Raw genomic sequence first — 144,179 nt, 5'->3', positions numbered from 1 at the left:
CTGCCCATACCGCCCAAGCTCACTTTCAGGACCCAAGGCAAGCCTCTTGCATGGATCTATCCTAGAGGGTGGACCACACAACCAATAGGCCTGAGGGGAGGCCTCGGAGCCTGTTTCAGGTGTGCCCAGGGGAGGACAGAGGTGGCGCCTGGCCATGACTCCCTTCACCACCACGTTCCAGCACAGGACTGAGGAGCCCACAATTCTAAATTTGAACCTCGCTTTCCAGGACATTTTAAAGATATATTTTTCAAGGTTGAAACCAGACCATGTGATTTTTACCAATTTGTCAGCTTGATTTATAACTGTTAAATATTTGGACCAGCAGTTCTCAGACCATTTGATTTCAAAACCCCTTTACACTCTCAAAAACTACTGAGAACCCCAAAGAGTTTTTGGGGGTTTTTTTGAGGAGGATTAGCCCTGAGCTAACATCCGTGCCCATCTTCCTCTATTTTATATGTGGGACGCCTGCCACAGCATGGTGTGCCAAGCGGTGCCATGTCCGCAACCGGGATCCGAACCTGCGAACCCCAGGCTGCTGAGAAGCGGAACGTGTGCACTTAACTGCTGCACCACCGGGCCGGCCCCCCCAAAGAGATTTTGTTTGCGTGAGTTATATCCATCAATGTTTACCGTATTAAAATTTTCAACTGAGACATTTTTAAAACATTCATTGACTTGTTTTAAAAATAACAGTAAAGGGGCCAGCCCAGTGGCATAGTGGTTAAGTCCGCATGCTCTGCTTCAGTTCCCAGGCTTAGACTTGTACCTCTTATCGGCAGCCATGCTGTGGCAGCATTCCACATACAAAACAGAGGAAGATTGGCAACAGACTTTAGCTCAGGGACAAGCTTCCTCACCAAAAAATAAACAAATTAATGAATAAATAACAACAATAAGCCCATTGCATGCTTATATAAATAACACATCTTTTGTAAACACTAACTATATTTTCCAAGACAAAGCAAAAAATGCAGTGCAGAGCACACCATTCTTCGGTAGTTTTGCATGCTCCTTTACTGCCTGGATTAAGAGACACAGCTGGGTTCTCATTGCTCTTCCTGCCTTCAGTCTGCTCTGACGTGTTGTTCAGATAAAGCATCAGAAGAAACTCTGGACTCCTCCAGAGATGCAATTAGAAAAAGGAGGAGTATTTTAACAGCCTTTTCAGAGAATTTTAGATAACCTTACTTGATACTACACCAGAACTCAACAAGCAGTAGGTTCTTGAAGAGTAGTTGCCAGGGCCGGATCTAGGGTGAGTAAGGCCCTCAAGGGGGCACTCACATTCTCAGGGGGTGAGGGGCCTGCACTTCATTCCCTTCACCTAACACCAGCCCTGCTGGTGGCAGACTGAAACCTGAAACCAAAGTGACAAACTTTTTGTACTCTATTCCATTAAAATCCATTCATCTGTCATGTAAGGTGAATGGGTCTTTGCCCATGTGTGACTCCGTAACCGTCAGGACTGGGATTGGATTTTACCCTACTTACGATCTAATAAATTAACTTGTCACTTTCCATGGATGCTGGCAAAAGACATGAGATTCCTGTGTCAGAGACAAAGGAGTTTATTACTCACAGCATGCTTCCATTGCAGCAACGTGAGCATCAGCCTGTTTGCATCGCTTGGCTTTGCCCCCTAAGTCCCACAGAGATGATGCAGAGGGATCCAGAGATGCTCCATGCACTGTGGGTTTGTTTTGCAACTGAAGGACCCTGAGCTTGGGGATCCATCGCCTTTATAGCACACAGTAAGCAAGCCTGCTCTTTGTCCTAGAGGGAGACAGAACCTCATCCATCAAAGCTGCTCACTACAAACACTTCCAAAAAATAGCTTGGATAAAAAGAGAGTCAGGGCCTTGCATTCTTAGTACACTCAGCAAGACCTGCAGGAAGGGGAGGGAGCCACAGAGGATTGTCTTTCCCAACAGAAACGTGGTGCATGGTCATTTGGAAAATATTGATTCACGGAGTCATACAAATCTCCCAAATGTCGACAGATTTCTTTAAACAACACTTAAAAGTCACATTCATTAATATCATCATTAATCGCATCAGAAGTCTTCAAGTATTCAGAAGCTATTAACCTCACAGTGGGGACTACACATTTTCCAAAATTCTAATTTTCTCTTAAAAGTTCAAATCTTATCATTGGCCACAAATACTATCAGGTGTTTTCCTTGACGAGACGGGCACACTTTGTTCATTTTCAATAGAATTTCTTCCAAATACTCAAGTCTGAATAACCATAGTTCATCTGTCAGTTGATCTTTTAAGTAAAAATTGTATTCTGTGAACAAAAGAGGGCAGGGTTAGTTCAACTTACAACTCAAACAACTGCACGAGTGTTTTTCCTCGAGACGATTGTGATGCTTCGGCGTGCAGCAGCAGTGCTGTGTGCGTACCTCCCCCTTCATGACACAGAATGCCAAACAGCCACACTCGGAACAGGAGGGATGTCGTTTAAAGGTACAAACTTGCAATGAGGAAACAAGTAAGTCCTGGAAATCTGGTGCACAGCGTAGTGATTATAGACAGCAAGGCTGTGTTAGAATCGTCAAACTTGCTAAGAGGCTGGATCTTAATAATTCCCAACACAAAAAAGAAATTATAATTACGTGACATGATAGAGGTGCGAACTATTGCTACAAGGGCAATCATGTCACCACATAGAACCATATCAAATACACATGTCCTACACTTTAAGTTCACACAATGTTATATGTTAAATATATTTCAATAAAAAATAATAAAAATAAGTAAATAAGACATATTCAAAAGGTCAAAAATTAATAAAATTAATAATTTTTACTGCTTCATCAAGGACATTCTTAAGCGAAAGTGACTCTGTTTTTAACTGGGAGCATCGAGCAGCAGAGAACACAGTGACGGCTGGTACGCTGGGAGCCGCCACCTTGCTCTGAATGGGGGCAGCAGTTTCACCCACCATCGCTTCATACCATCAGGGCAAATGCCAACAGGATGAAAAAGGCAAATCATGTCTTATTATTAACAGGAAAACAGCTTCAGTTTCACAGACCCTCTGAAGGGGTCACGAGACCCCGGGGGCCCAGAGACCACACCTGAAGCGCTGTTTCTGCTCCACTGGAGGCCGGCCTCCCCCTTCCCGCCTCGCCCCAGGCCCTGTAAGTGTTAGAGAAAGACCTTCTGGGAATATGAAGGCACAGGGAATAAGACGTGGTCTTCGCCCTCGAGGAGTTCATGGTCTTCAGGGGTGTTGGAAACCTTAGATGCCTTCAGGGACCAAGAAGCTCAGAAGTGGGAGAAGTGGCTGTCAGAATGGAGAGCACAGACCTAAATCTGGGCAGCCAGTGATGGCTGCGTGGACATTCAGACCCAGCATGGCCGGATCTTCTAATTCATCAAGAAAAGCCAGAAACCCAGATGATTCTTCTACAGAACTTCCCGAATTTTAAAAGTGGCAACTAATTTTCTTAGAAAAAAAAAAAGACCTTTTGGAGCTAAACAAAATATCCACAGGCTGGATTCAGCCTCTGGGTGTCAGTTTGCAACTTCTAGTCTACAGGGAAAGCCAGACTCAGAAATAATTACAACCAATGCCTACCTAATGGACCCGAAAGGGCCACGGGAGCAGAGAGCTAGAAGGGCCTGAGAATGACAGCTTCCTTTTCCTGAGAACTCACAGATGCCAGGGGATCTACACATAACTGTGACCTGTAATCCACTTTACAATCTAGGTAGGAGCTGTTATCAGCTCCTACTTTACAGATGGGAAAACTGAGACTTAGCTGGATAAATAACTAGCCCAGAACCAAATGATCACACCCCTCCTGCTCTCCCCCTCACTCCTACTTCTCCAGTCCCTTTGCATTTCTTGCTGTCCCTTAAGAGAGTATGTTTCTGCCTCAGAGCCTTTGCACATGCTGTTCCCTTCTGCCCGGAATGCTTTTTCCCCCCAAGGGCTTCCTCCTCCACTGCAGTCAGTCATCTATTTTAAAAAGCCCCTCCCCAGAGATCCTGCCCTGCCTAGCTGGCCTGCAGCAACCACCCCACACATACACTGTATGCTGTCACTCTGCTTTATTTTCTCCCTCATGTGTATCATTTCTCGGAATTATATGATTTCTTTTCCTACTTATTTACTCTGTCCTTGCCCACAACATCATCGCCACCAGAATGCAGCCCCTTGTGGGAGGCAGTCCAGCAGCAGGACAGCACCTTGGCTATGGTAAGGGCTCAAGAACCGTCTGCTAAATAGATGGGGACCACCTGATGCTGGACACGAGATCTAGAGACAGAGCCACAAGACACACACAGTTGTGACTTGTATGATACCTGCAACGTGCTTCATAGATGCAAAAGAGTCTAATGACAATGAGATGCACAACCACAAGAGAAAGCCACGGAGAAGGAGAAACCAGCTGAGCAGTGACATAGCCAAAAACCTGAACACCCATCAACAAAGAAGGGGGCAAATAAATTGTGGCCTGTGCATATAATGGAATATTCACTGCCCCCAAGAGAGAAGAAGAGTGAGAGAGAGCACGATGTTCTCAGCAACGTGGGGGAATCTCATTACGCTGCGTGAAAGAAGCCAGACACGAAAGGGAAAATACTGAAAGACTCCATTTATTTAAAGAACAAGGCGACACTCTGTTATGATAGAAATCACAACAACGGCTACCTCCTGGGATGGAGGAGTGTGTAGACCAGCAAGGGACAGACAGGCCTTCTTGAAATGGGATTTTGTTTTGATCAGATATGGTAAGGTGACAGGCACAAAGACTTTGAGAGAAAAGTTTACTACTTAGAATTCCCGATGCAGGGACACATGGGGAAGCACCAGCGTCAGTCAGGAGGCAGAAGGACACATGGCCAGGGCCCATACTGCTGTTTCCAAGGGTGGGAACAGAGGAGGTGGGGAGACAAGTTTGAGCAAGTTTAGGATCGGCTAATTTCAATAATTTCGGAAAGCTCTGGCGACAAGGTGGTCTCCAGTTGTCTGGTCCCCAGCCCTGGAGTGATGCAGGGCTGGAGGACGCCCGGCTTGCTGTGTGAGAGTCCCATGCAGGAGGCGGTGAAGGGGTGGGCTCTGGATCGCTGGTTTGCATATGAAAGGCACACTTGCAGGGGCAGTCTCTCCCCAGCCAGCAGAACCTCAGAAGACGTCAAAGCATCACAAATACAGAAGATAAAACACCTGGCTAATGCAGGAGCCACAGAGTGCTGATAAGCTTCTCTATCCGTGTGCAAAGACACACGGTAAAGATTGGCTTCATATCAGCACACTTTACACACTTTGTTATGTGATGCCTCCATTTTTAAAAAATACAAATGTAGAATTCTATTGGAAAAAACACAACGACAAAGGAGCTCACAACCTCTCACTGGTCCCCACTCAGGCCCCTCGTGCTCTTCCCGGCAACAGCATCCTCCTCCTCACTCCCAGACTCCAGGCCAGAGTCCAGGCACCGTTCCATGCCCGTCTGGCCTCAGGACAGCGTGGCCTTGATGCAGCCTGCCACAGTCACACCACCTTCAGTCTCTGCAGCTGTCAGCGCAGGACTCCTCTAGCTCTCTCTTTGACTTACTATTCCTCCTGAGCCTTCCCGCAGCAGAGCAAACAGCAGGGAAAATGCACTCCAGGGTGCCGCCTGCTGCCTCCTTCCCCAGCCACTGCTCTCCCCTGTTCCCCTCCACTCTCCTGAAAGGATCCTCCCAGAAACAAGGCTTCTCGAGGCTAGAAGTGCTCGCTAAGCACACAGGAACTACTCTTGGGGTAAGCATGGGGGTCAGAATGGAGCCGGGGCAGCCATGATTAAGCCAAGCCCAAAGGTGGCCTGGGGCAGAGCAGCGTTGATTGGTGCTCCGCACACAGGTGGGGACCTGGGGACAGGCCCCGGTGCTGGCCTAGGCAGGACCCACTCGTGTCAGCACAGATGCTCTTCCAGCTAGGCTCCCTCCACACCTGCCCTATTCTAGCTGCCACATCAGCATGTGGGAGCACCTGTGTGCCACAGCCCACCCCCCAGGAGGCTGCGTGGCACAGAGAAGTGGGCAGTAACCACAGTGGGTTGAAGCAGTGGGTGGGTGAGGGGTTAGTATAGGGGTCTTCAGAGTGACAACTGAGAGTTTAGGGCATATTCTCTGGGGTGTTACTTTGGATGTAGCCTAGCTAAGCACTGCCCAGAGCTGAGATTCCAGAGGACACCTTCCATGACACCATGTTACAGGATTTGAGTCCTTCCAGCCTGGGACAAGCTCAACCAAGTGGCCATGAGGCTGCTCCCAGCTTGATTTTGCAGTGTTACTATGAAATGCCTTCTTTAGTGGTGGCCAAGCCCTGGCCTGGCCGAGGACAATCCAGGAGAGACAGGGCCGACCCAGACGGCACACACAGATGGACGCAGAGACGAGACGGCCAGTTGCCCAGGGAGCCGGCTGTGGCCCGCTGTGGAGAGCTCTGGTGCAGGGGCTGTGTCGAGAGCCTGCTCGGACAGTCCTTCCTTGATCCTGGAAGGGAACAGCCTAATTATAACAGCTCCTGGCCATGCAGCTCTCAGCCGAGAGAAGGCCTGCACTGCCAGATGGGCCTGCTCATTAGGATGGGGAGCGTGGTATTTCTTATGCAAATGAGGGCAAATAAATCCATCAGGGAGACGTGAACAACAAACTTGAACAGGAGCACAGACTACGTAGGTACCAGCTGAGAGAGGAGAGAGAGGAGGCCAGGGAGACGCCCAGCACTGCCCCTGGGCTCTCTCAGCGCAAGCGTTCTGGATTTGCCTGCCCAGGCCACCCAAGAAGGAGACTGAGGCCCCAAGGCCCCATCCAGGCCAGACACAAGAGTACCAGCTGGGCCTGGCCTGACTTGCAGCGGGACACAGAGGACTGCTAGGGTAAAAGCAGGCAGAGAGGGTAGGAGGGTGGGAGGGTACTAGGGGCTGCACACGCTGGAGGAGGGGCCCACAGTTGTGCAGGCCAGCTCTGGCAGCTTGAGTGACCCCCATATAGATGGATGCTGGCCAGCCACAGCCAGCAGCCAAGGGGCTGGGAAAGGACCACCAAGGCCCAGGCCATGGGGCCAGTCCCACGGGGGACAGGGCTGTCCAGATCTCCAGGACGTCTCCAAGACCCCACAACTCAACACGCTTGGCTCTTGCCCCAGGACACGGGTTTTCTGCTGCATCCTTTTCCATCTGACAAGTGTCCAGACCAGGGATCTGCTCAGAACCACCCCCCACCCCTCGCCCCTGGAGTCCTGCCACATGCAGACCCGCTAGCTCAGCTCCTAATGGTCCCCAGCAAACCCACCTGTTTCTCCCACCTCCAGCACCTGCCCCCTGCCCCGAGTGGTGAGGGTGTTCCAGGGATGGATCTCACGCCCCACCTACCCCACCCAAAATTTACCCTTTCAACGAGGCCTGACCTGACCACCCTTTTTAATGCCAAAACCTACCTCGCCCTCCCCTGCCCTGCGCCTCTTTGTCTTTCAGCAGCACTGAGCTTATTCCAGCACATTTGATAATTTACTCATCAATCATGCTTCATGTTCCTTACCGGCCTTGGTCCCCAAGATGGGAGCTCCTTGAGGGCAGGGGTCACAGTCTGATTTGATCCCTGGGTGCTTAAGTAGCACTTGCCCATAGTATTCAATATCACACCTAGTATTTGAATGAGTAAACACGTGGCGCCCCAGGACCACCTTTTTTATGAACACCAGGTGAGGACAGTTCTGCTTGCCAAGCTTGACTTGCGATGGAGATTAACACGGTAGGTTATGTCTCAAGCGTCCTCTAGTCGAAAGTGGCAAACTTAACTCAAGATGGCTTAACAAAAAACAGTCTTTGTGGGTTTATGTAACTGAAAAATCCCAGAGTAACCAGCTGCAGGCATGTCTGGACCCAGATGAGCAGAGGATGCTGTCATGACTTGGTCTCGTTACTGCTGGCTTGAGCTCAGGCAGGTGTTCCCCATGTCTGACCCTAGCAGCTTTGGGCCAACTCCCTCCATACCCCAAGTCCACAAGGCACAGAGTCTCCTAAAAAGAGTCCCAAAGTTAGTTTGCTGAGCCTGGCTTGAATCAGGTGCAAATTGCCCCACACCCACGCCACTCTGAACGAGCCGCCATTCCCAGTGACTGACCAGGCCTGGAGTGCTGGATTTGGCCTGAACTGCACGGACTTGGGTGGAGAAGGAGTGAGGTCTGTTACCAAAGTAGGGGCCACAGACGCAGGCAGGCGTGAACAGCTGTCCACTGTAGGGTGCCTGCCTGCCCAGGGTGCAGGAAGGGCTCCCAGGCAGGCTGGTTGATCCCAACACTGACAGTGGTTGACCTGAAGAGCAGCCTGCCTCGCCCAGAAAAGCTGAGCTGTCCTCTCAGCACCCCAGACTCCCTGCAGGTGAGAAGTCATGTGGGAAGGCCAAGATGTCACAATATCCCCTTTCGCCAGAATCTAGCCTCATTTGCAGTACAGCTTCCTACATGTCATCCTGACCCCACTCTCCACCAGCGCCTAAAACCAGAAACCGTTAGGTCGGGACTAACAAGGATGGTCACCATCACCACCGTTGTATAACATCGTTCTGGAACTACCAGACCATGGAATTAGACATGAGAACAAAATAAAAACTTCAAATATTCGAAAAGAGTTTGCAGTAGTATCATCATTTGTATATGATACAATTACAAACCTGGAAAACTCAAGAGAACTGACTGCAAGGTATTAAAAATGATGAGGTAATTTCAGTGAGTTATAAAATTTATATCCAAAACAAAATTGATTTCCTATAAATTACTACAGGAACTAGAAACCAGCTAGATTATGTAACAAAAGAAACTATATCATTCCCAAAAGGACAAAAAAATTTAACTATGAATAAACTATATGAAAAAATTATAAAATTCTACTAAATGATACAAAATAAGATTTGAATAAATAGACATACATTGTTCTTGAACATAATATTGATACAAACTTTAGAGATGTTCTACTGGGTTTGACAGTATCCCCCAAAAATTTGTGTCTGTCCTGATACTTCCGAATATAACTTTATTTGGAGATAGGGTCATTGCAGCCATCATTAGATAATATGAGGTCATACTAGAGTAGGGTGGGTCCTTAATCTAAAACAACTGATGTCCTTGTAAGAAGAGGACAAGAAACAGACATGTAGGGAGAACACTATGACGATGGAGGCAGAGATTGGAGCGATGCCTCCACAGGTCAAGAAATGTCCAGGAGCCGGCCCCATGGCCAAGTAGTTAAGTTTACGCGCTCCACTTCGGTGGCCTGGGGTTTCGCTGGTTTGGATCCTGGACATGAACATGGCACTGCTCATCAGGCCGTGCTGAGGTGGCGTCCCACATAGCATAACCAGAGGCACTCACAGCTAGAATCCACAACTGTGTACTGGGGGCTTTGGGGAGAAAAATGAAATTAAAAAAAGACTGGCAACAGTTGTTAGCTCAGGTGCCAATCTTAAAAAAAAAAAAAAAAAGAAAAAGAAAAGGCATTGAGACAACTGGAAAGCTGACCAGCTAAAAATACTATGAGCAAACATTAATGCCAGGTCAGGCGCACGCCTTTCCCTAAAATGAAGTTCTGATAGATGCCGTTTCTGAAGCTCGATGGTTCAAACGGAGATGTCCAGCTCAAGATGACGAGCCATATTCACAGCATAGCCCCTTCTCCCAACAGAGCAAGAGATGGCAGGAGAAAACAGCATTTTCAAGTGTGTGAGTCCCCCCAACAGTGTGGAGAAACAAGAAGGATGCTCTTGGTGGACCACATATTTTGAGGAATTTTTTGAAAACAGAAAGCAGATAAGATCCAATGTATGAGAGAAACCAGAGCAGTGGAAGTTTCGTTTTGGGGGGAGAATTTATTTTTCCCACCAAACCTCCTTGGTGCGTCTTGCAAAGGAGTCCCTGACACCAAGCGTCCCCGAGCCCTGGGGCGTGTGCCTGCACAGGGACGCTGGCAAGGACTCGCAGAGGTGAAAGTCAACATTCTAACCAGGAAAAATATTACTGATCAGGCAAAATTTTCTATCCATCTTTTAAACCATCCTCCATTTGCAAACATTTTAGAAACTGAGGCAAACTCAGGCATTCCTGAAATCCAAAGGCTTTTACTGGAGTAAAGCAATGTATAGGACACACACGACCTTGTGTAAGAAGACACCAGGTAAACCAGAGTGAAGCTCGCCGATTTGTACTTCTCCACACCAGGGACCACCTGCCATGCTGTCTCACAGCTCTGTCCACTAGAGGAAAATAAGCAATTGGGGGTGGAAAACTGCATGAACACCCCACAAAAGAGAGGCAACAAAGGACACTGGATTCAGGCAAAACCCAAATTCCCTTCTCCTTTTCTCCTCCCACACAAATACCTTTCAGATGGTTCTTAGGCTCTTTGCAAGCTATCCTCCAAAGACCTGCCCTGCCAGGCCGCTTCAGCATGAAACGGAATCATTCTCCTGACAACATCACCGAGTCGGGCTGAGTCCTGCTGGTGTTCCAGCAGCCTCGTGTGTCCTTTGAGTTGAGTCCAGAAGCTGTGATGGATTTTCGCTTATCGTTTCCTCGGCCCCTCTTGCACAGCCTGCAAAAACAGAGCCGGCCTGTGGGCGGGAACAGAACACACTGGCCTCTGCTGCACGGTTGGAGATGTGCTCTGTGTGAACTTGAGAAATGGGAAGACCGCATGGAGGCCAGGTCCTGTGTCCCCGTTCTCCGGCAGAGTCTGGAAGCAGCCCCGTGGGCAGGGAGCTAAGGAATAAACAGTCATGGCCAAGGGGGAAACAGCCTGCTCCAAACACATCCATGGACATCCTCACCCTTTGTTATTAAAATTAAAGCAACATTGAAGTTCCGTTTTGTACCCACGAATTAAGCAAAGAATAGGAAAGTAAAATGACAGTGCTGGGTGCTGGCAAGGGCACAATGAAATCTGCACACTTGTGTACAAATACACACACACACAGAGCTGCTGGGCGCGGCCCTTCCCCAGGAGGCCCAGGGACCCACTCCCTCAGCTCCTTGAGTCACCTCTGTCACTTGCAAACAAAGCGTCCTGACTAAAGCAAGGACTGAACATTAGATGCCGAGAGCATGTTTGCAAAATTAGAGGCATCTTCAGCTCACCACACAAGATTTACTGAAGAACAGATGGACACGTCAGCACGATTGAACAGGACGTGGCCTCCAAATGATATCAAGACTCAGTAGCACATATAGCAATCATCATGTTGTACACCCAGAACTCATACAATGTGATACGTCAGCTATAGCTCAATAAAAATAATAACAATGAAAATTTTTTCTAATTATCAGAAGAAATACACATGAAAAGACAAAATGAATAAAACAGATCATACAGGCAATTTTTTATAGCCCCAAAAACTAAATTATATGACAGAATTAAGACAAAATACCCCTGTCATGTGGGCTAGTACATGAATGAATGCAATCAAAACTGTTTCAAAAAGCAACATCCCCCTCGCGCCCCCTGCAAGGGGTACAGTTGAAACAGAGAAACCTAGGAAGATGCAACAGAGAGGCGTGAACAAGCGCATCAGGGAAGCGCAGCGAAAAAAATAAAGAGCAGGCTGGGCTCACGGCAAAAAACATTAGTTAGTATGAAGAATGGCCCTTTGTTCCAGTCAAAGATGCAATTCTCAACATAGATATTGATGTCTATATAACAAATAACGGCGTCAGTTTTCATAAAGCAAAAATTCCAGAAGTTATAGAGAATAATAGACACGTTAATTAAAGCCTTCAGTTCACATCGCTTTTCTATGACAGTGCAGGGAGACAAAAGTAAGGACAAGTAAATAAATAAAGCTTAAAGCACATAATCCCTTTTGTGCATCTTCTCACTAAAAAAAAAAAAGACTCCTCAAGCTACCAACAGTCACAGACACACACACATATGCAAAGCACAGGTGACACCCAGTGAAGGACTCAGATCAGACCCACTTCATCCTCCCCAGCATGGAAGAAGTAGCCACTTGTGTGGGCAAGGCCGGACCTCAGGCTGGTCTCACTCGGCCCTCCTCTGTCCCACCTGTAACGTTTGCTGTCGCCCTGATGTAGGTATGTTTGCAAATGACGACACAGAGCATCCAGGTCAGTAGCTTGACCACGACTGGAGCCATAGCCCTCGAAGGAGTGGGAAAAGTAGCCACGGAAGCAGCGAGGAGTGCGATGAGACAGTAAGATATCTGTGAAAGGATCAGCGCCTACTCCCTCTCTAGTTTCCCTCCCACCACCCCTGAGCTCACCAGTCCCTCCCGGGTGCCCCGCCCACCCCTGCTCATGGCTGTGGTGGGAGTCCAGCCTTGTTTCTGCATCCCCAGCACCAGGCCTGAGGCCCGGCTGTGTTGGACGCTCAGGCCGGACTGGTTGCGTTCATTGGTTAGGTAAATAGCAACGGGGGTGGATGGGGTGGGGGTGCAGGACCTCCTCCTTCCCCAGGGTCCCCAGGGTCTTTCCTTGGCCCTTCTCCCCAGGCCCCAACATTGAGCAGAGCTTCTATATGGCTCTCGAATCCACTTCTTCCCCATGCCCAGCATCTCCTGCCACGGTTCAGCCCTGGCTTCAGCACACGCTCTCAGGCCTGGAGCGATCTTTCTTCTGCTTGCTGCGCTCTGGTTCGTGCTTTTCACTGGCTCACCACAGCCTTCAAAGAAAACCCAGGCCCCACAGCCTGTGCACTCCAGGCCAGGCCCTCTGCTCTCGTCTCTGCGTGCCGTGCCCCTCCACACCCTGCCACTGCCACCCTCACACCAAAAATTCCAAGTTTTCAAACACACCCGTTTACATCGCTGTTCCATAGCCAGCATGCCCTTCCCACTGCCTAGTGAATTCTTTTTAACAACGACTTTATTGAGATATAATTCATGTACTATAAAATTCACCTTCTTAAAGTGTACAATTCAATAGCTTTTAGTATATTCACAGAGTTGTACAACCATCACCACAATCAATTTTAGGATATTTTCATTACCTCCCCTAAAACCCCACACCCATTAGCCTTCACTTCCTTTCCCCCCAGCCCTAGGCAACCACTAGTCTACTTTTTGTCTCTATAAATTTGCCTCTTCTGGTCATTTCATGTAAATGGAATCATATAACTGGTCTTTTATGACTGAGTTCATTCACTCACCACCATGTTTTCAAGGTTTGTCCATGCTGCCCCGTGTATCAGCACTCGATGCCTTTGCATTGCCAAATATTCTATCACATGAATGTGCCACATTTTGTTCCGTTTGTCAGTTGATGGATGTGGGAGTTGTTCCCATTTCCGGGCCGTTACAAATAACACCGCTATGAGCACTCGTGTAAGTTTTTGTATGAATGTATGTTTTTATTTGGGGGATATAAACCCAGGAGTGGACCTGCTGGGTCCGATGGTAACTCCGTGTTTAACCTTTTGATGCCCTGCCAGACTGTCTTCCCAGTGGCTGCCGTGTTCACGCTCCCAGCAGCTGTGGATGGGGGTTCCAGTTCCTCCACGTGCTCACCAACACTTGTTACCTGACTTTTTTATTCTAGCCATGCTACTGAGTGCCAGGGGGTTCTTGTTGTGGTTTTAATTTACATTTCCATGATAGCTAATGGTGTTGAACATCTTTTTATGTATTTATTAGCCAATTGTATATCTTCTTTGAAAAAATGTGTATGTCAATCATTTGCCCATTTTTTAATTATTTGTCTTTTCTTAATGAGATCTGAGTTCTTTAAATATTCTAACTACAAATCCCTTATCAGGTATGCAAATATGTTTACATTTTTGATGGTGCCCTTCACAACACAAAAGTTCTTAATTTTGACAAAGTCCAATTTATCTCTTTTTCCTTCTGCTGCCTGTGCTCTTGGTTTCAGTCGGCTTATGAGCTTTAGGTCTACTCAGATTTTCTGTTTCCTCTTGAGTCAGTTTCAGCAGTTTGTCTCCTAGAAATTTGTTCATTTCACCTCAATTATCTAATTTATTGGCAAACAGGTATTCATAGTATTCCTTTATAATCTCTTTCACTTCTGTAATGTAGATAGTAATACCCCTTCTTTTGCCCGGTAAAGTCTTATTCATCTTCTAAAATCCACCTATTACTTAATGAGCTCACCACCTTCCCAAGACACACGCTCATACAGCTTCCTCAGGTGTTCGTCTGCGTTCGCTGCCTCCCTCAGTCATGCTGTAAGAGGGCACCTTGTCATTCCACGTCACAGCCAGCTTGCTTACATGTCAGGAGGCTGTGAGCTCTTCAAAGGTCCAGACCTCCCCGCTCACCTCTGAGTGTCCAGCCACCAGGGTAGGACTGGCTGGGCTGTCACTGAACTGAATGAGTCTTTGCTGGTGACAAAGAAGGAGCGTCCTCGGCTTTCCCTGGTAGCGCCTAGGAGGCAAAAAGTGGGAGCAGAGAAAGCAAGCATGAGAGAAAGGGAGGTAAGAACTGGTAAGGGCCCCCAAGCCCTCCTATGGGATGACAAATTCGTCCTACACTGTGTAATTAGGTACTCAGGAAGCACAGTGCATGCAAGGCTCTGGGGCAACACTACACTACCAGCTATTCAGAAAGTGCCTTTCTCTGGGCCTCCTCCTTTCTCCAGAGGTATTTGGCATTTGGGACTTAACAGATAAGGTTTGAAAGTTAAACCCAGTTCCCACTAATGCAGTCCTGAGGCCCTTTGGACGCTATCGCCAGCCATCTGAGTCGGTAATGGACACCCAGGGCTGAACAAAGCCTGGAGGGCTGTCTCCTCAGGGCTGGGGAGCTTTCATGGGATCCCTTTGCTAATTAAAATTCACTCTTCCAGACGGCTGTGATCTTTGGTGTCTTATGCACCTGAAAAATAGATCTTGACATTTGAGTCGCCCTGGCCGGGATGGTGCTGGTAGCAGAAATAAGCCACAAATTCCAATCAGGATGAAAATGCTAAATTCTATGACGGTGCTTGATCTGAAGGGCAAGGACACCCCAGCTCCTAAGTGCTGTCGCTAATCCACCAGCCCCCAGAGGAAGAGCCCCTCTCCCTGTCCCTGTCATCAACCCGAGCCCACTGCCCACGCCTGAAATTTGAGCTGCGATGACAGTGAGCCACCTTTTTGCTCTGGACAATTTGGGATGCTGCTCTGGCCAGCTGGCATCTGCATAGCATATAGTTCAGATAGACACTGGACCACATGACAGGAGGCTGGGTGAGCAGAGCCTCCAGCCCTGCTCCAGGCTTGGCCCCAAGCCCACGGTGGCAACTAGCCACCATCTCTACCAAGGTCCAAGGGTCCCTGAACAGGACCCAACAGCCTGGGACGAGTGGTGAGGCTCCTGGCTTGCTGCCAGATCTCTGCTGCCAGGCATCCCCATCCTGGGACCCTGAGCTTTCAGCCACCCAAACAAGAGGAAGCGCTCAAAGCCCTTCCGCGTGCCTCACAGGCCCCCAGGAGAGAGCGCCCATGGCGGGCGAAATGCTCTGTGAGTGCCATAGGGCTGTGCCATCTGCAGGGCTGGACCATGCGTTCCTGAGAACGGTGGCTTTGAAGGTGTCTGAAATGTGGGCCCCAAATATGCCTCTGCAGGCGCTGCTGTTAGACCAGAATACTCCTCCCCGTCTGCCCCGGAACAGGACTGCACCCTTCTGAGTGTCTCCTCTCCCCTGCACCCTACCCTCCTCTTTGGGGTCCCCTGGTGCAGACAGCCCTGACAGACTAGGTCTGCCATTGCTGTCCCACATGGAGGGAGGACACTGTTGGTTCACGGGGTGGGGCTGAGCCTCAGGATGGCAGGCAAGGGGAAAACCTCCCTGGAGGTTAGGAAGACCCACCACAGGCCTCTTGTCCCCATACGGCCCAGAGGACACAAGGAGCTGAGGTGGTCTTCAGGTGGAGAGGCTGTTCAAAAAAATGCTGTCTTTGTTCTTTTTCCTGCGTCTAGGAGGTTGCCAGAGAACAGAGGTTTTGTAGGGGACAGGGTCAAAGGACAAAGAGGGGAGTGAGGGCAGGCCCAAGATGGGGCAGGAGATAACCACAAAAGAGAGGGACGCTGGGACGGGGCCTGAGACACCGGTGACCTCAGTCCAAGCACGCTGCTTCCTACTCTGTGCTTTGGGTCCCGTCATCACCTGCCACCAAGGTTTTGTTTTGCTTTGTTTTGTTTAGTTAACAATACAAATTTATTAGCTATTCACAAATAAAATTCATCTTAAAAATATGTAGGGGAGGAGGGCAGGCCAGTGGCATAGTGGTTAAGTTTGCATGCTCTGCTTGCTTTGGCGGTCCAGGGTTCACAGCTTTGGATCCCAGGTGAGGATCTAGACACTGCTCATTAAGCCATGCTGTGGCAGTGTCCCACATACAAAATAAGGGAAGATTGCCATGGATGTTCATTAGGAACAATCTTCTTCAAGCAAAAAGAGGAAGATTGGCAATGGATGTTAGCTCAGGGCCAATCTTCCTCACCAAAAAAAAATATGTGAAAGTGTGAGGTGGGAACATCCTAAGCTGGCTGCCAACACCTGTTATGGCCCTGGGACCCAGCAGGCATGTTGGTGAGGGTGACCTGTCCAGGTGTGGTTGGAGACACTCTGGCTAGGTCAGCATCGCCAGCTATAACTCAGGGAAGGCAGGATGAAGAAGCCCAGTTTCTAGAGAGGTCCCTGGTGGGGAGCTTCCTATACCCTCTACTTAATATTCTCTTTAACTCAAGACACTCTGACTCTGTCATGGAGGCTGATACAGAGACCCACAGCAGAAGGCTATGCAGTAGGTCTGAGGCGCAGCCCAGGCTCGATCTCTTCTCTCCTCCATTGTCATGTTTGCATTGAACACAAGGCTGTTGAAATCGTGACATTTACAAGTCCCTTGCAAAACATTTGTTGGCTTAATTGTTAAGCATCTCATATTTTTTCTTGCTTTCGTAAATTGATTTGTTTTCATTATTTTTTGGAGCATAGAAAGGCAATTGATTTTTGTTTATTGATTATATATCCAGCGACTTACTAAACTACCTAATTAATTCCATTCATCTGTCTGTAAATTTGGGCAGAGGTAGTTTCCATTTGTATAATCGTATCATCAGACAATACTTAAAATTTGCTTTCCTTTTTTTCTAATCCTTATACACTGTATTTCTTTTTCTTCTTTGAGCTGTGTGGGACCTCGGGGACAATAGTGGGTGGAAACAGCACACTGGGCGTCTGATCTTATTCCTGATTGGCCAAGGACTACCTCTAGCCTTTCACCCGCCAGTGTACCATTTGCCATAGGCCGTCAGTGTACACCCTCTTCTGTTACTAATTTGCCAAGCGTTTGGTTGGTTTTATTTTCCAGTCATGAACTGTTTTTGAATTTTATCAAATTATTTTTCTGCGTCTATAGAGAATATCGTCTACTATTTCCTCCCTCTGCCTAGCGGTGTGGTGAATTCACTGCTAGACTTGCTGATGGTCAATCAACATTCGAGATATATTTCATACCACGCGATTCACCATTTAAAGTGTACGGTTCAGTGGCTTTGAGCATATTCACAGAGTTGTGCAACCATAGCCACCATCTAATTTTAGAACATTTTCAGCCTCCTTAAGAGAAACCCCATCCACAGTCAACAGTCATTCTCCGTCCCCACACCCCCTCACCTCCCGAACTGGTTTTAACATGCTATATGTTCACATTGGTTCAAAAGTCGAAACGACACTAAGAGGTATAAAATAGGTATAAAAATATACAGAGAATTCTAACTCCTGTAGGTAAGCATTTTCCTTAGTTTTCTGTGTATTTTTTCTGCATTTCCTTATGCAAATACAAAGAAATGCAAATACATTTATTCCTATTTTCCATCCTTTTCTTACAGAAAGATAACATAATTTACACACGATTCTGCGCCTTCCTTTTTTACTTACTATATCCTGTAGTACATCCTCTTTCTTTCTTCCAGCGGTGGTTCATTTTTATTTAAGCAGTTCCCTCTTCACAGACCCGGGACTTCTCTCCAGTCCTTTGTCGTAATGAACAATGCCGTAGAGTATAGTCTGCTTCCCCGGCCATGTGGCGCCCATGCATGGCTATCTGCAGGATAGATTCTCAGAGTTGGGATTGCTGGGTCAAAGGATAAATGCATTGGAGTTTTTTATAAGAAATGCCCACTGCTCTTTAGAGGGCTGTGCAACTTTGCATTGCCACCACCAAAGCTGCTTCCTTCCAGCCACATCAACTACGCCCTTTCAAATTTTGGATTCTTGCCAATCTGATTTGTGAGAAATGGTGCCCAAGTGCTGTTTAATTTGCATTTCTCCCATGAGTGAGATTGAGCATCTCGTGATATTTAAGGACCATTTGTCTGTCTCTCTCTAGGAACCATTTCTTTCTTTTGCCCATTTTTCATTGAGTTCTTGGTTGTTTTCAAACAAAAGAAAAAGCTCTATTTAAATTATCTATTTCTATGTGTGATATTAAGATTTATAAGAAGAAATATATATATTTGGCTTTTGTCCCCATTTCTGGCACAGAGCTCCTAAAATCCTTGGAATTTCCTAAGTGCTGAGAGTGACAAAGGGGTATTTTGTTATGTTAATGAGAAGCACCTAAAGGATGAGGGCTGGTTGCCAGGGGACCCCACCAAGTGACTAAAATGTTGGAACTTTCTGTCCCACCCCCTGACCTCTGTGGGAAGGGCGGGGGCGGGAGATTGAATCAATCTCCAGTGTTCAATGATTTAATCAATCATGATATGTGCTGAAGCCTCCATAAAAACCCAGAAAGATTGGGTCCAGAGAGCTGCCGGGTTGGTGACCACCTGGAGGTGCTGAGAGAGTGGCGCTTGGAGAGAGCATGGAAGCTGCAGGCCCTTTCCCCATGCCTTGCCCTATGCATCTCTTCCATCTGGCTGTTTCTGAGTTCCATCCTTTTATCATAAACCGGTAATCTAGAAAGCAAAATATTTCTCTGAGTACTATGAGCCACTCTAGCAAATTAATCGAACCCGTGGAAGAGTTATGGGACCCTCCAATTTGTAGCCAATCGATCAGAAGCATAGGTGACAAACTGGAGTTGTGATTGGTGTCTGAGCTGGGAGGTGGCACGCAGGGCAGTCCTGTGGGACTCAGCCTTTCACCTGCGGGATCTGACACTACCTCCAGGTAGATAGGGTCAGAATCGAGCTGGGTTGTAGGACACCCGGCTGGTGTCAGAGAATTGCTTGCTTGGTGATGTGAGAAAAAAAACCATGTTGGAATTGGTGATCAGAACTCTTTACCATGTGACAAACCACTCCAAAACTGAGTGGCTTAAAACAACAATGATTTATTATTCCTCAGGATTCTGTGGGTTGAGTGGGCTCAGCTGGGTGGTTCTTCTCCAGTTGCCACAAGCTGGGCTTACTCAGCTGCCTTCTGCTGGCAGCTGGACTGAGCTGGGCAGTCCCAGCCTTTACTCACTCGTGCAGTGCCTCAGTGCCCCCTCAGTGGCCTCCTCACGTGGCCAGCTTGGGCTTCTTCACAGTACGGTCATCTCACGAGGTCAGCCTTCTCATGGTGGCTGCCTTTTAAGAGGGAGCAAAGAGAATCTGCCAGACCTCTTAAGACCAGGACTCAGAAGTCACAGAACATCATTTCCGCATTCTATTGGTCATAGAAAGTCACAGGCCAAGCCAGATTCAATGGACGGGAAACACACTCTAGCTCTGGACAGGAGAAATGTTTTGGGGCACAAGGAAGGAAAGAGCTGCTGGCAGCCATCTTTCAAGACTATCCCTCTATATCTACCTCAGGTAGATTATCCCTTTGTGAAATTAGTTAGAAATATTTTTGCCAGTTTATCATTTGCCTTCAGACTTTGCTTGTGTGTGTACTTGTGTGTGTGTGTGTGTGTGTATGTGGGTAGGGTTTTTTAACTTTTTATTTTGAAACAATTAATCACAGGAAGTTGTGAGGATAGAACAGAGAGGTCCCCTTGTACCCATCACCCAGATTCTTCCGGTGATGACATCTTACCTAACCACAGTTCAATATCAAAACCAGGAAAATTAGCATTGGTGCAATGTGCGCCATTTTATCACGTGTACGTATCTGTGTAACCACTACCACAGTCAAGACCCAGAACTCAGCCATGCCCACGAGGGCCTCGCTCTAGAGCCTCTGCTTTACAGGCATGCCCACCACCCTCTCGCCACATACCTAACCTCTGGCAACCACTAATCTGTTCCCATCTCTACAGGGAGCTGAAGTCTGGCCTCCAAATCATGTGTCCAAATCCTGACGCCCAGAATCTGTGACTGTGAGCTTATCTGGGAAAAAGGCCTTTGCAACTATAATTAAGGATCTCAAGATGAGATCATCCTGGAGTTCAGGTCAGCCCTAAATCCAACAGCAGGTGTCCTTATAAGAGAAAGTCAGAGAGAGACGATTGAGACACAGAGACACACAGAGGATAAGGCAATGTCAAGAAGGGGCAGAGATTGGAGTGAGGCGTCTAGAAGCCAGAGAACGCCAGAGATTGCTGACAGCCCCCAGAAGCGAAGAGAAAGGCAGGGAGCAGATTCTCCCTCAGAGCTTTCAGGAGGAACCAGCTCCGCCGACGCCCTCCTTTCAGATTCTGTCCTCCAGAACTGAGAGAATAGACGTCTGTCGTTTTGTCATCATCAAGTTTGCGGTAATTTGTTACGGCAGCCCTAGGAAACCGATATAATCTCTAGAATTTTGACATTTTGAGGATGTTATGTAAATGGAATCACACAGTGGATGAGATTGGTTTTTTTTGCTCAGCATAATTCCCTGGAGATCCATCCAGGTTGTTTTGTGTAAAATAGTCAATTCCATGGCGTGGAATACCATGGTTTCTTTAACCATTCACCTACCGAGGGACAGCTTGGTTGTTTCCAATATTTGGCTATTATAAATAAAACTGGTTTGAACAATCATGTACAGGTTTTTGTGTGAACATAAGCTTTCATTTCTCTGGGATACACGCCCAGGAGTGCAATTTCTAGGTCATGTGGTAAGTACACGTTTAGTTTTACAAGAAACTGCGAAACTATTTTCCAGAGTGGCTATACCATTTCACACTCCCACCAGCGACGTGTGTCATCTAGTTTCTCTGTGTCCTCATCACCGTTTGGCATTGTCACTGTTTTTTATTTTAGCTGTTCTAATAGATATGTAGTGATGTCTCATCGTGTTCTTCATTTGCATTTCCCTATTGTCTAGTGATCTTGAACATCTTTTCGTGTGCTTATTGGCTATCTTTGGTGAAGTGTCTCATCATGTCTTTTGCCCATTTTCTAACTGAATTTTTCACTGTTGAATTTTGAGAGTACTTTATATATTCTAGATATAAATCCTTTGTCAAGTATATGGTTTACAAATATTTGCTCCTAGTCTATGATTTGTCCTTTCATCTTAATAGGGTCTTTCATGGGTCAAAGTTTTTAATTTTGATGAAGTCCGATTTATCAGTTTTTTTAATGGATTGTACTTTTAGTGTCATGTCTAAGAAATCTTCACCAAGAACTAGGTCCTGAAGATTTTTTCATGTTATCTTCTAAAAATTTTGTAGTTTGACATTTCAAACTTAAATTTATAATCCATCTTGAGTTAATTTTATTTTACTTTTGTTTTTATTTTTTGGTGAGGAAGAATGGCCCTGAGCTAATATCTGTGTTAATCTTCCCTTTTTCTGTCTCCCCAAAGCCCCAATGCGTAGTTGTATATCCTAGTTGTAAGTCATTCTAGTTCCTCCATGGGGGATGCCTCCACAGCACGGCCTGATGAGTTGTGCACAGGTCCACGTCCAGGATGCGAACCAGGGAACCCGGGGCCACCAAAGCGAACATGTGAACTTAACCACTCGGCCACAGGACTGCCCCTTGAGTTAATTTTTGCGTAGTGTATGATTTAGGTCAAGGACTTTTTTTCACCTACCACTGACCAATTGTTCTAGCACCATTTGTTGGGAAGACTACCCTCCCTCCATCTAACTGCGTTCGCACTTTGTCAGAAGTCAGTTGGCCGTACTTGTTTGAGGCTGCCCCTGGGTTCTGGGTTCCGTTCCACCGACCCCTTCACCACGAGCACTCTGCCGTGATCACTGTGGTCACATAATAAGTCTTGGAGCCAGGTAATGAGTCCTCCTGTTTTAATTCTTCTTTTTCAAAATTGACTTAGCTATTCTTGTTCCTGTTCCTTGCCACGTAAATTTGAGAATAATCTTATCTATATCTTAAAAAAAACTTGCTAAGATTTTGATAGCAATTGTGTTAAACCTGTGTATCAGCTTGGGGAGAACTGACATCTGTAGTATGTTGAGTCTCCTAATCCACACACAGGGCATGTCTCTCCATTTATTTAGATCCTCTTTGATGTCTTTCATCAGTATTTTGTAGTTTTCAGCATATACATCTTGCACGTTTTGTTAGACTTACACCTAAGTATTTCTTTTTTCTTTAAGTGGTTATAAATGATGCTGAATTTTAATTTCAGTGTCCGTGTGTTCACTGCTAGTATATAGAAATACAATTGACTTTGTATTCTGTAACTTTGCTGAACTCACTTATTAATTACAGGAGGTTTTTGTAGATTACTTGAGATTTTTCTGTGCAGACTCTACAAGTCATCCACAAATGGAAACAGTTTTCTTTCTTTCTTTCCAGTGGTATACCTTTTCTTGACTTATTGCGCTAGCTAGAACTTCTGGTCCTGTGTTGCATAGCAATGGTGAGAGCAGACTTCCTTGCCTTGTTTATGATCTTACAGGAAAAGTATCCAACCTTTCACCACTAAGTATGATGTTAGCTACAGATTTTTTTGTAGATGCTCTTTATCAAGTTGAAGAAGTTCTCCTCCATTCCGAGTTACCTGGGAGTTTTTATCATGAATAGATGTTGAAATTTATCGAGTTCAACTAAACATATACTTATGAAGTGCAACTAAACATACTTACTACCCGATCTAGTAAGCTTTTCCTATATCAATTAATATGATCATGTGATTTTCTCTTCTTTAGCTATCAATACGGCAGGTCACATTGATTGATTTTTGAATGTTGAACCAGCCTTGCATCCCTGGAACAAACCCCACATGGTCATAGCATATAATGGTTTTTTATATATTGCTGAATTCTATTTGCTAATATTTTAAGAATTTTTTCAAATATCTTACAATTTTACAAGTCAGTTTTACTTAAATTAAGCTGAAAAAATGAAATTAGCAGGAAAAAATTTTTTCATCTACATGCATGGGAGATGTATCCATTACACCAATACACACGAAGGAGACATGTATTAACCTGCAGTTGGGGGGCCGGATATCACTTGTTTTGCACCGTCTTTGTCTGGTTTTTGTACCAGGGTGATACTGGCTTCATTAAATGAGTTGGAAAGTGTTCTCTCTTCTTTTTTCTGGAAGAAATTGTGTAAAATTGGTATTAATTCTTCTTTAAATGTTTGATGGGATTCACCAGTAAAATCATCCAGCCCTGGAGATTCCTTTTGGGGGCATTTTTAAATTCTGAATTCATAGTGAATGGGGCTATTTAAATTAACTATTTAATACTGGATGAGTTTTGGAATTTGTGTTTTTAAGGAATTGGCCTGTTTCATCTGCGTTATCAAATTTATAAATGTAGAGTTGTTCAGAGTATTCCCTTTTTATCCTTTTGATGTCTGTAGGATCTGTTTATTCCTGATATTAGTAATCTGTTTCTTCTCCCTTTTTTCTTTGTCAGCATTGCCATTCCTTTGTCAATTTTATTGATTATTTATTCATCAAAGAACTAGCTTTTTGTTTCATAGATTTTTCTCTATTGTTTCCATTTTCAATTTCATTAATTTCAGATCTTACCTTTATTATTTCCTTCCTTCTGCTTGCTTTAGATTTGTTTTTCTCTTGTTTCTCTCAATTGTTGAATAAGAACTTAAATTACTGATTTGAGACTTTCTCTTTTTTCGGATGTAAGCATTTCATGCTATAAGTTTCCATTTCAGCACTGCTTTAACTACATCCCACAAACTTTGACGTTATATTTCATTTTCAGTGTATTTTTTTATTTCCCTTAAGATTTTCTCTTTGACCCATGGATTATTTAGAAGTACGTTGTTTGGTTTCTAAGTGTTCGGAGATCCTCATGTTATTTTTCTGGTTTGATTCCAGTATAGTTGGAGAACACAGTCTGTACGATTTCAGTTATTTCACATTTGTTGAAGTTTGTGTTATGGCACAGGATGCAATCTGTCTCGGTATGTGATCTGTGGGTGCTTGAGAAAAATGCGTGCTGGGCTATTGTGGGTGGAATGTTGTATAAATGTCAATTAGGTCTTGTTGGTTGATGATGGTGCTGAATTTGTCTGTATCTTTGATGATTTTCTGTCTAATTATTCTATTAATTGTTGAAGAAGGGTGCTGAAGTCTCCAACTATAATTGTGGAGTTGTCTATTTCTTCCTTCATCTGTTTTCCTTTTTTTTTGAGGGAAAGTTCTTTTTACAGTAAACTGCCAACTATATTTATTTATTTATTTATTTTTCTTCTCCCCAAAGTCCCCCAGTACATAGTTGTATATTCCAGTTGTAGGTGCTTCTAGTTCTGCCATGTGGGGCGCCGCCTCAGCATGGCCTGATGAGTGGGGCTAGGTCTGCGCCCAGGATCCAAACCCGTGAAACCCTGGGCTGCTGAAGTGAAGCACGCAAACTTAACCACTCGGCCACAGGGCCAGCCCCTGTTTTTCGATTTTTCTTACGCATATGTGCCAATTCTGTGGCTCTGTGCAGGCACATTTAGGATTGATATGTCTTCTTGACAGACTTGTCCTTTCATTTGGTGGATCAGCTCTTTTTATCATTATGTAATTTTCTTCTCTGTCCCTGGTAGTTTTCTTTTCTCTGAAGTCTACTTCATCTAATATAAATATAGCTACTCCTGCTTTCTTTTAATTAATGTTTGCATGGCATATCTTTTCCCATCATTGTATTTTGACCTACCTATATCTTTATAGTTTTGTAGTGAGTTTCTTGTAAACAGCATTTGGTTGGGTCGTGTTTTTAAATCTACTTTGCCAGTCTCCGTCTTGTAACTGGTGTATTTAGACCATTTATATTTAATGTAATTATTTACATATTAGGGCTGAAGTCTGCCGCTTTATTATTTTCTGTTTGTTCTCTTCATTATTCATTTCTCTATTTTCTTTTTCCTGCCTTACTGTGGGTTACTTGAACACTTTTTTAGAATTCTATTTTGATATATCTCTTGTGTTTTTGAATGTATGTCTTTGTATGGTCTTGCTAGTGGTTGCTGTAGATATTATATTACGCAGGCAAAACTTATCACAATCTAATGGTTTTGTCATTTTACCAGTTTGAGTGAAGTATAGAAAACTTACCTCCTTTAATGTCCCTTTACCCTTACTGTTTATAATATAATTGTTTTAAATATCATCTCTGGATACATTGAGAGACACATTAGACGTGTTATAATTTTTACTTCAACCATCAAATTTGGAAAACTCAAGAAGAGAAGGAAAATCTATTGTATTTATCTACGTTTTTGTTCTTTCCATTGTTCTTCTTTCCTGATGTTCCAGGATTCCATCTTTTGTCATTAACTTTCTGTTTAGGGAAATTCCTTTATCCATTCTATTAGAGTAGGTCTGCTGGCAACAAATTCTCCTAGTTTTCCTTCATCTGAGAATGTCTTGACTTTTCCTTCATTCCTGAAGCATATTTTCACTGGATATGGAATTCTGGGTTGACAATTATTTTCTTTCAGCTCTTGAAAAATATTGTTTCACTTTCTTCTAATCTCCCTGGTTTCTGGTAAGAAATATGCTATAATTGGAATCGTTTTTCCCCATAGGTAATACATTGTTTCTCTCCAGCTGCTCTCAAGATTTTGTTCTATGTCTTTAGTTTTCAGATGTTTGACTATGATGTGTCTCAGCATGGATTTCTTTGGATTTATCCTGTTGAGAGTTCACTAAGTTTCTGAATCTAAGTTTATGGGGTTTTGGGCCAAATTTGGAGATTTTTCAGCCATTGTTTCTTCAAATACTTTTCAGTCTCACCTGCTTTCTCCTCTCCTTCTGGGACTCTGATGACACAAATGTTAGATCTTTTTTGGTAGTCCCACATGTCCCTGAAGCTCTGTTCTTTTTTTCTTTTCCAGTCTTGTTTCTCTCTGTTGTTTAAATTAGGTAATGTATATATCACTCTATCTTTAAGTTAACTGATTCTTTCCCCTGTCCTCTCCACTCTGCTGTTACACCCATCCATTGAGATTTTATTTTGTTATTGCATATTTTAGTCATAAATTTTCCACATAGTGCTTCTTTATATCTTCTACTTTTTTGCAGAGGCTTCCTATTTTTCATTTGTTTCAAGATATTCATAAATTACACATTGCAGCATTGTCATGAAGGCTGCTTTAAAATCCTTGTCAGATAGTTCTAACATAGGTGTCCTATAGGTGTTGGTGCCTGTTGATTGCCCTTCTCATTCACGTTGAGATCTTTCTGTTTCTTGGTATGATGCATGAGTTTCGATTGAAACCTGGACACTTTGGTGATTGTGCTATAAGACTCTGGATCTTATTTAAATCTTGTATTTTAGCAGGTCTCCTCTAACATCACTCCAGCAGGGGAGGGAGGTGCTGGCACATTAATGCCGGGTAGGGTAGAAGTGCAAATTCTCCACTCAGCCTCCACTGACACTCAGGTCAGGGAAAGAGGATCCCTGTTACTGCTGGGCAGGGATGGGAGTTCAGGCTCCTCACTAAGCCTCCACTGATACCACCTTGCCTGGTTGGGGAGGAGTGCCTCATTACTGCTCCCCATGTGGCCTCCACTGACAGCTTGAGGAGGTGGCCCAATGACCTCTGAGCAGTGGTTAAATTCCTGTCTCTCTCTTAGGCCTCCTCTGACTCCACCTGAACAGGGAGGCAAAAGGGTCCCTGTTACTGCTGAGCGGAGGTGGAAGTCCGTAGATTGGGGTACCTCATTACTGCCTGGCAAGAATGGAACTCTAGTCTCCCCACATGGCCTGTTCTGTATGGGAGTCAGGGTAGGGCCGCCATTTTTTCTGTGGTGTTTGGCTGGAGTAGAGTAGTTACTGTCTAAAAGCCTCCTTCTGTGGGCTTTAGGAGAGAATGCTTTTCCTTACCTTCTCCAGCTCCTAGGGGCTGCCCTCATTCCTTGGCTCTTAACTGTGCATCACTATGACCTCTGCTTCCATTGTCACATCTCCTTCTCTAACTCTCACCCTACTGCCTCCTTCTTATAAGGACCTTTGTGATTACATTGGGCCCTCCTGGATAATTCAGGATAATTTCATCTCAAGATCCTTATCCTAATCATATCTGCACAGTCCCTTTTGCCATGTAAAGTAACATATTCATAAGATACAGGGATTAAGATGTGGACCTTTTGGGAGGCCGTTATTCTGCCTACCACAATGGGGGATCAATTACTCCTCCCATGAGAAAGAATTAATTTGCATGTTTACAGATAAAAATCATTTGCATTGCTATTTGTTACCTATAATTTACAAAATCATAAAATAGCACAAAGACAATGAAAGGAACAGCCCAGAAGGGAGTAATTCAGAGGTGGTGCTTAGTTTTCCATTACACTCCAAAGCAGTTTTCCATTGAAGACACCCAATAATCCTTTTGGTCCATGTCAAAGTCTTTCGCAATTTTTCCTGATAGCTCATGCTCTTTCTTCATTTCTAACCTCTATATGCCTTCTTGTGCTTTCTGCTCTATTCTCTCTTCAGCTCCTTTTAATTTAGTGTTCATTTCTGAAATTATTTTATCTTTTCTTCTGTTTCTTTCCTTTCTTCTACCAGTCCCCAATGTCCACCAACTATCTGCCCATCTCTTCCTCTCATCTGGCTATTTCTACCCTGAGGTCTTCAATTTCTGCTTTGTGATCTTTCTTCATAGCTGTAACTACTTCATCGAGGAGGGTTTATTTATTTATTTATTTATTTATTTATTTATTTATTTATTTATTTTTGAGGAAGATTAGCCCTGAGCTAACTACTGCCAATCCTCCTCTTTTTTTTGCTGAGGAAGACTGGCCCTGAGCTAACATCCATGCCCATCTTCCTCTACTTTATACGTGGGATGCCTACCACAGCATGGCTTGCCAAGCGGTGCCATGTCCACACCCAGGATCCGAACCAGCGAACCCCGGGCCGCTGAGAAGTGGAACATGCGAACTTAACTACTGCACCACCGGGCTGGCCCCTTTTATTATTATGAATACATGTTGGAAGGTTCATGTACAATTTTCCCCCACTTTTGGCAACATTTTTCTGATGTGTTTTCCTCACTTGCAGAAAAATTTTGTTGTTCCTTTTCAGGATTTTTCTTATGGAATTCCGTATGAATTTTCAGCTATATCTGTTATATTACTGATATTTGAGAGAGTTTTATTTTCTTGGACCAGCTATTAGTAAGGGAATCATGGGTGTTGGTGGTGTTGGGGGACATGCCTCCAGGGCTCCCTCCTCTAAGACTATGAAGGACAGTTTCTTTCCCCTATACCTCTGCAGAGCCAAGACATCAGTCTAGAAGGGCTCCTCCTACACTCACAAATATGTGGAAATTAAACAACACACTCCTATTTGACCAATGAGTCAAAGAAGGAATCGAACAGGAAATCAAAAAATACTTTGAGATGAATGAAAATGAAGATGCAACATACCAAAACTTATGGTATGCAGCTAAGGCAGGGCTTAGAGTGAAATTTATAGCTGTAAATGCCTATATTAAGAAAGAAGAAAGATCTCAAATCAATAACCTACCTTAAGACACTGGAAAAAGAAGACAAACTAAACCCAAAGGAAGGTTCCTTTCCAAGCCCTGAGCCCCTCCAGTTCCCTCACCAGCAGCTAATACCCCCAAAGGATACTGCACTTGCCTTCCAAGGGATCCACTCTCTTCCCAAAGAGGGTCTTCCTGGGTTAACCACTTCTGGGCCCCCTCCGGGCCCATCCAAACTTCTCTCCATCCCCTGATTTTCAGTTTTGCTCACAGCGGCTCCTCCTCAGCGTGGTGTCTTCTCTTTCTAGAACTACCCATTTGACTCCTTCCCATGCCCCCTTCTTCTCTGCCAGTCTTGCTGCCCCACTGTGACTTCCTGTGCAGATTCCACTGGCTTTAAGAGCTTTTGGCTACAGTTAAACGTAATTTGAGACTTGGAGCTTTCCTCGTCTCCTAGATTCACTGAAGGTGGAGTTTTCTTTTATTAATTGGGGATAGGAGTAGATTCAGGATCTTTGTTTCTCCATGTGGTTCTTAGGACCAGAAGTGGGAAGATCGAGAACTAAGCTGCTGCCAAGCCCCTGCTTGAGCCCCTCCAGGTGCCCCACAGAGCTTTATCACCAAGTAACTCAGTCTTGGCCATAATTTGTGTGAGCGGGTGCTGAGGGCTATCCAAGGCTACGGTGCTAATGGCACCTGGCCTGCACTAGTGGTGGCTTCCTCACCAAGAAGCAGAGGTCACTACCCTCTTGCATACTCAGTACCACATTGTTCCTGGGGTTGTTGATCCAGGGGGCAATGCTGCAGTTCAGTTCTGTTGCTAACCACCGGGGTTACACCAGGTCCACAGGTTAAAATACAGACCCCGACAAGCCTTCTCTCACTTCAGACACCAGCTGCAAGTTCAGGAGTCCCTAGGCCACCTGCACTTCTGACCATCTGGTGACAAATTTGGGGGTTCCCTTGGCCCCCTTGGGATCAGTAATTCACTAGAATAACTCACAGAACTCAAGAAAGTACTAGACTTCCAGTTTTATTATAAAGGATACAATTCAGGACTAGCCAAATGAGGACACACTTAGGGCAAGGTCTGGGAGAGACCCAAATGCAGAGCTTCGCTGTCCTTGCCCTTGGAATCAGGACACATCGCCCTCCTGGCACACCAAGGTGTGCACTAACTAGGGAGCCCCCTTGAGCCTCAGTGTCCAGAGTTTTCCTTAAGGCCTCGTTACGTAGGCATGATTGATTGAACCATCGGCCATGTGATTAAACTCATTCTCCAGCCCCTCTCCGTCCCCAGAGGTCAGGAGGTGGGGCTGATATCCCACGACTCCAAGTCCCAACCCTCTATACATGTGGTTGGTCTTCCTGGTACAATCAGTGCCCATCTCAAGTCACCTCATTAGCATAAACTCTGGTGTGATCCAAAGGCCGCCATGAGCAACAAAGGCATTCTGTCACTCGAAAAATTCTAAGGGTCTAGAAGCTTCATCTCAGGAAGCCAAGATAAAAACCAGACAAATGCCTTATTACAGAACATAAGCACTTTTGAATTAGTGTACCCAAGACAGTGGGAGGCTGAAACCTGTCATCAGAGCAGCCGAGGGGACCAAGAAAGAAGGCCTGGGAAAGAGAGCACAGCAGACAGGAGGACCATCTCCATGAGGAGCTACATAAAGAGCTGCCAGAGGGCTTGTTCCCCTGGCCTCAGAAGACAAGCCAGAAATATGCAATTCCAGGTCCAGGAGACAGGCTGCTCATAAGGGGAAATATTCTTGCCATTTGAAGTGCTCTGGCAGAGCGGTGAAGGTCATCCCTGCAAGTGCCCTGGACTCCCATGTGATGGGGGCTCTGAAAGAAAGACCCTGCTCCAAGGAAGGGACCAGGGGACCTCGAAGGGTCACTGCAACTCCCAGGAGCCCAACACAGTGCCCAGACTTCAACATGCCCGTAGGAGACATTTAGTCCTGCTGTGCTGACTGTCCTTCCAGGGTCTGGAGTGATGGGGAGCCCACCGTTGTGTACAACAGGATCAGCACAGAATTGAGTAGTAGACACTGTCTGCAGAAGCCCCTCTGGGAAGGTCTCACTGGCCGTCTTTGCTCCTCACACCTCCTCTCAGCCTGGGCTGGATCTCCTCCTCTCTTCTCCCACAGTGCCAGCCCCTTATTCTCAGATTCCCGTACACAATCCCACGTGAGACTCCAGAACAACCTCCGCTCCCCCAGAGACTCACTGAGGTGAACCCTAAGCAAAGCGCAAGGACCTCGGCCTCTACTCGCGGCAGCACAGAATAGAAGCTTTGGCCCTTCCGTCCTCAACACCCCCTGGGTCTGCTCTCAGCAGGACCCCTACTTCACAGCAGGGAGGGGTGGCGAGGTGTTTTCTCCCCTTTACCAGCCAGAACAGGGGCAGAGAACGCCGTCCTCCCAGCAGCCCCACAGTCTGTCCCTCTGCTGCTCACTCAGCCTGGCTTCTTGCTCTCTCCCAGTCCCCTGGCTCTGCCTCCTACCCAAAAGCTAAAGACCCCGAGAGCCCGTTTCCTGTCCAGGTCCCTCTCCCATCTGTGGGTGGAGACACAGAAACTCTTCACTGTGGTTTCCTCTGGGGGGAAGTTCCAGGAGTTTGGGATAACAAGAACACACTCTTTACTCATCTTTTATTTCTGGAATATTTCATGATCCCATGGTTTGCTATCTGTGATAGCTAGGGTTTGTTGTTGGGTTTTTTTTTTTTTTTTTTTTTTTGGTGAGGAAGATTAGCCCTGAGCTAACATCTGTGCCAGTCTTCCTCTACTTTGTATGTGAGATGCCGCCACAGCAGGGCTGATGAGTGGAGTAAGTCCACACCCAGGATCCGAACCCGCGAACCCCAGGCCACTGAAACAGAACTTTAACCATTTGGCCACAGGGCCAGCCCATGTGACGGCTAGGTTTATGTGTCAGCACGGCTAGGCCACAGTCCCCAGTTATTCAGTCTGACACTGATCTAGATGTCACTGTGAAGTCACCTTGCAGATGCAATTCACCACGACAATCAGTTGACTTTAAGTAAAGGAGGTTACCCTTGATAATCTGAGTGGGCCTCAGCCAATTGGATGAAAGGCCTTACAGAAAAACTGAGGCTCTCTGAGGAAGAAGGAATCCTGCCTGCAGACTGTGTCAGCTCCTCCTAAGGGTTCCAGCCTGTCCTTCCTCACAGCACGCCCTTCAGACCTCAGACTTGCCCAGGCAGACCTACATTCACATATGCCCTGCAATAAAGAACTCTCTCTGTCTCTTTCTCTGTATAATATAGACGCTTGTTCTGTTTCTCTGGTAGAGCCTTGACTAATACACTATCTAATACAATTAACTAAACTCAAGCTCACCATCTCCCTCCCTCTGCCACCACCATTGCATCTACGCAGGTGCTCACCCCCGCCCCGCCCCGGTCCTCACCCTGGGGACTGCACTGCCTGCCTTGCCACTGCCCGAGCCAGCAGCCCAGAGCTCTGACCTGGCTCCTCCCTCTCTCTCCTCCTACACCCAGGCAGCCAGCCCATCCCAGGGGTCTGTCGAATCTGCTCCCAGGCCTCCACCTTGCGCCCCTGCCTCTTCTCCCTCTAGCTTCAGCAGCAACCGGCCCAGTGGACTCCTTGTCCCCATTGCAGCCTCGTCCTCCCCATTCCACCCCCTAGCCCTGTGATCCCTGAGAAACCCATCTGCCCTGTTTCAAGGCCTCTCCCCTGCAAAGCATGGAGCCCACATCCCCAGGCTAGCGGGCTCTATCCATCTCTCACCAACCTCTCACTCCAGCCACTGTCCCCCTCAGCTTTTTGCCTGGAATGGGCCTCCCTCTCTCACCTCTGCAACTCTTCTTCAACTTTCCCTCCCCTCAACCACTTCATCTGTGAAGCCCCGGTCGTCAGGCCTCCAGCTGTCGCCTCGCTGGCAGCTTGCTTCCTGGAATTGCCAGCTAACCCAGCCCCTGGGGGTGAAGTCTCGGTCTGTCTTCAACCTGTTCCTACTTCAGAGCTGAAAAACGTCCTAAGTGCTCAAAAAGTAATTGCTCAAGGAGTCATGGAATGGACTGCTTTATCCACTCTTCCCTTCTCTCCTCCTTTTTCTGGTCATAACATGGAATCAAAGAAATGCATGTAATTAGTCTGCGGGTTTACCAAAGGGAATTTCATTGTCTCTCTTCATGGCTTAACTGCAGATGGTTAGGACAAAGAATATTTTGCCCCTTAATAAAAGTAAATAAATCTGCTTTGACTCATATATGGGCTTAAACTGAGTTTTATTTTTTGTTGCCCAGTGGCTCTTGATACTAAAATATGTTCTACTCTGTTTGTTGAGCCTTCACTGTGTCCAAGAACACGTGGCTTCAGGGCCACTGCCTCAGGGTCTTAAGCCATTGGGAAGAGCTATTTTGGCCCCATGTCCCTGCCATCCGCACCGTCATGACTACTGGATGGAATCCACCGGAGCACCTCCATCTCCGGAGCCAGAGTCCTTGTCCCTGACCCCGAGCCTCTGTCTCCGCCCTGCTGGGGATTCTTCCAAGCATTAACTCCTTAGATAAGGCCCTGGTCCATCAGAACTCATCCCAAGGGCAGAGCCCAAGCCTGGCAGCCTTGCTGGGCAGAGCCCACAGGATCCCACACCTGCCGCGTGGGCCGCTCCTGACACCACTGGGCTGCAAGCACAGCAGCCACAGCCTGCTGACATGGACGCCGGGAGCACCTGCTGAGAAAGCGCGGGTAAACTTGGCCCTGACTGCCATCCTTCTCCATTTGAGATCCTTCACTTCCCTCACATGACGGGACTCCTATAATCCTGTGATAATGCATCCTCACTGGAGAACGATGGACAATTATTAAACTGACATGTCTGTGCTGTGGCAAGTAACTACAACGAGCACAGTCTTCTGGAGTTAATTAAATGAAGAGATCAGATGTAACAAAGTTGGGCAGACCCTGAATTCTCACAGCCGGGCGCCAATGACATCCGTGAAGAGATCTTGTGGCCCTCGCCCAGCCTCTTCCGCGGCGTTGGAGGCGTCCTGCAGGGCCCGTGCAGGGGGCTCGGCCACCAGAACGGCCTCCCCTCCCAGGGCTGGCCTGCTTCAGAGACCCGCCCTGCTGCCCCCGGTGGTTTCTACCCCTGCATTTTGAATGCCTCCCTTCAATGGCTTAGAGATGAAGTCGCAGTTTACATAAGCTCAGAACGTTAAGGTTCTCTCACACAGAGACCAGACTTATAAAGGGAGTAGCAAAAGTCATTCTAAGCCTCCAGGAATGAAGAGGAGCGAAGGGGACAGCTGCCAACAACAAAGCAGGTGAGCCAGTGCCCAGCAAGCGAGCGAGCTATCAAGCCACCTGGCTGCCTGCTCCGCCGGCCTCCGCGCGCACTGCCATGGAAACCGCACACAGCATCACGGCTCCTCACACCCGCAAGGAGCCAGGCGACAGGGTTTGGCAGGGCCACTTGGTGGATAGAAAACAGCTGAGCGAAACCTCAAGAGGCTGGCCTTCTGTTCTCGGGTCTGACACCCACTCTTCACGGTGTCTGGGGCAAGACATTGCCCCATAAGGACTGCCTGTCCGTCGAAGGTGGGAAATAAAATCACAAGATTAGAAAATAAGAACCTTGGTTCAAAGGCTCTCTGAACTTGAAGTGGCTCATGGTGTTCCATTGCTGTGCATCAAATGACAATGATGAGGACCGCCCTTGGGGAGCCAAGAGGGAAAGTGGCCTCTCACTCCTTCCAATCAGAAAGCATGATAGAGAAACTACCCCTGCTGGCTAAGGAGTTCTCCCCTGCAACCCCTCTATGTGCTATATCAGACAACTGCTAAATAGCAATATTACACACTTACTACCATGGCAAGCCACAGCAGGTACATGTAAGAATTAAAAGTGACGATCTCTAGTCTCTTTCCCATCCTGAGGTCACTGGAAGTAAAATCTGCCCTAACGTGGCTCCAACCATCTCCCCCTCGGCTCTGAAGGCTTCAGTGGCTGTCCACTGCCTGCAGGAAACTCCACAGCTCTTGGCGTACAGCAGCCCAAACCCTCCACAGCCTGCCCCTGATCTTTCCTCCTACTGCTCAGCAGCTTGAACCGGCCCCCCGCCACTGTGTGCTCCACATCACCCCTTAAACATGCTGGGTTCCCTTCAATGATTCCTCATCTGGCGCTGACAAAGCAAGAACTAGATAACATATGTTCTGCTGATGGTCAACCGCACTCGTTCTGATAGAAACGGGGATAACCCCTGAGAACAAATACAGCCCTGCGAGGAAGGGTGAAGCATTATTGGTACCAGAAGACAAGAAAGGATTAGAAATCCTCTCACCCAGGAGAAAGAGGAGCTTAAGATGTGGCTGGGAGAGGGCTAGACTCTTTAACCCCTGTAAAGGGACAGCTGGCAAAAACCCAGACAGTACCCTTTGCTGCACTGATCTCACTTCTGGAAGTCAATTCCACAAACAGCCCTGCATGCATACAAGTAGCAGACATATAAGATTATTCATTGGGACATTCATTGTCATGGCAAAAGCTTGGGAACATCCCAAGTGGCCCTCAGTAGGGGGCCAGTTAATGTATTGTGATACATCTGCATAGGGGACCACTAAGAGCCATGAAAGGCAATGAGGGAGATCGCTATGGATGGTGTGAAAAGATCTCCAGGATATATCGGTAAGGATATTGCAATGCCATCCTTTCTAGGAAGGGAAAATTAAAATGCATATCCATATATAATTGTATAAGGAAACACTAGAAGTATAAAGAAGAATCTAATAGAAATGGTTATCTAGAGGGTGATAGAAGAGGAAGAGAGAGTGGATGGAGACAATTTTTCATGTCGTTTTGATCTTTGAACCCTGTAATGTATCTCCCATTTGAAAATTAAACATAATTTTTTTAAAGGATTATATCTACACAAACATAAAATATTTTTACATTCAGTAACCACAAAAACATGCAAAGCTGGGCTCCACATGCTGGATGACCCATGGAATCTACATATTTTGGCTTTTCTTCCTTGAGGGAAAGCATTTGTCTTTTGTCTCTAGGACCAAGCACATAGTAGGCACTCGACAAATATCTATTGATTAGATGGCTGCTGTTTTGTGGAAACTGACAGTCGCAGATAAAATGCCAAATCAGGCGCCAGTGCCCATGGTCGGGACTGCTCACTCTATTTAATGAGAATCACCATAGTGATGAGAGACAAGTGAGAGAAACGGCCCTGCGCTTGCTACCAGCAGCAGCCTGAGGCCGCCGGGCCCTCTGAGGCAGAGCCAGGACCATGTCCGAACGAGGGGCTCACCACTGTCTACAACTTTATATTTTGGGGGGATCTTATTGCAAAGTTTTATTCATTTTAACAGCAATGCTGAAAATGTTTAAATATGCATTATCTCTTAAAATGTGTAGCTAAAATATAGGAGATTTGGTTTTCTTGCCATTTTTCCTTTGCCGATTAAAAAAAAACAGGAAATGAAATCTGGTTTATATATAATTTGTCACACATGTAATATATCCAACTTTGTAAGCACTCCAAGTTTTCATTAACTCTGCTGAAATATATTTACATTAAGCAATCTCTCAGCCCTAATGTCGTTAGTTTTAAACTTCCAAACTTAGTCGTTTTGCTAAAAATGCAGAGCAGAGCCAGATGGAGGACCAAGCACCCCCATTTGACCTCCCTCCTAACCAAAATTCCATAAATGACAGAAAAGTCTTGTTTAATTAGAAGAAGCAAAAAGGGGAAAGAAAAGGCAAGGAAAACGAAATCCATAATAGTACAAGAAAATGAGAAAGATCACCATCATTTGACCACATCATTTGCCCCCAAGCTAAATCTGAGAGTGTGAATACTTGCTCCAAAGAAGCAAGACAGTACACCCAGTGACTACTGACCCCCCAGGAAGGAACGCCTAACCCTCTGAATAATACAGCCTGCCCCACCCCAAGAATCATCAAAGGCAGGTATGATAAATAGAAGAAGCGAGCTAAAAGGAATTCTTAGGTACAAAGATGGGCAGATGACCTAGAATCTCTAAACATTTGAGAAAAACCAACAGCATGATGAAAAGACGCCAAACGTAACACAGGAGACCTACAACCAAAGGAAATCAATAGAGAAAAATAAGGACATTACAACAATTATAATTTCTGTCTTCAGAGAGATAAAGAGGCTATTTCATCCATAAAAATTAATTGCAAATGGCAAAAACTGAAGGTTAACTTCAAAAATTCAATAGATGGGGTGAATACCAAACTAAACACAGCTAAGGGGAAATTAGTGACATGGAAGCTCAAACCAAGGAATTATCCTAAAGCTTAGTGTAAAAGGACAAGGAAATAGAAAATGTGGGTTAGAAGTCATGAGATGTGAAAGGTAGACCTAGAAATTCTGATATCTGCCTAATAGGAGTTCCAAAAGAAGAGAAAGATAAAATGGGAGTGAAGAAGTACTCAAAAAAATCCTGGGACGGTGGGGGAGGATTCTGGAGCTGAAGAAAGACACCAGCCTGCAGACTGAAAGTGTTCATTGAATACTAATGGGAGTGAATGAAAAGTAAAATAGAATTTCAAAGATCTAGACATATTGTGGTAAAATGTTGGAATACCAAGGATGAAAGGAAAATCCCACTAGCTTTCAAAGAGAGAAAACCAGTTATGACAGTAGAACGAAAATCAGCTTGACACCCAACATCTCCATCACCAGCACTGCATGCTGGGAGAGAGAACAATTTCTCTAATGCTCGGAAGGAAAAGTCACTTTACCTGGAATCCAACACCCAGTCAAACTGGCCTGCACGTGGGATGCAAAATAAAGACATTTTCAAGCATGTGCAGGTTCATACCACCTATAAGCTTCCCCCAAAAGAATCCAAGAAAGTGGAAGATAGAACAATAAGTGATGGAGGGGGAAATGAAGTAAAAACTTAGAGTTGATGCATTAGGTTAAAAAACAGTTAAATTTCAATCTGGAATGAAAATCTCAAATGAACCTAGTGTGGTGGGGGAATGGTTGCAGAGTTAATGGAGCAGCAGCGAGGGAAAGAGGAGAGATCACACTCGAAATGCACACATTATTGTCCAACTGCAAGAGCAGATCTTTTTCATGAAGAATCCGGTTAGAACTGCCACACTTCCGAAAATAACTTAATTTGGAATTTTAAAAAAACTGTACTGATTCACTAAATAATTGGACTAGTTAATCAGTTTTTCTTTTTTAGATTAATGAAAGTATTTATAAATTTTGTGTTTTGAACTCACTCAAGGACAGAGGTAAGGTGGGGAGCACATCTAAGAGATCCGTTTAAATTATTACGTATGGTTTTCAGCGCTCTTTCTGCTGCAGAAAATCAGATCATGCTCCAGGGGAGTTTCCTGGGGTGGGAGAGAGATCACATATAATCAGGAACTGTACAGGAAGAGCTGTATCCTGACAGGTTCTCTTAAAAAGAGAGCTGAGTTGCTCAAATATGAAAGACAAGAATTTCTTAAAGATTGGCACCTGAGCTAACAACTGTCACCAGTCTTTTTTTCCTGTTTTTTCTCCCCAAATCCCCCCAATACATAGTTGTATATCTTAGTTTCAGGTCCTTCTAGTTGTGGCATGTGGGACGCCGCCTCAACGTGGCCTGACGAGCGGTGCCATGTCTGCGCCCAGGATCCAAACTGGCAAAACCCTGGGCCGCTGCAGCGGAGCGCACAAACTTAACCACTCCTCCACAGGGCTGGCCCCTGACAAGAATTGCTAATATATCAACATATTAAGTTAAACAGAAATCTCTTTTTCATCCTCTCAAATTCAACAAAGAAACTTCTTTTACACAAGAAATAATAAACGCTGGTGAGAGTGTGAAGAAAAGGGAACCCTTGTGCTCTGTTGGTGGGAATGTGAATTGGTGCAGCCACTGTGGAAATCAGTTTGGAGCTTCCTCAAAAAATTAAAAATAGAACTACCATACGATCCAGCAATCCCACTTCTGGGTATTTATCCAAAGAAAACGAAAACACTAACTTGAAAAGACATCTGCAGCCCACGTTCACTGCAGCGTTATTCACAGTAGCCAAGACGTGGAAGCAACCCAAGTGCCCACCGATGGAGGAAAAGACAAAGAAGTGTGGAGTGTGTGTGTGTGTGTATACAATGGAGTATTATTCGGTCATAAAAAAAGAATGAAATCTTGCCATTTGTGACAACATGGATGGACCTTGAGGACATTATGCTAAGTGAAATGAGTCAGACAGAGAAAGACAAATAACATACCATCTCATTTATATGTAGAATCTAAAAAGTAATTTTTAAAAAACAAGCTCATAGAAACAACAAAGAACAGATTGGTGGTTTCCAGAAGTGGGGAGTCGGGGTGGGGGGGCGAGAGAAATGCGAGAAGGGGGTCAAAAAGTAGAAACTTCCAGTTATAAAACAAATAAGTCCTGTTGATGTCATGTACAGCATAGTGACTATGGTTAATAATACCATATTGTGTATTTGAAAGTTGCTAAGAGAGTAAATCTTAAAAGTTCTCATCACAAGAAAAAAAATTTGTAACTATGTCTGGTGATGGATGTTAGCTAGACTTATTGTGGTGATCATTTCACAATATATACAAATACTGAATCATTATGTTGTACACCTGGAACTAATATAATGCTATATGTCAATTGTGTCTCAATTTAAGAGAAAGAAGAAACTTAAGTTACAACAATAGAAAGCAAAAGGAGCAAAACAAAAGGAGTGGTAGACTGAATTACCGGCCCCAATCTTCCCCCTTCCCTGACCTCACACGCTTGCCACAGCCTCATGGTGGGTAGGATGTACTTCTCGCCCCTGGACTGGGCCAATGGGCTGTTAGCAGATACAACACAGGCAAAAACTTGAAATGGGTTACAGTCAGCTGTGCTGTCTCCCCAGCCCCTGCCCTCACCCAGAGACAAGCATGTCCCCGCCAGTCCCCAGAAGAGGACGAGAGACACACGAAGCACAGCTGCCTGGCCCACCTGCAGGATGAAGTAGAGCCACGCCAGCCAACCCGCAAAATCAAGAGTAGGAAATAAATGCTTGTGAGTGCATGCCGTTGACCCCTGGGGCTGGTTTGTTACACAGCATAACTGTGGCAGTAGCTAACTGATCCCAGGTTTGCGGCCTGGGTCCCTGCAGCAGCTGCGAGGAGCAATTGCTGAGTCACCACCCAGCAGTGTGGCTTCTCTCACTGTAGATGGGAGGCTTTGCTCTGGTAAAAAGTCACTGCTTTCCAGGAACGATGTGGTGGCGTGGGCACTCTCGTGGGCTGCTGGTAGGAGAGTGAATGGGTGCATTTCGGAGAGCAAGATTCTTCAAAATGCTCGCATCTGCAGACCCAGTCATTTCACTTGGGAATATTGATCCTAAAGGAGTAATCCTAAATAGAGAAAAAAGCTCTATGCACAGTCGTAACGTGGTTTACAGCAGGAAGCAGCACGCCCTGTTCACTCTCTCCTCTAACGTTTTCACACGCATTTTTCTTATTCAACACTGGCAGCACCTGGCAAGGTTTTGCAGAGGCCCAGAGAGAGTAAATCACCTTCTCTTCAAGCCCTGACCTCTGGTTCCAGGGCCCACGGTCCTAACCTGAGTGCTATATTGCCTGAAACAGCCAAAAGAAGGGATGTGATGCCCTCACATGCTGGAAAGCTATGCAGCCATTGAAAAACAAAGTACACAAACATTTCTTAAATACTTTGAAAGCAGATTGTGATATAAGGCTGCACAGAAAAAAGAAGAACACAAATTAACCGCCTAAAATCCTTCTCAGAATAGGGCAGGGTATAAACACACTAATAAGTAAAAATAAAATACGTGCATATGAAATCAAACACGTGCAAATTAAAACTACGAGCTATTACTACACACCCAGTAAGATGCTCACATTAAAAGACTGACGACAAGTGTTTGCTCGGGTCAGAGCAGCTGGAGCTCTCGTACAGTGACAGTGGGAAGGTAAACTGATACAAGGTTGTAAAAGTTGTCTGGCAGTTTCTTACAAGGTTAACATTCTCCTGCCTTATGATCCAACAATTCTACCCCCAGGTATTGACCCAAGAGAAATGAAAACATGTGTCCACACAAATCCTTGCACAAGAACCTTGATTGCAATTTTATTTGTAACAGAAAAAATTGAAAACAACAAATGCTCAACAAGAAAATGGATAAAGTGTGGTGTACTCATACAACGGAATACTACTCAACAATTAAAACCGAATGTGGGGCCAGCCCAGTAGTGCAGTGGTTAAGTTCATATGTTCTGCTTCAGTGGCCCAGGAGTCGCAGGTTCAGATCCCGGTGCGGACATGGCACTGCTTGTCAAGTCATGTTGTGGCAGGGGCCCCACATATAAAGTGGAGGAAGACAGGCACAGGTGTTAGCTCAGGGCCAGTCTTCCTCAGCAAAAAGAGGAGGATTGGCAGCAGACGTTAGCTCAAGGCTAATCTTCCTCAAAAAAAAAAGAAAAAAAGAATGGTTTGGCGCTGGCCCGGTGGTGTAGCACTTGGGTTCGAGCACTCCACTTCGGTGGCCCAGGGTTCGCCTGTTGGGATCCCAGGCACGGCCTTGCCCAGTGCTTATCAAGCCATGCTGTGGCAGGCATCCCACATATAACGTTGAGGAAGATGGGCACAGATGTTAGCTCTGGGCCAGTCTTCCTCAGCAAAAAAGATTGGCTGTGGATATTAGTTCAGGGTTAATCTTCCTCCAAAAAAAAGAAAAAAAAAGGAATGATTTACTGATACATGCAAAAACAAGGAAGAATCTCAAAATCAGTGTTTTGAACTAAAAGAGTCAGATCCAAAAGAGTACATACTTCATGATATGTTAATATGAAATTCAAAATGAGAAAGGAAAAAAGCCTAATCTTTTGGAATAGAAATCAGAATAGTGGTCACTTGGAGAGCAGAGGTGGGGGGAGGTGGATAGACTGGAAAAAGACAGAAGAGAATTTTCTAGGGTAATGACAATGTTCTATACTTTGATCGTGGTGTTGGCTACACAGATACATAAATATTTGTCAAAAATCACTGATCTGTACATTTAAGATCTGTGCGCTTGCCGAACTACACCTCAATCTTTTAAATATGTATGCGCTGAGCCGGATATGGTGCTCAGCTGAAGCCGAGGGGCAGAGAGGCCCATCTGTGGAGTTGGACAGCCCCCAAGACCCAGCGGGCTCTGGGCAGACCAAGCTCGGTGCTCTCGTGGAGAGTCTGGAACGCTTTTCATGGGGCTCGGGGTCTAGCCACATCTCTAGATGTTCTGAGGGCCCAGCCAGACCATGGGAAAGGACTTCAATGGGGCTCACAATCCCACTGAAAGCTGTCTGCCGGATGGCAGGCATGGCAGGGAAGGAGGCAGAGGAAGACAGATGAGCAGAGGGGACAGAGCCTGTGCAGTGAACAGAAGCGGCAGGAGGCTGGCCCTGAACCCACCTGGGCAGCCCGCCTAGGCCACCGGGCCCTGGGGAGGCAGGTTAGTGCTCCCTTCCCTGGCCACTCTGCTCAAGGACCCCCACATCCACCCTGGCTCACCAGGGGTCTTCTGTAACTCCGCAGTCCCTCTGAGAGTTGCACATGGACCAGGCAGGCGTTTCTCAGCTCTCCCATAGGATAGAGACCCACTGGGAGGTCTGGGTCACAGAGACAGAGGTGTCTCATCCTGCCCCAGCTGCTAAGGAGGTGGACACCACAGGGACCCACCTAGAGGGCAGAGCGAACAGAGGTCAGGGGAGCCGGAACAGGGCGCTGCAAGGCCATGGCCGCCTGGCAGGGGATGGAGGCGCCCTCCACACCCCAGGGGGACAAGGAGAGACCGAGACTGGAGGGCTGAGGGCTGCTTCACGGCAGGAGGGAGCACCTGTGGACGCAGCTTAGCCAGACCTCACAAGGTGACAACCTAAAAGTGACTGGAGTCACGCAAGTAAGACCCCTTGAAGGCCCTAGAAATACGGAAGGAGACGGGTGGCCCCAGGGGCTGCAGCGTGGGCAGGTGGAGGCACGAGCCCCAGAGCCACCAAGCTCACATGTCCACATCAGTCAGCCGGCCTTCGCACCACTGGCAGGTGCAACCTGGGACACTGAGCTTCCATTCCAAACACATGAACTGGGGAGAAATACGTACAGAAACACAACGGGGAGAAAAACACGGCAAATGTCAGTAGCGATTGTTTCTAGTCTCTGGGCAGGCACATTATAAGTGATTCTCCTCTTCTCTGTACATGTTGGTTCTTTATAAACTTATAATAAAAGAAAAACCTTGAAATGTGTCTATGGACAGGTAATTACACGTACAACAGTGGTTGTCAAACATTTTTGCCTCAGAATAACTTTATACTGTTAAAAAATTATTGCAGCCTCTCTAAAGAACTTTTGTTTGTGAAAGTTCTATCTATCGATTTTAACTGTTAGAAATTAAAACTGACTTTGAAATATATAAATTTATTTATTTAAAAATAGCAATAATAGGGGCTGGCCCCGTGGCCGAGTGGTTAAGTTCGTGCGCTCCGCTGCAGGAGGCCCAGTGTTTCGTTGGTTCGAATCCTGGGCGCGGACATGGCACTGCTCATCAAACCACGCTGAGGCAGCGTCCCACATGCCACAACTAAAAGGACCCACAACAAAGAATATACAACTATGTACCAGGGGGCTTTGGGGAGAAAAAGGAAAAAATAAAAATCTTTAAAAATAGCAATAATAAATCCATTCCATGTTAATATAAATAACATTTTTATGAAAAACAACGATGTCTTCTAAATACTTAGGAGAGTGGCTTTGTTTCTTCATTTGCAAATGTCTTTAACGTCTGACTTAGCAGAAGACCCCATGATTCTCAGATCTGCTGTGGCTTCAGTCTGTTGCAATGTCACACATCGTGTCATCTCTGGAAAATTCCACTGTGTACTGAGAGTGAAAAAAGGCAAATGAAATCTTAGTATTATTATGAAAATAGTTTTGGCCACACTTTGAGAACTATAATACAGAATATAATCACAGCTATATAAAAATAGAGGAGTAAAAATTTCTGAAAAAAAAGTGTCATGATGCCACTTAGTGGTACCTCTAATTATTGCAATCCCTGGTCATCAGATGTGTGTGTCTGTGTGTCTGTGTGTCTCTGTGAGTGCACATAGGCAGAGTGTGTGTGCAAGTACGTGCGGTGTGTGTGAACGTGGTGTGTGTGGTGTGGTGTGTGCGTATGCGTGTGTTCACATGGGTCGTGTGTGTGATGTGTACATGTGATGCATTGTGTCTGTGGCCGGGATGGGTGTGGCACGTGTGCATGTGTTGCTTGCATGTGGTGTTGTTCGCACGTGGTATGTGTGATGCGTGTGTGCATGTGTTGCGTTGTAGGTAGTGTGTGTGCATGTGCTGTATGTCTGAGTGTGTACACGTGTGTGGTGTGTGTGCATACAGTGTGTTGTGCATGTGTCTGGGTGTGTGCATGCCCATATGTGGGGTGTGTTTAGGACTTGCACACCGAGAATCGAATTATCTCACCACCTTCTGCGTGTGTGCCTGGCCCCATGCTAGGGGCTTGACTGTCAAGAAAACGTCTGTTAAAGTGCCCAGCCCAGCGCCAGTCGGCAAAAGTCCTCAAGAGCCATGAATTCCTCTCCGCCAGCCTCGTGAGTCAGGCGCAACCTCCACTTGACAAGGCCGACTCTTGGAGGTGAAGTGTCTTGTTCAAGGTTTCACAACTAGTAAGTGGTGGATCTAGGATTCAGACCTCGGTCTTCTCATCGATGAGGAATTTAATCACCTCGTTCTAATGATTACCTCTAAGATATAAAAATCATCTAAATGGTATGATCAAAAATGTGCAAAAAAGCAAATAAATTTCTGAATAAAAATAATATGACAGCATCATCTGTGCATTCTCTCTCTCCGCCAGCCTGTCCGTCAGCATGTGTGCACGTATTTCAGCTACGTGCGTAGTTGGGAAGACACTAACGGGCACCTGCAGGCACTGACTCCATGGCAGGCACCGGGCGAGATACTCTCACATTCAGTTATAGAATTAACAATTTATAAAATTAACAAGTACAAATTCTCAGTCTCAAAAGTCACGTGTGCAAAATGTAACTATTTTTTCTAATTCGATTTTAATTTCTGATTCCAGTTTCTGTAAACATAATCTAGGCCCAGGAAAACTCAGACACTTTGGTCCTCGTCTGTGGTCACTCAGACATTTCAGGCAGGTTCATCCCACCCTCTCCTCTCCCCTTTTCCTCAGGGGCAGCCCCAGCCTCAGGGAGATTGACGCCCAGTCCCAGTTCCCCAGCATCCTCCCAGCCAGAATGATGGGCTGGCACCTGTGCCCACCAGCATCCTCTGAAGCCATCACCCCCAGCCATGACCACCTCCTGGGAAGGGAGGCACTCTGCATGCTTTTGCCACAGCTGTGGGTGCCCCTGAGTTTCGCCACTTCTCTCTCAAGAGACCCAGGGTGTGCAGTTGTGTTCCTTGCCCCCCGGCCCCTACGACCAGCCTGCTTTCCAGCCCACAGCCCTTCTCAGACACGCACACAGCCTAGCCCAGGGTGTCTCCCCCACCAGTGGACTCATCTCCCGGTTCCCATCAACCTGCATCTTCCCCCACTCAGTTCTTCATGTGAAAAAATGTTTAGATGAAGTCTTTCAGGATTTGTCTCTTGACAGCCAAAGCAAATCAAAAATATCTTGATTTTCCAATGATTCTTTCCTCCTCTGTGAGTTCCTAAAATCCATTTAAAAACTTAGCTGGCGTTTGTGTTCTCTCTGAGCCTGAGATCTGAGAGTCTGCCCTTCGCTGGGCCCGGGGGGAGCCCTGAGAAAGTCCACAGTGACGTAAGAACAGGAACTAACATGCACAGCCCTGTCTGGGTACCAATTCAACCCAAAAGGTATACATGGAGAACCCTGGTGAACAGAGAGCCAGGGCCCACCATTGTCTTCCCCCTGCCAGAGAGAAGGAATGACTCACTTCGGTGCCTAGTGCCAGCTTCCCAGGACAGCCAGCGTGGGTCTGGAGGGGCCCCAGTCTCTACCATGAGAAGGAAAGGAAAGGTCACAGGTGATATAAGCAGCATCCCTCAACAGAATCCCTGGGTAGCCAGTAAGTATGCACATTCCTGGGCCCCATCCCCAGAGACTTGATTGGAGGATGTGTCTGCGTGAAGCCTGAGAATGTGCATTCCCAGCAAGCTCCCAGGTGATGCCAATGCCACTGGTCCAGGACCACACTAAGCAGCGCTGGTGTGAGGACCCAGTGGCTTGAGGGAGGGGGACTGAGGCCAGTCATCAGAGCAGGTGGCTCCTGGAGAGGCAGACTTCCCAGAGAGAAGAAAAGATAGCACTGAGAGAAACAACGATAATAAGAACCCTTAAGGAGAGAGACATAGAGATAGAGATGGAGATAGAGAGAGATTTGGAATATATTCCAAAATCTTTTTTGTTTTTTCTTATCATTTCTTTGCAATATCTTCCTAACTCTCCTTAAGTGTTCTCATTACAGTTGTTTTTAAATTTTTATTATAGTTTTTAATTTATTTTTTACTTATTTGTATTTTTATATATTTTATAGTTATATTGTTTTCAATTATTTTTATTACAGTTATTTATTTTATACACACATACATTATATATATACACAGATATTCAGATTATAAAATTCAATAGAAGCAGTGAAAAACAAAATGAATACTGTTGGCAACACAGTTCATGATCCAAAAGATCAAAAGGAGGGCTAACATTTTCAGAATTTTCATCACCCGCTTGCACACACTCTGAACTGCTGCCGCTCTCACTGCCTTGTGCTCTCTTGATGAAACCACATCCGAACTCAGTCCAACTCTCCAGCAGAAGGTGGCTGGGAAAGTCACAAGCCACAAGGTCTCAATTCAGTCCCTGAGTGAGAACCTCGAGAGGCAATTTGTCCTGCCCAGGCCATACGGCACTTCCCTCGTCGTCCACTCCCCAGCTCTCCTGAAGACTGTTTCACACTTTCTCCTCTGTCCCCCAGCCCCACCGAATCTGCCCCACCTTCTCCCCCTCCCACTTGCTCCCTGAGCTGGGCCGTCCAGGCTGCCATCCGCAGCCAGTCCCCCTTCTTCTGTTCAGGGCAGTGCTCCAACAGCACTCCTCCTCTCCTGCATCACCAGTTTTCTCTCTGCTAGGTCAACTTCAACAGCATGCAAAAATGCCCTCTCTCCCAGCTGAAAAACCAAGCAGAAACACCCATGTCTTGAACGTATCTCTCCTGCCAGCATCTGCCTCATTTCTTCTCTATACTTGTCTCTAATTCCTCTCCATCCATTGTCTCTTTAACTCACTTCAACCAGGCTTTTGCACACGGTTCTTCTCAAGGTTACAGATCATTTCCACCTAAATCCCATGGCCAGTCTTCCATCATCATCTTACTGCCCACCTTGATTACTCCCTCCGCATAACATTTTCCTCCCGGGGTTCCAGGATACCAGCTCCTGGTCCTTCTTCTTCTCCCTAAACATTTCTTTTCGGTCTCCTTTGCGAGCTCCGCCTCTTCTCCATGACCTTCTTTTCCCCTTTATCTACCCTGGCTTTCTTGGTGACTTCACTCATCTCTATCTCCTCCCAACCCTTCCCGGCAAGTGGAGACTGTTGATGACTGGCTCTAACCCATAGGCTCCGAGCAGCAGAGATGGGTCACTTCCCAGCACAGCCCAGCACATGACTCTCCAGCTGTCTCTTCTCCTGCTGCAGCTATTTGAAGAAATCCTCATGTTGACATGTGGGAACAAAAAACCAAAGCAGCCCGATTGCTGAGTCACGCTGTGAAAGACAGATGTCCTGGAAATGAGACCAGACCTGCATCAGGCTTCACATGATTGAGCAACAAACTTCTGTGTGTCTAGCCACTGGGGTTCGGGAGCTCTCTGTTACCGAGGCAGGAGCCTAGCATAGCCTAACCAATACAGTTACCTCATCCAGTCTCATAGCTTTAAATACTGTCTGTATGCCCATAACTCCCAAACTTAAAGATCCAGCCAAATTTTCTCCTGGACTCCAGACTCAAATATCCAACTGCCTACATTACCACTTGGGACATTAGACATCTCAATCTTAACATATCCAAAACTGAATTCTTGATTTTACCTCCATAGCACTTCTCATTTGAGCTGGTGGCAGCTCCAGATCCAGATAGTCACCATTTCTCACCAGCCTCCACTGTACTGCCCCAATCCCCGCCACTGTCCCCTATTACCCAGTGTTCCGCCAGAGGCCCAGCTGGGCTAGGGGGCAGGACATGGTGCCGAGAGACCAAGGAAATGACCCAGAGACTGTGAACAAGACATACAGGTTTACTGGGCCTTACTTACAGGGAGAGTGTCCAGCAGCAGCCGGCTGGACGGAAGTGTGCACCCACCCGCCCCCTAAGAGAAGCTTGCTTAAGCAGGCAGAGGAACAAAGGCTGCATGCTTGCCAAAGGGCTGTCCTTGGTACGACCAGCGTTTCCAGGAACAGTGGCTCCCATGGAGGGGCTCTGTGTCCCTGTAAGACACGATGTTCTTCTCATGGGATAGGGGAGTGTCCCGGCTGGCCAGGCCCAGATCGTTACAAACCCCAGAAGGGAGCCCAAGGACCCAGGGGTGCAATGGGCCTAGGGGTTTCTGCCGGGCAAGCAAGGCCAGGCCCTACAGCCAGATTGCTGCAGCACCTCCTGTCAGGTCTCCTGCTCCTCCCTTTAGATCTATTCCCATACGGTCTATTCCTAACAGGTTTGCCTCCGAGACCCTTGTACAACCTAAGTCAGATCACATCGCTCTTCTGTCTCCAAACCCTACAATGGCTTCCCATTTTAGGCAGAGTAAAGCTGAAGTGTTCACTGTGGCCTACAAGATCCTACAGATCTTGTACAGATCCTAGATCTGTTACCCTCAGAACCCCCAAACCCACTCTGCACCAGTCTCACCAGCTTCCTTGCTCTTCACCCAACATGCCAGGCATATGCCCTTCACACGGCCTTTGTACCAGCTGCTTCCTGCAGTGTTCCTCCCCCGGTTCCACAGGGCTCGCTTCTCACCTTGTTTCCTTTTTTGTTGTTGCTTTCTAACAGAGGGAAGCTTTGTTACTCATGGGCGTGGATTTCTTGGTTTTTTTTTAAAGATTGGCACCTGAGTTAACATCTGTTGCCAATCTTCCTTTTCTTTCCCTCTTCTTCTTCTTCCTAAAGCCCCCCAGGACATAGTTGTATATTCCAGTTGTAGATCTTTCTGGCTATGCTATGTGGGACGCCACCTCAGTGTGGCCTGACAAGCAGTGCTAGGTCTGCGCCCAGGATCCGAACCGGCAAAATCCTGGACCACCAAAGCGGAGCTCGAGAACTTAACCACTGGCCATGGGGCCGGCCCCTCACCTTGTTTTCTTAAACCTCACCTTCTCAAGAGGCCTACCCTGAACACTTGCAGACAGTCCCATCTCCCTACTCCCGATCGCCCTGGCCCTATCCTACCTGCCGCCTTCTTCCTTAGTACACATCATCTTCAAATACATTACAAAATCTACTTCTTTTCTTTCTTTTCTTTTTTATTGTGGCCCAGGAGAAAGTCTATTTTTGTAAATGTTCCATGTATGCTATAAAAGAGTGTGTATTATAAAGTTTTTGGTTAATGAAGTTCTCTATAAGTCGATTAGGTAGTTTGTTAATCTTCTGTTGAAATCTGTTTCTTTACTGATTTTTCCCCTTGTTTGTTTCTATCAGGTATTTGATAGTGATGTCTTAAAATTTTTCACTTTTTTTATAGACATTACTACTACTTGTCATTCTGTCCATTTTTGCTTTATTACTGCCATCTCATGCTATTAGGTTGTATCTTCCTGATGAATTGAACCACCTTAATTCTATTTTGAATTTACTCTATTTCCGATTGTACTTTCTTTCTTTAAAGTCTCTTTTGAGGGCTGGCCCAGTGGCACAGCAGTTAAGTGCACACGTCCCACTTCTCGGCGGCCTGGGGTTCACCCCTTTGGATCCAGGATGTGGACATGGCACCGCTTGGCACGCCATGCTGTGGTAGGCATCCCACATAAAGTAAAGAAAGATGAGCATGGATGTTAGCTCAGAGCCAGCCTTCCTCAGCAAAAAAGAGGAGGACTGGTAGTAGTTAGCTCAGGGCTAATCTTCCTCAAAAAAAATAAAGTCTCCTTTGATATTAATATATTTCCTCAATTTTCTTTGGATTAGGGTTTGCATGCACTATCGTTTTAATCCTTTTACTTTCAGCCTTTCTGAATCCATGTGTTTTAGTTAAGACTCTTGTAATTACATAGATTTTTAAACTCCAATTAGAAAGTGTTTATCTTTTAATTAGAACATTTAATGTACTTATAGTTAATGTAAATATTGATACATTTGCATTTCACTATTTCTAAAACTTAGAACTTTTTTTTTTTTTGGTAAGGAAGATTCACTCTGAGCTAACATCTGTTGCCAATCCTCCTCTTTTTTTGCTTGAGGAAGATTAGCCCTGAGCTAACATCTGTGCCAATCCTCCTTTATTTTGTACGAGGGTCACCGCCACAGCACGGCTGATGAGTGGTGTAGTTCTGCGCCTGGGATCCAAACCCACAAAAGCAGGCTACTGAAGCAGAATATATCAGACTTAACCACTATGCCATGAGGTTTGCCCCTAAAACTCTTTTTTTTTTAACTGAAAAAGGGATTTATCTTTAAAGAAAGCACCAGAAGGACCAATCAGCATGCACTGAATTATTAAACGTTGCCTAGTTTGTTCATTAGAATCTGCTTCTTTGTTTATCGTCTCCCCCACTAAGAGGGGAGTTCCATGAAGGAGGGTTCTTCATGTTGTTCACTGATGTAACCCAAGTGCCCAAATTGGGGCACAGAAGAAGTGTTCAAAAATGTTTGCTGAATAAAAACATAAATAAATAGCTCCACAAATACAATAAAAGATAAAGATACCATTCATGAAAAGAAAGGCAACGTGGAGAACAAACAACAAAGAACAGGAGCCCCACAACTAAAGAAAGGAACGGTAGAGAAAAGTAACAATACGAGATGCAATGCACGAAAACTTCCCACATCTGAAAAAAGACGCAAATCTTCTGATTGAAATCACCGGGTTAAGTACAGCAGAGCTAGTTTTAAAGTCATAAATATAGACATTGCCTGTGAAATTTTGAACTACGATGATCAAAAGAAAATCTTATGAGCTTCCAGAAAGAAAGAACAGGATGACGAACAAGAGCCAGGAAGAGGACACTTGCAACATATTTCTCAGAAAGTCCAGCAAAAATATACCCGCTCCAGGGAAATTATTCAACGATATTCTCATCAACATGAAAATTAAATCAGAACAATGACCTCAGGAGAGGAGAAGAGAAAGTGTACGAGAAACACTGGTGAACGGTGGATCTAATAACAATGTAATCTGCTTTGTGAAATTGTCATACCAAATTTCCCATTAGCAACTGGGTGCCGTCTGGGAGGAGGAAGGGGGAGTCAACGTTAAATGGGTATAGTTTTATGTTGAGGAAGATAACAAAGTCTGGGGTATAGACAGTGGTGATGAGGACACAACATTGTGACTGTATTTAATACCACTGAATTCTACACTTAAAAATGGTTCAAATGATCAATATTTTATTATGTATATTTTACCACAATAAAACTACATTGCTAGAAAAAGAGTTGATGAAGACAGGTGCACACTCACCAGAATTAGGGCATCATTCCCCACCCATCCCCCCATAGCCAGGGCTGGAGGATTTCAACCTACCGAAACTGCCTCTTCCTGTTGCTACTGTTCAGTGCAGGGGTTTGAAGGTACAGCGAGCTGAGGAGGAGCCTGGGGATGGCAGCAAACAGGGATGACCACTAGTGGTTCTGTGGCGCCGTGAGCGCCATCCTCGGGCCCAACCCTTCTCACTCCTTCCTCACCAGGGGAGGACCTCATCTTCGGCCAGCCCTTCCCCAATGCACAAGGTCAGCTTAAGCATCCGATACCCTCGAAGCAGCTAGACATCCAAGGAGTACAGCCACCTCAAAAGAAAGATACCTTTCCACAGAGAGAGATGGCTAACATATCTCATCTCAGCAGGGTGTTAGAGCGGACAGACAGAGACTCTAAAGCAGCATGCATCGTATGCTTAAGGAGATCAGGGACTATATTAGCAACAGGAAGTGAGGACAAAAAAGTAATTTAAAAGTGGAAATATTAGGTATCAAAAACATAATAGCAGAAATGAAGATCACAATAGATGATGTAAATAATAGGGGAGATAGAACTGATGAGAGAAACGAAGAAAGAGAATAGCAGATTGAGGAACTCTCCCAAAGGAATCAGGAAAGGGTAACGAGTTAGGAAATATTAAAAGGAACAGAAAGACATTTAGAGGATAGAAGTGGAAGTGTCAATATTGAGATGATAACAGTCCCATGAAGAAAAATGAAAAGGGAGCAGAAGAAATTCCAGAAGACAGAAATGGAGATAAATTTCCCAGAAACAAAGTAGGATAGAAGGTCTTGGATTGAAAAAGTGACCAGGTGCCACAGAGGAGACATAAGGAAAACACCACATGTAGATACAGTACAGTGAAATTTAAGCAGATCAAAGACAGAGAGAAAATTCTAAGAGCTTCCCCTCAAAAAAGAGCAGTTCACCATGGGGGCCTCTGCAGTGTGGCGGTGGGGTACGCTCCAAGGGGTTGAGAACTGTGCCCGGACCAGGACTGTGCTGACAGTGTATGTGGTCCAGAGTGGGGTGAGGCTCATCAGCGGCAGAAGACTTGTGTTTCACAAATAGCCATAAAAAGGATCAGCCCCACCTTCCAAAGCTTGAAACAACTGAGTGCCTCCATGCCAAAGGCTAGCCCCACTCAGCTGCACTCCTAAGAGAGCTGACATCACCCTTGTTGGCCTCAGGCCTATCACAACTGTATGCCCCTGAACCTAGCAACCAGCTACACTGGGTACCAACCCAATTAAGAGGACAATTGCAATAAGAGTGTGCTAATAGGCGGGACCAAGATGGTGGAGTGAGTGGTCTTCTTTGTCTCTCCCCCGTCGAATCTACACCTAATTGGACATTTACCAATTAACAAAGGATATCCAGATAGCATCTCAAGACACCTAAGAGTCTCATGCTACTATACATCAAAAGGCAGACGGACTTCCCCCCGGGAGGAGGTGGAAATAGGTGAAAGCGCTCCAACCCCCAACCCCCGACCCCCGGACAGCCTAGTTCCTGCAGGAGGCTCTCTTCCAGCAGATTCCCCCATAGCACAGCCACTCACCAAGGGTGGGAGTGTGTACTCACCAGCAGAGCAACAGTGAAAACAGGTGACAACAGCCCTACTCAAGCCCCCCACGATTACACCTAAGCCCAGGGGGAATCCCCAGGGTCCCGCACCTACCGGCAGGGAAGGCTTCCGCTCGCCATTAGCAGGGAGGCCCCACCCAGAATCCAGAACAAAGGGAAGCTCCTGGCAGGTGGATTACCCAGCATGGCACCAGACCGCAAGCTGCTGCTGGGCACACGGTCTCCAGCGCACGGGTCAGTGCAGGGGGCACCCGGACTTCCCATGGACGTGCTTGGGGACACCGTTGGAGGCCCAGCGCCTGGCTCTGCAGCCTGGGGGGAGGCTCTGGGGTCCCGCACCTCCCTGGCAGGGAAAGCCTCTGCTCGCCATTAGCAGGGAGGCCACGCCCAGAATCCAGGACAAAGGGAAGCTCCTGGCAGGCGGATTCCCCAGCACGGCACCAGACCACAAGCTGCTGCTGGGCCCACGGTCTCCGGCGCAGGGGGTGCCCAGACTTCCCATGGACGTGCTTGGGGACTGGGTGGAGCTCCAACACCCAGCTCTGTGGCCCGGGGGGATGCTCCAGGGTCCCACACCCCCCCAGCAGGGAGGGCCTCTGCTTGCCATTGGCAGGGAGGCCCCACCCAGCATTCGGAACACCAGGAAGCTCCCTAGAGCAGAATTCCCCACAAGGCAGCAACTTACAAGCCACCGCCAGGCCCACGGACTCTGGCCGTGTCCCAGACGAGGCAAGGGGCTCCCAGAGATCCCGTGAGAGTGGAGTGGGGCAGAGTGGAGCTCCGGTGAAATGGCTACGTAGCCCAGGGGGGAACTCCAGGTTCCTACAGCAGCCTCAGCGGAAGCCTCTGCACAGCACTAGTGGAGAGGTCCCAACTGGCAATCACAAGGCGGGAAGGCCCTGGGGCAAAAGTAGCACAGCTAGGTGAGCTAACGACAGACTGCAGAAGATACCCATAGCTCTGCTGGGACCTATAGTGGACAAGTGTGATCTTGAGGGCTCTGTTAGGGACAAAGCGGTGATTATAGGTGATCCTGCTCCTGGCTGCTGGGAAAACCCACAACACCTCTGCAGACCACAAGGAGGGAGCACGTCTAAGTGGGCTGCAACAGCAGGCACCAGCAGCCTGAGGCCCCCTTGTGATTGCCCCCACAACTGACAAGGGACCCCACAGGACCACTGTGACTACGAGGAGGGGTCCAGATCCAGTCAGTAACAGCTGACAGGGTTCCTGGTTGGTGCAGTGTAAACAGCTGCCCCCCACACACACCAGTCGCAACAAGTGGAAGCAGCGAGTAAACTCTATCTCTATGCGGAGGCACAAATCCACGTCATCAAGCAGTATGAAAAAATATATTAAATCTCCAGAACAGAAGGAAAATGATAAGCACCCAGAAAACAATCCCAAAGACAATGAAATCTATAACCTAAATGACAGTGATTTCAAAACTGCCATTATTAAAAAACTCAACGAGTTAAAAGAGAATTCAGATAGACAACTCAGTGAGTTCAGGAGCTATGTCACAAAAGAGCTTGACACTATAAAGAAGAACTAATTAGAAATACTGGAGATGAAGAACACAATGGAGGAGATTAAGAAAAATCTGGACTCTCTGAACAGTAGGGTCGATAATATGGAGGACAGAATTAGCAATTTGGAGGATAGGAATATAGAAATGCTGCAGACAGAGGAGGAGAGAGAAGTAAGACTTAAAAGAAATGAAGAAACTCTCCAAGAATTATCTGACTCAATTAGGAGATGCAACATAAGGATTATAGGTATACCAGAGGGAGAAGAGAAGGAGAAGGGGGCAGAAGGCCTGTCCAAAGAAATAATAGCTGAGAACTTTCCAAACCTGGGGAGAGAGATGGAACTTCATGTGACAGAAGCCAATAGATCTCCAAACTTTATTAACGCAAGAAGACCAACTCCAAGGCATATAGTAGTGAAGCTAGCAAAAGTCAACGACAAAGAGAAAATACTAAGGGCAGCCAGGCAGAAGAAAATAACTTACAAAGGAAACCCCATAAGGCTATCAGCAGATTTCTCAGGAGAGACCTTACAGGCTAGAAGAGAGTAGAATGAAATATTCAAAACTCTGAAGGACAAAAACCTGCAGCCAAGAATACTCTACCCAGCAAAAATATCCTTCAAATACGATGGAGAAATAAAACCGTTCCCAGATAAACAAAAGTTAAGGGAGTTCATCACCACAAAACCTCCTCTTCAAGAAATGCTCTGGAAGAACCTCATTCCTGAAAAATCAAAAAAAGGAAAGGGGTTACAAAATCCAGAACAAAGCAGATAAGCAGAAGGACAATAACACAAAGTAACAGCTCTCCATCAGGACAAAATGCAAAAGAACCGGAAAACAAGTGATAAAATGGCAACAGTAGGCCCCCACATTTCAATAATCACTCTAAACGTGAATGGATTGAACTCTCCAATCAAAAGGCACAGAGTGGCAGGATGGATCAAAGAACAAGATCCAACAATATGCTGCCTCCAGGAAACACACCTCAGCCCCAAAGTCAAACACAGACTCAAAGTGAAGGGCTGGAAGACAATACTCCAAGCTAATAATGAACAAAAGAAAGCAGGTGTTGCCATACTTATATCAGACAAAGTAGACTTCAAAGCAAAACAGATAAAGAAAGACAAAGAGGGTCAGTATATAATGATAAAAGGGACGCTCCACCAAGATAATGTAAAACTTATAAATATATACACACCTAACACAGGAGCACCAAAATTCATAAAGAAACTATTAACAAAACTAAAAGGAGACATCAACAGCAATACAATAATAGTAGGGGACCTCAACACCCCATTAACACCAATGGACAGATCATCCAGACAGATAATCAACAAGGAAATTATAGAATTAAATGAAAAATTAGATCAGATGGACCTAATAGATATATATAGGACACTTCATCCAAAAACAGCAGGTTACACATTCTTCTCAAGCACGCATGGAACATTCTCAAGGATAGACCATATCTTGGGAAACAAAGCAAGCATCAATAAGTTCAAGAGGGTTGAAATAATATCAAGCATCTTTTCTGATCACAATGCTATGAAACTAGAAATCGACTACAAGAATAAAGCTGGGAAAGGGCCAAAAATGTGGAGACTAAACAACATGCTACTGAACAAACAATGGATTATTGAAGAAATTAAAGAAGAAATCAAATATTATCTGGAGACAAATGAAAATGAAAACACACCGTACCAAATGATTTGGGACACAGCAAAGGCAGTCCTAAGAGGGAAATTCATTGCAATACAGGCTCACCTCAATAAGCAAGAAAAATCTTACATAAACAACCTCAAACGACACCTAATGGAATTAGAAAAAGAAGAACAAACAAAGCCCAAAGTCAGTGGAAGGAGGGAAATAATAAAAATTAGAGCAGAAATAAATGATATTGAAACAAAAAAGACAGCAGAAAGGATCAATGAAACAGAGTTGGTTCTTCAAAAAAATTAACAAAATCGACAAACCCTTAGCCAGACTCACTAAAAAAAAAAAGAGAGAAGTCTCAAATAAATAAAATCAGAAATGAGAGAGGAGAAATCACAACAGATACTGAAGAAATACAAAGGATCATAAGAGAATACTATGAAAAACTATATGCCAACAAATTGAACAACCTAGAAGAAATGGATAAATTCCTAGACTCATACAACCTACCCAAACTGAATCAGGAAGAAATAGAGAATCTGAATAGACCAATCACAAGTAAAGAAATAGAAACAGTAATCAAAAACCTCCCCCAAAATAAGAGTCCAGGACCAGACGGCTTCTCTGGAGAATTCTACCAAACATTCAAAGAAGATTTAATACCTATCCTTCTCAAACTATTCCAGAAAATAGAGGAAGATGGAGCACTCCCTAATACATTCTATGAAGCCAACATCACCCTGATCCCCAAACCTGACAAGGACACACAAAGAAGGAAAACTACAGGCCAATATCACTGATGAACATAGATGCAAAAATCCTCAACAAAATTTTGGCAAACCGAATACAGCAATATATCAAAAAGATTATACACCATGATCAAGTGGGATTTATACCAGGGACACAGGGATGGTTCAACATCTGCAAGTCAATTAACGTGATTCACTACATTAACAAAATGAGAAACAAAAACCACATGATCATCTCAATAGATGCAGAGAAAGCATTCGACAAGATCCAACATCCATTTATGATAAAAACCCTCAATAAAATAGGTATGGAAGGAAAGTACCTCAACATAATAAAGGCCATATATGACAAACCCACAGCCAACATCATACTCAACGGACAAAAACTGAAACTCATCCCTCTCAGAACAGGAGCAAGACAAGGGTGCCCACTTTCACAACTCTTATTCAACATAGTACTGGAGGTTTTGGCCAGAGCAATTCAGCAAGAAAAAGAAATAAAAGGAATCCAAATAGGCAAAGAAGAAGTAAAACTCTCGCTGTTTGCAGACGACATCACCTTATGTATAGAAAACCCCAAAGAATCCATAGAAAAACTATTAGAAACAATCAACAACTACAGCAAAGTTTCAGGGTATAAAATCAACAGACATAAATCAGTAGCATTTCTATATGCTAACAATGAACTAACAGAAAAAGATCTCAAGAACTCAATCCCATTCACGATCGCAACAAAAAGAATAAAATACCTTGGGATAAATTTAACCAAGGAAGTGAAAGATCTATACAACGAAAACTACAAGACCTTCTTGAAAGAAATCGACGACGACATAAAGAGATGGAAAGACAGTCCATGCACATGGATTGGAAGAATAAACATAGTTAAAATGTCCACACTACCTGAAGCAATCTACAGATTCAACACTATCCCAATCAGAATTCCAATGTCATTCTTTACAGAAATTGAACAAAGAATCCTAAAATTCATATGGGGCAACAAAAGACCCCAAATTGCTAAAGCAAGCCTGAGAAAGAAGAACAAAGCTGGAGGCATCACAATCCCTGACTTCAAAACATACTACAAAGCTACAGTAATCAAAACAGCATGGTACTGGTACAAAAACAGATGCACCGATCAATGGAACAGAATTGAAAGCCCAGAAATAAAACCACACATCTATGGACAGCTAATCTTTGACAAAGGAGCTGAGGGCCTACAATGGAGGAAAGAAAGTCTCTTCAACAAATGATGCTGGGAAAACTGGAAAGCCGCATGTAAAAGATTGAAAATTGACCATTCTTTTTCACCATTTACTAAAATAAACTCAAAATGGATCAAAGACCTACAGATTAGGCCTGAAACAATAAGTCTTCTAGAAGAGAATATCGGCAGTACACTCTTTGACATCAGCTTCAAAAGAATCTTTTCGGACACCATAACCCCTCACATGAGGGAAACAATAGAAAGAATAAACAAATGGGACTTCATCAGACTAAAGAGCTTCTTCAAGGCAAGGGAAAACAGGATTGAAACAAAAAAAACAGCCCACTAATTGGGAAAAAATATTCACAAGTTATTTATCTGACAAAGGGTTAATCTCCATAATATACAAAGAACTCACACAACTCAACAATAAAAAATCAAACAACCTAATTACAAAATGGGCAGGGGACATGAACAGACATTTCTCCAAAGAAGATATACAGATGGCCAATAGACACATGAAAAGATGCTCGTCATCACTAATCATCAAGGAAATGCAAATCAAAACTACACTAAGATATCACCTTACACCTGTTAGAATGGCAAAAATATCCAAAACCAAGAGTGACAAATGTTGGAGAGGCTGTGGAGAAAAGGGAACCCTCATACACTGTTGGTGGGAATGCAAACTGGTGCAGCCACTATGGAAAACAGTATGGAGATTCCTCAAAAAGTTAAGAATAGAAATACCTTATGACCCAGCCATCCCACTACTGGGTATCTATCCTAAGAACCTGAAATCAGCAATTCCAAAAGTTCCATGCACCCCTATGTTCATCGCAGCATTATTCACAATAGCCAAGTCATGGAACCAACCTAAGTGCCCAGCAACTGATGATTGGATAAAGAAGATGTGGTATATATATACAATGGAATACTAGTCAGCCATAAAAAAGGACAAAGTCGTCCCATTGACAACAACATGGATAGACCTTGAGGGTATTATGTTGAGTGAAATAAGCCAGACAGAGAAAGACAAACTCTGTATGACTCCACTCATGGGTGGTAGTTAACATATGGACAAAGAGAACTGATCGGTGGTTGCCAGGGGAAAGGGGGGTGGGGGGAGGGCACTAGGGGTGAAGTGGTGTACCTACAACATGACTAATAATGATGTACAACTGTAATTTCACAAGGATATTAACTTTCATAACCTTAATAAAAAAAAAAAAGAGCAGTTCACCTACTACTGAATAGGAATCAGATTGACATCAGACTTTTCAATGGCAACGCTGAACAACATAGAACAAGCAAGTAAAATTTGCAATGTGGGGCCGGCCCAGTGGTGCAGCAGTTAAGTGCGCACGTTCCACTTCGGCGGCCCAGGGTTTGCCAGTTCAGATCCCAGGTGCAGACATGGCACTTCCCGGCACGCCATGCTGTGGTAGGCATCCTACATATAAAGTAGAGGAAGATGGGCATGGATGTTAGCTCAGGGCCAGTCTTCCTCAGCAAAAAGAGGAGGATTGGTGGCAGATGTTAGCTCAGGGCTAATCTTCCTCAAAAAAAGAAAAAGAAAATTTTTTTCAATGTACTGAAATAAAAGAAGCTTAAACCTAGGCTTTCATATCCACCCAAGTTTTCATTTAAATATGAGAAGCTAATTTTTAAAAAATCATCCCAGGCACACAGCTCCTCAGATTTTTCTCACACAATGACTCCCATAGAAAACAATTTTGATTTCCTAACTATGACTCAAAACCCGGCAGCAATAAAGGCAAAGATTTATATTTGATTACATGAAAAGTACAAATTACATGGCAAAACCACCACAAAGTTAAAAGATAATTGAGAAAAATATTAGTAATTTATAATACAAAGGATTATTCTGCTTAATATATGAAGAACTTCTAAATATTGAAAAGAAAAAAATCAGCAACCCAATAGAGAAATGGACAAAAGAAATAAAGAAACATCACAGAAAAAGAAATGGAAATGTCATTCCAATCTATAAAAACGCTCAACATAGCTTATAATAAGAGGACTGAAAGTTAAAACTACATCAAAATATAATTTCTCACCCATTATAGTAACAAAAATCTAAAAACTTGACCATACACCCTATTGGCAAGGTTATGGGGAAAGTGTCACTCTCATGTACTATTGGCAGGAATGCAACCTGGCACAACCCAATGGAGCAGAAATTGACAATATCCAGCAAAGTCACATACACATTTACCCTAAAGCAAAAAAATACATCCACACATACATATATGCTCTGAAACTTAGATTCTCGAATTATGGAAAGACACAACTGGAAGAATTTCTAGGAGAAATAATAAGTTTATAAGGCTGTCATACCTTCTCAGAAACTGGTAGAATTGTAAGAAGTAATAGCTAAATCAATAATTTTAACACACCTCTCTCAGAAACCAGTAAACCAAGCAAATAAAGAATAAGCAGAGATGTGAAAGCCCTGCTAAATACGAAATATATGCATATGTCTATATATATATATATATATATGTGTGTGTGTGTGTGTGTATATATCCACAATAAACAGAGAATCATATTATTTCCAGGCACACTCAGAACACTTACAGGAATTAAACATATATTTCACCTTAAAGGAAGCTTTAATAATTCCGAAAAATCGGTATGATATTGACCATGTTCTCCAGTCATAATGGAAATGGGAAGAGACAAACGGAGGGAAGAAGAGAGGGAAAAAAAGAAAGGGAAAAAGAAAGTAAGATTAGTGACTCTTCGTAGAAAGCAAATTAAGATGTATTTAAAACTGAACCATAGAGATATAAAATGCATGGGACTCAACTAACACGAGCTTGAAGGAAAAGTGTACCTCTAAATACATTTATTGGGAAGCAAGAAATGTCCAAAATAAATGAGAGAAGCATTCAACTCAAAAAGCTGGAAAAGGAACAGCAGACCAAATCCAAAGAAATCAGAAGGGGGCTATAATAAAGATAACTGTAGATAGAAAGATAACAGAAAAGATTAGTAAAGGTGACAGATACTTATAAATTATAAACTGCTAATAATTTTTAAACCTAAACAAAATGGATAAATTCACAGACAAAATTTTAAATACCAAACTTGCCCAAGAGGGAAAGATCACTTGAATGGCTTAACAATTATTTTCTTAATTGAAATGGTAATCAAAGACCTCCGCCACCCAAGACTAGACCAAAAATACCCGCTGGCTCGGCCCCGGATAGTTCACAGGCGAGCCTTTCCAAACTTGCAAGGAAGAACTGGTTCTTCTCCACACTAGTTGCACGATCCAATCCAGTAGACACCCGCCACTTGTGGCTATGAGGCCTTAAAATGTGGCTAGCATGACTGGGGAATGGAATATTTTATTTTATTTCATTTTAATTAATTTTCAGTTTAATTGAACAACTGATAATTCCATTATCAGAAAACTTTTTTAAAGTTGTTAAGTTCAGCATTTGTTAAACTTATCAAGTTGTGGAATCTTTTTAATTTTTTTTTTTTAAGAAGATTAGCCCTGAGCTAACATCTGCCAATCCTCCTCTTTTTGCTGAGGAAGACTGGCCCTGAGCTAACAGCCGTGCCCATCTTCCTTTACTTTATATGTGGGACGCCTACCACAGCATGGCTTGCCAAGCGGTGCCCCGTCTGCACCCAGGATCCAAACCAGCGAACCCCGGGCCGCCGAAGCAGAATGTGCGCACTTAACTGCTGCACCACTGGGCCAGCCCCTCTTTTTAATTTTTTTTAAAATGTAGATGAAGTAAATTAAAATCCATTGCTTTTGATGCACAGTTCTGTGAGTTCTGATAAATGCAGAGAGCCGCGTAACCAACACCACAGTTGGGATACAAAACAGTTCTTTCGCCCCAAAAGTGTCCCTCGTACTTCTCCTTTTTAGGTAAACTCTTCCTCCATCCCTCACTCCTGGCAAACACTGATCTATTCTCTGTCCTCACAGTTTTGCCTTTTCCAGGATGTCCTATAAGTAGAATTATAGTATGTATCCTATGTATGCACCTAAGATGAGGGCTCGGTGAGTCGAGAGTCAAAAGAAAGATTTCTTGGACTCTCAAGGTCTGGTGGTAGTACTCCTTTATTCAGAGACTAGCATGGAGTAGCATGGGGACAGGACCCATGGGCAGTGAAGGACTGCAGCATGGGGACAGGACCCATGGGCAGTGAAGAGCTGCAATGTGTTGAGGGTTAGAGCTAAATTTATAAGGCATAGGTATGTGAGTTATTCCTTTACAAAGGAAAGATCATGAAAAAAATCGTTAAAATGGTATTAGTGCAGGTGGGGTCTGGTTATCAGGTGGTCCTATAACTTTGGATAGGAATCAGGTCAGATCAGGTCAGGACGCCCTCTGCTTCCCAGAGGGTGATATAGATCAGCATGCAGGGCAGGACGCCCTGGGCTTCTCTCCCTGGGGCAGCCTAGATACTCATCACCTATTTGAAAACTTTTACAAATGTTTGAAACAATTCAGGTATGTGAATCTACTTTTTTAACTGTACATTTATGAAATCTAAACACAGATCATATATTTCTTATTAAATATACAAATTAATTACATTTATTCACACTAGCATAAACCAACACAAAATTAGCTTAAATAAGATACCATTCACAATGGCAAATATATACGTATACATAAAAGTTCTTTATAAATTAACTTAACCAATATGTACAAGATGCCTATGAAGAAAATTTAAACACTTTTAAAGGACATAAAAGGTCATCTGAAGAAATAGAGAAACACTCCAACCTCTCCCTCATGTTAATCTACAAATTTAATGCAATTCCATTATAATTCCAACTGAATTTATTATGGACCTTGATAAACTCACTCTGAAATATTCCGATCCTAGTAATGGCAGACTAGTTTATTCAAACAGAGCTTCTCGCCAGGAAAAACTAAAATGCAGTTCAAAATGTCTCTTAGGTCTTCTTAAAAACAATTAGCAGATCCTGGTTCCAAGTCAAATGGAGCCACCTTAATCCACTCTGTCTCTCCCACCGAATGCAGCTAAAAACTCTGGACATGATCCTTGAAGCAGTTCTCTGAGGGTTTGAGAAAGACGTGATAGTAGACGGATCGGGGAAGAAACCAGAACTCAAAGTACACACTATCCGTTGGTGAGTTGCCTGGGGTCGTTTCCTCCCTTATCTCCTGGTCTGGATTCAAAGGTAGCACAAATCCGGGAACTGCCTACTGGGCACCAACAAAAATTGCTCCAAGAGAAGCCCTCCCTTTCTTGTCTGAGAAGCAAGAGGGAAGTCTCTAAGGGACAGAGAGAATGGGGAAGATCCCCCGGGTTTGTTTGCTTGTTTGTTTTGCTCTCATCACCCTGGCCCCAGCCAAGCTCAGTCCTGAAGCTGCAGCCCTGTGCGTTTTTATTCCTCTCTCTCCCCCCACCGCTTCATCACGAAGGCAGACCTCTTCACAGAAAGTGTGCAGAGAAGGGAGACCACAGTCCTGGCTTTCCAGCCAGAGGACAAGAAAGGCGGCTCCTGGGACGTTGAGAGTGTGGAAGAGATTGTGAAGAGGGAGGAGCTTAGAAAGAGATCCCACAACGTTGTGGATGAATTCCTGGGCTCACCTCCAAGGTGCACGTGTGTGGATCTGACCCTAAACAGAATACCAAGGGCTTTGAGAACTGAATGACATGTTAGCCCACTGACCAGGACTCAGCTCAGCTCTGAAAACTGAAACTCTGTTGGACCCAGAGCCCACAAAGGGCGAGTTGGAACTTATAGCCTAAACCTAACCAAAGGAATTGCCTGCTAAGAAAAGAAATTTCTCCATAAGATTTAAACAGCATCCAGAGTCTCATAAAATATGATATTCAAAATATCCAGAATACAATCCAAAATTGTTTAATATACAAAGAACAAGGAAATTGTGACCAATTTTCAAAAGAAAAGGCAATTAACACACCAACCTCATGATGACACAGATGTTGGAATTAGCAGATTTTAAAGCAGTTATTATAACCATGCTCTAAGAAGTAAGGGCAAGCATTCTTGAAACAAACAGTAGATAGACAATCTCAGCAAATAAACAGAAGTTTTTAGAAAAGAAAGCAAGTGAAAATTTTAGAAGTGAAAAATACAATCACTGAAATGAAAGTTTACTGGATGAGCTCAAGAGCAGACTGTGGATGAATGTGGAAAGAGCCAGTGAACTTAAAAATAGACGAGCAGACATTATCCAATCTGAAGAGCAGAAACTTAAAAAGATTGATAAAGACTACCAGAGCCTCAGAGACACTACTGTGAGACAATAGGTAACCATCTGACGCCCATGCCATTGGAATGGAAGGAGGACAGGAGAGGGGTGCGCTGTTAAAGAGTATTTGAAGAGATAATGGCTGAAAACTTCCCAAAGTTGGTCAAAGACATAAATCTACTGATTCAAGAACCTCAGTGAACCCTAAGCAGGATAAACTCAAAGAAATCCATGCCTAGAATGTCATAATCAAACTGCTGAAAAGCAAAGATGAAGAAAACACTTTAAAGTGGCCACAAAAAAAGACACATTACCTAATGAGAAACAATTATCCAAATGACTGGAATTTCTCACAGCAAGTTTATTTGCAAAAACTAGAAACAACCCAAGTGTCCATCGGCAAGATGAATGGATGAACAAATTTTGGTGCCTCCATACAATGGAACACTGCTCAGCGATAAAAAGGAAGCAACTATTGATGCGTGCAGTAACATAGATAAATCTCAAAATTACTGTGCTGACTGAAAAAGCCAGACATAAAAAAGTATGTAGTGCATGATTTCCACTTATATAAAACTCTAGAAAATGCAAACTATCTGTAGTGACAGAAAACAGATCAGGCATTGCCTGGGGCGGGAGGAGGTGCAGGAGGGGCTGGGGGGAGGGGTTATAATGAGGCATGGGGAAACTTTAGGGGGTGATGGATACATTCACTATCTTGATCACAGTGACAATTTCACACATATTTGCATATTTCAAAGCTTTTATTGTATAATGAAACATAAACAGTCTATTATATGTCAATTATACCTCAATAAGGCTGTTGTTTTAGACATATGGATGAATCTCAAAAATATGCTGAGTGAAAGAAGCCAGACATAAAAGAATACACGCTGTATGGTTTCATTTACATAAAATTTTAGAACACAAAAAACTAATCTATACTAAGAAGCAGCAGGAGGAGAAGGAGGAAGAGGAGGAAGGGGAAGGAGGAGGGGAGAATGGCTGCTGCTCCTGGAGTGTGGGGTCAGGGATGGACCGGGAAGGGGCATGAAAGTGGTGATAAACCCTTAGGAGGGGTTTGGGTCATGTGAGCATATTCACTTGTTAAAACTTATAGAATGAAAACTCTATATTGGTGCAATTCACTATATGCTAAAGTGTTTACAGGTGAAGTGTGCTGATGTCAACAACTTACTTTAAAATACACTTTTAGGGGCCAGCCAGTGGTTAAATTCCCTTGCTCCCCTTAGGCGGCCCGGTGTTCACAGGTTCAGACGCCAGGCACAGACCTACACACTGCTTATCAAGCCATGCTGTAGCATGCATCCCATATATAAAATAGAGGAAGGTGGGCAATCTTCCTCAGCAAAAAGAGGATTGGTGGCAGATGTTAGCTCTGGGCTAATCTTCCTCACCAAAAAGAAACCTTTTAAACAGATGAATCAATGGATCAATAAAGGGAAGCATGGATAAATGTATAGACGTGATAAAGCAATACAGCCAAATGTGAATTCTATTGGCGATGATTTTTTTGGATCTGACATCAAAAGCAAAAATAAATAAGCGAGACTACATCAAACTAAAAACCTTCTGGATAGCAAAGGAAACCATCAACAAAATGAAAAGACAACCCAAATATTGGGAGAGGATATTTGCAAATTATATACCTAATAAGGGGTTAATATCCAAACTACATAAGGAACTCATACAACTCAGTAGCAAAAAAAGAAAAAAAATCTGATTTAAAAATGAACAGAGGATCTGAATAGACATTTTTCCAAAGAAGACATACAGATGGACAATAGGCACATAAAAAGATGCTCAACATCACTAATCATCAGGGAGATGCAAACCAAAACCACAATGAGATATTGCCTCACACCAATTAGAACGGCTATTATCAAAAAGACAAGAAATAACAAGTGTTGGCAAGGATGTGGAGAAAAGGGAACCCTCAAACACTGCTGGTGGGAGTGCAAATCGAAAACTGTGAACCCCAGGCCCCCGAAGCAGAGCACGTGAACTTAACCACTACACCACTGGATCAGCCTCTCTCATCACTTTTTTTAAATTTCACGAAAATTTTGTAACTATGTGTGGTGATAGATGTTAACTAGATTTATTGTGGTGATCATTTCGTAATATATACAAATATCTAATCATTACATTGTACACTTGAAACTAATATAATGTGATATGTCAATTGTATCTCAACAAAAAATAAATAAAAATACACAAAATAAAAATAATTTTTAAAAATATGAATTCTGAGGGCTAGCCAGGTGGCATAGTGGTTGACTTGGCGCATTCCACTTTGGTGTCCTGGGCTTGACAGATTCCGATCCTGGGCACAGACCAAGCACCGCTCATCAAGCCATGCCGTGGCAGCATCCCGAGTAAAATAGAGGAAGATTGGCACAGGTGTTAGCTCAGGGCCAATCTTCCTCACACACACACACACACACACAAAAAGAATTCTAGAATCTAGGTGGTTATAAGGGTGTTCACTCTTAAATTCTTTCAACTTTTCTGTATGCTTGAAATTTTTCATAAAAAAATGTTGGAGGGATACACTCTAAACAAACTATTTGTGCATCTCATGCCACACGTCTATAAGCAAATGTAAAGGAACCGTAAATGGGGAAGGGATGAATCGGGGTGGGGGGGACAGACAAAAAGTGGAACTTTTGCTTCTCCGTGTTTTGACTTTTTACAGTGAGAATATATACATGTAACCATGTGTCATTCCTTTAAGAAAAAATTAATCACATGAGCCTCCCACAAACTCACGCTCCAGACATTCTTCTTCCTCAGAAGAGCAAACCCAGGGCCAGAGGGAGGCAGTGTCCCTCCAAGGTTCCCGTGACGCGTTGGGAGATCAGGACGAAGAGCCCACTTCTGTGCGCCTGCAGGTGAAGACGCCTTGATGGAAAGGCTTCGGTGAGTTCATTTCATCTTCCCCGGTCCAGCTCCTTCACAGGAAACTGGAGTTAACATTTAACACCAGCATTCCTTCACTCCCACTCACGTGCAGGAGATATACTCGGCCAGGCTCTCCTCTCTGGGTCCACACATCCCACCACCTCCTGGCCCGCTCCATCTGGATGTCCACACTGAGTACTCCTCTCCCCACTCCTCACCACACATCCACTCACCCAGTCAGAAAGCTGAGCATGTCCTTCATTTCTCCCTCCCCCTCACCCCCATGTCTCACCAACAACCAAGTCCTCTCAACTCTCCTTCTCAAACATCTCTGACATTAGGCCTCTTTTTGTAATCCCCACTGTTTCTGCCTCAATTCAGGCCTTTTCATATCTCACCTGGGTGACTTCAAGTGGTTTCCCCAGTGGCCTATCTGTCTTTGAGCTCACACGGCCTTGAACCACACCACCAGCCACCATGTTTTCATTTCTAGAGCACCATTCTGAACAGATCACTCCCTACTTTACGAGCTTCATTGTCCCTGCTGTGTACAGGATAAAGCCCAGACTTCTCAGAGTCTCACTTGACACCCTTCACGGTCTGCACTCAGGGCTCCAGATCCACCTTTCCATCAGGCAAAGCCTACACCCCATTTTTCACAAGAGCTGAGAGCTCTTTCAGGCTTCTGTGCTTGGTTCTGGCTGCTTCCTCTGCCCACTGTGCCCTCTGCCCACACCCAGCTCCACCACACAGGTGAGCAACTGCTCCTCTTTCAAGGTTCAGGCTGTGTTAACTTCTCTGTGAACCCTTCTCAGCACCTCCCCACCACCACCTGAGAGGATTGACCATGGGCTCCTTTGCGTGTGAGGAGATACTGTGCTCTGCCACCCCTTCCAGCTGAGCCCCTCATGGCACTCCTCGTTTGTGTCTGCCCCACAGAGATGCCCCATCAGTCCTGGTCACCTCCAGTTCTGGTTCTTCTAGGCACCCGGTGGGCTTGCATTTCCCACCTCCCAACCCCACCTTGAAGTTAGGCATGGCCATGTATCCACTCTGGTGGATGAAATGTGAACAGAAGAGCATGGGCCACTTCTGTGAGGAAACCTTTAGGAGGAGGTCACTTTCCTCTCTGTTCTCTTCCTCTACAGCAGTGATAAAGGAAGTTCCAGAGGATGGATGCTTGGCCAGCTGGGACTCTAAGGGAAAGAAATGGGGAGCAACTCTGCCAGCCAAGGTGGCTGTGCAGTGTAAGCATGAAATAAACTTTGTTGTTTCAAGTCACCAACATATGGGGGTAGTTTGTTCTGAGTACCGGGGATACAGCAGTGAACTAGAGGACCAGCTTCCCTCTGAGCTACATTCCAGTGAGGGGAGGCAACAATACCCAATAAAACCCCAAGAGGAAAACATCAGGAAATGATAAGAACCATGAAGGAAGTAAAACTGAGTGAAGTGACAGAGAGGTACTGAAGCTGGGAGAGGTGTGTATTTCAGAGTGGTTAGGGATGGTCTCTCTGAAAGTTGAATTGAGCTTGGATATGAAGGACAATGATAAAAAGTCGGTCAGGCTAAGACTGGGAGAAAATCATTCCAAGCAGAGAGGAAAAAGCATATGCAAAGAATAATCTTGGTGTGTTTAAGGAACAGAAAAAAATCTTGTGGGACTTAACAAACCCACATATAATGATGTGAAATGGGGTCAGAAAGATTGGCAGGGATTGGATCAATATGGCCTTGCAGGCTGTGATGGCTCCATGGATGGGAGAATGGATATGGATAGATGGAAAGATGGATGGATGGGAGGATGGACAGATGGATGGATGGATGGATGGATGGATGGATGGATGACTAGATGGGAGGATGGATGGACAGAAGAATGGATATGGATGAACTGAAAGATGAATAAGGATAAATATATGCATAGGGGTGGTTGGGAGAATGGATGGGTGATTGGATGGGTGGGTGGATGGGAGCATGATGGATGGACAAGAGAATGGATATGGATGAATTGTAAGATTGATAAAGATAAATAGAGGGATAGGGATGGATGGGGGAATGGATATGGATGGACTGAAGGATGGATGAATGTGGGGTGGATAGGTGGCTGGCTGGCTGGCTCGCTGGCTGGCTAGATAGATGGAAACTATGAAATCTTGGATGGTTAGAGACCTAAATCCATTTCAGACCACTAGATGGAGCCAAACATTGATATTTGTTAGATAGTTATGTCTGTCTTCTGGCAAAAATTTATAAGTCTTCATGATATTCCTCAATGAGAAGTAGACAAGCCTTCAACTCAAAGAAGAGAGGAGATTCTCAACTAGTGAGGCTATTGGGCTGTTAGCTGTGTAGAGATACTGATGCTCTTGGCCCAGGGGTGACCCCATAAAGTGTGGGAAAGTCAGACTCTCCAAGTGTTACCTCTGTCCATTTACAATGTGTGTTATACAACAGTGTGTTGTATATATGGTGTGTTATACAACAAACATTATCAAGTGCTAGGTAGGTCATAATGTGAAAACGAGTAGGAGACACAGCCTTAGAGAATGAGAATCTCTGGTTCTCATAAAGGAATAAAAAGAACAAAAAGTTTGAGAATACTGGGTCAGGAAACGACCTGGAGGAGCCACCACCCTGGAAAAGTAAACAACCATCCTGGACTTTCCATTTTAAACATAATTTGCATATGGAATTAAATTTTATCATTCATTCCTTTAAAACATTTAATGAGCACCCAACCTGTGTCTGCTCTCCCATACAGAAGTGGGTAATATTGTCAGGTTGTCCATTTTCTCAAGGAGCTCTCAAAATAGAGAGGAGCCAGACAGGCAAACCAAGGACTATCATACAGCAGGATACACATTGTGGCCAAATGGCACACAAAATGAAGCTCAGCCTCATAGGGACATCATTTAGGAATACTTGCTGTAAGTAAGAGATTTACAGTGGCTTAAACAGTTATTTGTCTTCAGTATTCCCTCATGCTTGTCACATTATGATGGCAAAATGGCTGCCCTAGTTCCAGGCGTCACATCTACATTCAAGGCAGGAAGAAAGGGTAAGGAATATGACTCATCGCCTGTATTTTCCCATTTATTAGGAAAAGCAAAAGCCTTCCCAGAAGCTCCAACACCCTCTATTATAGTTCATTGGTCAGAGCTAGACCAGATGGCACTCCTGGCTGCCAGGGAGGTTGTAAACATGAGTATCTCATCTAGGGATAAGCTTATTAACAAAATCAGGATTCAATTAGCAAAAAAGAAAGAATTAATATTGGGCATGCAATTAACAGTGTGTCTCATACACTAATAATCAAAAAAATACAAATTACAATCGGAAATCTTTCGGCAGGACCAGCGGCTCCAGCCCACGTCCCAGGTCCCGTGCAGTAAGTGAGGGGAACTCACAGTGGGGGTGTCTGGGCTGTGCAAGCCTCATCGGACACGCACGCCCCGCCTCAGGGTTGCAGCCACTGACACACTCAGCGGTCCAGTCTCTTCCCCTAAGGTGGCTCCGCCTGGACAGCACCTGGTACACAGCAGGAACTTTATTTGTGCATTTCAAAGAACAGATGTGTGGCCCTTGATACCTGGCCCTGTGAACGTGCATGTGTGTCGCTGTGAGGGTTGTGGGACCAACTGCGCCTCTCTGGCTGCGGGTGAATTGTTTTTCTGCGGCTGTGTAGTTCTTTGGGTGTGAGGCGTTGGCTAACTGCAGCAGCTGACTGCAGGGAGGCCACAGAAAGCAGCCAGGGAGTGCGATTCGTGACTGCGAGCAGTGAGGTGACAGGCTGGGCGGGAGACCGTGGCTGTGCTGGACTGTGACTACGGCAGTACGTGTGCGATGGTGCGAGAGTCTGGGTCGTTGTGTGGCTGGGATTGCTGAGCGGCTGGGTGCACCACGGCCTGTGAAGATGGGTTTGTGTGATTTTGAACACCTGGGTGTGGAATATCATGGGTGCCAGTAGAACCATGACTCTGTGTGTGTGGTCATGTGCAACCATAGGCCTATTCTTCGGTGGTGTAAAGAGAAGATGTTTTAGGAAAAAATAAATAAATAAATAAAATGAGAGACCTTTCTTGCTTATCAAATTGGTCCGGACTTTCAAAGGTTGATAATATCTAGTGTTGGGAAGATGGAGGAAAGTGAACCTCTTCAGAACGTGTTGGTACGAGTTTATAATCTTCCTTTGGCAATACACTGTAAATCAAGATTTTTTTTTTAATGTTAATATTTTGACCTAACAATTCCACTCCTAGAAAGTTATTCTAAGGAGATAAGTGCACAAAAATATAGTGTTGTTTAGAATACTGAAAATTAGGGAACTATCCATATATCCCTAAATAGGAAATTGGTAAAACAAATGAAGATACCTCTATACAATGTAGTACACTTTTTAAATTAAGAACTGAAGATTACATTGAAAGTATTTTTTTTTTTGATGATTTTCTGTAGTGGTATGCTTTGATTCCTTTCTCTTTCTCTTTTGTGTAACTAACATAGGTTTTTGTTTTGTGGTTACCATGAGGCTTACATAAAACATCTTTTAGTTATAAAGTCTATTTTTTTTCTTTTCCTCCTAAAGATTGGCACCTGAGCTAACAAGTGTTGTCAATCTTTTTTCTTCTTCTTCCTCTTGTCCCCAAAGCCCTCCCAATACATAGCTGTATATTCTGGTTGTGAGTGCCTCTGGTTGTGCTATGCGGAACGCCACTCAGCATGGCCTGATGAGCGGTGCCATGTCCACGCCCAGGATCCAAACCAGCGAAACGCTGGGCCACCAAAGCAGAGTGCACAAACTTAACCACTTGGCCATGGGGCCAGCCCCTATAAAGTCTATTTTTAGGTGATAATAATTTAACTTTGATGGCATGCAAACGCTCTATGCTTTTTTCTCCCACCACATTTTATATGTTGATGTCACAATTTATATCGTTTTATATTGTATATCTATTAACAAATCATTGCCGCTAGAGTTATTTTTAATACTTTTGTCTGTTAACCTTTATCCTGGAATTATAAGTGATATACACACCATCATTACAATATTAGAGTATTCTGAATTTGACTATATATTTACGTTTACCAGTGAGTTTTATGTTTTCATATGTTTTCATGTTATTAATTAACATCCTTTCATCTCACCTTGAAGAACCTTCTTTAGCATCTCTTGTAAGGCATGTCTAGATTAAAAATATCTTAGAGGGTGATATCAGCATTATGACAGAGTGAGTTGTTCCCTTTGTCTCTCCCTTCTAAGTTACAACTAAATGGACATTCATTAACCAGCAGAGGATTGCCTGCACAGCACAAAAGGACGTCTGAGAGATCCACGCAGCTGTGCATCTGAAGGTGGGTGGACTGGATCCCCAGGAAGCAGTGGAACTAGGTGAGTGCACTCCTCCCCTCCCCAGCAGCGGGAAGCCAGGCAAGACCGTAAGAGGAGGAGGGAGCAGCCTGGCCTGGGGGAGCACCCACCATGCCACAGCAGCTCTGTCGGTGGGAACACTCTACACTGAGTGGCAGCGGCTCAGCCCTCATGAAGGTGCCCACCTGCCAAGCACAGCAAAGGTGAGAAGGCACCCCGCCTGTGGAGCACAGCAGCCTGCAGGACGCACCAAGTGGCAGCTCAGCCCTGACGTAGGTGCCCTCCTGCCTAGTGCAGCAGCTCAGCTGGTTCCCTGTGGATCACATTGGCCCCTCCCCCATGAGATCAACCTGTCCACGAGCACAGAGGCCTTACCTACGGTGGGCAACCTGCACAGCTGCTGTGGCCAGCATGCACAAATGCAGAGTAGCCCTACCTGCACAATTTCCTTCAGACAGGGCGGGATCAGAAAACACAGCTCCTGCCCACCCCCTGCAGTAGCAGATGGAATCTGTGACCTAGTACTACACAAATGCACCAGAAAAGGATCAATTCATCAAACACCATGAAGAACTACAGTAACACTTCAGAGCAGAAGGAAAATGACAGTCTCCAGAAACCAATCCTGAAGTCACAGAAATTTACAATCTAAATGACAGAGAACTCAAAATAGTTGCCATAAAGAACTCAACAAGTTACAAGAAGACTCAGAAAGACAGTTCAATGAGCTCAGGAATAAAATTAATACCTCACCAAAGAGATTGAAACCATAAAAAAAAAAAATTCTGGATATGGAGAACACAATTAATGAGATAAAAAATAATCTAGAGGGGCCAGCCCCATGGCCTGGTGGTTAAGTTTGGCAGCCTGGGTTCAGTTCCCAGGAGCAGAACCACACCACTGATGGCAGCCATGCTGTGGTAGCAACCCACATACAAAGAAGAGAAATATTAACACAGGCGTTCACTCAGGGTGAACTTCCTCAGCAAAATACTACTAATAATAATCTATAAACCATAAAAAATAGAGCTGATGTCATGGACGACAGAATTAGTGAGTTACAGGATAGAAATATAGAAATGCTTCAGGTAGAGGAGGAGAGAGAATGAAGTTTTTTTAAATGAAGAAATTCTTCCAGAAACATCTGACTCAATTAGGAAAAGCAGCATAAGGATAATAGGTATTCCAGAGGGAGAGGAGAGGGATAAAGGAACAGAGAGCTTGTTCAAAGAAATAATAGCTGAAAATTTCCCAAACCTGGGGGAAGAACTGGACTTACAATAGCCAAATGGACAACTGGAAGCTGATAGAACTCCTAATTATATCAATGCAAAAAAGACCTTCTCCAAGACACACAATATTAAAACTGGCAAAAGTTAATGACAAAGAAAATATATTAAAGGTAGCAAGGCAGAAGAAAGTAACCTACAAAGGAACTCCTATCAGGCTTTCAGCAAATTTCTCAGCAGAAACATTACAGGCAAGGAGAGAATGGAATGATATATTCAAAATACGGAAATATAAAAAATTTCAGCAACGAATAATCTATCCAGCAAAACTATCCTTCAGATATGATGGAGAAATAAATGCTTTCTGAGATAAACAAAATCTGAGGGAGTTCATTGCCAGTAGACTTCCTTTACAAGAAATGATGAAGGAAGCCCTCCTACCTATAACAAAAAGACAAAGGTTTACAAAACTTTGAGCAAGGAGATAAATAGACAGAAAAAATCAGAAAATTGCAGCTCTCTATCAGAACAGGTTAGTAAACAATTATAACATAAAAGATTAAGAGAAGGAAAGCATCAGAAATAATTATAAACACTTCCAGTTAGTCACAAACTTACAACACAAAAAAGAATAATTTGTGACAACAACAATTCAGAAGGGGAAGAGGAAAGAAATGGAACCTGCTCAGGCTAATGGAGTTAAAAGGCTATCAGAAAATGGACTATCTCATCTATGAGATCTTTTATACAAACTTCATGGTAAACACTAAGCAAAAAAATCACAGCAGAGTCACAAATCAGAAATAAAGAGAAAACTGAGAAAATCATACAGAAAACCACCAAAGTGGAATGGCAGTTAGAAATACAAGGGAAAAGAAACAATGGAAATACAGAACAACTGGAAAACAAGAGATAAAGTGGCAGTATTAATCTTTCATATCTCAATAATCATTCTAAATGTAAATGGATTAAATTCTCCAGTCAAAAGACACAGAGTGGGGGCTGGCCCTGTGGCCTAGCAGTTAAATTTGGCATGCTCTCTATCAGTTTCCTAGGTTCACAGGTTTGGATCCCAAACAGAGACCTACACCACTCATCAGGCAAACTGTGGCAGTGACTCACATACAAAATAGAGGAAGACTGGCAAAGATGTTAGCTCAGGGAGAATCTTCCTCAGCAGAAAAAAATAGAAAGACACAGAGTGGCTGGATGGATTAAAAAACAAGATCCAACAATATGCTACCTCCAGGAAACACACCTCAGCTCTAAGGACAAACATAGGCTCAGAGTGAAGGGATGGAAGACAATACTCCAAGAAAATGGCAAGCAAAAGAAATCAGGTGTTGCCATACTTACATCAGACAAAGCAGACTTCAAGATAAAAAAGAAAAACAGGGGCAGTAGAAAATGATAAAACGGACATAACACTTATGAATATATATGCACCCAACATAGGAGCACCAAAGTATATAAATCAACTACTAACAGACCTAAAGGGAGAAACTGACAGCAACACAATAATAGTAGGGGACCTCAACATTCCACTTACACCATGGATAGATCATCCAGACAGAAAGTCAACAAGGAAACAGTGGCCTTAAATGAAATGCTAGCCCAGATGGACTTAATAGATATATATATAGAAATTCCATCCAAAAAGAGCAGAATACACATTCTTCTCAAGTGCACATGGTACACTATCAAAGTTATACCATACGTTGGGAAACAAGGCAAGCCTCAGTAAATTTAAGATTGAAATCATATCAACTATTTTTTCCAACCACAATGCTATGAAACTAGAAATTAACTACAAGAAAAAAGCTGGGAAATGCACAAATATGTGGAGATTAAACAACATGCAAGTGAACAACCATTGGATCAATGAAGAAATCAAAGGAGAAATCAAAAAATACCTGGAGACAAATGAAAAGGAAAACACAACATACCAATTCTTATGGGATGCAGCAAAAGCAGTCATAAGAGGGAAAGGTATAGCAATACACGTCTACCTCAACAAACAAGAGAAACCTCAAATATACAATCTTAATTTATACCTAACAGAAGTAGAAAAAGAAGAAGAAACGAAGTCCAAAGTCAGCAGAAAGAGGGAAATAATAAAAATTAGAGCAGAAGTAAATGAAATAGAGAGTTAAAAAAAAATAATAGAAAGGATCAATGAAACTAAGTGCTGGTTCTTTGAGAAGATAAACAAAATTGACAAACCCTTAGCCAGACTCACTAGGAAAAAAAGAAAGAAGGCTCAAATGAATGAAATTAGAAATTAAAGAGGAGAAATTACAATGGATACCACAGAAATACAAAAGATTATAAAAACTATATGCCAATAAATTGGATAAACTAGAAGAAATGGATAAATTCTTAGACTCGTACAACCTCCCAAAACTGAATCAAAAAGAAACAGAGAATCTAAATGGATCAAACACAAGTAAAGAGATAGAAACAGCAATCAAAAACCTTCCAAAAAACAAAAGTTCAGGACCAGATGGCTTCTCTTGAGAATTCTACCAAACATTCAAAGAAGAGTTAATACCCATCCTTCTCAAACTATTCCAAAAAATTGAAGATAACAGAAAGCTTCCTAACTCATTCTATGAGGCCAACTTTACCCGGACACCAAAACCTGACAAGGACAACACAAAGAAGGAAAATTACAGGCCCATATCACTGATGAACATAGATGCAAAAGTCCTCAAGAAAATACTGGCAAATCAAATATAGCAATACATTAAAAGGATCATACATCATGACCAAGTTGAGTTTACACCAGGAATGCAGGGATGGTTCAACATCCCCAAATCAATGTGATACACCGCATTAACAAAATGAGGAATAAAAATGACATGATCATCTCAATAGATCCAGAGAAAGTATTTGACAAGATCCAACACCCATTTATGATAAAAACCCTCAATAAAACAGGCATAGAAGGGAAGCACCTCAACATAGTAGGCCATATATGACAAACCCACAGCTAACATCATACTCAATGGGGAAAAACTGAAAGTCATTCCTCTGACAACAGGAACAAGACCACTACTATTCAACGTAGTACTGGAGGTTTTGGCCAGAGCAATTAGGCAAAAAAAAGGAATAAAAGGAATCCAAATAGGCAATGAAGAAGTAAAACTCTCACTGTTTGCAGACGACATGATTCTGTACATAGAAAACCCTAAAGAACCCACCAGAAAACTATTAGAAATAATCAACTACTACAGCAAAGTTGCAGGATACAAAATCAACCTACAAAAATCATTTGCATTTCTATACACTAATAACGAAGTAGCAGAAAGAGAAATCAAGAATACAATCCCATTTATAATAGCAACAAAAAGAATAAAATATCTAGGAATGAATTTAGCCAAGAAGGTGAAAGACCTATACACTGAAAACTATAAGACATTATTGAAAGAAATCAAAGAAGATGTAAAGAAATGGAAAGATATTCCATGCTCGTGGATTGGAAGAATAAACATAGTTAAAATGTTATATTACCTAAAGCAATCTACAGATTCAATGCAATCCCAATCAGAATCCCAATGACATTTTTCATGGAAATAGAACAAAGAATCCTAAAATTTATATGGAACAAAAGACCCCGAATAGCCAAAGCCATCCTGAGAAAAAAAGAACAAAGCTGGAGGCATCACAATCTCTTACTTCAAAATATACTTCAAAGCTATAGTAATCAAAACAGCATGGTACTGGCACAAAAACAAGACATACAGATCAATGGAACAGAACTGAAAGCCCAGAAATAAAACCACACATCTATGGACAGCCAATCTTCGACAAAGGAGCTAAGAACAAACAATGGAGAAGGGAAAAGTGTCTTTAATAAATGATGTTGGGAAAACTGGACAGCCACATGCAAAAGAATAAAAATTCTTACACAAAAATCACCATACACAATAATTAATTCAAAATGGATTAAAGACTTGAATGTAAGACTTGAAACTATAAAACTCCTAGAAGAAAATATAGGCAGTACACTCTTCAACAATGGTCTTAGCACCATCTTAGCACCATGTCTGTTCAGGCAAGGGAAACAAAAGAAAAAATAAACAAATGGGACTACATCAGACTAAAGAGCTTCTGCAAGGCAAAGGAAACCAGGAACAAAACGAAAGACAACCTACCAACTGGGAGAAAATATTTGCAAATCATATATCCCACAAGTGGTTAATTTCCAAAATATATAAAGAACTCATATAACTTAACAACAAAAAAACAAACAACCTGATCGAAAAATGGGCAGAGGATATGAACAGATGTTTTTCCAAAGAAGATATACAGATGGCCAACAGACGCATGAAAAGATGTTCAACACCACTAATTATTAGGGAAATATAAATCAAAACTACCATGAGATATCACCTTACACCTGTCAGAATGGCTATAATTAACAAGACAAAAAATAACAAATGCTGGAGAGGATGGGAGAAAAGGGAACCCGCCTACACTGCCGGTGGGATTGCAAACCGGTGCAGCCACTATGGACAACAGTATGGAGATTCCTCAAAACATTAAAAATAGAAATACCATACAATCCAGCTATCCCACTACTAAGTATTTATCCAAAGAACATGAAAGAGATTTATGCACTCCCATGTTCATTGCAGCATTATTCACAATAGCCAAGATGTGGAAGTGACCCAAGTGCCTATCAACAGATGAATGGATAAAGAAGATGTGGTATATACATACAATGGAATACTACTCAGCCATAAAAAAAGACACAATCATCCCATTCGCAACAACATGGATGGACCTTAAAGGTATTATGTTAAGTGAAATAAGCCAGACAGAGAAAGACAAACACCGTACGATTTCACTCATATGTGGAAGATAAACAAACACAAGGATGAAGAGAACAGATTAGTGGTTACCAGAGGAGAAGGGGGTCGGGAAGTGGGTGAAAGGGGTAAAGGAGCAAATATGTGTGGTGACGGGTAAAAACTAGACTATTGGTGGTGAGCACGATGTAGTCTATACAGAAATTGATATATGATAATGTACAGCTGAAATTACACAATGTTATAAACCATTATGACCTCAATAAAAATTTTTAAGCATCTTATTAAAAGTATGTTTCAATGTTCAGTGTACTGAAGTTGGTAACATTACCATGGTGATGTAAAAAAAATCCCAATTCTCAAGAAATATATCCTAAAGTATGTAAAGGTAAAGAGTCATGATTTGTGTAATTTAGCCTCAAAAAGTCCAGGGGGAAAATGTATATATATATAAATACAGATATAGAGCCAACACATACAAATGATAAAGCACACAGAGTGAAACGTTAACTACAGGCAAATCTGGGTCAAGGGTATACAGTCGTACTTTGTGTTGTTTTTATTCTTTGCAACTTTTCTGTAAGATTAAAATTCTTTCTAAATAAAAGGTTTTTTAAAATATTAGGGTCTGGAATTTCCTTTGAAATACGTCAAAAAATAAGATGGATTAATGGATGGATACAGGGATGAATACACAGAATAGACACAGTAAATGTTATACTCTATGTTTGAAATTTTTTTATAATAAAATGTTAAGGACAGGGGGAAAACTAGGCCCATTTGTATGACCTGTTATGGAAAAATGTTACCAAATCAGAAAGCCCTTTGTTTGAGAAGCCACTGGCAGGGGCTGTAAAGCCCACCTTCCCGGCCCTGCTGTCTTGTGGTATTTCCCCAAAAGCATGAGTTGGGCTGCTCTCAAGATTATCTCCTCCAACCCATGGCCACTGTGAGGTCGCTAGCAGGGAAAGGACGGGTCACTCAGCTGACATATGAGGGTTTACATCTGTAAATCAATTACGCAAATTATCAGGTTAACGTTTCTGCAAGTGAGCTATTTTTGAATTAATACAAGATTGTTTTCATAAAATTACTGTGTGACATAATAATAAAGATATATTTGGTCTCTGCTCCTGGTTCCCAGTAGAGAGCTTCTAAAACCTTTGTAATTTCCTGAGTGATAGGGGAGATCCAGCATCTTGTGTTATTTCCAATAAGCCCCTTTCAACAGAGGGGAGAGGAGCTGAAGATTGAGTTCAATTACCAACGGCCAGTGATGGAATCAGTCATGCCCACACACTGGAAGCTCCATAAAACCCTAAACAACAGGGTTCAGAGAGCTTCTCGGCTGGTGAACACTGAGGTGCTGGGACGGCAGTGCACCCGCGGAGGACACGGAAGCTCTGCGCCCCTTCCCACAGACGTTGCCCTGTGCGTGTCTTTCATTTGGCAGTTCCCGAGTTGTGTCCTTTATAATAAACAGTAATAGTAAGTAACGAGCTTTCCTAAGTTTTGTAAGCCCCCCTTGCAAATTACCTAATGAGAGGAGAGGGCTGTGGGAACCCCCAACTGATATAGCCACTTGATCAGAAGTACCAGAGGCCCAGACTAGCGACTGGCCTCTGAAGAGGAGGGGACGGTCTCGGGGGACTGAGCCCTTATCCTGTGGGGTGTGCACTACCTCTGGGCAGTTAGTGTCAGAAGTGTTGTGAGTAGGGAAACTGAGTTCTCCTTTTGGCTAGTTACCGTTTAAACTGCCATACATTGTTGCCACGTCAGCAATAGTACCTACATCCCGTTCAGTTATAGCAAGGACAACCAACTCTAAAGTTCTAAGCTCAAAATAGAGGGCATCTTCATTATCAGAGGATATTTCACCCAAGTCCTTGCAGTTACAAGGCTTGTTAGAGAGCTACAGTCTTCATAATGTGAAAAGGTTCACTAATGAATTAACCATTTACTCAAAGCTCACTGCCTGCTGGACTCCGAAGCACCTTGCACATGTCCTGCACCACTGGCCGGCCAGGCTCTGGCCGGTTGTCAGCTGTCTGCAGTGCAAATCAATTGTACAGGGAAACTGTGAATCTTGCACACGATGCAAAATTTCACGGAGTAAACTAAAGTCTTGCTCAAGTCCCACCCAGTTCCCACACACAGCCACTGACACATGAGGTCAGCAGAAAAGAAAATCAATGTTGGTGATCCAATAGGAGCTTCAAAATAGAATGGTTGAAAAAAAATAAATTTAAAACTTGCATTGAATGTGAAGAGTGAGCTTAGATAGGCTCAAAATATAGAGTAAAAGTACCATAAAATGGCTCGGTTTTTCCTGTTACATCCCATGAAGTTATCCAGAAGGATGGAGGGCATGGTGAATGCGCTAATTCCTCCACCACTTTGGGCCAATTAACTGCAATACTAGCTACATGCAAAGAGACACAAATAAAATGAAAATGCAGGCACAGAAAAAAGGATATGATTTTGTCTATCAAAGATTTAAAGAAGCCTTGAGAAAAAAGATGAAGCCTAAATATTTTTGAACACTCTTTCTGACTTAACCATGAGTCAGGTGTGAAATGAATGATGCTATATCTCGATATCATGTAACCTTTCAGAAAAATTGTGTAAAAATCAGCACTTGTTCATTCTTTATTCATTCTAAAAACTAGCATGTGGCTACAAAGACATTCTAAATTTTGTTAAATAGAAGATAAAATAAATTTATGTTCATAATTTTTGTTATTATTCAAAATAAAATTTCAATCAAGTGTTTCATGGAGATTTTTCCCTCTTTATGAAACATTAGCTCCTGTTTCACACAGATGCACTTTTTTATATATCTTTTTAATGATTGTGAAAAATCAGACATTCAGAAAAGTAGGGAGAATATATAACAACTCTCCTATATTCATCACCTAGATTTCAAAACTGTCAAGCTCTTGCCATATTTGCATCAAATATCTTCTTGTGCTGAAGTATTTTAAAGTACCTTACAGACATCATGCCATGTTACCACTTATCATTCCAACACAGCCCCAAAAAACAAAGGCATTTTTCTACATACCCACAAACCATTATCACACTGAACAAAATTAATAATTCCACAATATTATCTAACATCCAGTCCCAGCAGGCAGTTCTGGCCTCCCTAGGGTGGCCTCTCGGGCCAGGTGCCAGGGGTGCTGCCCCTCTGGGAGGGTCTCAGTGTTTCCTGCAGGAGCTGCTTCACTTCCTCCTTTCTTTCCTGTATTTCCTGTAACCTCGAAGTTAGATCTAAAGCTGTGTTGTCCAATGCAGTTGTTACTGGCCACAGAGAGCTATTTTAATTTGAATTAATTTAATTAAAGTAAAAATTTCATTTCTCAGTCACATGAGCTATGTTGCAAGTGCTCAGAGGCCACCTGTGGCTCATGGTCACCTTATAGAACAACGCATGTCTAGAATATTTCCGTCACCTCGGAGGGCTCTATTGGACAATGCTGCTCTAAAGTCTTGATTTGTTTGTAGGCAAACATTTTTGGCAGAAGACTTCATAGCCAATGATGGTGCTTCATATTGCATCGTTCAGAAAAGTGATTTGACTTCAATTAGCTGTTCCTGGCACCAGGGTACCAATGATGTCCAGATAGTGAGGATCTCCTAGATTATAAAATGCCAACCGAGATGAAAAATGTGTACACGTGAGATAAAATTAGTTCAGCCCCAGGTGCTCTCAGCTGATGGGCCAACTCAGAATCCAGTGAAGCCATGAGGATCCATCTCTGGACACTGGCTCAGGCAAGTCATTGAACCTGGGGTGCTGCATTAGTCAGTTTCTAATCCACACCAAGGAGAAAATGAGCAATCTGCAACTGCAGCACGTGGGCAAGACAAATCCTCCTGCGATGGGGAAGCCATGGGAGATCTGTAAGCAGGAAGGTGAAGGGACCAGCCCTGGGTCTTGGGAAGCCCTCGGGCTGAGCTGTCTAGAACAGAATGGAGGAAGCAAAGCCCCAGCATGCACGGAGACATCCTGGAGAGTGACTACAAAACCCAGTGAGAGTCCATGCGGGCGGCGGCACGGGGAATAGAAGGAAAGGGCCAGATTTGAGAGACGGGGTCTAAGAAATGTTATGAGAATCTTCCAAAAGGCTAGAAAGAAAAGTGGGAGAGACAAAAAATGGGCAGAGGGCAGAATCATACTCAGGAGGCAGCAGACAGGTGAAACTCCAGGCATAAGAAACAGGTCTGAGCAGAGAGGAGAAAAGGTCAGGGATGAACCACACAGAGGGCGGGGGTGAGGACTGGCCACATGTTGGGGGGGGAGGGACTTTTTAATTACTATAGAACATTTCAAGCATGTGGAAAATTATAGAAAACAACATAACAAATACGTTAGTGTGTCTTCTAAATGTTTCTATTTGTACTTCAAATAATCACACACATCCTGTTCACCAAAACCTCTCTTACCAAGATTTCTCCAGAGTTGATCTCATATAAAGTAACAACCGAAAGAACTTAGAATTGCCATGTTTGCTGCTAGGAGAATTAAGATAATTATGCGCAAACTCAATTGCCTACCCTGTCAGGAATACATATTTTATTTATTTATTTATTTAATTTATTTAGAATGGTTATATAGGTCTCATTGATTTTTTTTTTTCTGGGGAAGGTTCACCCTGAGCTAACATCTGTTGCCAATCTCCCTCTCTTTTTTTCCCCTCCCCAAAGCCCCAGTACATAGTTGTGCATTCTAGTTAGAAGTCCTTCTAGTTCTTCTGTGTGAGCCATCACCACAGCACAACTACTGACAGACGAGTGGTGTGGTTCTGTGCCTGGAAACCGAACCTGGGCCGCCCAAGCAGAGCATGCCGAACTTTAACCACTAGGCCATCAGGGCTGGCTCAGTAATGCATGTTTTACAATGCCCCGTTTACTACTCTGAAATGAAATTCATAGATAATAAATCTACCAACACGCAAAACTTCAAAAAGTTAATATAACGTCCCAACTGTAATATAAAAATGAGAAATAAATCTATAACAAGTATTCCAATACAACTAGCAGGCAGTGTCTTAATGTCTTAAACACCAAAAGCAGCCTTGCTATGGGTGATGTGATTTTTTGAAATGGTTACTAGCTCTTAGGTTCTGAACAAATCAATTTAATTGTATTCTGGGAAAACTCAGGGTTCACTTATGTAGTCATAATACTGCTCACCAATATCCCCAGTTCTCCTTTTCCCAGACAGTAGTAGGATTGGACTTGCTAAGTCCCTTGAAGTTGGAGGTGGCATGTGACTTGCTTTGGCCAATGAAAATGTGTGTAAGTGAAATTTGTCACTTCAGGGTTGAGGCTTTTAGTGTTGATGCAAAACTCTGCTGGCAGTGATGGCACCTCCCTTAGCGCAGCGTGACGAGAAACAAACTTTTGTTACGTTAAGCCACTGAGATTTGAGGGTTACTGCAGCAGATGACACAAAAAAAGGAGTTAGTGTTTTCATGCCAAATGGAATTAGGTTCCAGGCTCTGATCATTATAACCAGGCTTTTCACCTACACGAACAGCCAGTGGCATTGGGAAGTCCTGAAGGATACTGGACAATTGTTTGTTATGCCAGATTACCTAACACCCCTGTCCACCCCACTCCGTAAAGACAACTAGCACCCTTTCAATCATTGTGACACACAAATTCCCCAGGCACTCCCCACCCTACTCTCCCCACAGAAAATAAGTGGGGGGCATAGTGGTTAAGTTTGTGTGCTTTGTTTTGGCAGCCCAGGGTTCACAAGTTCAGAACCCAGGTATGGACCTACACAGTGCTTATCAAACCATGCTGTGGCAGGCATCCCACATATAAAATAGAGGAATATGGGTACAGATGTTAGCTCAGGGCCACTTTTCCTCAGCAAAAAGAGGAGGATTAGCGGTGGATGTTAGCTCAGAGCTAATCTTCCTCAAAAAAAAAGAAAAGAAAACAACTGACCTTTAGTTAAGACGGGTTAGGGGCTGGCCTGGCGGCACAGCAGTTAAGTTCCCACGTTCCGCTTCTCAGCCGCCTGGGGTTCGGCAGTTCAGATCCCAGGTGCGGACATGGCACCACTTGGCACGCCATGCTGTGGTAGGCGTCCCACATATAGAGGAAGATGGGCACGGATGTTAGCTCAGGGCCAGGCTTCCTCAGCAAAAAAGAGGAGGACTGGCAGTAGTTAGCTCAGGGCTAATCTTCCTCAAAAAAAAAAAAAAAAAAAAAGAGGGGTTAGTCCACCCCTCTCCTAAGATGCCAGAACTCAGGCTTCTAAAGGGGCAGCCATCAGGAAATATACTCTGACTTGCCAAAGCTTCCAATGTTTCAAGAGAGGGCCAAAATCCAGATTTTTGTGTGACATCTGTTGATGTCTAAATATTTGCAACAACTTAAAAATCTTTTTAATTTAAATGCTCTGAGAGTCACACAAAATAGTTCTCCTAGTTTGATGAGGCCCACATCCTGCACTTTGCAAACAAAGTGTCAAATTGTCACTAAGTGTCCCAAGGAACTCAAGACTGGGTTCTCGAATATTTAACTGTTTAAGAGATGCAATCACCAACCACCTTCAACCAGACCAACCCTAACAAAGGGAGCTAGGCCTATGACCTTTGCCTCATTTTAATGCTAAGATCTCTCCAGGAGGAGCTTAGGCCTTATTGCCATCACCTGCAGTGGGTGTGGAAGCATGTTTTCCAACTGAGCCTGCACAAGAGGAACTCCGGATGCCATCACTTGGAAAAGAGTCCGTGTGCCCTCCTATTTGCTGCAAATAAGCTCTACTTTGTGGGACAACTACTTCTGGTCCAGAGTCTGATTTTAACTCACCAGGAGGCGAACCCACTTTGGGTTGGGAAACAAAAAGTTAGTGAAATGTGAGTTTCTATTTGGCCAAAGTCCCTTCTTTTCCAAGTGAGGAAACCGACTGAATGATTTTGTACAAGTGGATGGCGTCTTGCCCAAGCTGTGCAGTTGGATAACAGAGAGTCATCACAATTGCTAAAGGCTGCACGTACTCCTGAGAGCAAGATCCCATCTCACACTGGGCCTTGGAATCCCAGTCCACCAGTGTGCTCTTTCCTGCCAAGCCATCGCATTTCCTTATTTAATTTTAAAAAGTCCTTCTTTCCTTACTCGCCTGTCCCAGACTTTCCTTACGGGCCCTTTTAGGGCTTGCTCTGAAGCCTACTGCAGAAAAATGACGAAGTAGAAAAAGTAAAATATGAAATGAAAGTTAAAAAGAGGAAACAGGGTCAAAACGACGGCTGTGGCCCGGGGCTATGCTCCCGGCGGCCCGCGCGCGACTCCAAGGGAGAACGCCCAAGAGTAACTCCGCGCAAACCGGTCCTCCCGCCTGCTGGAAGCTTGGGTGCCTCTCATGTTAGGACTGTACTTTCCTGAACCTCTTTAAGTTGAAAGAAAGGCAAGCAGGGCTGGGAAGAGGAAGAACGTTGCCAACGGGGCAAAAAAAGAGCGACAAAGGAGCCAAAGCACCCGCCCGCGTGCCGCCCGCGCCCGCCCGCGCCGAGTCCGCCGCCTGCCGGAGCCACGTGACGCGGCCAAGATGGCCGACGGGGAAGACGGCTGCCCGGCGGGGCGGGAGCGGGGGCCGGAGCCGGGAGAAGAGTTCGAGATCGTAGACCGGAGCCAGCTGCCCGGCCCGGGAGAGCTGCGGAGCGCGGCGAGGCCGCGAGCGGCGGCGGACGGCTGGTCCGCGCCCATCCTGACCCTGGCGCGCAGGGCCACCGGCACCCTGTCGGCGAGCTGCGGGAGCGCGCTGCGCGCGGCCGCGGGGCTGGGCGGCGCCGACGGCGGCGCCGACGGCGCGGCGCGCGCAGGTAGGCTCGCCGGGCGCGCGCGTGCTACCCGCGGGACCGCGGCCGTTCGCGGCGGCCGGGGCTGGCCACGGCGGTTAGCCGGCTCGGCCTGTTAGACGAGCTGTTCACCAGCCTGTCGCCTGGCCCGACGACTCGCCTGTTTTCTTCATGCTGTGCAGTCAGGCCGAGGTACAGACGCGGGGGCGGGGGGCCTGAGATCGGGGCGGCGCCGTACCTACCCCTCCCTTCTGTGTTCCCCAGACAGCGTCCTCACTCCCATTGGTGGGCTGTAGACTAAGGAAATTTACTAGTGTAAGCTTCGGTAGTCAGTGTTCATTTTAAAAGTACATAGGAAATGATCCAGTATTGGTTGCTTTAAGGGTCAAAATGCCAGCCCAGCTCACACCCCCGGGTGTTAGCGCCTCCCGACCCCCCGCGGAGTCGAAGCGCCAAGGCGGCAGTCGGCAGGTGCGGGTTCCAGGCGAGCTGTACCAGCAACTCGCTCTGTGATGTAGACAAGTCAACCACATTTCCCAGCCTGTAAAATAGGATTCTTTCACCCGGTTTTCACCCGATGACCTCTTACAGTCCTTTTCAAGAATAGAGTTTCAGTCTGTCAGTAAGGAGAATGGTAACATTAACTGATTATGATATTGAATGTTGCTTAGAAAGCCCTATAAAGCCAGATATTTAGAGCTGTGCTAACCAATACAGTAGCACTACCCATATGTGATGCTTAAATGTTAAAATTAAATTAAAAATTCAGTTGTATCTTCATAGTGCTGTGGGGTAGAGCTGACTAAAGACTAGCGCTAAGAAGCATGATTATGTGCCTTTGAGGTTTCTTGATTCCCTCCTATCCACTGGTAAATTTGCTGTAGAAGTCATCACTGAGGCCAGAATAGTGAATTGTGAGAATTACAGTGGTTAAGAAAGATTAATGAGTAGAGAAGTTTAAAAGCTGACTTGTGAGATTCTGGAAATGGAAAGTAGGACTAGGAGGTAATGAGGAATCCTGTTCAACCCAGGAATCTGGTTCCGACCAGCTCACCACCTTTGCACATGTCAGTGGGTGTTAGACGGTAGACCCAACCAACGGAAGTCAGTCTGAGAGGGAAGGCATGGGGTCTTCTGGAGGCCTCTTAGATACTTCATGGCACACAGCAAGCAAATTATAAATGTTAGCTGTTGACTGATAAATAAAATGTGCCAGTGCCTAGAAAAGTGCCTAACACAGAATAACATTTGTTGAACAAATGCACAGTTGAAAATCACTTGTTTTCCATTTATAGCAGTGCTATAAGTAATAGCCAACACTGATACTGCGCTTACTAGGTGCCAGGTATTAGTCTTAGATCTGGACATACATTGATTCACTTCATCCTCCTAATAATCCTAGATGACAGCAAGGCTGGCTTCATGGTATGCAATTCATGCAGGCTTTGATCAGTGTGGTCACCCAGGGCCAGGCACTCAGAAGTGCTCCACACTTGAAATTCTTACTAATTTTATCTTTGAATTTGTGTTTTGTAAGTGAAGTTCAGTGGAACAAAGGAGCATGCGTGAGGGCCTTGGAGCTGGGCTCATGTGTGGTTCCACCTTCCGCTACCCCCCTGGGACAAGTTCTCAGGCAGCATGGCCCACTCAGACTGCCCTGGGGCTTCTTCCCACCCCTCCCTGACCCTACTCCATGACTACTCCTGGCCCAGGGAGAGTTGAGGTCACGCCCTCTGAATCTCAGGGCAGGGCAAGGTGTCTGCCATCTTACTCCAGGGCTGGCACTGCCACAGCACATTAGGCAGGCAGCTGGGCAGGGGCCTCTTGTCCACCCAGCCAGATTACTACCTCCTTGCAGGAAGTTGTAACCCCTTAGGACTGTGGGAAGAGGAGATTGACTTGTGAGCCGGCCCCATGTGATAGGTTTTGTTATTATCCCCATCTTATAAAGACGGAAACTGAATTAAAGAGAAGTAACTTGACCAAGTTACTTAGAAGTAACTGAGCTAGGACTTGAACCAAGACAGTATTCCCCTCGAGCCCACGCAGTTAGTCACAACACTTCAACGCCTCGATGCCTTTAAATAACTTTATAAGCAAAATGCCGTAATATATACCATATGGATTTTTTAATTAGTCAATTTAAAGAAAATATTAAGTAATTCACTGCCACTCAGATCTGGCAAAAATTGTGAACATGGCTTACTAAGGGCTGAAATGTCGAGAACTGCTGGGATGAGCTGTGTGGCTAGTCCCCAAAGGTAACCAGAATTTGAAGCCAGCAGGTGGGACAGGAGTGGGGGTCGGGGTGGGAAAGGTTCTGCAGAAGCTTCAGAAAAGCAGGTTAGGAGAAGGAGCAGCCACCACTTCAGCCAGGGCCAGGCCCAGGCTGCCTCATTTCGTCTCTCTTCCATTATGTGCTTACACAAGCAGTGAGGAGGGAGACTTTTCAGAGGGAGCACTGAGGGGCAGAGATGGAAGGTGAGCAGCACTCTCGCCAGGTAAAATGTGTTTGGTAACAGAGGTTTAAGGAAAATGCTGTGGAAGGTTGTGTAATGCTTTGATGCTTATTTTTGTTATCCTGTGTGGGGTCTGGTAGCACAGCATGCCACAGTGTTTGCGTTCTCTATGGTTGTCTGGTTTGGTTTGTTGTTGTTGTTTTAGATTGGCACCTGGGCTAACATCTGTTGCCAATCTGCTGTTGTTGTTGTTGTTTCTTCTCCCCAAAGCCCTCAGTACCTAGTTGTAGGTCTTTCTAGCTCTGCTGTGTGGGACGCTGCCTCAGCATGGCCTGATGAGCGGTGCTAGGTCCGCGCCCAGGATCCAAACTGGTGAAACCCTGGGCCACTGAAGCGGAGCGTGGGACCGTAACCACTCAGCCATGGGGCCGGCCCCTTATTGTTGTTTTAAGAAATAAATGCACATGGTAAACAAAGAAATCAAAGCCATACAAAAGGACATTCAATGTAGAGGAAGTCCTCCTTCCCAGAACCTGTCCCCAGTCCTACTGGATCTCTCAGACTGTCTGGGCATGGAGCACGTGCTCACATGTCACCAGTTTCACACAAACCACAGGACAGACACTCGGTTCTCCATCCTGCTTTCTAGAGTGAGGCCTCCTCCTGAAGGATGGATAACGTGTTCAGAATGAACGTCTCGCATGTCGGGACTCCCTCACTGCAATTTTCTAACTATTGAGCTATCTATTTGCCATGGGGTAGGTGGTGTATGTATTACGCCGTTCTCTGTTCTCTTCCATGGCAAATTTTATTTTCCATGTGTCAAAACGCTCCTGCACAAGTGGTGCAGCACCTTCCAAAATGAAGCACAATAACTTTTCCACTCCACATTGCTGAGCTCCTTAAGTCAGCCATTGAGATGATAAGTGAAAATTCCTGAAAATTAGCAAAGTGTCAGAATGGTTTTCTTCCTTGTCAGTACAGGATAACACCACACTATATGATAAGATCTTTCAAGATACCAGAGGGCTACTCAAAACTAAAACTCAAGTTTATAAAGAGTCTAGTCACTTCTGTATAATTCAGAACCTAACAAGAAAATCTGTGCGGCCCCCTGCCCCTCCTCAGTACTTATTCTCTGTACCGAAGGTTACAACAAACTGGCAGCCCTTTGAGCTGTTGGTGGCTGGTAGTTGCATTTTTTTAATCCTGTACATTATAAAAGCACTTTTTTTTAATTTTTTAGCCAATTAGCAGTTTTTACATAAAAATGCAGAGCTCCGGCTTCTCCTGAAAACCCCGACCTGGCAGTGTTGACCAGATTCCCCCACAAGAGGGTTTCACTCAGCAGGGTTCCTCCCGTGCAGTCGCTGCGTACTCCCTCCAGCTCATCCCGTACAGCCTCACTCATTCATGTTCCAGGTCCGGCACTGTGTGACAGTCAAGGTCAAGATCTCTGATCAGACCATTTATTTGGCAACTCGATAAGAGTACAACTTTGTGCCATTCTGTGTGTTGAACTATTATTAATGAAGGTTAGAGATGTGAATAGCTTGACCAAGGCCGTAAAGCTAGTAAAATTGAGATGGACTGGCATAAAGATCCTCCCAGCTCGAATTTTCCATAACTCTCTAAATTGAGCATGCATGGGAATAGGTGACTAATGGAGCAAGGGTGTGGCCGCAGGACACTGCCACAAACAGTGGTGGGAGCCACTGCCACCCAGCTCTGATCTCCTAAAAACTAGTTTTCACAGTTTTGCTCATATGACACCCTAAAAGAATCTTCAACTTTTAAAATTGACATATAAAATTCTTCATCATAATTTTAAAGTTTAGAATACATTTTCTGGTCTATTGTAAATATTGACTTGTTAAAATAAAACGTACATCATTCTTTTAAGTGTAGCAAGTGGTATATAAATACCTTAATGATTTGATAAGCACTACTATCCATCTTAAAAATAAATAACGTTATTTAATATTTGAAAATTTTACATTTTTCCCTTTTATTCCTTGAACTTGAATTTCCATTCCACCCCATATGTTTTAAAATTTCTTATTGGTCATCCTATCATGTCTCAGCAAAAAATATGTAAATAAATTAAAATTTAATAAATTTTTCTTTTTTTTTTAAAGATTGGCACCTGAGCTAACAACCGTTGCCAATCTTTTTTTTTTTTCTGCTTTATCTCCCCAACCCCCCCCATACATAGTTGTATATCTTAGTTGTGGGTCCTTTCCAGCTGTGGCATGTGGGACACCGCCTCAACGTGACCTGACGAGCAGTGCCATGTCTGCACCCAGGATCCGAACCCTGGGCCGCCCCAGCGGAGAGCGCGAACTTAACCACTCAGCCACGGGGCCGGCCCCTAATAAATTTTTCTTGTGACTAAAGCTCTAAGTGTATAGAAATTTTTTCTTTTGAAATGAATTACCATTAAAATCATTAGTAGTGCTAAGTTGATAAAAGGAATATAATTTTTATAAATAATTATACATAAATTTTTCTTGGAGTTGCTTCTCTTAATGAGCTGAATCGTAGGTGAATATATATGATTTATGATAAAATGTGATAGGACTCAGCATCAATTTTATTCCTATTTTTTGGTTTTTTATAGATGGGATCCCTGAGAAACCTGGTTCATATAAATAAATAGAAATGGACAGTTTTGTTATAGTAATATTGCTGAAGTCTTTGAACTCCAAGTTCTAGGCCCCAAATCACACCGATCTAATATCAAAAATTATATTTTTGTTCAAAGCAGCTGAAAATCACCTGACTAGCAAAAGGATGCAACCTAGTCCTATTAATTCCTCAACCTCTGGGAAGCTCCCCAAAAAGGCTTGACCAAGACTTATCAAATGATAATAACTTGTAATTATTTCAGTTAGTCATCTTGTTTAACCCAGAACACTCAAAATGGTTGGAGACTTCTAAATATCGCTTGTTTCATTACTCCTTTGCCAATACAATATTTTTTGACAAAAAGACTTAGTTTACATGTACTTCAAATCCATTGCCATCAAAAACTTGGACTACAGTCTTGGCTCATTTAATTTACGGAAGCTCCATCAAGTTAATGGCACATCCTAGGGAGGAGTGTTGAGACTAGCTGAAAATAATTGCATATATTTATATTGCGGGGCGTGGGGGGAGTTTAACTTTCTAAATTCAGGATACCCAGCAGAGGGCTAGAAACCGCCCCCTCCCCAGACCAGTCTCCTTAACTAAGCGCAGTAAAGCGGCGGGAGACGGGAGCGCTTCCTAGCTTTGGCGACTTGATCATCGTCTAAGGAGGCTCTGTCCCCCCGCGTGGCCTTGCTGCACCCCAGGCCCGTGCGTCCGGACGAAGGTCCGAGGGAGTTGTGAACTGCCCGTCCTCTGTGGAGCGGAGAGAGTGTCTGTGAAACTTGCGGATCTGGAAATCGATTTTCTGAAAACATCTGGGCCTGCCTCGCCCTGGGCAAGGCTTCCTGGGTGTGTATTCCGATTCACAGACCTCTAGCTTATAGACCTGGGCTCCGTGTCTTCTTTAAAGGTGAATTTACAAATTGCTTCTGTTGTTACTGAGACCAGTAACCAGAAACCCTGTTCAGGCTTTCTCCCTCTTGATGAGGTTTTGCAATTTTTATTTCCAATGCCAATCATCGATTTCATTCGAGTTTGCAAATTTATAAATATAATACATAGGGTTCTCTCCAAATTTAAAAATAATTATACCACCCCCATTCAAATGCTTTAATTAACCCATTTTTCTCTCTCCACAACCAAGATGAAATGTTTAGGCCGGTCTTTCTTTCCCAGCTGCACTCTTCTTGGGTTTTGCTGACTGAATTTAGAAGTTTTAGTCCCAGATAGTCTCAAATCTCAATAATATTTACTTAGTACCTTTTATAATTTATAATAATAAATTCATAGTCAAGATATCATTATTTTCTATTTCGCTATGTATATGTGTGTACATGTATGTGCTGTCGGCCCTCCGTATCCGCCGGTTTCCCAAAATCCGGGCTTCGTTCAATCCCCGGATGTGAAACCCGCGGATGTGGGGGCTGGGGGGCCGCCTGTGTTCAGTGTACCACAGCGGTTCACAGGAGGGGCTTGAGCATCTGCGGATTTTGTGTCCGCGGGGGTTCTGGAAGCAATCCCCCACGGACACTGCGGGACGACTGTATGCTCTTTTAATATTTGTACGTCCATATTAATTAATGCCCAGGAAATAAAACGGGTAAACAAAGGATTCATATTCCAGAATATACATGTCAAGACAAAGGCAAACAATCCAACAGGAAAGTTCCAAGACTTAGCAGGCAGTTCGCAGAAGAAATCCTAGGGCACGACAGCTCGGACAGCCGCTCGCCTGGGCGGCCGCGCCCGGCCCTGCACCGCTCGTCTCCGGGGCGCCGGCATCGTCTGACCGCGGACGGACGTGCGTATTCTCCAGGCGACAAGACGAGTGGAACTGACGCGGAAGGCGGCCGAGGTCACGTATCCTAACGGCCTTCCGTACCAGGTGTGGAACTCGTAACTGCCCGCCACCTGTGGCCGAAGGACAGGCAGCGGCGAGGCCCGCCGGGGCCGCGCGGCGCGCGAGAGCGGGCTCCGGCCGCCTGCTGCCCCGACGTGGGCGTGGCCTCGAGCGCGGCTCGCCCAATGGGGATGGCGGGGGCGGGGCGCTCCTCCGCGCCCTCTAGTCTGGGCGGAGCTTCCCGGCATTTGCCCCCTTCCATTGGCCGAAAACAGAACACCGGGTGTGCGAGACGCCAATCGCAGCGAGCCTTGGTAGGGCCGTCGCCCTAGCAACGCGCGCAGCTGCCCGAGAGGGGCCTCTGGAGCCTGACCACAGGCCCCGCCGTCCAGGTGCGGCCGAGACCTCAGGGCATCGGGGGCCGGGCGACTGCGAACGTCAGCGGTCCGGCAGCCGGCAAGTCCGCGCTGCGAGCGGCCCGCCTGGCTCCGCCGGCGCGGCCTCCCTCCCTTGCTCGGCGTCCACCTCCTCACCCCGGTCTACGCTGAGTCCACTCACGCGGCTGTTCCTGCCTCTGCCCCGCAGCTTCCAAGTGCCAGATGATGGAGGAGCGGGCCAACCTGGTGCACATGATGAAGCTCAGCATCAAGGTCTTGCTGCAGTCGGCCCTGAGTCTGGGCCGCAGCCTGGACGCGGACCATGCCCCCTTGCAGCAGTTCTTTGTGGTGATGGAGCACTGTCTCAAACACGGGCTGAAAGGTGAGCCTGCGGGGCGCTCGGGCGCGCAAATGGGGTTGGCTGTTTGCTCGCCTTTATTCCTCAGTGCCAGACATTGTTCCGAGCGCTAGATAACAGCTGTACACAAACAAACGAGGGACCTGCCCATAACTGGCGACCCTCCAGGGCGGCGCCGTCCAACGGACTTGCCGTCTAAGCCACATGGGCGATGTTTAACGTGTCGGTAGCCACATTAGAAAAAGTAATAAACAGGTGAAATAATTTAATAATATATTTTATCGAACCCAGTATATCCAAAATAGTATTTTGACACATAATTAGTATTAAAAGCCTTATTAATGAGATATTTTACATTCTTTTTATACTGAGGCTTAAAAATTCACTTTGTTTTACACTCCCCATCTCAGTTGCACTAGCTACCTTTCAAGTGCTCAGTAGCACGTGTGGCTAGTGAGTGCTTCGGACAGCACAGTTCTAGAGGAGAAGGCAGACGGTAAACTCAGAAACAAACAAACATAATTACACAGTGCTTCGAATTCCAGGAAGCAAAATGCGTTAAATGATAGAGAATCAAGGAAGAAGCTTTTCAGCTAGCGTGAGAGGGGAAGGTCTTTCTGGGGAGGTGAAATATGAGCTGAGACCTAAAGGAGAAGAAAGAGTCAGGCAGGCAAAGATCTGAGGCAAGAGCATTCCTAGCAAAAAAAAAAACAGGTGCAAAGGTCCTGAGTGGGACCAACCTTGGTTTGAGGAAGACACCAGGTACCTGAAAGGGAGGCGCTGAGGTCAGGGAAGTGGGACAGCTGGACGGTGTAGGCCTTTATAGGTCAGGTGAGGAGCTGGATTTGATTCTGAGTGTATTTGGAGGATATTAAGCAAGGGAATAACTGACCTGACTTACACTTTTAACAAAACTTCCAGTTGTGGAAAACAGATTGTAAAGTTGGGGCGGTGACAATATTAGGAGCAGGGAGACCCATCAGGAGATTATTGCAGCAGTTCAGATGAGGAGTGGTGGCTATGATTTGAAATCAAGCCTTGATTTGGGCATCAGGTAGGAGGGGAAAAGGGGAAGGATTTCATAGGTGATTATTTGAGGCATGTTTTTTATTTTATGGGTGATAATTACTTGGAGAAAGAGCATAGTAGGTATATCAGAGAAACCCTGTCGCCAGAGGAAGGGAGAGCTAACCTGTGACTTGGCTTCTCCCGGTCCCAAGACTAAATCAAGAGGATTAAGTGGTGGAGCTCTGCTTTTGGCTTTTGGGGGAGACTGTGGGCCCCGAACACATTCTGCAACCTGTTCTTATGAATAACACTTCTGTTTTCCCTTTTAGTTAAGAAGAGTTTTATTGGCCAAAACAAATCTTTCTTTGGTCCTTTGGAGCTGGTGGAGAAACTCTGTCCAGAAGCAACAGATATAGCCACTAGTGTCAGAAATCTGCCAGAATTAAAGTGAGTGAGTAGTAGTTATATTGATTTGATGTTTAAAAAAACTCCTTTGTGGGGCCGGCCCGGTGGAGCAGCGGTTAAGTTTGCACGTTCCGCTTCTCAGCGGCCTGGGGTTCGCCGGTTCAGATCCCGGGTGCGGACATGGCACCGCTTGGCATGCCATGCTGTGGTAGGCATCCCACATATAAATTAGAGGAAGATGGGCACAGATGTTAGCTCAGGGCCAGGCTTCCTTGGCAAAAAGAGGAGGACTGGCAGTAGTTAGCTCAGGGCTAGTCTTCCTCAAAAAAAAACACAAAACTCCTTTGTACTCACCAATTTCTCAATTCCTTGCTGATAAAACATTTTCTAATTTAGAACAAACTATAGCGTGAGCCACACTCAGACTTTCGTCCCAGCTCTGCTGCTCATAATTCACATGATCTGGAGCAAGATTTGCCCCTCTCTGAGCCTCAGTTTTCTTTAAAATGGGGGCAGTGATTCCTGCTTGCCGCACAAGATCACCTAGTTTGAAAAGGTGTTGTCGTCACCCGAGGAGCATTTATAGGAGGAAAAGGAGTCATTGTCCTGGAATCACTGCTTTGCCTAATCTGGACAGTTTTCTGCATACAGTGTGGACCAGATTTTAGATTCCTGGACAAGGGGCATTTGTGAATAGGCTGAGACTAACGAATCCTTTGTCATGTCTGGGTTCACCCTTGGGATCCCTGTACATAGGCTCAGAATCAAAAACTGAACAAAACACAAACAAGGCGTCCTTATAGAATTTGGTATTTAGAAGGGGCCCTAGAGATCCCTGGGCTGATGAGAAAGAGCCACCTCAGTCTCCCACAGCGGGCTCAGCTATGCAGCCTCTGTTTCATGCATTTTCAGAACATAATAGTCACCACCATTTACGAAGGGCCTGCCTCATGCTAGACACAGTGCTAAGGACATTTCATCATCTCCCTTAATCCTCCACAACAAGCCTGTAAGAGAGCTGTAGGTGCCTCCATCTGCAGGTGTGGGAACTGAGACTTGAGGGTGGGGAAGTGATTTACCTCAGCAAGGAGGGCTGGAGCCAGGAACAGGGCACAGGTCTCTTGGACTCTGAGACCCTCCAAATCCTACTCCACTCCATTGCTGCCGAGCCCCATGCATTCCTCTCAAGATGGGACTGAAGTTTCTGTCCCTGCCCCTAGGCTCCCAGCCCTCTGGGCCTCTTCTGCTCATGACAACCTTTCAGATCTTCACTTGGTGGCTCTCAGTAGCTGGTGCCACCCCCTGCCCCACCACATTTCTACAGTTTGTTCTCTGGGGGAGGGATGCCCATCCCCTTTGACTAGCTCACGCCCGCAAGAGTACAGCTCCTAGACCAAGTGTCCTAGTGTGTTCTTTTTTTTTTTAAGATTTTATTTTTCCTTTTTCTCCCCAAAGTCCCCCAGTACATAGTTGTATATTTTTAGTTGTGGGTCCTTCTAGTTGTGGCATGCAGGATGCCGCCGCAGCATGGCCTGATGAGCGGTGCCATGTCCGTGCCCAGGATCCAAACGAGCAAAACCCTGGGCCGCCGAAGCAGAGCGTGAGAACTTAGCCACTCGGCACGGGGCAGGCCCCCTCCCAGTGTGTTCTGACTGGAGTGGAGCAGGGCTGTCCCTCCCGCTTTCCGATGATGCACGGGAGGCATTTTTGAAGTCTTGTTATGCTAACTCAGAGCTCACTGTCACCTATGCCCACTACCTCTGTTTCCTCATTACCCCTGTGGACGCTTAACAAGTGACAAGCTTAAACGGCAAAACCCTCCCTGTCCGCAGGAAGGGAAGTACCTGTGGCTCCCTCTCTGGACGCCTTGCGAGGAGCGGCTTCACCAGCCAGCTGGGAGAAGCCTGCTGCTTTGCTCCATAAAGAGCTGCAGTATTTTTACTGTTTCATTAAACAGTAACCAAGGTTCTAAAATGTCGACAGTATTTTGGAAGTTATGACCCGTGTTTTTTGGGGGAAGAGAATGGTTTACTCTAAGGTATTTTGAAAGTCACAGGATGAATTTTGCATCCTGAGAATCTCGCTAGAGTTTAATTCTCTTGTCTAAGTGAGATAAAAAATATCTTTTACAATATGGCCTATCACCCAAAATTTCTCATTGTTTTCATGTCCTGGTTTGTCATTGAACATACCTCTTCAACGAGGTATACCCATCCCACATATTAGCACTTAGAGATGAGGCTTCTCTCTCTCTTCTTTGAAAATTAAAAATAATCTTTAATTCTTATTACCCAATTTTTAATTAGAAAATAAAAAACAAGCAAAAAAATGCTTCCATTAGTCCACTACTCAGGAAGAATCCCTACAATTAATATCTTGGTCAGTATCCTTCCAGATCTTTCGATGCTACCCCAGACTCCTCAGCTCTCCGTAACAGAAACCGAGGAGCGGCCCCACCACAGCCTCAGGCTTTCTGGGGCTCACGCTGAGCACAGGGACACTGCACAGGACACGCGTCTCTCTGGCTGCTCCCTAAAGGGGTCGTCCTGCGCCTTTGACGGGGGAGGGGAGCTGCCCGGCGTCTCCAGTCCCCTCGGAGGCGTTGCGCTTCCCTCCCCCTGGTGGTGTCCCCCTCGCAGGCCCCCACCGGGCGGCAGTCCCTGCCCCTGCCCAGCAGGTCCAGCGGGGCGGGGTTGCGCGCTCACTGCGCTGCCCCAGGAAGGCCGGAGAGGGGTCCCCCGTGCGCATGCAGGAGTCGGCTGCTCCTGGCCGGAGCTGTGCTGTTGGAAGGCTGTTTGTCTGGGCTGCAGGAGTGGCAGGGCGGGGAGGTGCCGGCCTGGTGGTCAAGGGGCGGGGGCTGAGTCCCGTGCCTGTTCTGGCTCCCTTTCAATGCATAGACAAATAGGTAAGATTCTATTTTTGTTCTCACTCCCCCATGGCATCATATTGCACTCACCTTGTGAAGGGCGGTTTGACAGATGCACCAAAATCACCAATGCTTCTACCCTCTGACCCAGCAATCCCACTTCTAGTCCTTTTGCCCTAGAGTACTAACGCGTGAAAATGACACATGTACAGAATTATCTATTGCAGCATTATTTGTAACAACAGAAGATTAGAAACAGCCTGGGTAGCAGCCAGCTAAATTAAATATGATGCAGAGCAATAATGAAACACTTTAAAGCTGTAAAAAACAAATGAGAAATACCCTGTATATAGAAAGATAATCAAGAATACGTACTCGGTGAAATAAACAAGTTGGAGAACAGCATGTATAACTTGTTAATTTTTTTGTAAAAGGGGCAGAAAAATAAGAATTTATATTTGTACTTGTTTTCACATGCATAAAAATGTTTTGAAAGTGAACCTAAACTATGAACAGTGTATTAATGTATGGGGAGACGGAACAGGGAAAAGATTATTAAACCATACATACTGTTTTGTAGGCTTTTTTCCATTTAATATTAGATTTTAAGCCTCTTTCCATATCAAATATTCATCCGTGACATCATTTTTGAAGTGGTCACATAGGTTTTGTGGTTGTCTGCAAATTCTCATTATCCAGACAGTGCAGTGGTGACCGCCCCCAAACATGCATCCTAAAATTATTTCCTTAGGAATATTGCTAGATGTAAAATTGCCTGCTGGAGAGTTCTTCCAGTTTACACTCCCACCGAGTTGCATGTGTCAGTGTCCATGTTTCACCTCATGCCAACATTAAATATCTTTTTCCTACTTTATTTCGTGTCCTTTTTACTCTGTAACATCATTTATTGTGGGGAGGGGGCATGTTCCAAAGCCTTGGTGAAGTGCGGTTAACCCTTCTGGACCCGGCCCTGGAACCCCCAGGGCCCAGCGAGGCCTGCAGCCCTGGGCTCCCTCTGAGGCCGATGAGGCGGCAGTGCCTCCGGGCTGTCCGGGAGGGTGCAGGTGACTGCTCTGCCTAGAACCGTCTTTTTCCGTAAACAGTGTTGGGTCTACAGCTGGGAGGCTTTTTTCCCCTCCCCAAAGCTCCACTACCTAGCTGTATATTCTAGTTGTAAGCCCTTCCAGTTCTTCTCTGAGCTGCGGCTCCAGCAGGCTGCCAACAGACGATGGTGAGGTTGGGCGACTGGAGCGGCCCCGGCCGCCGCAGTGCAGCGCGCCTGACTTTACCTACTAGGCCGTCAGGATTGGCTCTTTTTTTCACTTCTAATTTTCACAGCAGGCCTTTTCAAAATTGACCTGTGAGATCGGTTGCACGACAATGTAAATGTACTTAACACTACTGACCTGTACACTTAAAAAGGTAAATTTTATGTGCATTTTACCACAATTAAAAATAAAATTACACTTTTGAGCTAATGCCTTAGAAATCTTGTGAGACTTCAACACTTTAACAAGCACTATGTTCTGTATATTAGTCTTTTGAAAGAATGTGTATCCATTATACAAATCTAATCTGATATATACTGGCTCCCTGTGAAATTTTATGAGTATATGCAAAGTTTTGTCTAATTGTATTTGTTCCAGAAATCAGATTTTTGTGGCTTAAGATTTTTTTCCTTTTTTTGTGGGGAAAAGAAACTCATGCGCATGATACAGAATTGAAACAACCCAAAGGAAGGCAGTGAGCTGTTTTCTCAGCCTTCCCAGGCGGGGGCACCCCTCCCACTCCGAAAGCAGCTGTTCTTAGCGCACTCTGCAGTCACAAGCATGCGTGTGTGTGAGCCTGTGTATCTCTTTGGCTAAATCGAGTTTTTTTCTTTGTTATTTGTTGTTACACCATCAGTTTGCTTCTGTTTGAATTCTAGGACGGCTGCAGGAAGAGGCCGAGCTTGGCTTTATCTTGCTCTTATGCAAAAGAAACTGGCAGACTATCTGAAGGTGCTGATAGACAGTAAACATCTCTTAAGGTATTTTGTCACCTGTCTTTGCTTGTCTTTTGCTTTGTAAATAGTTAGAACACACTTCTGTAGATGATTTTGAGTTAAAACGAGAGTGTGTGATGTACACAGCTGTTAGTCAAATTATTACTAATCGTAAATATTCTGTGGCTTGGTTTTAAAACAGCAGCATTTCATTTTTTGAGAATTGATATCTGCAAGTCATTTATGAATGAAGAGTCATATTACTTTTCATTTTGAAAAGTCGTCTTGAAGATAATTCTTCAAAAATGCCTACGATTAGGGACCTGACTGGCTACTCCATTAAGTTTCAGCACACTGGTGTTATTAGCTCGGATAATAACCAAAAAAATGACTTTAGAACTAGATACAGTGGCAATTTTAAAGTATAAAACCCTGCTTTGGGCAAGAGAATATATGTGTATTATCTATTTTAGGATTCCATATCCAGTTTGTAAAATTTTATATCTCTTAATAAAAACTAACTGGCCATCTCTGAAATTTATGACTGGTTCATTTTTGATATTTATAACAATATAGGCAAAAATAATCATTATAAAAGGCATTTTCTCTAGAATATGACAATTTATAAGGGAAGAATCTCTCTAGAGCCAGTTCTCTTGTCTAATAGAGAGAAAATGTCTTTTACGGTATGGCCTATCATCCAGAATTTTTCATGTTTTCAAGTCATGGCTTATTGTTAAACATCTTTACATGATAAATGCTGATTTCAAATATTTCATGTACTCTGTACTTTGAATGCAGTTATACTGAGTAACTTTACAATACAGATTTTGTTCTAATGAGCTAATTCTTTAATAAGTTCTCGCGCACTCACACGCACATAATGGTAAATTAGCAAATCGTTGGTGATCAGAAGCAGTGATAGACAGAGGATGGAGCCCTGCTGCAAACGGCTGAGGTGACTGGGAGACAAGGAAGTAACAGCAGCCAGGGTTATGTGGTTTATTCTTGGATGTGGAGGCTGTGCGCTTCCGCTTCCTATTGATATGAGTGTACTTCTACACAGCAGTAGTTCGCAGCAACACAGAAGGAGCCAGGGGACGGGAGGGGCCGAGTGATGGTCAGGAACACAGGAGCCAAGAGGAGATGAGAAAGACTAGGGTCCAGGGTCCAAACGGAAGAGTTCGCCTTAGACAGGAGTTGGGAGGAGCCCATACTAAGCCACAGGGAGAGAGGAGAGGCCAGAGAAGAAATAGCAGCACTTGAAGCAAGAGAGGGAAATGAAAGACAGGAGATTCACACGAGGGAGCTTCTGGCTCCTGGTGAGGTTGGAAGCCGGGCCATCAGCTGAGAGGTGAAAAGGCAGGGCAGGTGGGGGAGAAGGGGTGATAAAGGTATTTCTGAGCAGCTCCCCTGGCCTATCAATCTCTTTCAGTGAGTTTTATGAGCCAGACGCATTAATGATGGAGGAAGAAGGGATGGTGATCGTCGGTCTTCTGGTGGGACTCAATGTTCTTGATGCCAATCTCTGCTTAAAAGGAGAAGACTTGGATTCTCAGGTAAAATGGGAATTTTGGCCCTAGATGGAATGCCTTCCTTAGGCCAGGGGTTTTACGTAAGATCTACAGACATGTGCTGAACCTAAGAAAGGGACAAATGGCAACGGGCCCTCTGATAGGGGGCTGTGCAAGGTGCCTTGCTAGGGTAGAGGGAGAAGCAACCAGGGAAGGTCGCAAGGAAGGGTGAAGAAATAGCTTGGTCAAAAGGCACAGAGGCACACACAAAAAGCACAGTATGTTTGGGAACAGGAAACAGATCTCTGTGGCTGCAACACAGGGTCCTCGATGAGTAAGGTGAAAATAGAGGCTGGGCCCGGGTGTTAGGCCATCAATGCCATGCTACAGGGTTCAGCTTTCGTCCCTGGAGCTTTGGGAAGCAATTGGAAGTTTTTAAGCAGTACACTGAGATGATCAGGCCTGGGTTTGAGAAAGATCAATCTAGCAACTCATCCACTTCTAACCATGAGTTGGAAATGGGCAAGAATTGAGACAGCAAAAACATTGAGCAGACAAGTCTAGAAGTCCCCAAAGACTGGATGGGGTTGGGAAGATAGAGTTAGGACACATTTGGGAAGTCAGGTTGATAAAAGGAGATACAAACGAAAGTTGTCAGTAAGGCGCAGAGCGTCCTGTGGAGTGAGACAGCCCTCTGGGGTGGCCTTTCCCCCTGCATGGGAGCCGGTGACCAGGGCTGAGGTCTAAACTCCTGGTGGCAGGATTGTAAATGTCTGAGGAGGACAGACCCCCCGACCCATCCTCACTTCCACCCCTCTCCATGGCGCCTGTGGCTGTGGCTAGGCCGCTGCCAGGCCTTCTTCCCGCCATGTTTGGATCTGAAGAATCTAAAGCTTCCTCAATACTTCTATGCCCAGGTCACCTTTTTTTTTTTTTTTTTTTTTTTTGGTAACCTCTCCTCCCATTTTTTTTCAAAGTTTTGTTGTTTTTGCATGCTGAAAAATTTTCAAAAAGTACAGAGAAGTATTTTTAAAAAGAAACAAAATATCACACACAATCCCATTACTCAGAGACAGCGAATTCAGTGTCATGATTGGGTATGTATACTTCCAGCACACGAATAAGGGGGGGCGGGGAGTGTATTTATTTTAGAGAGCAAGAGATTTGCAGATTTCTTTTTTATTTAACCAAAATATGATTATTCCAAGCACAGCATTTTGTAATTTTTTTAATTTAACAATATGTCCCATATAGCTCTCAATGTCAATAGAGATGTAAACCGCTTTAAATGCATAGTGTTCCATGTGATGAATGATGAACTTTATTTAATCAACACTTAACGAACTTAGGTTGTTTCTCTCTGATAAGAGCAATATTATAGACGTCCTCATACCTCTTTGCACTCTTGTCTGTTCATTTCCCTAGGGTAAATTTGGGGCTAGCGGAGTCAAAGTATACACATTCCACATGAGTGTTGTGATGATGTGATGAGCGCTCTTGGCCTTTTTCAATCTGATAAACAAAACAGCTCTTCATCTCAAATTTACATTCTCAGGAACTTAAGGGGGGGCAAGGATTTTTTTCGTGTTTTAATTTGCCATTGATCGTTCAGCTTTTGTGATTATCTGTTCACATCCTTTGCCCATTTTTCTGAGTTTTCCGTCTTTTTCCATTCCTTTATTATAAATTAAGGTTATTAACCATTTGTCAGAATATTTTGTTATTTTCTTTTCTACTTCCTCAGAGCTAGTTTTCCCTGTAGATTTTTTCTTTTTTTTTTGAGTCAAATTTAATGGACATTTCCCTTAGGCCTTCTAAGGTGGTATGCTTAGAAGGTCCTTCCCTATCTAAAAATTAACGTCATTTTTAAAATTAAATGTGTATTCTTTACATTTAAATAATCTACCTGTCATTTGTTTTGACATAGTGTGAAGTGGAAATCTAGGTTTCTTTTATAAGTAGTAAACCGGTTTTTTCAATATCACATATTAAATATATTATTTTCCTACTAATTTGAAGCTCCACCTTCATCCTGTGTGCAGTATCCATAGCGCACCGAGGCTCAGTCCTGGACTCTGGTTAGTGCCTGGGTCTCTGTGCTCCTCCACCAGCAGCACGGGCCTTTAGTTACTGGAGCCTCAGGGTGTGCTTTTACGCTCTGGTGCTTCACCTCCTACCTGCCTACTTTAGTACATGCCTTTTTCAAATATGGTTAAGGCCGTCCATTCTGCCAGGTGAACTTGAACATCGTTTTGTCAAATTCCAAAATAATAGCTCGGTTGGGATTTTTATTAAACAATAGAGGTGGTTGAGCCCTGGTCTCTTTCATCTTTAACACGATGCCTCTCGTACGTCTCCATGAAGTGTGAGTGCTTGCTGTTGATGTCTCGGGGATCCTCTTTCTGTTGTGTAGCAAGTGCTGTTCTAATCTACTTTACTTTGCGTTTTCATTAAAAATGAATGTTGAATGCTATCAAATACCTTTTTTGGCATCTGTTGAAATGTTGTACCCATTCTTAATACATAACTATTATTGAATTAATGCATGGGTTTCCTATAGGGATATTATACCTGCATTCCTAAATAAGCCACACTTGATCATCGTGCATTATTCCTCTAGTTGACTCCTAGGTTTAATGTATCTGTGGGTTATTTGGAATTTTCGTGTTTCATTTATTAGTGACACTCTTCTGAATTTTCCTTTGTACACTGTCTGTCACTTTTCAGTGGGAGGATTGTATTAACCTCATAAAATAAGCTGGGTGATGTTCTTCCTTTTCCTGTTTTCTATAGCAGTTTATTAGAACAAAAATTATTTTTTCTCTGAAGGTTCATTAGAACTCACTGGTATGATGGCTTCAGCTTTATGGGGTTTTTTCTTTTTTAATTTTTTACTGAGGTCATAATAGTTTAGAACATTGTGAAATTTCCGTTGTACGTTATTATTTGTCAGTCACCATATCAATGTGCCCCTTTACCCCTTTGGCCCACCCCCTACCCCTCTTCCCCTCTGGTAACCACTAAACGGTTCTCTTTGTCCATTTATTAGTTTATCTTCCACATATGAGTGAAATCATACAGTGTTTGTCTTTCTCTGTCTGGCTTATTTCTCTTAACATAATACTCTCAAGGTCCATCCATATTGTTGCAAATGGGACGATTTTGTCTGTTTTTATGGCTGAGTAGCATTCCCTTGTATATATACATACCACATCTTCTGTATCCATTCATCGATCAGTGGGCACTTGGCTTGCTTCCAGGTCTTGGCTATTGTGACTAGTGCTGCAATGAACATAGGGGTGCGTAAGTCTCTTTGAATTGTTGATTTCAAGCTCTTTGGGTAGATACCCAGTAATAGGATAGCTGGGTCATATGACATTTCTATTTTTAATTTTTTGAGAAATCTCCATACTGTTTTCCATAGTGGCTGAACCAGTTTGCGTTCCCACCAGCAGGGTATGGGTGGTCCCTTTTCTCCACATCCTCCCCAACATTTGTTATTTTTTTGTCTTGGTAATTATAGCCGTTCTAACAGGTGTAAGGTGGTATCTTAGTGTAGTTTTGATTTGCATTTCCCTGATGATGAGTGATGTTGAACATCCTTCCATGTGCGTGTTGGCCATCTGTATATCTTCTTTGTCAAAATGTCTGTTCATATCCTCTGCCCATGTTTTGATCAGGTTGTTTGGTTTTTTGTTATTCAGTTGTGTGAGTTCCTTATATATATGGAGATTAACGCCTTGTCAGATATATGATTTGCAAATACTTTCTCCCAGCTGGTGGGTTGTCTTTTTGTTTTGATCCTAGGTTCTTATGCCTTGCAGAAGCTCTTTAGTCTGATGAAGCACCACTTGTCTCTTTTTTCTTTTGTTTCCCTTACCTAAGTAGACATGGTCTTTGAAAAGATCCTTCTAAGACCAATGTCAAAGAGTGTACTGCCTATATTTTATTCTAGGAGTTTTATGGTTTCAGGTCTTACCATCAAGTCTTTGATCGCTTTGAGTTAGTTTTTGTGTATGGCGAAAGATAATGTTTTAATTTCATTCTATTGTGTGTGGCTATCCAGTTTTCTTAACACCGTTTTTTTTTTCTTTTTTCTTTTGGTGAGGAAGATTGGCCCTGAGCTAACATCTTTTGCCAATCTTCTGCTTTTTGCTTGAGGAACATTATCACTGAGCTAACGTCTGTGCCAATCTTCATCTATTTTATATGGGATTCCACCACAGCATGGCTTGACAAGTGATGCTAGTTCCACGCCTGGGATCCAAACCTGCAATGGGATCCAAACCTGCAAACCTCAGGCCTCCGAAGCAGAGTGCATGAACTTATCCACTATGCCACCAGGCTAGCCCCCCAACACCATTTATTGAAGAGACTTCCCTTTCTCCATTGTATGTTCTTTGCTCCTTTGTTGAAGATGAGCTCTCCGTAGATGTGTGGTTTTATTTCTGGGCTTTCAGTTGTGTTCCATTGACCTGTGTGCCTATTTTTGTATCAGAACCATGCTGTTTTGATCACTGTGGCGTTGTAGTATGTTGTGAAGTCAGGGATTGTGATGCCTCCAGCTTTGTTCTTTTTTCTCAGGATTGCTTTAGCTATTCGGGGTCTTTTTTGGCCCCATGTGAATTGTAGGATTCTTTTTTTTTTTTAAACAAATTCTTTTTTTTTTTTTAATTTTATTTTTTTCCGTTTTCTCCCCAAAGCCCCCGGGTACATAGTTGTATATTCTTAGTTGTGAGTCCTTCCGGTTGTGGCATGTGGGATGCTGCCTCAGTGTAGCTCGATGAGCAGTGCCATGTCCACGCCCAGGATTCGAACTGACGAAACACTGAGCCGCCTGCAGTGGAGCGTGCGAACTTAACCACTCGGCCACGGGCCAGCCCCTGAGTTGTAGGATTCTTTATTCTATTTCTGTGAGGAATGTCGTTGGGATTCTGATTGGGATTGCATTGAATCTGTAGATTGCTTTGGGTAGTATGGACATTTTAACTGTTTGTTCTTCCAATTCATGTGCATGGAATCTCTTTCCATCTCTTTATGTCGTCATCAATTTCTTTCAATAATGTCTTATAGTTTTCATTGTATAGGTCTTTTACCTCTTTGGTTAAATTTATTCCTAGATATTTTATTCTTTTCGTTGTGATTGTAAATGGGATTGTGTTCTTGAGTTCTCTTTCTGTTAGTTCGTTACTAGAGTATAGAAATGCAACTGATTTTTGTAAGATGACTTTGTACCCTGCAACTTTGTCATAGTTATTAATTATTTCTAATAGTTTTCCAATGGATTCTTTAGGGTTTTCCATATATAAAATTATATTGTCGGGGCTGGCCCCGTGGCCGAGTGGTTAAGTTCGCGCGCTCCGCTGCAGGCGGCCCAGTGTTTCGTTGGTTCGAGTCCTGGGCGCGGACATGGCACTGCTCATCGGACCACGCTGAGGCAGCATCCCACATGCCACAACTGGAAGAACCCACAACGAAGAATACACAACTATGTACCGGGGGGCTTTGGGGAGAAAAAGGAAAAAATAAAATCTTTAAAAAAAAAATTTAAAAAAATCGTATTGTCTGCAAACAGCAAGAATTTCACTACTTCCTTTCCAATCTGGATTCCTTTTATTCCTTTCCCTTGCCCAATTGCTGTGGCCAAAAACTCCAGTACTATGTTGAGTAAGAGTGGTGATAATGGGCATCCTTGTCTTGTTCCTGTTCTCAAAGGGATGGCTTTCAGTTTTCCCCCATAGATTATGATGTTGGCTGTGAGTTTGTCATATATGGCCTGTATTATGTTGAGGCACTTTTATTCTACACCCATTTTATTGAGAGTTTTTATCATAAATGGCTGTTGGATCTTGTCAAATGCTTTCTCTGTGTCTATTGAGATGATCATGTGGTTTTTATTCCTCATTTTGTTAATGTGGTGTATCATGTTGATTGATTTGTGGATGTTGAACCATCCTTGTCCCTTGAATGAATCCCTCTTGATCATGGTTTATGATCTTTTTAATGTGTTGCTGTATTTGATTTACCAATATTCTGTTGAGGATTTTGGCATCTTTGCTCATCAGCGATATTGGCCTGTAATTTTCCTTCTTTGTGTTGTCCTTCTCAGGCTTTGATATCAGGGTAATTTGGCCTCATAGAATGTGTTAGGAATTGTTAGATCTTCCTCAACGTTTTGCAATAGTTTGAGAAGGATAGGTGTTAAATCTTTGAGGTTTGGTAGAATTCTCAAGAGAAGCCATCTGGTCCTGGACTTTTATTTTTTGGGAGGTTTTTCATTACTGTTTCAATCTCTTTATTTGTGATTCATCTATTCAGATTCTCTATTTCTTCTTGATTCAGTCTTGGGAGGTTGTATGAGTCTAAGAATTTATCCATTTCTTCTAGGTTGTCCAATTTGTTGACATACAGTTGTGGTATCTGTTGTAACTTCTCCTTTTTCATTTCTAATTTTATTCATTTGAGCCTTCTCTCTTTTTTTCCTAGTGAGTCTGGCTGAGGGGGTGTCAATTTTGCTTATCTTCTCAAAGAACCAGCTCGGTTTCATTGATCCTTTCTACTGTCTTTTTTATTTCAATTTCATTTATTTCTGCTCTAATTTTTATTGTTTCCCTCCTTCTGCTGACTTTGGGCTTTGTTTGTTCTTCTTTTTCGAATTGTTAGATGTCATTTAAGATTGCTTATTTGAGATTTTTCTTGTTTGTTAAGATGAGCCTGTGTTGCGATGAATTTCCCTCTTAGGACCGCTTTTGCTCATCCCATATGAGTTGGTATGGTGTATTTTTGTTTTCATTTATCTCACAGGTATTTTTTTATCTCTCCTTTAATTTCTTCAGTGATCCATTGTTTGTTCAGTAGGATGTTATTTAGTCTCCACATCTTTGTCCTTTTCCCAGCTTTTTTCTTGTGGTTGATGTCTAGTTTCATAGCATTATGGTCAGAAAAGATGCTTGATATGATTTCAATCTTCTTAAATTTATTGAGGCTTGCCTTGTTTCCCAACATATGGTCTATCCTTGAGAATGTTCCATGCTCACTTGAGTAGAATATGTATCCTGCTGATTTTGGGTGGAGTGTTCCATATATGTCTGTAGTCCATCTGGTCTAGGTTTTTGTTTAAGGGCACTATTTCCTTGTTGACTTTCTGTCTGGATGATCTATCCATTGATGAAAGTGGGGTATTGAGGTCCCATACTGTTATTGTGTTGTTGTTAATATCTCCCTTTAGGTTTGTTAATAGTTGCTTTGTGTACTTTGGTGCTCCTGTGTTGGGTGCATATATATTTATGAGTGTTATGTCTTCTTGGTGGAGCATCCCTTTTATCATTATATACTGCCCCTCTTTGTCTCTCATTACCTGTTTTGTCCTGAAGTCTACTTTGATATAAATATGGCAATACCTGCTTTCTTTTGTTTGCTGTTAGCTTGGAGATCATCTTCCATCCCTTCACTCTGAGCCTGTGTTTGTCTCTGGAGCTGAGCTGTGTTTCCTGGAGGCAGCATATTCTTGGGTCTTGTTTTTTAATCCATCCAGCCACTGTGTGTCTTTTGACTGAAGAATTCAATCCGTTTAGGTTTGGGGTGATTATTGATATATGAGAACTTAATGCTTAATGTTCTTTTACATTCCCTTTGTTTCTCATCCCCTGTATTTCGGACTGCCAATTCAGTTAGGTAGTTTGCTGTGATGGTTTTCTTAGTTTTCTCTTTATCATTTGTGTCTCTCTTCTGATTATTTGTTTAGTGGTTACCATTAGGTTTGTATAAAAAATCTTGTAGGTGAGATAGTCCATTTTCTGATGGCCTTTTATTCCCTTAGACTAAGCTGATTCCATCCCTTTCCTCTTCCCTAAGTTGTTATTGTCACAACTTATTCCATCTTGTGTTGTGAGTTTGTGGTTAAAATGACAAGATTATATTTATCTTTGGTGTTTTCCTTCCCTTTATCTTTAATGTAATAATTGTTTGCTAACCTGTTTTGTTAGCTGAAATTTTCTGATTTTGTCTACCTATTTATCTCCTTGTTCAAGGCTTTCTAGCCCCTTTCTTTTTCTTTTCAGGTATGAGGACCTTCTTGAGCATTTCTTGTGGGGGGTCAGTTCTTGTGGCAGTGAACCCCCTTAGCTTTTGTTTATCTGAGAAAAGTTTTATTTCTCCATCATATCTGAAGAATATTTGAGGATATCTGAAGGATATTTTTGCTGGATAAAGTATCCTTGGCTGAAAGTTTTTGAATTTCAGAATTTTGAATATATCATTCCATTCACTCCTAGCCTGTAAGGTTTCTGCTGAGAAATTTACTGAAAGCCTGATAGGGTTTCCTTTGTGGGTTATTTTCTTTTGCCTTGCTGCCCTTAGTATTTTTTCTTTGTCATTGACTTTTGCCAGCTTTACTCATATATGCCTTGGAGAAGGTCTTTTTCATTGATATAGCTAGGATATCTGTTGGCTTCTTTCACTTGTATTTCCAGCTTCTTCCCCAGGTTTGGTAAGTTCTCAGCTATTATTTCTTTGAACAAACTTTCTGCTCCATTCTCCTTTCTTCTCCCTCTGGAACACCTGTAATCATTATGTTGCATTTTCTAAGTCAGTTGGATGTTTCTCAGAGAATTTCTTTCTTTTTTCTTCTTCTTAGTTCCCTCTCCTCCATCAGAAGCCTTTCTGTATTTCTGTCCTCCAGACTGCTGATTTGCTCCTCCATGATATCAGCTCTATTGTTCAAATAGTCCAGATTCTTTATCTCATCTGTTGTGTTTTTCATCTCCAGCATTTCTGATTAGTTCTTCTTTATAGTTTCAATGTCTTTGGTGAAGAAGTTCTTGATTTCATTGAACTGTCTTGTAACTCATTGAGGTTTGTTATGATACCTATTTTGAATTCTCTGTCATTTATATTATAACTTTCCATGCCTTCAGGATTGATATCTGGGTGCTTATCATTTTCCTTCTGATCTGGAGAATTAATATATTTTTTCATACTGCTTGATGGTGTGAATTTGTGCCTCCACATAGTGATAGTATCTGTCACAGCTTCTACCTGCTGCCGCTGAGTGGGTGTCAGGACCTATGTATTCTGAGCCTGCCGTGATCTGCAGCTCACTCACACCTGCTGCTTTTCTAACATATGTGTGGGCACTCTGACTGACCAGCTGGGCTGGAGCATCAGGTGGAGGAGGGGTGCTTTCTTTCACCTGTGCCATCCCAGGGGTCTTCTCGCTCTGCCCTCACTAGCTGCTCTCCTGGGGTGCTAGCTTGATGAAGACACCCTTGCAATAGCTTAGTCACCTCTGTTTGGGGCTTTACCACTGGCTGTGATGGAACTCGGAGAGCAAAGGTGTTCCCTGGAGGGCTGCCCCTCCCCCCTTTCCTCTCAGAGCTGCCCACAGTCCAGGGGTTGCTGCCATTCAGGAGGGTGAGGAGATCCCCTTACCTCCTTCCACTCCCTCCATGGGGCCCAGCACCTCCACCTTCAGACATATGGCTGTGTGGGTCTCTCAGACATCTTTTGTGTCGTGTGAATGTCCTCTCTTGGTGTATGAATGTCCTCTTCATTATATCTTTATATTATATATTATATATTATATCAGGAGGCATGGAAAGACACCAGCTGGAGATCAGGCACCCTCCAGATGCCTGCCCCACCCCCCTCCTTAGGGAACAGCAGAGAAAGCCATCAGCACACAAGGGGGAAACACCAACAGCCAGGTGCCAATACCCCTGAGGTGGCAGATGAAGCACTGTAGTCGAGAGACCCAGGTCTCCTTTTTCTTTATTACTTTGTCCCCGAGGAAATTTGCTGCTCTTTGTCAACAACTTGATTATTGAATATATACAGAAAACTAATCTTAACTGGGTGGTAAAATTTCAGAGTGTTCCCTTAAATTCTGATTTTAAGTAAGTTTTTCTTCTAGAAAGTGGTAGGGTTATTTTTCTCTTGGTTGGTTTGTTCAATTTTGTAGAGCTGGTTAGCCTGACTAAATGTTTGTAGGAAAGAGACAGGAATGTAATAAATACCCTGAATTTTAAAGATTGTAAGGCTGTGGAAAGCAGGAAAAGTTATTTTTTATTTAAACCTGTGCATTTTATGTCCATCAGGTTGGAGTGATCGATTTTTCCCTCTACCTTAAGGATGTGCAAGATCTTGATGGTGGCAAAGAGTAAGTACGCTGCTGTTCTTCACGCTTTTAATGAAATTCTGGCAAAGAATGCTACTTTTGTTTTTTCTTTGTTTGAAATTTCAGTTTTTATTTAGCTGTTATTAATTACAAATGTAACACATTAATATTCCCATTGCTTCGTGAATTAAGCTCTACAGAGCACAGAGTTCAAGTGAAATCCCCCACTTACACTGTCCCCTCATCCCCGTCTTGGTCCTACTCCCACCCCTCCCTCAGAGGAAGCTATTCATGCCTCCACCCAGCCTTTTTTAATGCCTGGCAGGTATGTATTTGCTGGGAGTGTAACTGGCGTTACGGTCTGTTTGAACGTAAGTGGGATGGTATCGTTATACACAGAAGCTGCCCTTGGACTTGATCTTTGATTGTAGTGTGTCTTGGATGTCCTTTCATGCCACGTGTAGCACTCCCTCATCCTTGTGAACGAGAGCAATTTTTTAAAAGAAGTTGTCCTAGAAATAAAAAAGAAAAGAAAAAAAGCAAACAGTGTGTTTTATATGCTACTGTTTGTGTTATGATAAAAAAGACTATAAATCCCTATTTAGCTGTTGTACTTGCATACGCAGGGCCCACTTCTAGAGCAGCACGGAGACCGGAACAGTGGCTGTCTGGGGGAAGAGGACAGAAGGCAGGCTCAGGGGGACGTGTTATGTAAACCCTTGGGTCGTGTTTGAATATTTTACAGCATGCGTCTGTTACCTGCCGTTGAAATGTCTTCCGGACAGGAACTCCTCTGGTCTCAGTGCCCTGGCAGTGCACTTTACCAAGGAGGGGATCAGCAGAACCCCATTAATGCTTCATGTGCCCTAAGTACAAGGATTACACCCACTTGAAACTTAAACAAAAAATATATACGTATATATTTTTTTTAATAGCTTCCCTTTTCTTTTTATTCTCTTTTTTTTCTTTTTTTATTTCCTGGGAAAGATTCAGCCTGAGCTATCATCTGTTGCCAATCTTCCTCTCTTTTTTTTTTTCTCCCCAAAGCCCCAGTACATAGTTGTATATTGTAGTTGTAGGTCCTTCTAATTCTTGTGTATGAGCCATCACCACAGCACATCTGCTGACAGGTAGTGTGGTTCTGTGACTGGGAACTGAACCCAGGCTGCTGAAGTGCGGCATGCCTGACTTTAACCACTAGGCCATAAGGGCTCGCTCCAAAATAGATTTTTAATGTCAAGAAAAACTGGAAATCAACCGATTATCCACCATTCAGGGAATAAGTGAATGAATTATGGAATATCCAAGGTATTCCACACTGTGGCATATTATGCAGACATAAAAAAGAACAAATTTGACCTTCTGGTATGGTAGACTTGGAGGATTCCCACAAGGTGTTGAGTGAGAAAAGTATGGTACTGAGGAGTATACATATCCCGTTTTCTAAACCAGAACAATCCCTGACAGATATCTTACATTGTAACTGTATGTACCACATATACTGTAGACAGATAGATACTGTGACTATATGCATAGAGGCTGCTCAACAGGCCGTCAGTATGGCTTCCTGGGAGGGCCGTGGAAAGGGCAGAACAGGTCAGAGAACATGACTGCAGTGAAGAACAGATCCAGCCTCTGCGGCAGGAACCCGTGTGGAGTGACCCACTTAGGTACAGATGTTCCTCGATGTGTAAAGAAATGGGCGCCTAAGTTTAAAATGTTAAAGACTTTTTTTCACCCAGACTGATCAGCTTTGCGTTCTGAAAAGTCTCGGCTCTCGTTATCTGAGCCAGCCTCCTTACCTTCAGTGTAACAACGGCTGCTTCATCTGCTGCCTGGAGGCTATTGGCATCTGGCTGTTGGTGTTTCCCCCTTGTGTGCTGATGGCTTTCTCTCCCTTCCCTCAGGAGGGGGCCGGGGGCAGACATCTGGAGGGAGCCTGCTCTCCAGCTGGCGTCTTTCCGTGCCTCCTGTGGCCCTGGCTGCTCTCTCCCCAACCAGCCTTGCTCCTCTGTTCACTCAGGGCCATGCAGACCTAAGGTCGTCTCTTGGTTTCCTAATCACATTGGTTCTCATCCAAGGTGATTGGAAGGTGAGGGGACAGTGACAAAGTGTTAACCCTGAGTAAAAAGAATTTCTCTCTTTTTGTGTTCTTTTTAAAAGGCACGAGAGAATTACTGATGTCCTTGATCAAAAAAATTACGTGGAAGAACTTAACCGGCACTTGAGGTAGGACCCCCTCCTTTTTCCAGTGTCACAGTTCATTCTCAGCATCCCCAATATTTGTTTCATGGAACTTTTTTGAGTTGCCGTATATTTATGATTAACTTTTTTCCAAACCAAGAAAAAAAATTATCATGCAATGCTCATGTGTACAGACTGGAGAAGTATGATTTCTTGATAAAGAGCTTTCGGAGTCTTCGGCTCTGTTTTGTGCAGTTATACAGTTCCGAGAGCCAATAGACGACTCTCCAGCCCTCGCCCCTCGGCCTCATGGGTGGAAATCACTGCCACAGGGGGCACCATTGCTGCTGGGAGTCAGCACACGCCCCTGAAGGGTGTTGGGGCAGGAGAAAAGGGCTGAAAACCACTGGCTAGACCTTCGAGAGCAGGTCACTAGCGTAGCGGCGTCTTTGTCTTGTTTTCCATCTCAGTTGGAAGGCTGCTGCGTGTTCATGACTCGCTAGTCGGTGAGGTGTGGGTGGGGAGTGGGCGGAGATGCTCAGTCTGGTGTGCTGGGGAGACGTTATTCTCTGCCGGAACCCCTTTTAGAGAGGGGTGGGGCACATCAGCAGTGCTGGCCCCAAAAGCCAGTGACAGAGGCGCAGGGCTGGCACGTTCCTCAGAGCGGGCCTGGAGCACGCTGCTCAGAGCTCTGCCCGGGAGCAGTGCTGGCTCTTGCCAGGGGAGAGGGTTTCTTAATTGATTCCTAGTTTGTTGAGACTTTTTATAAGGAGTAGATGTTGAATTTTATCAAATGCCTTTTAGCAGCTGTTAAAGTAGTCATTACTTTTATCTCTTAATCTGTTAATGTGATGTATTTTATTAATGGATTTCTTCATACTGAACCATTCCTATGGCACAGGAATAAACGTAGTTTTAATAATTTGATCATTCTCTTAACATGTAACCTGACCTGTAATTGCTCTGCAGTTTTTCCCTCTGGCATCACATGCGCATTGTACAGCTTCACAGAATGAATTAGGGAGCTTTACCTTGTTTCTGTGCCTGGGAACACCCAGTTCGTGAGCATTATTCGCTCCTGGAAAATTTGAAGCTCAAAGCCTGTGTGGAGGCAGTACTTTATCAGCTTTCAGTTTTTTCTTGGTGGTTAGTTCATCTAGGTCTTCTCCTATGAGTATATGTCTTTTTTGGAATTTCATTGATATTTTCTAAGTTAGATGGTTGGTATAGAATTGAAAATTGTATACTCTTAAAACTCTTCATTCCCTCCCTCTCTTTTGTTTGGTTCTCTTTTTCATTTTGTGTCATTGTATTTTATTTTCTCCCACCCAGTGCTTGCACCTTGACTCATTAGCCTTGCCGGGTTTGTTTCTTTGTCCTCCTCACTGGCAAAGGCACCAGCTTTTGGCAATAGGGCCCACTGTCCAGAGGGACAGTCCCTGGAGCTGGACCACCTGGCTCGGATCCTGGCTCCTCCTCTAGGGCTGTGACCTTGAGTGAGTCTTTTAGAGCAAAGTTATGGTTCCCTCGTCTGTGACACGGGTTAACAGTAAGATTTACCTCCCAGAATTGCGGGATTACGTGAGTTGATGCGTTTAAAATGCTTGAACAAATCGGGCCTGGCACGTCGCCCAAAAAGAGAGTTCCTACGGTTACTGTTGTGGTGGTTATTATTTTTCATCATCTTCATTAGCTTTTTACATATTTTTCAGTATGAAAGTAGTACATATTTCTTAAAAAATATTTGAAAAATGAGGCAGAGTATTAAAAAGATTTTAAAATCATCTTTGATCCTACTACCCCAAAGTTCCAATATCTTGCTCTGAATATTACTTTAGATGCATGACTCCCAACACGTTTTGCTTCCCATCTATTGTGTTGTGCAAAAAACTATTTTCTTTCCAGTTGGCTAAAAAAGAAGTTGGTAGCATATTTTGGAGAGAAAACGTTGAAAATTTTCTATAAATGACACACACACGCGGACACACACACATGTTTAGAATCCTCATCTCTGAGTTTATTGGAGTCCCTTTGACCCTCCATGTCATACAGGAAATCTAGGAATCTCCATTCTCATTGTTTGTAGGTAGGAAAAACAGTCAGCTTTTATAAGTTCACGTTTATTTAATATTTGTTTTCTATAGCTGCACAGTTGGGGATCTTCAAACCAAGATAGATGGCTTGGAAAAGACTAATTCAAAGCTTCAAGAAGAGGTTTGTAACTTACTGAAATTCTTAACATAGAGTGAGCCAAGGTTCCGAGCGGTGGTGTGGTCGGCGTGTCTGACCGGAGCTGCTCGCTGGTAGGAATGGGAATTGCTAACTTGGGTGGAGCTGCAGGCCGGCCGGGCGCTCTCAGAGCTCTGCATCCTCGGCGTGTCTGTGTTCCGCCCTGTCTGGGTCTCCCATGAGCCAGTGCAGCTGATCTGGAGCCAGTCCTAGGTGACTTAGTTTTTATCTCCTCGCAGTAATCCCGTAGAAGACGAGCCCTCCCTAGAGGCTCAGCCCCTGTGGGAAGGTGCTGCTCTCCTCCTCTTTCCCACCTCCCCTATGGTGTAGTGTGTCCCCCCTGCCGGGAAGGCACAAGCTCTGTGACGAGGTAAAAGTCCCCTAGCCTACCCCTTCTGTGTTTCAGCCTCTCAGGAGTGTGGAACAGTCTCCCCACAGTGTGGTCTTTCTCTGCTTTCTCACTAGGAAGAGAGAGGATGAAAGGACAGGAAGAAGGAGGGCTGAGGCTGAGGAAGACAGCTTGCTGCCAGCTGCCCGGCAGTCTCCTTGGTGGACACATCTTGTCTCCTGTTAGCAGGAGGGGGGTTTCTCAGCCCTTCTGAGGCTTTCCACAGGTAGTGGTCCCTGGCTGCTCTCACTGGGAAGGAAGAGGGCTGTGAGTGGGGCGGAGAGTGCACCCCCTCATGGTGCGCAGGCAGGTTACAGCCAAAAGGAGAGTCACAGAGCACGCCTTTGTAATGAAGGACCCACTTTAAGGCTCACTTTACACCGACTGCTGTCTCCTAAGGGGCCAGCCCTTAACAGCGTTCAGGAGAGGAGCTCAGATTTGTGTGAGGAGCAGGAGATCCAGAGGCGGCATTCGTAGGTGGCATCACAGGGAGCTCGCGTTCACCTGGGGTGGGTGGGCCTTTGGCCTCAGTTTAGGGAAGTAGGTCTTTGAGCCTCACTGTTCTCATCTCCAAATTGGATGATAATCCATGCTTGACAGTATTGTTGTAAAGATGAAATTAGGTTAATGTCATAGCAGCGTGCCTAACAGCACATGGTGTGTGAAGGCGTTGAGACATCAGTTGGCTTTACAACAAGCAGGCTCAGTCTGTTCTCCCAGATGAGGCAGGATGCTTTGAATGAAGGTCTAAGTTAGCTGTTGAAACTGAACAGCTGGGTTATTTTTTCTTCAAAGGCCAATGATTGTAATAGAAATGAGCTATGGAGAAAAGTATCTCTGTCCCCAGAGCGTGCCCTCCACGTCTTCAGAGAGTGGAATGGGGTTAGCTGGTGGCTTTCTCCTGCTGCTTCCCTTGTAGCTCCTAGCACCACCTGTAAAGCCTTGAAGTTTCTTATCTGGGCACAGGAGTTATGTGTAGAAATCCCAGTCCTGCTTCTAAGTCTGAATGGACTTAGATGCTGTTGACCAAGAGGAGGTGAGGAGGTCAGTGTTCAAGGCCCCCCACGAGTGAAGGATGCCAAGAGCACAGCGACGTGCCAAACACATGTCTCCTTCTTTCTCCTCTCTCTGCGGGCTGTGTGCAGAGGCAGCATCCGGAGGACCGGGTGCTGGGTGTACCCTGCCTTGCTTCTCCCACAGCCTCTCCTTGGAGGTCCATGACGGCATCCTGCTTCTGTACACTTTTCCCTAAACTACAGTAACTCGTTCAAGGAGAGGAAATGTCTTCCTCAGACATGTTGTTAATGACATGGTGGTGATTCCTCAAAAATTCTTTAACTCTCCCTCATGATAAAATATCCTTTTGCTCATTGGCTTTGAAACCTGAAAAGAATGAAGAATCAGGAAAAAAGCCCATAATCCCTTGGCTAAGTCACAGCTATTTTTATCATTTGGTATATGTAGTCCCCATCTTTTCTTAAGCATTTTTAACATAGTTGAGTTTTTTTTAATTAGAGGTGAGAACGTACTATATAACCTGCTTTATTTCCCTATTGGTATTATATCATAAATGTGTTCTCGAGTCATTGAAAGCTTTTGTAAACATTGTAATAACTAAATATTTATGTTTTATGCTTCCTCTGTAATTTATTAAACCATTTCTCTAATATTGAACATTCAGGCTATTTCTAGTATTTTGTGTCCAAAAATCTTTGCCCACATTATGTAGCATGCTATCATTTTTTTAAAAGAAGAACATTTGGGGAGGGCAGAAATGGCTAGGGATGGGCAGGAGAGAGATTTTACTATATACATTTTTATATCTCTGGAATTTTGAACCATGTGAATATATTACCTATTCAAAACAAGGACATAAAATATCAAATATGTGAAAATACGTTATCAGTTGTGAAGATACCAAATGTTAGATTTTAGTTTGAATAGTAAGATTCATTTTGAAGTTAAGAAATATAAAAATCTTTCTTTATCAGCTTTCAGCTGCAACAGACCGGATTTGTTCACTTCAAGAAGAGCAGCAGCAGTTAAGGGAGCAAAATGAATTGATTCGTCAAAGAAGTGAAAAGAGCGTAGAGGTGAGAAATCGACTTCACAGCTGGACGGCCTGGTTCTGACTCACACATGTCCATCACAAGTCTCAAGCTCGTCGTTTAATAGTGACCCAGTCCTCAGAAGGTGCAAAGATGGCTTGTTTGATGCCAGAAGGTGCCTCCAGCCACCATGCCCTCCCGTGTCACTCGCAGGCCTGCTGGACCCCTTTGGGGGTTCCCAGGCCCACTGCTCCCTCGCCTGTGAGCCTTCGCACATGAAAGTTCCTATTCGTTCTTCAACCTCTGCTCATATGCCACGTCCTCTGTGATGCCGTCCCTGACACCATCGGTGGGCCTGGGCCCTCCTTCTCCCACATTCCCATAGCTCTTTGCACCTCCCTCCTTTGTAGAATCCGCTTGCTGTTTCATAGAATTGATGGCTTGCAGCTTTCTTACCTGACGACTTGAGGGTAGAGACCATAGCTGATTCATCTGGAGATTCACCTCGTGCTAAAAGTGTGCTTGATAAATGCTGAATCATGGATTGAGTGGGGGCCTATCCCACTGAGGACAATTGTTCTGTTTTAAAGAAAATTGAATATACATTATTGGGTTTTTTTCTTCTTCTTCTGTCTGAAGCCCCCCAGTACATAGTTGTATATTGTAGTTGTGGGTCCTTCTGGTTGTGCTGTGTTGGATACCACCTCAGCACGGCTTAGATGAGCAGTGCCATGTCCATGCCCAGGATTCAAATCAGCGAAGCCCTGGGCTGCTGAAGCAGAGCATGCGAACCTAACCACTCGGCCACGGGGCTGGCCCCTAAATTATTTTCTGAAGCTAACTTTTCTTTTAAAAAATGTATTGGCGGGCCGGCCCGGTGGCACAGCGGTTAAGTTTGCACGTTCCGCTTCTCGGCGGCCCGGGGTTCGCCAGTTCGGATCCCGGGTGCAGACATGGCACTGCTTGGCATGCCATGCTGTGGTAGGCATCCCACATATAAAGTAGAGGAAGATGGGCATGATGTTAGCTCAGGGCCAGGCTTCCTCAGCAAAAAGAGGAGGACTGGCAGTAGTTAGCTCAGGGCTAATCTTCCTCAAAAAAAAAAAAAATATTGGCTTGCTCTCATCCTTCAAGTTCAAAGATAGTTCAGAATATCTTAAAAAATTTTTTTTTTCTGCTTTATCTTCCCAAACTCCCTCTGTACATAGTTGTATATCTTAGTTGCAGGTCCTTCTAGTTGTGGGATGTGGGACGCTGCCTCAACGTGGCCTGACGAGCGGTGCCATGTCCGCGCCCAGGATCCAAACCCTGGGCCGCCGCAGCAGAGCATGCGAACTTAACCACTCGGCCATGGAGCTGGCCCCATATCTTTAAAATTTTAACTTTTCTCTATTCTTAAAAAATAGAAATTATGCTACATTTTTAAAAAATTATGGTGTATTTTAAAATCATTTCAGTTAGCTTACTTTCATAAGCAAACCATTCCTCTTTGCGTTCTTGTTTGATACAGATAACAAAACAGGATACCAAAGTCGAGCTGGAAACTTACAAGCAAACCCGGCAGGGTCTGGATGAAATGTACAGCGACGTGTGGAAGCAGCTGAAGGAGGAGAGGAGAGTCCGTGCGGTGAGCGCGCCTCAGTGTCTTTAGAAGGATTCTCATAGCCCTCCACATTATTTCTGTTAGCACTTTTCACATGCATGCTGAAACTAGGAAACTGCTGACACTCATGGAAAGTTAGAAATTGTCCCTTTTTTTTAAAAAAAAGGCTGTTTTTACCATGCAGTTCTGCATTGTCACTTACATTTTTTTCCAGTTTTATAAACCTCTCCCAGGGGTTGCTGTGAGCCTAGACTCATGGTTTCTTTCACAATACAGCTCCGTCAGTCACAGCCTCTGGTTGGTTTATTTCTGCCCAAGCCACGCATCAGTGACTGGTGTTTTTATTAAGCACAGTCCTGTGCCTGCCTCATCTCTTTGCATGAATGTGGGGACGTGTGTCCTGAGTTATCCAGCACAGAACCATTTCAGAATGGTTGCACCTTTGTTGCCGTAAACTAGCAAGTCATTCTAGCAATTCTAATGTTGGGAAACATTACATCTCCTCTAGCATTCGAGACAGACTTTCTTTCAGACCATGCGTTCTGATCTTAGGGTTTGAGGAAAGTGGTTGCCAGCACTGTAGGCTCACATTGTCACCTGTCAGCTTTCTGTTGACTTGATGCAGAGCCACTTTTCGTTGTAAAATGAGGAAAGGAGAAAAATTTAATCTAGTTATGCCCCAGACAGACTTCTCTCAATCTCCCTAATGTATTCTGACCTTCAGTTTATATTTTAGGCATTGCCCAAGACAGAACCGCAGCTAACTACGTTTCTGTGATCTACTTTAATAATATTTTCCTTGTTAATATCTTTTTAAGGAACTAGAAAAAGAACTGGAGTTACAAGTTGGTATGAAAACCGAAATGGAAATTGCAATGAAGTTACTAGAAAAGGACACCCATGAGAAGCAGGACACTCTAGTCGCCCTCCGCCAGCAGCTGGAAGAAGTCAAAGCGATTAATTTACAGATGTTTCACAAAGTTCAGGTGGGCATTGGCTTTGTGTTCAGATCACAGCCTGGTTTTCTGCAGCTTGGCTACAGAGGTAGAGCTTGTCACATGCTGTGTTTTGGTCCAGTCCTTCTTCTGCAGAAGGGGCGAAGAGACACCTCTCTGTAGTCCTAGTCTGTGTCAGACCTGGTCCTTGGCCCTAGTATGTGTCCTTGCATTTATTTTCTTTGAGACTCTCAGCAATCCCTGAGGAAAGTTTTTTAAATGGGGAGAAATGTAAGTGACAAGGCAGAACCGAGTGGCTAAATCACACATCCCTGGTGGCACAGCTAACACACAGAGCAGGGAGCCGAACCTTGTCCTTTGACTCCAAACCCCAGCTTTGTCTGCCGTGCCTCTACTGCTTCCTTGCTGTCTCTCTCCTTCTACTTCGGTGACTCATTGTTTGCCCAGAGAAATGGAGACGTGGGTGAAGGGTATAAGCTGGTGCAGTTCTGTCTTTGCAGGCTTTGCCGTTACATTAATCTTGCTGAGTCTCAAGGCCACACAGCCTGCTGCCCGCCTCTCCTGTCACTTCGGAGTGGTCAAGGGGAGCTAGCCCAGAAAGAATCCATCATGCCAGAGTCTGAAAGATAGCGTCTAAAATTATAAAGCTTCCTTGCCCAGAAGGACGCCATTCTGTATCCTTCTCAAAACTTTTCTTTTTTTGAAGTTCTGTTTCCTATTTTATTGCCAAAACAGTCCCACTTCATTTTCCATAGATGTGGAAAATGCAGTAATATCTGTGTCAAGGATAATGTGAGGGCTAACAGTACTAATAAACTGCTATTTTCTCCCTTTTTAAATTGTTGTATAGTCACTATTATTATAATAGCAGCAATGAAGATCAAGTAAAGCAAAGAGAAAAGGAGGAAAATATCTTCACTCTCCTAAAAAATTGTCTATTTTAATTTTTTCATAGTTTCTTCTGGTCTTGGTCAGTATAGACATAATATTAATGCATGTTAGGGAAACCTGCGGTAATAACTTAGCAGACCCTGAGATAGAGTGGCTTAAAAATGTGGAAGTTGTATTTCCGTTACACCGTAGTCCCAAGGAGAGCCTTCAGACCAGCAGTTTTGCCCCCCACATTCATTCAGGGACCCTGGCTATGGCAAATCCAACTCTCAAGGCCACTCGACTTGTCACATTCTTGCCAGCGGAAGAAGGGAGACAAGCAAAAGCCCAGAGCCAGGAGCAGCCAGACCTGGCCCTTGGCCCTGGTAGGTGTCCTGGCGTTTATTTCCTCTGAGCCTCCAAGCTGTCCTCTCAAGCAGCGAGACGGAAGTTGTGCACATCGTTCCATTCAATTACACAGAAAGGGCTGGTCAGCATGGCCACGACTGGCTGCAAGGGGAGCCTGAGGCTGTCGTTTCTGGGCTACAACCAGCTGAAGGGGAGAAGGGTGTGGGTCAACGTAGTTGTCTCTACCACAGTCAGCCCCACAGAGCTACCCGGAAGTCCCATCCAGTCCCTGCATCCTCACAGTCCGAAACCCCTGGGTGATGGGCAGTGCTCTCCATCGAGCCCACGTGGCCCTTGTTCAAACCAGATGACCTGCTGTCTTTCTCACCTTGACCCATCCCACCCAGCATGAAATTGTAGAGCGGAAGCCAGATGGCCGCGGGGAAAACGCCTGCTTGGAAAGGGGGAACCAGGGCACCAGCCCATGGCGGTCACTGCATCCTCAGGGCGGGAAGTGTGGAGGCTGCCCAGTGTGCAGGGGCTCCAGCTCTCAGCATGTCTGGCTGCCTTGCTTCTGCCTTCCGAAGAACTTCTCTGTCTGCTGACCTCTGTGGCCCGGGAAGGGTCCACCATCACCCATGGCGCTTTAGAGTGGGCTCTCAGGGTTGTGTGGGCACAGCCTTTGTGGCGAGCCTCTTGCTGTTATCGGTTTGCCTGCCTGGAGGTTGTGTTAGGAATCAGACAGTCACAGATATTTTTCAGGCCTGAGTTGTGGTTCCTTTGACAAGACAGTTCCCTCAGTCACAGCCTCTGGTCTGTTCTTTTCCACTCACTCTGTGTGTCACTGACCAGTTAGTTTATTTACTAAACATCGTTCTTAATACCTGCTTCATTTCTTTGCTCTATCAGTCTCTCTCATATTAAGGGCCAGCTGTCTGAGACAGCGGTCACCATGTGAGGGAAGCACCCTAATGTGATCTTCGCTGCAGAATGTCCCGTGGCGTTCAGTGCCCACTCTTCCGTCTTCTCTCACTTATCTCAGGGTCCAGAACCAGTTGGGTTTTCTACCCCACAAGACCCTACCTTTGGACTGTCGTCCTGCCCACCTCACTGCAGGCCCCTTGCTTACAGCGCCGGTTCAGACAGCAGGCCCCACCGTGTGTACCGGCATGCTGGGGCCCTGGCACAGCTGGCGTGGATTTTGTTTTACGAGTTGGGCAAGTAACAGTTTTACTAACTGATGGCCATAACTAACAAGGGTCACCAGCTTTCCAGCTTGTAACATTTGCTTTGACAGTGCCAATCCCCTGACTGCTGAGTCAGTGCTGCACACGCTAGCTTTCCTGGGGCAGTCCTTGCTGCACGGCCTTCCCTGGTCCTGCTGGAATTCTGCCAGCCTGTTTTCCCTTCATAGCCTTCTCCCCTCTGGGCTGCAGAGGCCGGAGGTAGAGTCCGCACCGTCCCTCAGGCAGGGGCCCATCGTGATAAGACGCTTCTCTGGTTCTGTTTCCTTTTCTCCTTGTATCCTCCATCCCGACTCTCATCCTCTCTCCTCTAGGCCAACATTCTACAGTGTTCCTCTTTTCATTTATATTTGTCACTCTAAGACATGTTGTATAGTGTTGAGTACCTGAATTTTAGCTTCCGGAAGCGACGTGTACAGTGGGTCTCAGCGTGCTCCTCACTGCCCCCTTGGCACTGCGTTCCTCTGTGTACCTATCTGGTTTTGGCTTCTGAGTGCAGTTGAGTATTCTAGCACGTCCGCCCCTCATTTTCCTGCCCATTCATCCCGTGATGGACCAACAGTTTCCCTCCACTCCGCTAGTGCAAGCAGCACCAGCAGCGCGTGTCCACATCTCCCTCCGGGACCAGGGAGAGTCCCTCCCGCAGGCATGGTTGGCGTGCCCTGCAGTCAGACACTTCCTCTGTGTCCTTGGTTTGCACAAACCCAGCCGCGTTCCTTCCAGAAGGGCTGCACCAGCGTGCACCTCCAGCCGGTCTGGTGCTGCCCGTGCCGTTGAGTGTGGGGTTGTTTCTCGGTCCGGCGAGTCTGAGCACCCCTTCATGTGTTGGTTAGCCATTACGTTTCCTCTTTGTGACTTGACCGTTTGCCTTTTTTGTCCTTTTCTCTTTGACTTTCCTATCTTTTCCTTGTTGATTAGTAGTAATTCCATGTATAATCTAAATATTAGTCCCTTATTGGTTTACGTGTTGTAACTGTCTCCTCCCAGTCTATCATCTAGTATCCTTACGTCCTTATTTTTGATGTAATCAAGTGTGCTGACTTTTCACATTATGGTTTGCAGTTTGGGGGTTTGTTTAAGAAGTCCTTTCTCAAGCCTGGGTGTCAAAGATATTCTACACTACTTTTATAAAGCTTTCCGTTTAGGTTTTTTACATATAGGGAGTTAATCTTTGTATGTGGCCTTACCAGGGATCCGGCTTTATTTTTCCCCATGTAGTAAGCCATTTAACAGCTAATCCATTCTTAGCTCGTTGACGTGCGGCCACCTTTATCACATGCCAAGTTCTTGTATAAAATGGAGCTGTCTCTAGGTCTCTCTCTTTGATTGTCTGTTCGTTTTCATGGCCATAGCTCTGTGGTGCGTTTGAATGCCTGCTTGGTCGTGTGTTTGCTAGGGCTGCTGTGACAGAGTAGCACAGGCCGAGTGGCTCAGCGGGAATTTACAGTTGCGCGGTTCTGGGGCCAGGAGTCCCAGATGAAGGTGTCTGCGAGGTCGGTTCTTTCTGAAGGCCGTGAGGGAGACCCCGTCCCTTCCTGCCCCCTAGCTTCGGTGGTTGCTGCCCGTCGTTGGGACTCCTTCACTTGGAGAAGTTATGACCCTGTCCCTGCCGCCGTCTCCCCACGGCGTTCTCCCCGTGTGCGCATCTGGTGCAAGTTCTCCCTTTTATATATAAGTCACCAGTTGTAGTGGATAAGGCCTGCTCCACTGTGACCTCGTCGTAATTGAGTAGGTCTGCAATGACCCTTGTTCCAAATAAGGTCACATTGTGTGGTCCTGGGAGTTAGGGCTCCAACTTACAGATTTGGGAGGGACATAACCCATGACGTAGGCCAAGCCTGCCTCCTTGCCCCTTTTTCCCCCTCTTCCTTTTTAAGATTGACTTATCTATTTATAAACTTTTATTCTCGATAAAAATTTTATAATGTTTATAAATTTCTGTTTTAAAAATCCTGCTGAATTTCATAAATGGGGATTACATTGAATTTATAGATTAATTTGAGAAAAAATTGACCTCTGTAGTCTCTGAGGTCCTTGTATGTAGTCATTCTGTTCAAGAGCGTGGGGTAGCTCCTCATTTATTTAGATACTCTTTTTTCTCTTTGTTGGTCCCTTTTACACCGTAAGGGTCTTGCCTCTTCTCTCAGCGAGTCCCTGGGTCTGTGCAGTTCTTGTGCGGCATGCCTGGCGCCCCATGGCCTGCCTGCTGGGGTGGGCACTGCTGCTGGAGACGCGTGGCTTTGCTTGCACACTGCCCTGGTCTAACAGCCTCTCCCCACCCGCTCTCGTGGTTTGTCTCTTCCTCCTGGTGGGTCCAGATGTCGCTGACCACGCAGGCAGAGGAGGACAGTCAGTGTCTTCCCTCTCAGTTTTGGGCTTATTTCTTTTTGTTTCTTTGGCCAGAGCCTCCGAGACTGCATTAAACAATAGTAGAAATGGTGAGCAAACTTTGGTCCTGGTCTTAAAAGGAGCGCATCAAAAGTCTCTGCGTGAAGTGTAATGCTTGCTAGATGTCTGGTGCGTCATCTTTACTGGGTTCAGAAAGTTCCCTTCTGTTTCTTTTTGCTGAGAGGTTTGATCATAAATGAGTGTTGAGCTTTTTATTAAATGCTTTTTTTTGTATTTTTGTCTATTGTGCTAATCGTGTTCTTTTTCTCCCTTATTTCTGTTGTGGTTTATGTTGATAGATTTACATTCCTAGAATCCACTTGATTGGGATGTATTTATATTTAAAAATACTCCTGATTCAGTTAGCTAATATTTTATATCATATGTGTTTGTATGTGAGATGGACCTCTAATTTTCTTTCCTTTTATTCACTTTATCTGGCTTCAGAATCAAGGTTGGACTGGCATTCTAAAAGAAGCTTTCCTGCTCTCTTTCTCTGGAATAACTCATGGATGGCAAGTGTCTGCTCTCAGAAAGTTCTAAGAGCCCAGCCATGTCGTGTGGCCTGGCTGGGCTCTGGGGCAGGGTCACTTGGATGCCATTTCAGTGTGTTGAATGCTTACTGGCCTGTGTGTGTTTTCTATGTCTTCTCAGGCCAATTTTGGTATATTTTTATAGTATTTCCAAAAATGTATCTTAAAGTGTTTTAGCTCATAGTTGTTTATAATATTCCTTTACACAATTTTTTAATCTTTTTCACTCAGCATTTTCTTTTTTGCATTTTCTGTCCTTTTTCCTTATTCAGTCTTGCCAGATGTGTGTCTGTTTCAATAATCTTTTCAAAGAACCAGCTTTTTGTCTAATATTCTGTATTGTTTATTGTTGTTGTTCCTTATTTCATTGATTGCTACCCTCCTTTTTATTATGTTCTTTTTTATTTTTTGAGCTTTACTCTGTAGCTCATTTTCAGCTTTTGACATGCGTACTTAGCTCATCTGGTTTATCCTTTTTTATTTCATAAAAAATGTTATTTAAAGTTAAAAATTACCCACAAGTACTGCCTTAGCTGTGTCCCACCAATTTTGATAAAAGTATTTCATCTAAATAGCACATTTTTCACAGTTTAGCATCTCTGAAATTGAGTTGCATCTTATAGTCAATGGCATGCCATATTTCAAGTAGCAGTTTCTTCTTTCTTAGTGGTATGTAAATTAGGGTGTGTGTTACACTTAGGGCCATCTTCAGTACGGTGAAATATTGCATAGTTTTTCATTGTTTTTTAGCTCTAAGTATTTCATAATTTCTCTTCTGGTTTATTTTGTGTAGCTCAGTAGTTTTTTAGTAAATGCGTTTGCAGATAGGAGATGTTTTAGATATTCTTTTCTTGTTAATGTCTCATTTTGTTACGTTAAGGTCAGAGCATACAGTCTGTATGTTATTTCTTAGGAATTTATTAAGACTTCCTTCCATCTTCAACCTCTCTGTGTCCCTTTTTTTTAAGAGTGTCTCTCTTAAACACACAGGAACATAGTGCTTTTTTGCTCCCTCCTGGTCGCTCGGCATCTGTCTTGATTAAAAGCTCGCCCTCAGGGGGCCGGCCCGGTGGCACAGCAGTTAAGTGCGCACGTTCTGCTTCAGCGGCCTGGGGTTCGCAGGTTCGCATCCCGGGTGCAGACATGGCACCGCTTGGCAAGCCATGCTGTGGTAGGCGTCCCACATATAAAGTAGAGGAAGATGGATGTTAGCTCAGGACCAGGCTTCCTCAGCAAAAAGAGGAGGATTGGCAGCAGATGTTAGCTCAGGGCTAATCTTCCTCAAAAAAAAAACCCAAAAAGCTTGGCCTCAGAAAGTCACCCAGGTGTGTGACCCCAGCTCCATCCCGCATTTGCCCGCTAACCTTCCCCCTGGGGCTTCCTCGGTCTGAGCCTCCCTCTCTTGCTCAGAGAAGTAGAGGCTAACCACACCCACCGTGAGAACCTGAGAACGCTGCAGGGTCTGATGAACTCCTGGATGTGGCTGGCACGTGAGACCAGCTCAGTCACATTGAGTCAGATCTGACTTTGACGTTCCTTTTCAGAAAGGAGCGTGGACCGTTTGTGGAGGAAAACAAAAGCCTACCTTACCTCCCTCTTTGCCTTTCTTTCTGTGGGTGGAGCTGGGAGCCCTGGCCCCGTTTGTCCTCCAGGGCTCTGGGGAGGAGCAGCAACTGATGAAACGCTCTTGAAAGTGTTATAAAAGTACACGGTGAGCAAATAAACCCACTTGTAATCCAGGCCAGGCCCTGGGGCGAGGGAGAGGTCGAGTGTGATGACCCCTTTTCCTTGCTTTCGTAGAATGCAGAGAGCAGCTTACAGCAGAAGAGTGAAGCCATCACGTCTTTTGAAGAAAAAACCAATCAAGTAATGTCTAGCATGAAACAAATGGAAGAAAGGTAATCAGTTACCCCTGGCAGATATTCCTAGAAGGTGCTGGGCATTCTCTGGACCTGGGGACCTACTCAGAGTCTCTCTCAAAAGCACATATGACTTGGGATGACTGTCCTTCAGGTCCCTAGTCTTGCCCAGCAAGGGGGCTGGATTCTCCAGCCTTGCCCAAGCATGTATTCACTTAGTGAGCCTTTGGGCTACTGCATCAGATTGTCCTCTCGGGGTCAGAACTAGCCAGTGAGACCCTTGTCACTGTCACATTTAAATGTCAGGTCAGTGAGTGAATCAGAATGGAGTCTAAAAGCAGACCCACACAAATATGGACAACCGATTTTCACAAAGGTGCAAAGGCAGGTCACCGGAGAAGGACAATCTTTTCAACAATGGTGCTGGGACAACTGGACGTCCGTGAGCAAATCTGTACCTCACATCTTCTACAGAAATCGACTCAAGATGGATCATAAATCTAAATGTAAAACTTAAAACTATAACACTTTTAGAAGAAAATGTAGGAGAAAATCTTCATGACCTTGGTTAGGAAAAGAGATTTTAGACATGACGTCAAAGCACTATCCATGGGAGAAAAACTTAATAAATTGGACTTTACCAAAATTTAAGACTTTTGTTGTGTGAAAGACACAGTTAAGAGAATAGAAAGACAATTTATAGATTGGGAGAAAATTTGCAAATCACATATCTGACGAAAGGCCTGTGTCTAGACTGTGAGAACTCTCAAAACTCAACAAACGAAAAATCCAGTTTAAAGATAGGCAAAGCACTTGAAGAGACACTTCACCAGAGAGGACACGTGGATGGCAAATAAGCACATGACAAGATCTTCAGCATCGTTAGCCACTAGGGAAGTGTACATTAGAGTCCTGCTGAGATGCCGCTGCAGGCCTGTTAGAACAGCTCAGTCCTTCTTCAGTGACAGCAGCACGTGCTGGCGAGGCTACAGAGCCCCTGCAACTCCCGTGCAGCACCAGTGGGAATGCAAAAGGGTACAATCACTTTGGAAAACAGTTTCTTAAAAAGCTAAACAAACTCTTACCATGTGACCCAACAGTCCCACTCCTAGCTGTTTGCCCAAGAGAAATGAAAATAGGTTCACACACAAGTTGAGAGTGGCTCTGTTCGTAATTGCCGGAAACTAGAAGCGGTTCAGATGCCATTCACGGGGTGGGTGGGTAAACGGGTAGCGATACAATGACCGTTGTACACAAAGAAACTGGGATTGACCTCAAAGATATACTGAGAGAAAGCGGCTGGTCTCAAAAGGTTCTGCGCAGTATACTTGCATTTGTGTGACATTAGGGGTGGGGAGAGGGGGTGGCTGCCGAGGGCGGCACTGGAGTTTGCAGCATGGTGGAGTTGTTCTGTATCCTGAGAGCAGTGGCAGTTACACAGATGTATACATGTGCTAAACTCATGGAACTATACACACAAAGGAGTCAGTTGTACTATGTATTAATGTTAAAATGTTTTAAAAATAGAAATACATTTTTTAAATTTTAAAAAAAAGAAAAAATCCAAGCCAAGAAGAATATGAAAAACTCACAGCATAGATTGTGAGCATGGATCCTTTCCTTACAAAGACTTGGTTCGTTGGTCTAGGTTGCAGCTCGCAGAAAGGGCGAGGCAGCGGGCGGAGGAGCGGAGCCGCACGCTGCAGCAGGAGCTGGGTGCGAGATCGGGCGCGCTGCAGCAGCAGCTCTGCCGGCTGCAGGAGCAGTGGTAGGGAGCCTGCGGGCGGGCTGTGTGCTTGGGAAGGACTGGAAAGCCATCTCTGCACTGGGGGCAGATAGTGTCCCACTTCAGAGTGTCCCCCTGCAATGCTAGAATTAGGATGAGAGGAGAGATGTCTGTCTTCCTCTCTTCACAAATGAGAAAACTGGCTTCCGGGAGTTCCGTAGTGTGCCCAGGGCCACTCAGCTGGGGAGGGGGATCAGGGTTCTGGCTGAGGCTCACGGCCTTCTCCCACCCCTAACCCCCCAGCATCCTCCATTGTCAGCTGGCCCTGGGTTGGAAAAAGCAGATGAATGTGGCACCCTCTTTCCCCTCGGGTCTCCATCTTAGTAGAGGAGTCTGCTGTGCGGCCCTAGGGGTTTATAGCTCTTCTCCTTTCTCTCTATGTGCACGACTGTCCAGCGTCCCTGCTTTCTCTTACACGGTCCTGGGCTTTCTTATGGAGGCGCAGGTGGCCCTGGGGGAGAGAAAGCCTTGTTTCCGGGCTTTGTTGAAGATGCTCACGTGGCAATTTTGAGTTCCTCATTACTTGTGCAGTGATTTTGGGTTGTGCTTGATGGATTTTCCATGAAAATCTCCCATTGAGACTAACTCAAGTTCATTTTGGGAAAACAGCTCGAGTCTAGAGAAGGAGTTGAAATCAGAAAAAGAGCAAAGACAAGCTCTTCAGCAAGAATTACAGCATGAGAAAGATACGTCCTCTCTACTGCGAGCGGAGCTTCAACAAGTAGAAGGATTAGAAAAGGTAAGGTGGACCGTCCTTGGAACAGAAAGAGCTTCTAGCATCTCCAGAAACTCCTGCTAAAATGCCTTCCAGCGGGCGAGTGGACTCCACACAGACTCACTTCCTCGGAGCGAGGCCCCGCGCGCTGGTCCGCTCCAGGGTCTGGGCTGCTGTTCCCACGCCTCGGAGCTGCTGCTCTAGAAGGAAAAGGCCAAGAGAAGGCTTAAGCCAGTGAGCAAACAGACTCAGTGATGAGGGCTACGAAGAAAGTAAGACAGGAAGATGTCCCTGCAGTGGGGCGGGGGTGGTCTTAGAAGAGGGTGACGGTGAAGCAGAGACTTGAATGACAAGCAAGGGACAGCCAGGCAGAGATTCGGGTGAAGCACCTCTCAGGCAGAGACAGCAGGAGGCGTGAGGGGCTATCGTCATGAACGGGCAGAGAGAAGGGCGGCGTGACTAAGGTGTGGCCAGCAGAGGAAGGAGGGTCTGAGCTGAGGCCTCAGGTGGGCGGAGAGCCCACCTCAAGCCCACCAAGGTGTGCGAAGGAATTTGGATTTATTCCGAGCACAGTAGGAAGCTGTTGTAGAGACAGGATCCGTTGCGTTTTAAGACCCTCGCCAGCTGCTGTGTGGAGAATTGTGGTAGGGTTGCAGGAGAGGAAACTGAGAGGAACCAGCCAACATTTTGCATACCTTCACTCCAGATGTGGGTCAGCCACTCTGCTCAGGGTCAGGTATCCTGGTTCCCAAGAACCGCCTGGCTCTGGGTCATCTCTGGGAAGCATGCTGAACCAGAGTCCTGAATCTCCTCCAGCCTAGGCCTGAGTTGAGTCCATCCCTGGAGTCCTCAGTCTTTGACCTTAAGGTGTGGCCTGCAGCGTGTGGCGAGTCTTCAGAGAGCAAAAGGAGCAGGGGCCAGCATGGCGTCTTGGTCTGGTTGTAGAGCCAGACCTTCTGGGGAACTCAGGTAGTCTCCAGTTTTTCCCCTGCTGTAAAATCACCAGAGGTCTCCCCAGAAGACAGGAGGGTCCTGGCAGTTCTGGTTGGAGCAGCCTGGGAAGCTAAGGAGGGTGTCTCAGGCCTCTGTCACTTCTCCCTATGGTGCCAGGCTCAGGGGAGTGCCACGAGTGGCCTTCCTACACCACTCCTTCGTTGGGGGAGGCTCCTTGGGCTGGAGCAGCATCCAGACCTGAATTTTGTTGTGAACACGGTGATGGGTACTGCTGTGCAATTTGAATGAGCTGAGAAAGGCCCTTTTGATTTCTGTTGGAAAGTACCTAGAGTCCCTTGGAGAGCCCACGAGGCCTGGGGTGGGGTTCACTGGGGAAGGAAGAGGAGAGGTTCCTCAGGAGCTGCTCTGGCTCCCAGAGGGGAGGAGAGGAAATGGAGAGCAGAAGAGGACACCTAGAAAGTTCTGCCTCATCATGGAACATGCCCCTGTTACTCCACTTCAAAATGCTTTAGTCTAAGATTTGAATTATGCCCCCCCTCCCCTGCCCCCCAAGAACGACATGTCTGCCATCACCAGTAAGCCTCAGGGTGCCCTCGTGAACCTGCGTTAACGAGTTCTGGGGCAGAGGGTCTAGGGACAGCTGGGGGTACTGCCCCACTCAGGCCTCAGCCTGCTGCTGCCCATGGTCAGCCCTGAAGCCCTGAGTTCCTTTTCTGCGTCTTTGTCTTGGCCCTCACCAGCCTGAGTCCTCAGGATGCGCCGGCCCCAGATTACGAGCCGTCGTCAGCACCATTGTCCCCTAGTGCACTCCACTCCCCATGCGCACAGCTTCTCGCTTCTGGGAGCCCCCAGAAGGTCGGGCCATGCTCGGGCCACAAATGAGATCCCAGCTCTTGGCCTTCATCAGCTGTGCTCGTTCATTCTCAGGAAATTTTGACTAGCCCTTTCCAAAAAAGTTTATTCAAACTAGCCTTTGCTGATGCAAATCTGTCTTTTAATGGAAACTCAGATAGGCAAAGCCTCATTTGCCCTGTGAGGGTCTGTTTTAAACGTGCCTGATGAACGTAGCTGCCTCCTGCCGCCTGACACTGTCCCCTCTGCAGAGCCGCTCTGGTGGCACTCGTCCTTCCAGTTGCCCACTCTGGAGAAGTGAGCCAGTGAGAAGTAATCCGTGAAGTAACCTGTCTTGAATGAGGTTACTACAGCAAAACTGCTTTTTGCTCTTGAGAAGCGTTCTGACCTTGTCACTGTGATTACTAAACCTTAAAACAAAAGAGACTTCCAATTCTGTGTCAAGTGTCTGGTTTGTTCATTCATTTTAGGAGCTGCGGGAGCTCCAGGACGAGAAGGCCGAGTTACAGAAGGTTTGTGACGAGCAGGAACAAGCCCTCCAGGAAATGGGACTGCATCTCAGCCAGTAAGAACCCTGTCCCTCTAGTCTGTGCCTGCGTGAGGGCCACCGGCCCCCTCCTCATGGAGTCACACCAGCCTGCCCGGTGCATTACTCGAGCCCCACACCTATGTCCTGTCGTTAGAGGGAGGGCCAATCAAGGAGGCCTGCCGGGTGTTCAAGGGTGACCCCTAAGAAGTCAGGCCTTGGGGACATAGTGGTGATTTGAGTCAGCTCATTAAGAATATCATTTTCTAGGGGCCGGCCCCGTGGCCGAGGAGTTAAGTTCGCGCACTCTGCTTTGGCGGCCCAGGGTTTCACCAGTTGGGATCCTGGGCACGGACATGGCACCACTCATCAGGCCACGCTGAGGTAGCATCCCACATAGCACAGCCAGAAGCACTCGCAACTAGAGTATACCAGTATGTACTGGGGGTGCTTTGGGGAGAAGAAGAAGGAAAAAAATAAAGAAGATTGGCAACAGATGTTAGCTCAGGTGCCAATCTTTGAAAAAAGGAAAAAAAAGACTGTTGTTTTCTAGTGACCAGAACCCTGGTGTTCACTAACTCAGTATCCAGGTCTCAGGAACCAGATGGGTGATGAGAGGGTCGCTTGTTCGGCCCACGCAGACCCGAGGGAGCACTGTGGCTTGAGGACTTAAGCCTGCCATGAACAAGCGCAGTAGGCATCTCCCTTTCTTATGACTGGACACACATCCGCCAGAGGCGCTCGGTCTGTCTCCGCTGGTGATGCTACAGGCACAAAGACCCTGGTAGTTCTGCCTCCCCTTGAACTTGAAAGCTCCCTTCCTAGTGTCCCAGTCCTGCCGGCTGCTCTGGACAACCCGATCAGTCACACTGCATATCGTGGACCTTGTCCGTTTGTGTGGTGATTGCATTTGTAAACCCAGTGGGTAGCTGCTGCTCCTTATGAGTCAGGACTCTTGGTTGCAAGTGGCAGAAATCCAGCTCAAACTGGCTTAAGCAGAAAAAGCCATCAGGAATCGGTCTCCACCTCCCACCTCTGCTGTCCTGTCTGTCGCTTACCTCACAGCTGGGTCTGGCCCCTACCAGGCAGAATGGCACCCAGCAGGGCTGTCCGTCACAGCAACGAAAGTTCCTCTCGCCATCCCTCCCACCGAGCCCCTAGGTCGCCTGCTGCTCCCACCTGACTCCTGTGCCAGTGCTGACACCCACACAGTGACCAAAGAGATGAGGGCTCTCATGACCAAGACAGCCTGGGCTCAGGCCCAGCACTGAGTCCACTGTGACTGGAAAGGCCCAGAGATGGGGACCAATGTCTGAATGAACTAGAAACACACAAAATAAAGTGGTACACAGATGTGTACAACCTTAGGATTTTTCTCTCGGTCTGGAAAGTCATAAGGTCTACAGCAATGTTCTGGGCCGGCCCACAAAAGTATTAAGAAAAATAAGAAAGGAAAATGTTACGACTCCGGTAGGAATGTGGTCTTTTTCAGTGGTTTGAGGTGAAGAGGCACCATCCTCTCCAACTCACCGTATCCTTCTAGACCGGCTCAGGGCTACTGATCCAGCACCTCCCGCCCTGAGACCTGCCTGCCCCCTCCCGGGCTGAGTGCCCTGTGCTACTGCCCCACCCTGAGGGGAGTGCCTTGAGGGTGGGCAGGCCAGGTGTCCGCCCACAGCACAGGCCGGCTCTGGGGTGTCCCGTGAGACTGATGAGAAGCAGGTGTGCAGGCTGGTGTCTTGGGTTTGCAGTGGTGTTCAGAGAGAGGTCTGATGGGGGCCCGTGCGTGCCCTGCCCCCTTCTCAGCTAGCCAGCACCGTTTTTTTTTCCTGCCCATCTTCACGTTGGACAGACAGTAAGCAGAGTCAGAGAACACCCTCCTGGTGGGCCACAGGCCTCAGAAACATGGGTGGGCTCTGAACTGGAAAGTGCACCCCTGCACATGGCAGCTTCCCAGTGCTACTGCCCAATCCCATGGTGACATGCGACATGCCATGTGCAGGGCTACCGAAGGAATGGCCTTTGTGCTTTCTCCCCTCCTCCCTTCTCCTTGCAAGCCCACACCAGAGGACAGAGAAGACAAGCCTGTCCTCAGACCCTCCCCTAGCCACAAACACAGCTGCCCAGTTTGTCTTGGGGACATCTGGCTGCTTCCCGACTATACCTCCCAGGCAAGTTCTTATATGTTCGGGCTGCCATCCTGACCTCAGTTCCCCAGGTCTCCCTACCCCAGCAGCCTCTGGGCCTGTCAGTCTGCGGGCCTGTTCCTGCAGCCCGGTGCGGCTGGGAGGGAGCTGCCTGTGGTCGGTACTGGGGGCCCCAGGGATGTTTCTAAAGGCCATGGTGCTCGGTTTCCTAATCCTGCCCAGGAAGTCTGGCCTGTGTCTCTGAGCCGTGCCACTTTGACACTTAGATTAGGCTGATCCAATGACACTTTAGACTGATCTCAGCTTTTATGAAAGGGCTTGGACCATTCCCCCCCAGGTTACAAATACATAGTGTTTCATCGCACCTGGTTTAATTCTGCCAGTTTAGACCGTGTTCCGTCTTGTCTTTATGTGGACAACTAAGGAATCATTCTTAACACTCACAAGAATGGAGCAAGAGCAAGGACCATGCCCTCTGCGCCTGACCCTTCTAGATGGAGCAGGCAGCAGGACTGGGGCCATGGGGGAGCCCAGACCTGAGAGCGGAGCAGCCCCCCGCCTCGAGCACCTGTCACGTGCAGGAAGAGTCGCCCAGAGAAGCCAGAAGCCTGGGCGTCTGTGAGAGAATTCTCCGTTTGTAAATGATTGCACCTATTTCCAGGTCTTTTTGAACCCTTGCAGATCAGCATTTCTTGGATAGATTCAGTCCAGTCAGCCTCAGACCGGGGCAGACGTGAGCCAGGGCGATGCGGTGAATCTGGGATTATAAAAGGATGGAAAGCAAGCGTTTGAGAATGACTCACGTTACTGTACTCCTCTCTCAGTCCTGGCACCCTCACAGAGCCCCAGGTGCTGTGGGCTTGCTTGCTTTAGAGTTGGAGAGCCTCTCTCACTGCTATGAATGATTTTTTTTTCTTTTTAAGGTCAAAGCTGAAGATGGAAGACATCAAAGAAGTCAATAAGGCCCTGAAGGTACTGGATTACTAATGTTATTAGCCTAAGCATCACTCCGGGTCGCTCTCAGCTCGTGCTAATGCGCCGCGCGCTCTTGGGTTTCCTCACAGCAGCGGGTGAGAGTGTGCGGTTGAGCAGTGGTTGTTAGCACTGATCTTCAGATAAAATGCTGCTTAGAGCCACGTGACTTGGTCAAGACAACACTCACAAGTGGCAGGGCCCAAGCTGGAACCTAGGTCTTCTGATTCTGGTCCTTCTGCCATCAGCTATAGTTTGACAGTAGGCCTGGATCACAGAGGCCCTAATGAAGGAAGCGAAAGGTGACAGAAAGAGATCCAGGGATTTTTTTTTTTTAATAGTGAGACTGAGACCTTTCCTGCCACGTGAGGGGCCGGAGGCCACCTGCACTATTGTAGTGCTCTGTGCCATTTCTGGGGACTACTTAAGCCCTGAGCTGGACCAAGTTTCTGGACCATTTTGGAGAGCAGAATGACACACACCACGTAAGGAGCGGGAGCAGGTGGACCGGGTGATCCGGGGCAGGAGCCAGGCTGGCCTGCTGGGGTGGGGAGAGTGGTGAGGAGGATGCACCTGCCCCAGGCCTCCCACGGCAGCTCAGAGCAGAAGTGACGGGCCCTCTGTGACAGAGCTTCCACCCTGTGGCCTCCGTTCTGCTGCAGAAGCAGCCGCTTCCACAAGGCACCTCCAGCGTGTGCTGGGGCCTCCGGCTTCCCAAGTGCACCACAGGGCGGAGACAGCAAACTGTCACAGCAACTGACAGCAGCCCAGATTCGTGGGTAACATCAATTTATTTTGTCCTCCTGGTAGACTGAAAGCTTCTTGGACGTAATTGCTGTGAGCTGCTTACCTTGATATCCCCTGTACTGCATGGAAGTGTTTGCACAAAATAATGGCAGCTGACGGCACCAGAGGGAGGACACAAATTCTAAGATGAGACTCTGGAGCCTCCGGGAGCTATTGGAGGCCAGGCTGAGAGCCCTGGGCGGGGCTGCGGCTCCCAATTAGATCAGTCTGTGTCATTGGGGAAGTGAGGGCCGTGCAGCGGATGCTGGGGAGCCAGAAAAGTCCATCAGCCCTGTGAGCCCTTTGAACACCTCAGTCGTGAGACTGAGTGAACCACATAGCCTAGCTTCCCACAGAAAGACCTCTGGAAAGGCGCCTTTCAAAGCCTCGGTGGCCTTCTCTGCAGAAGAGACATCTGCTTCCCCGCCCGGCTCTGGGCACTGGGGCTTTGGCATGTGTGGAGAGGGGCTTCCTGTCTCCACGCAGGGACCACTGTCACAGATTGCTCTAGTCTGGCTGATAGGGTTGGCCCTTCTCCCTCCTGCCAGGTCAGCAGGCCCTTTGGATAGTGTCTGGGCCAGGGCTGGGGTTGCCAGCACTAGCTCCTGACTCTGGTTACCTCAGCCAAAGGGCATCTATTGAAAGGCAGTGGGCAAGTCCAAGGCTAACGGGCTGGAGAGTCTGCCCTGAGGCCCAGGGGCAGACTGCAGAGGCGGGGAAGCAAGAGGCAGAGGGCAGGCCCTGTCTGCAGCCTGCAAGCTCCAGCTGCGGTTGAGGGTGGGGACAGTCCTGTGGGGCCACATCTAGGGGAGAAGAGACAGTCCCTCCAAAGGAAACCAGCTACTATTAGGAAAGGGACAGTGGATGCTGGGCAGCCAGGACAGCTAAAGGTCCATCGGGAGCCAAGCCATGCAATGGGATTCTTTCCTCCTCAGGGCCACACTTGGCTGAAAGATGACGAAGCCACGCACTGTAAGCAGTGTGAAAAGGAGTTCTCCATTTCCCGGAGAAAGGTATGTGGGGTGGCCCTCCCCCCACTCGCCCATGGGCTGAGTCGGTGCTCCCCTCCTCTGCTTCTGGGAAGGGCACGTGGTCTGCTGGCCCATGCAGACAGCCTCCCAGCCTGCCCTCTTTCTGGGGACCCTAGCCCGTCAGTCACAAGCCTTGTCCCCACCACAGTCCCTTCAACAATGGACACATTTATTTGGGAGTTGGGGCCGCTTGTGTGCAGAACTGGTCTGGGGGAGTGTATTTCTGAAAAGTCTGTAAGCAAGAGGACCACATTCTGGCTAAGTTAAGCAAAAACAGACTCTCTGGGGAACCTGTGGGCAGCAGGTCTCAGCACAGCTGTCCAGGTGGCACCAAGAGCTCACTGGCAATCAGGGCAGGGCGCTTGCCTCTGGTGAATCTTCCTCCACAGCCTGCCTTCAGGTTTTGGAAACAGGTCCTGGGCCCAGCCCTTGGTCCAGGATTGACACAGCCTTAATTGATTAGTTGGGCAGGACAGGGACAAGGTTAGCTCCCAAGAAAACTGGAAGCCGCCAACACCATCCCATCCACTACTGGTGGCTATGTGTTCTCATCTGCCTGCCTCAGTTAGCAGCCTCTCTGTGAGAAAGAGGAAGCAAAACTCCCCAATTCTAGTCAAGGTCTTGCAACAGGTCCAGAGCTAGAAACAGCTCTCCTGAGGCTGCCTTGGAGGTCACGCTTGTCCACAAGGCCTGCTAGAGGCTGGGGCTCCACTGGCTGTCCCCACACCTGAATGACCCAGTTCAAGGTCATTGTCCGGCCTGAGAGGAGTGGGCCTGTTGGCGGAAGTGATGGACAGAGCCAGGAGGAGCAGAGGCTCCACAGGTCCATCTTGGCATGTGCCCCAGGTTCTTGGCAGCCCTGTTTACAAAGCAAGACTCCTCGCCTCAGGAGGAGCCAGCTAAGGAGACCTTGAGTCAGCACCCCGGGACTGGGCGATCACAGGGAGTGGCTCTTTATGGAGTGTGGACCACCAAGCCCCTGAGTTAGCTGAGTCCAGCAACACATATTTTAAAGAAAAAGAACCTTACTCACGCAAGTGCACACCTCCACCAGCACCCTGTGATTCCACAGTAACATCGTGGAGAAACTCTCGTCTAGAAGAACCCCTTCCAGCCTGCTACATGCCTCTGGGGGAGGGATTCTAAAGTATTAAGCAAACCTTTAAAGCTGAAAAAACAGAGTGGGTGTGCAGAGCCACAGCGTGTCCTCTTTTCTGTCCTCTAGCACCACTGCCGCAACTGTGGCCACATCTTCTGCAACACATGCTCCAGTAACGAGCTGGCCCTGCCCTCCTACCCCAGGCCTGTGCGCGTGTGCGACGGCTGCCACACCCTGCTCCTGCAGCGCTGCTCCTCCACGGGCTCCTGAGTGCACCGGCAGAGCCGCCTCTGGACCAGCGGCCGCGCCGTCCTCAGGGTGTGGGCAGCCTTGGAACAGTGCCAAACTCTGTGGGTCTCAGGGGATGACTGGGGCTTGGCAAGCGTTTCCCAAGAGAATCGAAGGAGAGTAAGACCCTCTCCCAGCTGCTGGCACTGCAAACACAGCGTGCCCGACTGGAAGCTGCGCCACTTTCCTCTCCGAATTGTATGGAATGAACTCCTGGGGATTGACACCCTTCCTTCTCACTGGGCTACTGGTTTCGGTTCAGGTGTAACTTCAGGATTTTGCTGTCATTTTTCACTTTTCAAAGAATTAACCTACTTTGCAGCAGTTGCACTAGTGTAGTGAGTAATCGGCTCCTGTCTTCCCCCCCAGTGTACCTTCCCTGCTTCAGTCAAGAGATTTGCCATTTCACACCCTTGTGAATATCTGTCATTAGCCCTGCAATAAAATCATTTCTTTTTCACTCTGGTGCAGAAAATGAAGGTCGTGTCAGTTCCAAAGGAGTCTGCCTGTGAGCAACTCCCACGTCGGGACTGAAGGCCCCGCGTGCAGCGGGGCGGTGCATTTGAGGTGAGGGCCGTGAGTTGCTGCGTTCTGAAGTACAGGCTGCATTCTGCCCAAGTGAGCCAAGGACAAGTTGGGCCCTGAAGTCCATCAGCAGGCACAGAGATGACCTTGAGGCTGTCACTAAGCACTTAATTGCTCCTTTCTATAATAGGGAGTCGATATAAATGATCACGATGCAGATGATGGGGAGCGGGTACAGTGGGTCACTCCTGGAGACACCTGTGAGGAAGCGCCTGCCCAGCAGTCTGAATTTCAAAAGCAGTGCTAGGATGGGTGCTGTTGGTGGGCTGTGAAAACTGGCTCAGAGCCTTCCTCTGGAGGCCCCCTGAGCGCATGCTCGCCCCCTCCCCCAGACAGGAGTCAATGAATGGCCTCGAATGTTCAGGTTAAGAACTGTAACAAGCACTGTAATGCTGTTCAGACAAGTCGGTCTGTCCCTCTGCAGGGCCTCAGCCTTCTCCAGCCTCAGTGGACGCACACCTCCGGCCACTCCTCTGGTCTGTCTGAGTCCTCCAGCCCTGCTGGAGACCTGCCCTTTCCCTGCTGAAGGTGCCCCCACAGGCTGGCTCAGGTTCCACACCTGCTGCTCCCTCTAGCACATCATGTTATGGTTGGAAAACCAGGAATCTGTGCAGCCTGCCTCCAAAACCATGTGCCCTGCTTCAAAGTCACGTTCCTTCCAAACTGCAGGTTTTCAAACCTTATTATTGAGGAAGCACAGGGCAGGGGCCAGCCTCATGGCCAAGTTGTTGGGTAGGCACACTCGGCTTTGGCGTCCCACGTAGCAGAGCTGGAAGGACCTACAACTAGGATACACAACTATTTACTGGGGGGCTTTGAGAAGGAGGGGAAAAGAAAAGATTGGCAACAGATGTTAGCTCAGGTCCCAGTCTTTAAAAAGAAGCCCGCCCCCTGCCATTCCCTCTCTTAACCTGAGTAGCTTTTTCCAAAAAGCTTACGTACTGCTGCACTACCCCCAAACTGGTGCAGCATCAGATAGTCCTTTGTTTTCAGTGCACAGTTTGGACTCCAACCTGCTGGGGAGCCTTAGCTCTCATCTGTACAAACAAGGAAGCAGGGTACTACCTCCGTGCTCCAAGAATGCTCTCACCCACCACTGCGCCACTCGGTGCTCTTCCTTTAGCACATCCGTTTCCTTCTCCCAACCTCACCCACCCACCCTGCACACACCAACTTCAACAAGCATTATTCACAAAGGATCCTTGTGCCAGGTGCCAACATTTATCATGGCAGACAGACCTTTTCTGCTCAGACATCAAACATGCACCTGAACTTTGGAACCCTGTCTCTGGTCTGGGCAGTCAGGGACAGATGGCCTAAGGCAGTGCCTCTCAAGCTTGAGCACAAAGGTTGATACCTGGGGGCAGGGGTGAGGAGCCTCAAGTTACAATGCAGACTCCGACTCGGGCGGTTCTGGTCATTCCCAAGTTCCCAGGTGATGGTGATGGCCCATGAGCACAAGGCTCCAAAGAACCAAAACGGTTCTACGACTCACTTTTCAAAAACCACATTCTGGATTAGCTTAGTTGTAAACCTCACTTCCTAAATTCCTAGTTCTAGTCCCTTCTCTTCCTCCAACAGGTCATATTTTTCAACAAAGATGTTCCTTATGTAAAAAACTGAAGGACCGTCTGTTCTCACCGCTTCTTCCAGATACTGGCATCTTCCTTTGGGTCTGACTCTTGGATTTTCTTCACAGCATGGCCCCCAAACGCCAGAATTCGCTCCCGCCTCAAACGAAGAAACCGAGACTGCCTCCCACCCCCAGGCCAGAAGAGACGTCGAAGACCTCTGTGAACTTGCCGCAAGGAGAAAAAGAACAGCAGGAAGCAATTGAACATATTGATGAAGTACAAAATGAAATAGACAGACTTAATGAACAAGCCAGTGAGGAGATTTTGAAAGTAGAACAGAAATATAACAAACTCCGCCAACCATTTTTTCAGAAGAGGTCGGAATTGATCACCAAAATCCCAAATTTTTGGGTAACAACATTTGTCAACCATCCACAAGTGTCTGCGTTGCTTGGGGAGGAGGATGAAGAGGCACTGCATTATTTGACAAGAGTTGAAGTGACAGAATTTGAAGATATTAAATCAGGTTACAGAATAGATTTTTATTTTGATGAAAACCCTTACTTCGAAAATAAAATTCTCTCCAAAGAATTTCATCTGAATGAGAATGGTGATCCGTCTTCAAAGTCCACTGAAATCAAATGGAAATCTGGAAAGCATTTGACGAAACGTTCAAGTCAAACACAGAATAAAGCCAGCAGGAAGAGACAGCATGAGGAACCAGAGAGCTTCTTTACCTGGTTTACTGACCATTCTGATGCAGGTGCAGATGAGTTAGGAGAGGTTATCAAAGATGATATTTGGCCAAATCCATTACAGTACTATTTGGTTCCTGCCATGGATGATGAGGAAGGGGAAGGAGAAGATGATGATGACGATGATGACGATGATGAAGAAGAAGAAGGATTAGAAGATATCGATGAAGAAGGGGATGAGGATGAAGAGGATGATGAGGGGGAGGAAGAAGAGGAGGATGAAGGAGAAGATGGCTAATGGAACACTGATGGATTCCACCCTTCCTTTTTTCATTTTCTCCAGTCCCTGGGAGCAAGTTGCAAGTCTTCCCCCCCCCCCACCTTGTGCTCAGTCGCCCTGTTTTTGAGGTCTCTTTTCTCTCCTTTATACCATGGTTCTCAACTTATTTTGGGGGGAAATACCTTGAGCAGAATACAGTGGGAAAAGAATGTCTACCCCTTTCTGTTCCAAATTCATTTTTATCCCTTCCTGTCTCAACAAACACTTTATGGAATCAACACCACCGTGCTCTGTGGGAAAAAAGAAAAACCTTCTGCTCCCTTAGCTCTGCTGGAAGCTGGAGGGTGCCAGGCCCCTGTGTAGTAGTGCATAGAATTCTAGCTTTTTTCCTCCTTTCTCTGTATATTGGGCTCAGAGATTACACTGTGTCTCTATGTGAATATGGACAGTTAGCATTTACCAACATGTATCTGTCTACTTTCTCGTTTAAAAAAAAGAAAAAAAAACTTAAAAAAATGGGGTTATAGAAGGTCAGCAAAGGGTGGGTTTGAGATGTTTGGATGGGTTAAGTGGGCATTTTGACAACATGGCTTCTCCTGTGGCATGTTTTTAATTGTGATGTTTAACGGACATCCTTGCAGTTTAAGATGACACTTTTAAAATAAAATTCTCTCCTAATGATGACTTGAGCCCTGCCACTCAATGGGAGAATCAGCAGAACCTGTAGGATCTTATTTGGAATTGACATTCTCTATTGTAATTTTGTTCCTGTTTATTTTTAAATTTTCTTTTTGTTTCACTGGAAAGGAAAGATGCTCAGTTTTAAACGTTAAAAGTGTACAAGTTGCTTTGTTACAATAAAACTAAATGTGTACACCAAAAAAAAAAAAAAAAAAAAAAAAAACTGAAGGACCCAGGGAAGGAACCCTCCTTGAGCCTTCCCGATACCAAGTATGTTGCTTCCATAGACATGGAGTAACTCAGCCAAGATCAGGGACAGTACTGTTGACAATGGTGCCTCTTCTGAAAATTGTCTAAACCTGCAGACAAGCTGCATGGTGCACTC

The 144,179-nt window shown here is 45.2% G+C and overlaps 2 protein-coding genes across 5 annotated transcripts; both read left to right on the top strand.

Annotated features, from left to right (window-relative positions):
- The first annotated feature begins 86,111 nt into the window (after window positions 1-86,111).
- On the top strand, window positions 86,112-140,439 carry RUFY1 (RUN and FYVE domain containing 1). Of its 4 annotated transcripts, none has more exons than XR_011505696.1 (19): window positions 86,112-86,641; window positions 94,133-94,306; window positions 95,620-95,737; window positions 100,489-100,590; window positions 101,981-102,104; window positions 112,154-112,215; window positions 114,337-114,402; window positions 116,502-116,571; window positions 118,966-119,067; window positions 120,533-120,649; window positions 121,444-121,611; window positions 128,765-128,862; window positions 130,472-130,591; window positions 131,219-131,348; window positions 133,601-133,695; window positions 136,727-136,775; window positions 137,117-137,260; window positions 138,497-138,574; window positions 139,818-140,439. XR_011505696.1 is itself a non-coding variant. In XM_014860857.3 (18 exons), exons 1-18 carry the CDS (start codon window positions 86,368-86,370, stop codon window positions 139,959-139,961), a joined length of 2,091 nt encoding a protein of 696 aa, XP_014716343.2. In that variant the 5' UTR covers window positions 86,112-86,367; the 3' UTR covers window positions 139,962-140,439. The 4 variants fall into 4 exon arrangements, 2 of the variants coding, with proteins under 2 accessions (XP_014716343.2, XP_014716344.1); XR_011505697.1 differs by having other exon boundaries at window positions 86,587-86,809; XM_014860857.3 differs by lacking the exon at window positions 137,117-137,260.
- A 254-nt stretch (window positions 140,440-140,693) lies between these two features.
- On the top strand, window positions 140,694-143,595 carry LOC106843721 (protein SET-like). Its single transcript, XM_014860868.3, has one exon. The coding sequence runs from the start codon at window positions 142,265-142,267 to the stop codon at window positions 143,129-143,131; it is 867 nt and encodes a 288-aa protein (XP_014716354.3). The 5' UTR covers window positions 140,694-142,264; the 3' UTR covers window positions 143,132-143,595.
- The last annotated feature ends 584 nt before the right edge of the window (window positions 143,596-144,179 follow it).

Source organism: Equus asinus, chromosome 9, assembly GCF_041296235.1.
Source record: "Equus asinus isolate D_3611 breed Donkey chromosome 9, EquAss-T2T_v2, whole genome shotgun sequence".
NCBI classification, from domain to species: domain Eukaryota; kingdom Metazoa; phylum Chordata; class Mammalia; order Perissodactyla; family Equidae; genus Equus; species Equus asinus.
This window is presented reverse-complemented; position numbering and strand designations above follow the sequence as displayed.

What these genes read in the sequence shown, in the direction of transcription:
- LOC106843721 (XM_014860868.3), top strand. Translation starts at nt 142,265, where the DNA reads ATGGCCCCCAAACGCCAGAATTCGCTCCCGCCTCAAACGAAGAAACCG.
- RUFY1 (XM_014860857.3), top strand. Translation starts at nt 86,368, where the DNA reads ATGGCCGACGGGGAAGACGGCTGCCCGGCGGGGCGGGAGCGGGGGCCG. An exon ending in AGATGTTTCACAAAGTTCAG is followed by an intron (nt 121,612 to 128,764) that starts GTGGGCATTGGC and finishes TTGCTTTCGTAG; the next exon opens with AATGCAGAGAGCAGCTTACA. An exon ending in TGCCGGCTGCAGGAGCAGTG is followed by an intron (nt 130,592 to 131,218) that starts GTAGGGAGCCTG and finishes TTGGGAAAACAG; the next exon opens with CTCGAGTCTAGAGAAGGAGT.